A 144,179-nucleotide genomic window follows, 5' to 3' on the forward strand; every position below is an offset into this window, starting at 1 on the left:
ACTTTACAGACCGTACACCCTATGGGTCTTAATGAGAACCTATCTCTAACTTGCTTTTTATAACATTTTAGTTAGGTCCCTATGAATTTTCCCCTATATGCCAATCATCTATTGGCGAGTGCCGAACTTCTTCACTGGTTATATACTGTGTATATATATATATATATATATATATATATATAGCAAACACGTCGGGGTCTGGCACTCCTCGTCACCTCCAAACTTGGCTGGGTGCCTCCACAATCGTAGGGTACAAGCGGCAGCAGGTGTGGCACTCCAGGCAATAATACCAAAAAGGGCAGCATTTAAAAAAAGCTTTTAAACGCTACCCTTTTGGTATTATTACCTGGAGTGCCACACCTTCTGCCGTATATATATATATATATATATACCATAAATACAAAACACTATGGTTTCATATGTCCCATTAAGGCTTCTTAGACATGATCTGAAATTTCCGGAACCAGGACTGGATCAGAACCCAGTGCTGGTTGCGCTGAATATGGGGGACCCCTACGTCATTTGTCCCATGTATTTTGGCAACCAGGACTGGTTCTGAAAAGGCTGGTGCTTGATGTGCTTCATATGGGGGACCCCTATGTAGTTTGTCCCCTGTATCTAGCACAACCAGTACTGGCTTTCCAAAGCCCGGTGCTGGATGTTTTTTATTTGAGGGGTGCTCACCATTTTTTTTTTACACAAGTCTTCTTATTTTTTTAAACACAGAAGCACAAATAGGTCTCACTAATCCCATCCCTGCTTCTCTGTTTGTTTATTTATACACAGATCTTTCAAATCCAAGTGTGCATCTATCTGCTGCTACCACCCCCGGGTCCTGCCGCCTGCACCACTGCCACACGCACTGCTGCTGCCTCTGTACCCAAAGGTGTAGAGCGCGCTGCCGGCCCCCGGTGAAGAGGGGGCATGACCTAATCATGGGAGGCATGGCCACGCCCTCTTGAAAAAAAAACATACTTTTGCAGTGCCGCACACCGGGGAGGGATTGCTGTAAGCCCCTCAGCCCGGCGCAAAGCCTGGGGGGTGCGCGATCAGTGTGAACGCTCCCCTCCTTAGGCATAGGAGATTGCTGTGGCTGCTGCTTAGCAGCCACTAGCAATCTCACACTGCATCCCAGCACACGCTGTGTGCTGGGCTGCTGCGAGGAAGGGAGGGAGGGAGGAAGGAAGGGGGGTGGCACTGGACCCAGACCCCCGCTGGCCCCTCTGGAAGCCCACATAAAATGTACTGCCCCCCCCCTGTCAGCACCCCTGACTGTAACACCATGGCTACTGCCCGCTATTCCCTCCCCTGGGTCCTAGCCACAGCTAACAACCACTTTCTTCCCCCAAGCCCACCAACTCTACCGCCTGCACTGACCAGCCATCTTGGTCCACCCAAGTAAAGCCACACTGAGTACACCTGCTGGAGGCTCCTACTGAGGCTGCACAAGGAATTGAATCTTCCTATATCTATAATGGCACAATTGTGAAGTACTAGTTTAAAAACTTTACCTTTTTGAATTACCTGAACCCCAAACAGCCCTACCCTGGAACAATAGCTACCTAATTAAAAAACAAATCTAAATTTGCCCCCTACCCTGACTTATGCCTTCCCAGAAATCCCCCATAGAGAACAGTAGAAAAGTGGTCCTAACTGAAAGTGTCAGAAAAAAACTTGCAGTTGGAGCTTTAAATTACTTCCAAATCCTAATTTTTTATTTATTTTGCCCTGAAATTTGGCAGCAGCAATGAGCGACATGCCAAATTTTAACCCAGTACCTTTAATAGCTTTTGAGGTGTAGCCCCTTAAACACCATGCCCCCTCCCCTCTGGAATTCTCTATGGAGATTTCTGTTTTTTTCGATGCAGTCTTAATATAATGACACAACTGTGCCCTTATAATGTATATACTAGAAAATCCTGCGTTTACCCCTGTTCAATTTTTTTTTTCCCTTTGGAGTCACCACTTCATGACATGCCACTGAGAGGAAAAGGTCAGAAGAGCTGCGGCATGTGAGGAGCAGCATCAGCTGGACCTGGAGTAGAAGAAGCCAGAAGGAGCATTCTTTAAGGTGATAAGGGAAGTTATGACTCATGAGACTTAGCGGTAGCAGGGAAGGGGGGAGGGGGGACCTATTTTGTCAGTCCCGAGCCCCACAATTTCTAATGGCAGCCGTGAAAGCGAATGTAAAACTGCAGCACCCGGCTCCTGTCACTGCAGAGGAGCCAGCATTTTGGTGTCACCCCCTCTGCACCAACCTCATAATACCACTGATTCATGTTAAGGACTGAAAAAATACACTAGGCCAGTGGTTCCCAAACTGGGTGCCGTGGCACCCTGGGGTGCCTCAGGGCACTTGCAGGGGTGCTTCGGGTTGGTGGTCCAGTACAAATAAAATCATTTTTAGTCAATGTGATAGGCAAAACCAGTGCTGGCTGTTGCCAATCAAAAAATATGTAGACAAAAAAAAGCGGAGCCATGTCAACCATCACATAACTGACACTAAGGTTGACATGAAAGCACAATTTACATAATTTAAGTTTGCTGATTTTCTCAATAAGAAACTATTGTCCCAGGGGTACCATGGAAAAAATCCTGATACTCTAGGGCGCTGTGATTCAAAAAAGTTTGGGAACCACTGCTGCTGGAGAAATAGATTCAGCAGACACAGCTGTTAGTTTGCAACATTGTTGTTTTTAATACATAGATTTTGGAATAAGCAATGATGTAAACAGCAACCAAGCTGTGGCACATAGAATATATTACTATACTAGTGACACTTGGGCTATCTTTATGGCTGGGAATAACATGTTGGTATAAATTAATATAATTTCAACAGCAAAACAGTTAAAACCAATGAGAATATGAGAGTGTGAAGAATTGATAGGCATATCCTACCACACACAGTATGAAGTCTGTCGAAGCTGGATAATTGGCTGAGACAAGATCAGTTTAAAATTGAATCGCAGCTATGCCATCTTGCGACTGGCCGCAAGACGCCATCTTGGAAATGAGATCGCAAGACGCCATTTTAGATAAACTCACAATTAAGTACATATGGCGATATTACTATTAGCACCATGCGATTGCATCTTTCACCTTTTCACATTCACACATTAATACGCACAATTGATATATTAACTATATGATATTGATATGTTAATATGTTAACTAGTCGCATATTAGCGAATGCATAAGACTTTGTATGAAAACGCTGTTTTATTAGCTTCATGCGCACGCATCTGCCCCAAGTTAACTAGCGTCCTTATATCAAACCCCGCATACTCACACATTACATATCCACATACAAGGTTTAAAAAGCTTTAAAGTATAAGATTTAAGTTGGCTCAGTTAGTATAAATGCTGTGAAATAAAGATTATTTGATAACTAAGGTTTTATACATGCTAAGTAAGCCGTGTTTAGTTTTGTACTGATGCGTACTCTTTCAACAGAATTCCGGTATTATCGGTGTGGAGATCGCATCATGCATTCTCAACTTATGGACCGCAGAGCAAGCAACAAAATGTATATCATATGAACAACTGTTAGGATGTTGCATGGGGCGGGAGGGCAGAGACCCCCAGTTGTTAGAGGCCAGGTTGAGTCTATTTGAACCAGTCTGTTAAACGCTCTGTATCAGATGCTTCCCCCATGGGAACCAATGGCATAAGCAACAAACTTCTCTATTGTTCTGTCTATTCAGGGGGGGTATAAAAATGTGTGCTCCAACACTGGGTTTTCAGTCTTCTTGCTGAACGCTGACAGACGAGGGGTTTCTATCTGATGCCTAACATCTGGACCAGAAAGTGCTGCATATGTATACTGTACTTGGGTCTGTATAATTCCTTTTCGCCGAATTGTGTATGGATCAATAGCGTGTAACTGACTGTACTTTTTACTTGAATAATACTTTGTGCTTTGGAACCACATGTTCTAAGTCTTGAGTCTCTATTTACTGTATGACTGCGTATGCAAATTAGCGTCATCCTTAGAGGTTTATAGGTAGGATTTTAGAAGGTATAGGCAGGGGTATATAGAGGTTCAATTTCAGTATCATTAGTTGGGGGCTCGTAGTAGTGAGGTCACTTACCTACTCACATGGCACATACGGTTATCGATATCTCAGCAAAGGGTGGAGTGGCCACATGCAGGGTTTACCTGCAACCGCTTTGTGCTGAAAAATCGCTATCCGTTTTTGTGTGAGCCAAGGAAGCTGATTAGAATCCAGGGACAAGAAAGGAAAAAGTTTGTTTTCCTTTGTTGATAGAACCTAACATTTAAAGGGGTGCCGCAGTATTGAGTAAGTGGCTGAGTCGCAGTTTTGCGCACAGTAAATATGCACTTTGCATACGCAGCTAAAAAGTCATTATACGGTTGTGTGGTAGTCGCATTATTGTGTATGTGGCTGGTTGCACAATAGCATATACTTACTTCCGGTTCTGCTGCCACGTGTTTAAACAAAGCCATTGAGGTTTACATTTTTCAATTGTTAGCAATAACTGGGTTAACATTTATTTTGCTGCGCAGGAAAAATTGTGTAACAGTGAGTATTTGTTGGACAAGGTTAAGGGTATCGTATGATCCTTAAGGGCTAGGCGCAAGGGTTAGTCTAGCCACTCGGTAAGTAGCTTTACCATTCTATACACAGTAGCAGGTGTACATGTTGTCTTTGTTGTAGAGAGGTGCATGGAAGTGGCCGACATACAAACTTCCAAAGGTGTGGAAGTTGCCTTACTAAATCTTATCCGGTGTGGAAGTTGCCTATTTAAAATCTTATCCAGGTGTGTGGGTGCCGCCGACTTAAATCGTCCACAGGTAATTGAAAGTATCTTGATTGTCTTTCACCAGTTTAAATCTTTATTGAAAAGCATAGGATTTTGTCTCAGAATGGGAGCCGCGCAAACAGTGGAGATGTTACACATTGATGTGCTGCTAATGGAGGCGCCGATCAGATCGGCTCGTCATATTATGCATACTAAGTACGGTACTTATGCAACAAGGTATTGTGATGTATGGTTTAAAATGACGATGAAGAGTGTTAGACCGTTTCCCAGAATTGGTAGTTTTGATAAGGATGTATTAGATAATGTCCAGGATCACATCAGTCTGATGCGCTCCCGAGAGAAAAAGGTCAAATATTATGAATGTTTAAAATTGAGGCAGCATGAAGGGGATGCGTGGCTTAAAAATGTGCAAGCGACGCAAACTAGCTTTGCGAGCGCATTGCCAGAGAATGTATCTCAACGCTGAATTGCATTTACGGCGAGCCGCGAAATGGCACGCACGTGCGTCAAGATAGCACTGTGGAGAGTATTGCCAGCAGTTCACGCTCACCTCCCACACCTTATGTGGATGTAGGTGCAAGTACAGTTACCAAAAATACCCATAAAAATTTAACAAGCAAATTGTACCCCCTCTTAAGTAACCATAAAGAAAATGTTTATGATGTGGATAATGAGCCTATTGTAATGTCTGCCATTTCCCATGCTGTGCAAATGAGAGATGCTGCATCACCACAATCACGAGTGGTGCCGCCATCTCCATCTGTAACAGCAAGGGAAGTGTTATCACCTTCTGCACCTGTAGAGGAAGTTTTTCATACCATACGTAGCAGCAGAAGATTAAACCCCCAGCCAGGTAACTAGGTCAGAGGTAGCAATGCTACAGGTCTGCATCCCATTCGGACGATAACTGTTCTGAATGGAAATGCAGATGCGAACAGTGTAGTGCCCATGAGGGAAGTGGTAATGCATTGTCCTTGGAAAAGAGCAGAACTAAATTCCATCATAAATGATTTCCCCGATCCCAAAAAGGAACTAGCCAAATGTCAGAGTTTTTTGAGAAATTTGGGTAGTTCTCATGAGCCAACTAATAAAGATTGGCGTGAGGTGTTAAGGGCCTGTCTGCCACGCAATACCGACATGACAAAATTTATCACGGATTGTGTATTGGATGGTGACGTTCCCTTAACAGACCAACTAAACCAAGGTAACATTTCCCGCATTTTAACTCAATTGGGTATATATTTTCCGGTAGTAGTTAACTGGAACAAAATTTTCACAATCAAGCAAAAGGAGAGTGAAAATGCAGAAGATTATTGCGATCGGGCTCTGCAGGCTATCAACCAGTACACTGGAATAGAAGATATAAAAGATAGCACTCACCACAGGGGAATGATAGTCACAGTACTCATGGACGGTCTGAAGGAAAACTTAAAGACACGGATTCAGATCTCACAGCCTGGCTGGAGGGGACTCACAATAGATAACCTCATAGAATATGCCATAGAACATGATAAAAACATCTATAAAAAGAGGGAGATCCAGAGCAAAAAACTAATGGCTGTCAGTATCCAAGCTCTGGAGGGAATGACTGTAACATCACACACCAACAGACACACTCGCACCTGCACACACACTTACACCTGCCCTCACTAACCCCACACAACAACAAACACAGCTCCATTCCGCTAACCCAATACAACCACAGGTCCCATACTCATATCCCCCACAATACCCTTACCCTCCCTATCCTTACTCATATCCACCACCTTTACCCTCTGCTCAAACCTCATAACAACACATGTTTTCACCTGATCCACGGACATGTTTTAATTGTAAACAAACAGGACACTTAAGTAGAAATTGTACAGTAAAACGAGTAGGAACCCCAAATCAGGGAAGACTTGGAAATCCCCTTAAGGGATATGCACAGAGACCAGCAAATGTTCAACAGGCACCAGCTCCAATTGTGGCCTTAAATGCTTTATTGGAGAATGGTAGCCAATGCTAGGGGTCAGGTCATACCTGTAGTCTACAGATAGTCAGGTTAACGGGAAGTACTAGGGAAGAACCGGTCATGATGGTTGATATAGCTGGTACTGAATATCCTTTTCTTGTAGACACAGGGGCGTCCAGGTCAGTGATGAAATCTCCCGTTAATTTACAGGTGACCAACGAGACAGTGCCAACAATAGGTGTAACAGGTAAAGTGGAACATTATCCTTTAACAAAGTCCACAGAGGTTACTATTGGGCCATTGCATACCAGACATTCTTTCTTTCTGGCTGCTGCGACTCCCACTAACCTGCTGGGAAGAGACTTGTTATGTAAAATGGGATGTATTATATATTGCACCCCTGATGGTGTATTTTTAGATATCCCAGAAAGAATTGCACATGAGGTGCGGGATATGTTGGACACTCCTCAAAGGATAATGTGTCACTCTATAAGTTTAAAAGAAAATCCATCACAGGTAGATGAAATGTTGTCCCAAATTCCAAATTCCCTTTGGACTAAGGATGGGCAGGACACTGGATTAATGGCAAACATAAGCCCCGTAATGGTAAATTTAAAAAGCGGTAGGCAGGCTCCAAAAATTCCCCAGTACCCACTAAAAAAGGAGGTAGATATAGGGGTGTTTCCAATAATTGAGCGATTATTGCAACAAGGAATCTTAGTTCACACAGCTAGTGTAGTCAACAGTCCCATATTTCCAGTAAAGAAGAGTGGTGGGAGGGGTTATAGGCTGGTACAAGACCTTGGAGGTGTTAACAAGGTAGTAGAGAGCCAATTCCCTGTAGTGCCAAATCCAGCTGTCATCCTGATGCAGATCCCACCAAATGCAACCCATTTCACTGTCATTGACCTCTGTTCTGCTTTCTTCTCTGTGCCTCTCCACCCTGACTGTCAGTACCTATTCGCATTTACATACAGAGGTGTGCAATATACATGGACACGGTTACCCCAAGGTTTCATAGACAGCCCCAGTATCTTCTCCCAGGCATTGCACAACTGTTTACAATCTTTTCAACCTGCCAATGGATCTGTTCTAATTCAATATGTGGATGATTTATTGTTATGTTCTGACTCATTTATGTCATGTTTGAATGATATTAAACTTTTGTTACTTCATCTCTCGCATACAGGACACAAGGTGGCTAAGGACAAACTACAGCCGTGCCAATCCAGAGTAAAATATTTGGGACACTGCCTAACCCAGGGGTTATGACATCTTACAAATGATAGAATCCAGGGCCATACATGACACTGTCGCAGAATCAATTGCAAATTCATACCTTCTTGGGAATGTGTGGATATTGTAGAATGTGGATCCCAGGTTTTTCTATTTTGGCCTTGCCTTTGTAGGAATTAGTCTCTTCCTCATAGCCCAATCGTGTCATACACACAGAGGAATCAGAGCAGGCTTTCCTTAATCTTAAGGATAGCCTGACAAAAGCTCCTGCATTGGGAATACCTGATTATGAAAAACCTTTTGATTTGTATTGTACGGAAGCTGATGGTTGTGCTGCAGGTGTCCTTACACAAAAACATGGTGTTGCCAGTAGGCCCGTAGCATACTACAGTGCCCAATTGGACACTGTAGCAAGATCACTCCCCACTTGTTTGAGAAGTATAGCAGCTACCGCTCTATTGGTGAGTAAAAGTGAGGACGTAGTACTGTGTCACAATATGATTGTCTACACTCCCCATGCTGTATCTGCTCTGCTGAACTCAGCTCAAACCAGACACCTCTCTTCGGCTAGGTTTACCAAATGGGAACTAGCTCTAATCGCACCGGCAAACATCACTGTTAAACTTTGCAGCATGCTGAATCCAGCAACGTATTTACCATATGTACAACATGATGTACAAAGGGTGGAAGGAAACGAGTTGCTGGCGGGAGGTGAGTTCAGTGGACATAATGATACGCATGATTGTATGATATATCTGAATCAGACCTTTACTGCTAGACCTGATATACATGACACACCTTTAGAGAATGTGGATGTGACTTTTTATACAGATGGGAGTTGTCATAGACAAACAGACACAGGTGAATTATGTACAGGTTATGCTGTTGTAAATGACACAGACATCATAGAAGCTAAACCTCTTGTTCCTCCTCACTCAGCCCAGGTGGCAGAGTTAGTAGCACTAACTAGAGCATGTGAACTGGCATCAGGCAAATCCGCTAACATTTACACTGACTCAAGGTATGTGTTCGGGGTGGTGCACGATTTTGGGGCTCTATGGCGTCTGAGAAATTTTATGACAGCAGCAGGCATACCAGTTGTACACTCCCGACGCATAAAAGATATTTTAGAAGCAATCCAACTGCCCAAAACAGTGGCAGTAATTAAGTGTAAAGCCCATACATGTGTGGATGACCCGGTGTCACTGGGCAACAACAGGGCTGATGAAGCTGCAAAATGGTCAGCAGGGTTGAAAATGTTTTCTCCAACTGAAAAAATTATGTCTTTCCAAACAATTGATATGCTGAAATTAATTGAGATGCAAAATTTGTGTTCAATTCAGGAAAGATCCATTTGGAAGTCCAAGGGATGTGGGCAAGAGTCCCCCGGGCTCTGCAGGGACAGACAAGAAAAACCAGTAGCCCCCAAGGCATATTACCCCAGCCTGGCTGAGGCAGCACATGGTCTGACTCATCTGGGAAAACAAGGTATGTGCAAGTTGGTGAGGGCATACTGGTGCGCACCAGGTTTTTCTTCACAAGCAGAAAAGATAGCAATGTCCTGTCTGACCTGCTTGAGGAAGAACATAGGGAAAGTGATCCCTACCGAACCGTCCCACATTTCACCGACTGATGGACCTTTCCAGGTTATACAAATTGATTTCATCCAATTACCACCCTGCAGGAACCTTAAGTATGTATTAGTGTGCACTGATGTATTTTCTAACTGGGTTGAGGCCTACGGAGTGGCCACTAATACTGCTGTGTTTACTGCCAAGAAAATAGTCCAGGAATTTGTTTGCAGGTATGGTATCCCTAAAATCATCTAGAGTGACAGGGGTACTCATTTCACAGGTGATGTTTTTCAAAATATGTGTAAACTGATGGGTATTAATAGCCGACTTCATACCCCCTACTGACCGCAAGCCAGTGCCAAGGTAGAGAGGATGAACGGGAGTATTAAAAATAAGTTAAGTAAAATTATGGCAGAGACTGGACTGGGATGGCCAGAAGCGTTACATTTGGTCCTACATAGCATAAGGACCACTCCTAGACCCCCTCTAAATCTATCCCCATTTGAAATACTATTCGGTTGACAACCTCATTTGATTATAAGTCCACAGGAAGACTTGAAGGGTTACAACGAGGTAACTGTAAAGTATCTTATATCAATGAGTAAGCAGTTAAAGTAACAGCAGCAGAAATTGAAATTGTTGTCTAATGATATGCCTGAAACTAACTGTCATGATGTTGAACCAGGAGAATATGTTATGATCAGAAATTTCTTGCGTTCAGGTTGTTTGATTGATTGGTGGGAAGTTCCATACCAGGTGCTGCTGACAAGTACTACATCTTTGAAGGTGGCCAAGAGAGATACCTGGGTCCATTCCACTCATTGCAAAAAGGTCAATCAACCGGTGGAGAAACAAGTCGGAGAGAAGACTGATAGCGTGGACCTGTCAATTGCGAGCTTGTTCCGGGAGGATTGAGCAGGTTGTAGTGAGATACCTGAACTGAGAGAAATTTGCAGATCTTGTTGTGACAATGGACAGGCCTGCTGTTTTAATTTTCATATTCTCTTTTAGAGTGTTCCCCATCCTGTTCGGTTTGGGGATATCCAGTGTCTGTGATGGTGGACCGATTGAGGAAACAGGAGCTGATGGCAGTGCTGATGGAGTGGAGTCAGGAGGAATGCAATGCCAATCAGGGGAGTGTCTGACCAATCTTAGTACTGTTATTGTTAAGACTGCTGTCATTCCGGATATTCGGGGAAGGTGTGGAGGTTTATCGTCTGAAGATTCCTGTATTTGTGAGCTTTGTGGGTCCCTAGTTGATGAGAACTGTTTCCAATGGTCCCAACCTAAATATAACCCGTACTGGGGTGGGTATCCTTTAGAGGATTATCATAGCATGGTAGGCAAAATGTTAAATCAAACTGATTGCTGGGTGTGTTCACACGTACCACAGGGACAGCATAACATAGGGTTGGTGCCATTTCCGCTGAATACCACGGAAATTTTAGAATTACCAAAAGGGAAAACCTTGGATGGAAAATTTCTCTCATCCAAACCACCTCATTTCAAACTCTATCAATTCCAAGTAGATAGATCACTTTTCTGTTTAAACATAACCAACCCCCATAAACCCAGGGGTTGGGAAGTGACGGGGAATAATCAGACGATGACCTTCTCACAAAGAGCTGATAATGAGTCCATAAACCATGATCTATTATGCACAATTAAATCTAGTGGGAGACATTTTAGGTATCGGTATACACTGAGTTCCACCAAGGAAATTATTGGTAAGGTGCCAGATGGTTATTGTGCTAAAATAATACAGCCAGAGACTTGCATGAACCAGATGGAAAACCCAGAAATAGGATTGTTTGCAAGAGAAATGTGCTTAATGATAATGATGCATACCATCCCTTATGTTCTCCCTGATAATGTATATTTTGTATGTGGAAGAAAAGCATATAAATGGCTCTCCCCGATTTCTGAAGGTTTGTGTTAAGAGTAGTCCCAGAGGTTATGACCCTCACACATGTTGAAATGCTTGGTATACATAAAAACACACCATCCCCATATCTTCACACGCAATATGAACACAGAGGCAAGAGAAATATGATACCTGGTGATGTGCATAAAGCCACTCAGTTAATTAATGAGACAACTGGCTTTCAAGTTTTAGTCGCACTGGATCCCACCAGGATCGCTCGGGGAACATTAAATTTTAGATATATTCAGGAACTTGCTAAATTGATAGATAATATCACCGAGATGTACGATGACACATTCAGGTATACAGGGAGAGAATTGCAAGCATACAAGAAAGAACTGGTGCAACACAGGCTAGTGTTAAATTATTTAACTGCTGTTATTGGAGGGTACTGCATAACTCTGGCCACCCAATTTGGAGTAAAATGTTGCACCTATGTCACCAATGATACCAGCGACCCCAAGGAGGTGATAGACTGGAAGATGGATGAAATTCTGCAGCTAAAATGGGAATTTCGTAAGAACCATAACACTTCAGTGGCTGAAGTAGGGGAGAAAATAGAAGGATGGGTTTCATGGCTGAATCCAGTGAAATGGTTCTCAGGTCTAGGGGAATGGGTCCAGGAAGTGATCGCCAGCATAGGCAAATTCTTAATCCTTATACTGATTGTCATCATAATAATTGGCATATGTGTCCGGTGTGTTCCTATTGTGTTGAAGTGTGGAAAATGTAAAAATAGAGTAAAACGAAAGAACAAAATTAGGATGGTGGCCAGTATGAATACTGAGGTAAATACAGAACTGCATTACAACCCTGAGCTAGGAATTACCATCATTTAATGTATTATATTTAGCCATGCATAAAAATGTAATATTGAAATGTTATTTTTAAAACACCTCAGATAATGTAAAGTCTCAATTCCCCTTCAAGACTGCTTTTATAAGACTGGTGCACTCCCACACCTTTCACATGATCTACCAATATTCACGGTGTGCATATAATAGTAGTTTTATGTCCCCACTCAGAGACACATTATTGATGGATTAAGAACCACCTTGTGCCATCCCATAATAACACTAAATAATATGTAAAATGTAAGCCTAAGAAAAAATTCCAACAGCAGATTGTGATAGCATGTTGTTTGCTATCAAAGGGTAGACTGTCGAAGCTGGATAAATGGCTGAGACAAGATCAGTTTAAAATTGAATCACAGCGACGCCATCTTGCGACTGGCCGCAAGACGTCATCTTGGAAATGAGATCGTAAGACGCCATTTTGCGAATATCCGCCCAAGCGCCATTTAAGATAAACTCACAATTAAGTACATATGGCGATATTACTATTAACATCATGCAATTGCATCTTTCACCTTTTCACATTCACACATTAATATGCACAATTGCGCTGTTAACTAGTCTCATATTAGCGAATGTATAAGACTTTGTATGAAAACGCTGTTTTATTAGCATCATGTGCACGCATCTGCCCCAAGTTAACTAGTGTCCTTATATCGAACCCCGCATACTCACACATTACATATCCACATACAAGGTTTAATAAGCTTTAAAGTATAAAATTTAAGTTGGCTCAGTTAGTATAAATGCTGTGAAATAAAGATTATTTGATAACTAAGGTTTTATACATGCTAAGTAAGCCGTGTTTGGTTTTGTGCTGATGCGTACTCTTTCAACAGAATTCCGGTATTATTGTTGTGGAGATCGCATCATGCATTCTCAACTGATGGACCACAGAGACTTCAAGCAACAAAATGTATATCATATGAACAACTGTTAGGATGTTGCATGGGGCGGGAGGGCAGAGACCCCCAGTTGTTAGAGGCCAGGTTGAGTCTATTTGAACCAGCCTGTTAAACACTCTGTATCAGATGCTTCCCCCATGGGAACCAATGGCATAAGCAACAAACTTCTCTACTGTTCTGTCTATTCAGGGGGGTATAAAAATGTGTGCTCCAACACTGGGTTTTTAGTCTTTTTGCTGAACGCTGACAGATGAGGGGTTTCTTGCTGATGCCTAACATCTGGACCAGAAAGTGCTGCGTATGTATACTGTACTTGGGTCTGTATAATTCCTTTGCGCCAAATTGTGTATGGATCAATAGCGTGTAACTGACTGTACTTTTTACTTGAATAATACTTTGTGCTTTGGAACCACATGTTCTAAGTCTGGAGTCTCTATTTACTGTATGACTGCGTACACAAACTAGCATCATCCTTAGAGGTTTATAGGTAGGATTTTAGAAGGTATAGGCAGGGGTATATAGAGGTTCAATTTCAGTATCGTTAAGTCTAATTAAACTGGAGAACAGTCAATATGTTGCCCGGGATTTAAGAGTTCCTGATCATGAATATGCCATGCATGCTTATTTTTCAATTGGCTCTAGTTTTTGAGATATGCATGTCTTTAATATTTATGAAAATTTTAATTAAACAATGTTAAAAATAGTTAAAAACATATTTTTTTAGTCTGATTAAATTTGATTAGTAAATTGTTATAAAAAGACAATTACATACATAAGTGTTAGGAAGCTATGAGAACATTCTTTGAGGATTTTCTTTTGTATTCTTGTTGCAGGCAGTCCCTCTGCAGACTCCAACAGTAATCGACCATCATGTGACGATCCCACCTTCCTTGATATCTTTCTTTCATTACCTGAATATCCTGGTGGAACCGTTCACCCCGTTCTTCGCTTAAATTTCCTAGATTGAATGGGAAGTGATCTAAATGGCTGTACAAAAAATGTACTGTAATACTCATGTTGGCACCTACTTTCTCAAAACATTTTAGCATGTTGTGGACTAATTCATGATAGTTGTCTGCCTTGTGATTGCCTAAAAAAATTTTGAATGACAGACATAACTCAGCCATGCTCCAGATTCGGTTTCAGTAATATATGTGGTAAAATTAGGTTCCCTCACCGGCTTCCATATCCGTGGGCCGTCAAAAATTCCTGCCTGTAATTTTTCAATACTACGAGATGGAAATGTTCGACAAATATATGTGAAACAATTGCCTGACTTGTCCAATGCTTTTACAAATTGTTTCATTAAACCCAGTTTGATATGGAGAGGCGGGAGTATGATTTTTTTTTCTGTCAATTAAGGGCTCATGAATGATGTTGGCCAGAGCTGTAACTAGACCTTTTGGTGCCCTGTGCCAGAATAAGCATTGGCGCCCCCCCATTTTTCAAATAGGGACATAACGCACCCAAAAAATGGGCATGGCCTCATGGGGAAGGGCCAGGGAAGAGATAGTGGAGGCCAGGTGTTGCTGCAGATGAATAAGAGGAAGGTAGGTGTGAGAATGATAATAAACAGAACATTGACAGGCCTGAACAGCGCCCCTTGTCCTGCAGTGCCCTGTTCTATGACACAGGCCACACTACCCTAGTTACTGCCTGATGTTGGCTTCTCCTACAGCTATAACTTCTCTTGGAGGCCATACGGTTTGCTGCCAGTGGTTTTGTTTTGCACGACTATCCCATAAGCATATGTGACAAAGATACTTGGTATATCCACTTTGCTGCCCAAGAAGAAAGATTCCCATTTTTAAGTCAACACAGACCACTGATGCTGAGAATAAGCAATTAATTAAGAGTAACTTCATATTTTCATACTTTTCATTAAGTTTTGTTGAATGACCAATAGGAATCGACGCAAATTTATTCCCATATTCTCAGTAATATGCATATTTAAGCTCCTTTTAGAACTATCCATAAAGAGTCACCAGTCTTCTGCTCGATGTTCTGGTAAGCCCATCATCTGGAGAAGTTCCGCAATATATTGTTGCAATACACAAGATTGTTATCTTGGCTAAAGAACGGCAGTATGGCTTGCTCTCTATTTCGATACGACGTTATAGTAACATCCGGCTCAAGACAGTGCTTTTCTTGAAGTCTGGATGCTAAAGCTCAGCTCCTTTTTTTTTGATAACTTCAAGTCACAAATTAAATTGTTTAGTTCCTTTTGAGAAAATTTGTTTGGAGTAGAGGAACTTTCTTCAAACTCACTTTCATCTGTGTTGTCACTTGCACTGGATGAAATTAATATTTCCACACCATCACATTCAACTTTGCACACATAACTGAATGATGGTACAGGTAAATCTTCACTATGCGGTATCGGTTGTTTTGCAGAATTCATACTTGAGTATTCCCATTTGCGTTTCTTAAATCGATTCATACCCTTCACATTTAGAGCACAAAAATAGCAGTCACTCATGTGATCTTTTGGCTCCCACCACATCATAGATATGCCGATATTAAGTCCTCTTCAATCACCTCTAGTCCAATTGCAGAGTGCTTACATGCAGGTTTTGCAAACTTTGTGAGGCACCCAAATCTTGTCTTGCTGGCTTATGTGACATCCAGAATAAGCCTGATATGCTTGTTTTACAAATACAGTTATATTTTTTCTTCTTTTACAACACTATATTAGCCACAAATATAACAAAAAACATCAGGGTTGTTAGTACACCTTCGCCGAGTAGAACTAATTTTTATAGCAAAAACGTTTTGTTTCACACATTCAGTGCTAACTCCCAACAAAATCCGAGGATGTACTGAACAAAACAAGCCCTAACAGTGGGCAATTGGTTGTGTGAACAAAGGTACAGAAGGTGTGCCAACTGCGTCACTCGGTCAACTCCATTGCTCCTCCCTGTATGCTGGATGGAGGCATGGCTGTGGTCTGTGGAAGTCCCAGCAGGCTCAGCAGCATTAGTGAGGAGATTTGAATGCGTTATGTGTCTCAAATGTGACTACCTTGTACGTTATTACAAATAAAACAAATTCTTGTTATTGTTGAAAGAGGGTAGTTGTTAAAAAAGCAAAACTAAGTCAATTACGTTAAGTAAAGCAGGCCTAAACTAGTAAGGTACTTCAAATGGAGAAAATAATAGAATTTTCTAAATTTTCTTTAATTTGAAAACTGGAGCCAATTCAGCTATAGCGAAGATCTAATGCAAAAATGGGACCTGCAATTACTCTCAAACCAATCTTAAATCCTTGGCAAGAAAAAAAATATATATATATTTTGTTACCCGATGTTCTCTATATATATGGGAAAAGTGACTGTTCAGCCATGGCCAAAAGTTTTGAGAATGACACAAGTATTGGTTTTCACAAAGTTTGCTGCTTCAGTGTTTTTAGACCTTTTTGTCAGATGTTCCTATGGTATACTGAAGTAAAATTACAAGCATTTCATAAGTGTCAAGGGCTTTTATTGATAATTACATTAAGTTTATGCAAAGTGTCAATATTTTCAGCTTTCATCCTTCTTTTTCAGGACCTCTGCAATTCACCCTGGCATGCTGTCAATCAACTTCTGGGTCACATACTGACTGATGGCTGCCCATTCTTGCCTAATCAATGCTTGGAGTTTGTCAGAATTTGTGGGTTTTTGTTTGTCTGCCCGCCTCTTTAGGATTGACCACAAGTTCTCAATGGAATTAAGGCCTTGGGAGTTTCCTGGCTATGGACTCAAAATTTTGATGTTTTGTTCCCCGAGCCACTTAGTTATCACTTTTGCCTTATGGCAAGGTGCTCTATCATGCTGGAAAAAGCATTGTTCATCACCAAAATGTTCTTGGATGGTTGGGAGAAGTTGCTCTTGGAGGATATTTTGGTACCATTCTTTATTCATTGTTGTGTTCTTAGGCAAAATTGTGAGTGATCCCACTCCCTTGGCTGAGAAGGAACCCCACACATGAATGGTCTCAGGATGCTTTTTTTTGCTTCTACCATATGTCCTATCATTATAAACCAATGATATACCTATTATACAATCACCACTTGGTGCTAATAAGGATACAGGCTTTTTCCCTATGTCTCTCAAAATATCAGATATAAAGCCTCTTTCTTACAATTCATAAACAGAATATCAATTGATTACATTGAAGAAGCGTCTGGGTGAAGTTCAGCAAGTCTTCATATCCTGGCTTCAGGCGCTTGACACTGATTTCTTCTATGCAGAGATAGATGCCTTGGTGTACCACTGGAACAAATACTTAGATAAACATAGGGACAATGTGGAAAAATAATCTGTACCAAGGCCATACTAGTGATTATGCGTATATGTATGAGTTGAATAAATGTATGCAATTAGAGGTCTTGTTACCTTATTTATTGAATCACCCACCCTCATGTATATATATATATATATATATATATATATATATGTATTGAAATGTGCTATGTAACAAATGTTATTTTTTTTATTTGTCTTTGTGTTTGAAATGTAATTTCCTAATTAGCTACATCCCAAGAGTATAGTAAATGCCAATTATTTCCCAAATACTATGCTTTAGTGACCTGGTCAGATATATTTTGAAATGTTCTTATTTTCCAGGACATTTCTGATACCGTATATACTCGAGTATAAGCCGAGTTTTTGAGCACATTTTTTGTCCTGAAAAAGCCCCCCCTTGGCTTATACTTGAGTGACCAGGGCCGGTTCTCCCGTTACGCAGCTGAGTAGGGCACCACATATTGGAGGGCACCTCACTCAGCTGCGTATGAGGTGGGCCACGGTGCAGACTGTGTCTCTGTGACACAGATGTACCGCATGTGTAGCGCTCACTGGACGGAGTTCGGTCAGCACTACACAGTGCCAAACACACAACCGCCGCTGCCGGCAGATGTGTGTTTGTTGTAATTAGCAGCCGATGAGAGTCTGTCAGACTCTCATCGGTTGCTGCTGCTCCCACTGTAGGAGCCATCATCCGGCTCCCACAGTGGGTAATGGGAGATATACGTCATGATGTCATGACGTCTCTCTAATAATTCAAAGCGGCCGGAGGACCACGTCGGGACCAGAAGCGGGGTTGCAGGTAAGTGTTTTTATTTATTACGTCTCTCTCTACTGGGGGGGGCTACTACTGGGGGCAGTACCAGGGGGGATTACTACTGGGGGCACTACCAGGGGGAGATTACTACTGGGGGAATTACCAGGGGGGGATTGCTACTGGGGGCACTACCAGGGGGGATATTACTACTGGGGGCACTACCAGGGCGGTATTACTACTGGGGGCACTACCAGAGGGGATTACTACTGGGGGCAGTACCAGGGGTCATTACTTCTGAGGGCACTACCAGGGGGAATTACTTCTGGGGGCACTACCAGGGGGGATTACTACTGGGAGCACTACAGGGGGGGCTACTACTGGGGGCACTACAAGGGGGGGCTACTACTGGGAGCACTACAAGGGGGGCTACTACTGGGGGCAATTTTTTTATTTTTAAAATTTACCAGTAGCTGCTGCATTTCCCACCTTAGGCTTATACTCGAGTCAATAAGTTTTCCCAGTTTTTAGTGGTAAAATTAGGTACCTCAGCTTATATTCTGGTCGACTTATACTTGAGTATATATGGTACTTCAGTGCAGTTGCAACATGGGTGCTGTAGAGCAGTCCAACTCTAACAGAGGGGAGCCCAATAACATTGACTGTACCTCCAAATGCTGCTTCATATTGCTGGGAGTCTGCGGGAATGGTAAGCTCATTGGGGATCAGCTGTCTTCAAAATGGTGGCATTCCTAATGGGTCTACAAGGTGGTTTTACCAAGTGTCCCTGATTTCTTTGCCTTTGGGACAGCAGGGACACCAGAGCTCTGTGTGGGGACAAGTGGCAGCCACTGGTGGGCTCCAGTAAGGTGCATCCACTAAACATCAAGTTGGCCTTATGAAACAATTTGTTAGAGATCTAGATAAGGATTTGGCAGTCTTCATGACTTCTTCCCCAAGCTGTCAAAGATCAAAGCTGGTGTTTTTGGAGGACAACAGACTTAGAAGTTCCTACAGTGCAATGCTTGCTCAAAAGGAGAAAGCTGCTTAGACCAGTTTTATCGCAGTGGTACAGGGCTTCCTTGGTAATCACATGGCCAAAAACAATGTGGAAGTGGTTGAGAATTTGGTGAAGAACTTTAGCACAATGACTACCAAGCAATGGAGGCTACAGAGGTGGGGGAGGGGGGGCTGCAGCACAGTTCAAAATTCAAATAGGGGAGTCACACAAACTGCCAGTGAGTCCCAGCCAGTAATGTTTGGATTTGTTTGAAATGACAGTTGGTGTGACTCCCCAATTTGAATTTTGAACTTTGCAGCCCATGCTAGGCATGGAGCCACCATGTGCTGCCTACATCTCTACTGGTGTCCCACAGCCTCCTCCCACCAAATGTAGAACACAGATCCTGGAAGCACACAGCATTCTGCTGTAGTGCTATTTTCCCCTGTCATTTTCCTGCTGTCTCCCTTGACTACACTCCTGGCCCTTCACCTGATGTCACAAGGTCATATTGGCCATGGTGACTCCCCACTGGCCATCAGTATGGTTATGGTCAGGTAACTCGGGCCAGGGGAAACAAGTTTATGTCAGTTTGATACTAAACCCAGTGAATGCCATCTGCTGTTTCTTAGGAAACATTTGTTGCTTGTTTTCCCTTTCAAGAAAGCATCTTGCTAGTTGTGAACTTGTTATTTACTAGCGCCTGACTTTTTTGGTATATATACAGACAAATACTGTATATAATACACTTACCAGCCTGGTGCAGTGAGAGACACTTATCATTGTTCTGCACAATACCCTCCATTATTTTGTGAGGCAAATCCTTCACATTCTTTAGCTGGGATGGGTACGGGATGCTGGTGCTCAGGATCCTGGCAAATAAAATCCTGATGCCGGCATCCCGACAGCCTTAAGATACCGACACTTGTCGGTAGGTATCCTAACTCTCCCCCTCTTCCCAGGGATGCTGAGAGGGTGGGGAGCGGGTACAAATTACCTGGGCCTGGGCTTGCTGGAGGGGCCCTTAGGGGGATGGGGGCTGGTGCCATCCCCCCTTCATACAACAAAGCAGTAAAGCACTTGCTGCTGTGTGCTGGGTTACACTGGAAGACTGCTCACAGCTGCTAAGTAGCAGCCACAGCGTTCTCCTATGCCTGTGGGGGGAGTGATCACACTGATCATGCCCCCACTGGCTATGCGCCGGGCTAAGGGGCTCACAGCATCCCCTACCAGCGAGCAGTACAGCTATGCGGCTCTGCAAAAATGTTTTTTTATTATTTTCTAAGGTGGCGTAGCTACGCCTCCCAAGATTAGGCCACACCCCTTCTTCCCCCAGGCCTGGTGCTGCTCTCTGCACCCCTGCCTCTTCCTACCCTAACTCTAACCCTCCTTCCCAGGTGCCTGAACCTAATCTCTCCCTCTAATGCCTAAGACTAATCTCTCTCCCCCCATACCCTAAACCTAACCCTCCCCACCGATGCATAACCCTAGCACTCACCCTAGTGAGGATATTTCAGCTAATCCATACCTCCTAACCATTTGATATTTGTAGGACAGTCCCAATTTCAGAGGACTGTAGCGCCATCCCATGATCAGGGTATTTGTCATAATTTGTAGTAGATTGGGAGATATTTACATTAAAACACCATAAAATTGCATTTTTTTGTGAAGAATGCGTTTCTATGTCTACTTTGAGATGGCCAATCCACCACTGTGTCAAATCTACAACCCTCAGATCCAATTACCATTTGCCAGTGTTGGAAGGTATGGTTAAGTAACAAATTTAGTACCTGATTAAGAGATGTACAGTAAGTTCATCCGAGAATGAACAGACATCTATGAAGGTTAGGGGTCTGCGTCTGTGCAGGACCCATTCTACGCATGTGCAGAATGGGTCCTGTGATATTTGGGGGCATGCCTGGTTGCTGTTACCAGAAACGGGGCATGTCAACCCTATTTTCTGTAAGGGACATGGCCAGGGTCTGCTTCATTGGACGCAGATTCCTGACCTCTTGCGTGACCAGGCACTGGGCAGCCTGTTTGAAGCTTTAGCTCCTGCAGCCTGACCAAAGGAGTAACCAGTCGCGATGGTGTTCCCAGTCTGCTGCTTTGGTTGCAGTGCAGGGATCGTATATAAAGCAATGAGGTGACTGACAACTCCTTTTGCATTTGCATCTGAGATGGATGGATCTGCACAGCTGCTTGTGTGCAGCTCTTAAAATCTGTCCATCTCTTAAACAGGCCCGCTGTGCATTAATAAGAGGGGAATGATGGGGATAAAGGAGTATAATGCAGGGGGGAGTGAAATATGTTGCAATGTTTATGTCTATAACCAGGGCCGAAGCTAGGATATCTGTCACCCGGTGCAAGGCAGCAATTTTGCGCCCCCCTCCCTTCCCGTACCTGAATTTTGTCCTTGCTCCTCCATAAGGCAGTGCATTACTCAGACGTCCCTGGTATAGTGATTTACATTATTCCATACACCATAATGCCCATTACACATTATGCCACACTCTGTAATGCCTATTACCAAAGTGCCATTTACATATTTGCCCGACACCATTTTATGCCCCACAGTAATGCTTCTAATTACTTTATAATTACCTACTCGTTGCCATGGGGTTCCATGCTCGTTGCCATGGGGGTTTATGCTCAGCCAGGGGCATTTGAAGGGAGAAGATGCAGCTCTCAGCATCCTCTCCCTGCAGCACCAGCATTCCCGGCACTTCCGGGAACGCTGTGTGCATTGCGCTCTGCTAACAGACACTAGAGGTCCAGTAGGACCTCTATCATCTATCTCTTCCTTGGCGGTGGCCATTTTTTGAAGGCCGTTTTCAGCAGAGTCCATGCGGATGGCTAGTCCACATGGAATCTGCTGAAAATGGCCATCCAAAAATGGCCGCCGCCAAGAAAGAGACAGACACTAGAGGTCCAGTAAGGACCTCTAGCATTAGTCTCCTCTTCGGCGGCGGCCATTTTCAGATGGCAGAGCCTGCTTTTTCACACACCCCCGTAATCCCCTCCCGGTGCACGTGCACCTCTAGCCCCCCCCCCTAGTTGCGGCCCTGCTATAACTCTTCCAATATATAGTCAGTCAAACATGAGTGTGCAAGAATGAACCCTTTATTTACACCCAGTAAGATTATCATTATGCAGAGAAAATCATACAAATAGAACTTCCCAAGCATGGTGTTTTCATGTTCTAGTCACATATTCGACAACAGCTCAGTGGACACATAAACTACATATACTGTAACATAAAGAAGTTAATTGTATACTCAAAAAAAGACTAATAGAATATATACTTAGAGTACATTAATCATACTTATTATGTAATAGTTGACTACGATTATGCTTTTATGTTTGGATAGTTTTGATTGTTAAGTATTGTTACCAGCAATTCAATACTCATTTATGGGAATGCTGCTACAGCTAATATACTGTAGAAAATAAAATAACAGTATGTTCTATTTTTAGATACTGTAGATGTTAAACACTACTTCAGTTTTAAGTGTCAGGATCAATACACTTGGTCAGCAGAAAATTATTATGGTTTTTGTGCCCCATGATATGTGTATTCAAGAAACCATTCTGTGGACGCACAAGTTTTGATGCATATCTTCAATTTTTCTTTATGTCTACCATTTACTAGGCATATTTTATTGCATTGCTTAGTGAGAAAAAGTATATTAAAGGTCTGGTTGTTGATGTTCAGGAATTTGAGCATGTGCAGAATGGGTCTACGATTCCGCACGTAGTCTGGCAGCAGACTGTCAGTGATTGACATTCTGCCGCCATTTCTGGGTGGGGAGGGGGTGGTTATAGACCTCCGTTTCTCAAAACGGAGATGTGTTGCCATAATTGGGAGGAGTTGGAATCATAAATCCGCAGCTGAATCACCCCCTAAGCCAATAATTGTCAAACAATTTATCATGTTTACTGTTGCACTCCTATTAACAGATTTTTAATGTATTGTGTTTATTACTTTATAATATTGCATGACATTTCCATTGATTTGCTAATATGTGCTGAATAATGTAGATTATAACTCTTTTCCATTTATACAAAGAATATAGGGAGATTAGAAAAAAGAAAATTTGTCCAATAACAAATGATAGCTCCATGTACACTTTGGGGCATTTTGTCATTCAATATTACACCAATATTTTGTGAATCTATAAAGTCCAAATTATTTGTGTGTGGGGGGGAGGGAGGGGTTCAAAGGAGGTCTACCAAGCTTAAGATGGTGTCAGCAGAGGCAGTCCTATGGTTTTCAAGTGATCCCCATCCATTACAGCCATAATTGCTAATTATGCTTATAACAAGCAAAATTATGCTTGCCATTTTTCAGGTTCACATTTTTTTGCCCTGCAGCAGGTTGCATTTTTCTATTTGCCATTTTTTTCTTTTTGCACGTGCACATCTGATGTCACCTTAGGATGCTGATCACATAATGAGTACAAATCTCACCCACATGTTACAGCTGCATGATTTGATATGAATTAACATGGGGAAGGGAGACAGATACAGCTGACCTGATTGCACAGGAAGTATCACCTGATGCTGGTGCTGACCTGAGCTTGTAAAATTGACACATGGGCTAAATGAATGCTGGTATATAAAAACGCATAAAAACTGAATGCAACAAACTACAAATGCAGAAGCCCTCGCCTTCCAAGCAAGATGTATTAATTCACCAGGACAGGGCTTTCTTGCAAGCTCTATCCCAGCATCTCCTGATTAATGATAAATTCTGGCAATATATCTGACTACACGAAGCAGTTGGCCAAATTTTCATACCACAGTCGCATTTAAATTGCAGATTGTGATAAATATGCCCCTTTGCATGAAATGTTTCTATAGCTTCTTTTGCTTTATACATAGGGAAGACAAACTAATGACTTTATTACATCATAAAATAACCATAACTTCTAATGTATGTCAACAGTAGCTTTCATAAAATTAAATGTAAGCTGTTAATATACCCTTTAGAAAGAAAGAATATGGCAGTCCTCTATAATTCCACACGTTGAGATGTCAAAAACAGTAAGAAGACTTGTGGCATTCAAGATAACACAATGTTAGTAGTTAGGGCAGCTCTGGGAAAGTCCACCTGGACTTAGGTCGATGATCTCTCTCGTGCTTCTGGTAATTACTGATGCTGTAGAAGCTGATGTGAATGTAGAGCACTTGTTTCCCGCACCGGCTGTGTTGTTATGAACTGGATTGGGGCAGTTGGTCCCCGGATTTTCGGTGTTTGGAGTTGTGTTTACAGTAGTTTGGTTACTAATATGTTCAGCTTCTCCACCACCGATATGAATTATGAGTGCATTAGGGGAAATTAAGTTTGTGGTTTTAAAGTAGATTTTACTAGCACGAGTAGTCTTTATTTTTATATTAACAGTTATAATATCCCTAATTTCTAGGCTTTTTACCTCTTTATTGTCTATTAATTGTGATAAAAAACGGACACTTATTTTACTTCTGCTTTGTACAGCTGTGACAGCTATGTCTTGTTTGGGATAACTATGTATTTTTGGAATCACAATTATTTGTATAGATGTGTTAGTGCATGGTTCCTTAAAAACGGGGGTTGTAATGCCTGTAGAATCTCTGTATGTGGAGAGTTCAGGGCTGGTTGCTATGGTGGTGGTTTCTGGGGAGGTGGAAATGGTGGTCATTTTGGGGTCTGTGGTAGTATTGGTCATTTTAGATGTGGTGGAGGTTTCAGAGGGGGTTGTGTTTTCAGGGGTGGTGGTTGTCATGGTGCTAGTTACAGGGATGGTGGTGGAGGCTGTTGAGGTGCTGGGATCATGGGTAATTGCTGTTGTAGTACCAGTAGTTGAAGTGGTAGTGGGGGTAGTAAGTACAGGAGATAATTCTGCAAAAAAAGAAAATAAATAATTTAGAATAATATTTATATTTTGTGCAAAATATAAAATTATTGAAGTATTAATGCTTTAAAAATACAGAATTTTTTTCCAAATGTAAAATATGAGTAGCAGGACTAACATTTAGCTGCAAACATCCTGAGTTATCTTTATGTATAATTAATAAATTAGTGTACAAGTCATATCTGTTAAAAGTACTATATGCTACGCGTGTCCTGATAGTTACCACTGGGTGCATTCAAATTCGGTGAGCATTTCAGGGAGATAACAAGGGGGCATGGACATGTTGTGGTCATGGTGAGGTCAATGACTGCATCTGAAGATGCATTAACACTGCCCCCTGAAGCCATGTTCAGATGGGGAAATTGCAATTACATTGAGCAGCTGCAATCATCGACGGCGCATCCAATGGTTTAACCATTAGTGTGTCTTAATACACACAGCGGCAGATTTACGCCCCAGCTAGTTGGGCATCTCAGTGCAAAGACCACCAGTTGCTGCTGTAATGGCATGCACCTTTTATTCAGGCCAATTGAGCCTAAATCAAAGATTTATGGAACTTCAATGTTCACTTAAATCTCCGATATTTCTTTATCTGCACATGTGCAGGAACCATACTGTGCATGTGCAGATCTGGTCCTGTAATGTCAGCTGCAGTGCCCTGAAAGCCACAGCATATTTGACATGATAAGGGTGTTTTGGGTGGTGACAGGGAGCATTTTAAAAAATGGGGGGGGGGGGTGGGCCCCATTTTCTGGGTGTGCTGAAGCCAGTGGCTGCTTCCTTTGATGCAACTTCCCTCGCCACGATAGCATTATTTTGGTAGACATTGCAAGTATCCTGGGGTTTATTTAGATGTCTGATTGCCACCTGATGTTCACACAGTGGATCCAATGCTGCATCATTCAACGCAGTCATTGGATCACAGTGGGGATCTATTAATGCAATATTTCTCCTGCGACTTTTACTTATTTTAGCAAAGATGCAGCATCTGTGCGTTTACAATAAATCTTTCAATCTCGCCCATTGTCTGGGTATCACTTGTGATCACCAGACAATTTTACACCATGTTATGGAACACAAAAGTTTTCCATATATGGAAACAAGGCCACTACATGACCTACCATCTCCATAATAACAGCTGCCACTGTGTGGGCACTCATATTTCAAATAGGGGAATCCCCTCTTTCAAAGTATGTGGCCCATTACTATTGGCTATTGTCTGATAATCACCTATGATCATCAGGCAATATTACTCTGCAATTGACGTTTTCTGTATACCAAAATTACATATGTAATTGTGGGGTCATCCACATATGAAATAGGGGTATCCCATATTTCAAATGATGTGGCCACCTTATCAGCTACTGTCTGTTGATCATGATCACAAGACAATAACGCGCAGTGCTATGGGAAAAAAAATGTTTACATTGATGGATATCCCCCATACTAGCCCACATATGCATGTGGCTACCCAGCTGTGAAAGAGAGAATCTTCTTCTTTCAAACAATGTGCCTCTTTAGTAGTTATTGTCTGTTGGTTAATAGACAATAACTTTAAAAAGTACACAATAATTTTACACAGATGGGCAGATCTAAAGTCCAGATCTCCCCCATCTTGTTTCAAATAGAAATAGGTCCCCTAATTTAAATGTAGTAGATTATCTACTTAAAAAAAATGGTAGACTTCCAGGACTATATTATTCCTACATATAGTAAGAGTTTAAATTGATACAGGAAAAATTTGAAAAAATAAAAATGAAAAATACACTATCATTTTAGAGTGCAGATTTTTTTGGCCTAAACATACACATAGAAGGCTGCTGTTTGCTATTTTGGAAAGGTTGGATTAATGTTGAAATATGAACTACAAAGTAGGGGTGTGCATCGGCCACTTTTCGTGTTTTGTGTTTTGGCTTTGGATCTGGATCTTTCTTTGTGTTTTGGATCTGGATTGGTTTTGCCAAAACCACCCTTCCGTGTTTTGTGTTTTGGTTTTGGATCTGTTTTTTTTTTTAAAAAAGCATAAAAACAGCTAAAATCACAGAAAAAGTTTTTTTTTTTATCCTACACTATTATTAACCTCAATATCATTAATTTCAACTCATTTCCAGTCTATTCTGCACACCTCACAAAATTGTTTTTAGCCCAAAAGGTAGCATCGAGATAGCTGGATGACTATGCTAAGCGACACAAGTGGGAGGCACAAACACGTGGCCCATCTAGGAGTGGCACTGCAGTGACAGAAAGGATGGCAGTTTGAAAAACTAGGACAAAAGAGTACATAATGCAAAGAAAAAAAATAGGTGCAAGATGGAATTGTCCTTGGGTCCTCCCATCAACCCTTATGTTGTATAAACAGGATATGCACACTTTAACAAACCAATCATTTCAGCACCAGGGTCTGCCACATGACTGTGGCTGAAATGTTTGGTTCGTTTGGGCCCCTACAAAACAAGCTGACAATTAATCTGTCCCTGCACAAACTGGCTCTACAGAGGCAATATGTCATCCTCATCCTCATCCACTGATTCCTCACCCTCTTCAGTGTTTTGTACATCTTCATCCTCACAGAGTATTAATTAGTCCATGCTGGAATCCACCACCACAGTTCCCTCTGTGCTTTCTGGAGGCTGGTCTTCCCAGAAGAATTGATAATTCATTTTGATGAACATCATCTTCTCCACATTTTGTGGAAGTAACCTCCTATGCTTTCCCTGACAAGGCTGCACTAAAAACTCTTTTGGAGTACACACTGGAGCGGGGGCAACATTAGATAAAATAGAGTAAGTTTGTACAGAGGCCTCCAAATTGCCTCTTTTTCCTGCCAGTACATGTACAGTCTGACAAATGCCTACTTTGATGCTGTCACCGATGTAATACTCCACCATTCTTTCAATGGTGACAGTATCATATGCAGTGACAGTAGACATGTCAGAAATTGTTGCCAGGTCCTTCAGTCTGGACCAGATGTTCAAACTTGGTACTGCCTGCCCTGCATCACTGCCAGTGGATTGATTAGGATATCGTAGTTGTTTCTTGGCAGCCCTAGTTGCGGGAGAAAATTAAGAAGGAGCTGTTGAAGTGTCAAGTCCCACCTCAGCTGACAGTGTTTTCACCAGCAGGTCTTTGCACCTCTGCAGGCTCGTGTCCACTGGAAAGAGAGATACCACATAGGCTTTAAACCTGGGATCAAGCATGGTGGCCAAAATGTTGTGGTCTGATTGCAACAGATTGACCACCCTCAATCCTTGGAAAGCGAATCCTTGGAAAGCGAATGAAGGGCTTCATCCACAAGTCCCACATACTGAGTGGAATCGCTCCATCTTAGCTCCTCCTTCACTTTCTCCAGCTGCTTCTGCAAAAGCCTGATGAGGGAAATTACCTAACTCAAGCTGGCAGTCTCTGAACTGATTTCACCTGTGGCAAGTTCAAAGGGCTGGAGAACCTTGCACAACACGGGAATCATTCTCCACTGCACTTGAGTCAGGTGCATACCCCCTTTTTTACCTATGTCATAGGTGGATGTATAGGCTTGAATGGCCTTTTGCTGCTCCTCCATCCTCTGAAGCATATAGAGGGTTGATTTCTACCGCGTTACAACCTCTTGCTTCAGGTGATGGCGGGGCAGGTTAATGAGTGTTTTGTGGTGCTCCAGTCTTTGGCATGCAGTCACTGAATGGTGAAAGTGTCCCAAAATTTTTCGGGCCACCCAAAGCATCTCCTGCATACCCCTGTCATTTTTCCAAAAATTTCTGCACCACCAAATTTATTGTGCCCACACAATATTGGTGGCGTTGCCAGTTATCACAAATCCCCAGGATAGTCTAAGAGGGGTAAGCCATTGGGCGATGATTTCCCTCAGTTTCTCTAAGAGGTTGTTGGTGGTGTGCCTCTTATTGAAACTAGTGATACACAATGTAGCCTGACTTGGAACAAGTTGGCGTTTCTGAGATGCTGCTACTGGTGTTGCTGCTGTTGTTGCTGCATAAGGTGATGCATCTACCCAGTGGGCTGTCACAGTAATATAGTCGTTAGTCTGCCCTCTTTCACTTACAACCGCATTTTTTAGGACACTGAGAACACTTTTTCTGACGTCTCTGTTCATTCTCGGTATTGCCTGCCTAGTGAAGTGGAATCTAGACAGGATTTGGTACAGGGGACACGCTACCTCCATCAATTGTCTAAATTCCACTGCACTAACGGTGGATACCGGATGCACTTCTAAAACCAACATAGCTGTCAAGGCCTCAGTTATCTGCTTTGCAACAGGATGACTGCTGTCATACTTCATCCTCCTCACAATGGACTGTTGGATGTTCAATTGCTTAGTAAAAGAAGTAGTGGTGTTCCAACTTCCTCTCTAGGATGATGAACGACTCCCAGCAGCAACAGATGCAGTGGCAGCAGTAGGCAGGGCCGAATTTACCATTAACCAACCTAGGTACCCACCTAGGTACCATCAAGGTTTCAAGGGGCCCATTGCCGGGACCCCCTACCTCTAGAAATCTGGCCCTGGAGTGACCTTTGTTCGAAGTTGAACTGCTGCTGCTGGCACGCAAAGCAGCATCAGCATCATGGTCCAGGGCCCTGCCCCTAGCCTGCCCCTTCTAACCAATCCCCAAGCAGCCTACACTGCTGCACCCAGCCCTCCCCCACAGTGTGACAAGCAGCCTCCTCCTCCCTCCCTCTCTCCCCTCCCAGCATAGCGAGCAGCCTTTCGCCCCCACCCCCGCCCTCCGTAGTATAGGAGGCAGCCTTCCCCCTCCGCACTGCCACCTTCCGCCGCCCCCCAACAGCATAGCAAGCAAGTTCCGCTGATTTTTCCAAAAATTAACTATTTAAATCAGACTTTAACTGCGAGAAATAAGACTCAGTGATTTCTATAGAAACCTCTGAATCCTATTTTTAGTCCCCTAATTTAATAACAAAACCTGCAGGAAAACTCAGCGCTGTGTTTATTTTTTTTTTTAAAAAGCCCTCCTACATTTGGATTCCCCCCTTAAGAGAGGGGGGTCTGAGAGCCCACCCATGTATGGGAGGACCTCCCATGTTTTCCAACTTCTCCTTTTCCTTGGCCTACAGTACTTGTTACTAGTGAGCAGGATCCTTCATCACATTCTGTTTTGATTGAGCCATAATTATTTGACACATGTAAGTAAATGGATCCACAATATATGATATATTTAAATTGAATAACTTAATTAATTTTCTCTTCCTCCACGGACAGAAAAAACAAGGGACTTGTTTGGGAATCTGAATAACTCACATGCTCTGCTTCTTTCCCTGCACATGCGCAATGCATAAGATTCCAGTTGGTCAACACATTTGTGATAAGTATAAATAATATCACATGCCGAAAATAGTTCTGCAACTCACAGTGGTTTTCGTAATGCAATTTTGCCCATAAATCTTTTGCTACATTCCGCCAATTATTTTTTTTACGCATTGTGAAACAATAATAGGACTGTTTTTGCAAGATAATACATACTATAGGCCCCAGAGTCCAAGGGGTAAATTTACTAAAGTGAGAGTTTTTAGAAGTGAGTTTTAGAAGAAATGTTGCCCATAGCAACCAATCACATTCTATTTAACTTTTACTAGCACCTTCTGTAAGATAATAGCTAGAATCTGATTGGTTGCTATGGACAACAACTCTTCTAAAACTCACTTCGAAAAACTCTCAATTAGTAAATTTACCCCCAAGTGTCTATTTTCAATTGGCAGAAAACACCAGTAAGCTAAGCCTACAAAAATGCAACACGAGTTTCTTCTTGGGAATGTGTACCCTCTCTCCCTTGGGAATGTGTGCCATAGGTCAGCTCTCTCTACCAAGCCTGTCACATCATTGCCAGGATGATACTCTTTTTTACCCTTGACACTAGTAAAACTTCTTAACTCCATAGTGACTATTGTATTTTTCCTGTGCCTGTCCAAGTCTCTGACTTGTTTCCCCCCACTGCATTCCATCAAAATGTCTTACAGAATCCAATTTAAAGTCTTTACCTACACTGAAAATATAATATGACAACCCCCTGCAAAATCGCTGGAAGCCAACTAGTACACAATCAGGAGCGAAAATGAATTAGACTGTGAAGAAGTAGGAAAAACTCTTGTACAGACAATTTAAAATGGACACTACAAACAACCAGTAATATACAGTAAATATTTAGCAAAAATAGAATATGCAACATATATAATAACACAGAAGTTAAGTTGAATTCAATTTAGACCAAAAACAAAAGCACAAAGAAATTATGCTAAAAAAAATATAAAATTTGTGTAATATGTAGTTTCATGCAATTTACGTTAATTATCCTAATAGCATAAGATAATATAAACTGTAGTGTGTATATTATGCTATTAGCATACATTAACTCTGCAGTACACTACAATAGGATTCCCTATGGTCTGACTAGGATTGTGTATTTGCACTTCTTCCTCATTTGGGAAAGGGGCTTTGTGATGAATAAGTCCCATCATTCTGAGTGTATTTTTTTCTGCCAAGCTGAGGATCATACATGGACTAAATAGGACACTCTCATGGATTTGTCCCGATTCATCTTCGTGGTTTTGCAAAACCACCCTCATGTTTTGGTTCTGAATTAAAAAAAAATTATTAAAAAAAATCTAACATCACGTAATTTAGACACATTTTTAAATCCGAGTTCCAAACTGACTGCAGAACCGAACTGGGATTTGAAACCCCTAAATTTGATTGTTGTCAGCTCTCCAGGAATCTGACCGGCATATCTCATATATATATATATATATATATCTCGCCTGATTCGGATCTGAAATCGAGGCAAAACGTCATTATCCCGCCTTCCGAGTCTCGCGGGTTTAGGATTCTATATAAGGTACCCGCGTCAGCGCCATTTTCTCACTCGGCTGTGGACAGTGAAGAGGGAGGGTGGGAGTTAGGGCTGGCTGGGCTGTGTAGTGTAGTGCAGTGTAGTGTTGTGCTGTGCTGTGCTACTGTTGTCCATAGGGGCTGTGTCCACTCCTCCAAAGTCCATAGGGGCTGGCTGTGTTGTGCAGTCAGTTGTCCATAGGGGCTGTGACCACTCCAAAGTCCTGTGCAGTGTGCCAGTCCTAAAGGGGTGCTGTAGTGTTGTCTAGGGGGTGCTCTGTCCATCAGGGGTGCTCCCCCAAAAGTGCAAAAAAATAAATATTTTTTCTGTGTTTGTGAATAGTGTGTGCAGTAGCCGCACGTGCATCATCAAAGTAGCGCCAAGCATGCACCTGTGTCATAAGTAAAGGGCCGGCTGGCTTGACTGTTAAAGGGTACTGTAACCCCCAAAGTGCACTCCAAACAAAATAAAAAAATATTTTCTGTGTTTGTGAATTGTGTGCACTGTGGCTGCACGTGCAACAACACAGGAGCAGCGCTAAGCGTGCGCCTGTGTCCCATAAGTAAAGGGCCGTCTGGCTTGTCCGTTAAAGGGTGCTGTAACCCCCAAAGGGTACTCCAAACAAAATAAAAAAATATTTTCTGTGTTTGTGAATTGTGTGCACTGTGGCTGCACGTGCATCAACAAAGGAGCAGCGCCAAGCGTGCGCCTGTGTCAGATAAGTAAAGAGCCGGCTGGCTCATTTCTTAAAGTGTAGTGTAACCCACAAAGTGCACTAGTCTCCAACAAAAATAAAAAAATTATTTTCTGTGTTTGTGTGCGCCTTAGCCGCACGTTTATATCAATATAACATAAATGGAGGACCAAACTTTCTCCAATAAAAATAAAATAGGGAAAGATCAAGAACCACTTCCTCCTAGTGCTGGAGCTGCTGCCACTAGTCATGACATAGACGATAACATGCCATCAACGTAGTCTGCCAAGGCCGTTGCCCAATGTCATAGTAGAGGGCACATACAATCCCAAATGACAAAGTTCAGGAAAATGACCTTAAAATAACATTTAAATCATCTGAGGATAAACGTAAACTTGCCAATATGCCATTTACTACACGGAGTGGCAAGGAACAGCTAAGGTCTTTCCCTATGTTCATGACTAGTGGTTCAGCTTCACATGACGATGGAAGCCCTCCTCCCGCTAAAAAAATCAAATTAGTTAACCTGGCAAAAGCACAGCGAAGAACTGTGCGTTCTAAGAAGATATCACAAATCCCCAAGCAGAGTCCATAGTGTGGTGGCGGTTGCGATGCCTGACCTTCCCAGCACTGGACGGGAAGAGGTGGCTCTTTCCATCATTTGCACGCCCCCTGCAAGTGCTGAAAGGAGCACCCACAGTCCACTTGCTGATATGCAAATTGAAGATGTCACTGTTGAAGTACAACAGGTTGAGGATACTGGTGTAGCTGGAGCTGAGGAGGAAGTTGGCGAGGAGATTCTGATGGTGATGTGGTTTGTTTAAATCAGGCTCTGGGGGAGACAGTTGTTGTCCATGGGATGAAAAAGCCCATCATGGTCATGCCTGGGCAGAAGACCAAACATTCCACCTCTTTGGTCTGGCAATGTTTCTATCCAAATCCGGACAACAACTGTCTTGCCATATGTACCGTATGTTAAGATGAAATAAGTAGGGGTAGGGACGTTAACCACCTAGGAACATCCTCCCTTATACGGCACCTGCAGCGCGTTCATAAAAAGTTACTGTCAAGTTCAGAAACTTTGGCTAAGACCGTAAGCAGTCCAGGGACACCTAAATCCCATTGTCCTGTTGTATCCAAGCGCCTGCAAACCACACCGTCAACTCCCTCCTCGTCAATTTCCTCCTTAGTCAGGATTGGAAGTAGTCCTGCAGGCGATGTCACTGGCATGACTGACTCTCCTATCCGGGATTCCTCCGGAGGATCCTGCATTGCTACGCCTACTGCTGCAACTGCTTCTGTTGCTGCTGCTGGTTGTGGTTTATCATCCCAGAGAGGAAGTAGGAACACCACTACTTTTACTAAACAATTGACCTTCCAACAGTCTTTTGCGAGGAGGATGAAGTACGACAGCAGTCATCCTGAAGCAAAACGTATAACTGAGGCCTTGACTGCTATGTTGGTGTTAGACGTGCATCCAGTATCCGCCATTAGTGCAGTGGGATTTAGAAAATTGATGGAGGTAGTGTGTCCCCGGTTCCAAATCCCGTCTAGATTCACTTTACTAGGCAGGCGATACCGAGTCTGTACAGAAATGTCAGAAAAAGTGTCCTCAGTGTCCTGAAAAATGCGGTTTTACCCAATGTCCACTTAACCAAGGACATGTGGACAAGTGGAACAGGGCAAACTAAGGACTATATGACTGTGACAGCCCACTGGGTAGATGTATCACCTTACGCAGCAACAACAGCAGCGTCACCAGTAGCAGCAGCTCAGAAATGCCAGCTCGTTCCAAGGCAGTCTACACTGTGTATCACCGGTTTCAGTAAGAGACACACCGCCAACAACCTCTTAGAGAAACTGAGGGAAATCATCGCCCAGTGGCTAACCCCACTTAGACTCTCCTGGGGATTTGTGATATCTGACAATGCCACCAATATTGTGCGGGCATTACATCTGGGCAAATTCCAGCACGTCCCATGTTTTGCTCACACAATAAACTTGGTGCTGTAGAATTTTCTGAAAAGCGACAGGGGCATGCAGGAGACGCTTTGGGTGGCCTGAAAAATTTCTGGCCACTTTCACCATTCAGCGAATGCGTGCCGAAGACTGGAGCGCCAGCAAACACTCTTGAACCTGCCCCACCATCACCTGAAGCAAGAGGTTGTGACGCGGTGGAACTCAACCCTCTATATGCTTCAGAGGATGGAGGAGCAGCAAAAGGCCATTCAAGCCTATACATCCACCTATGACATAGGCAAAAGAGGGGGTATGCAGCTGACTCAAGCACATTGGAGTTCCGTGTTGTGCAAGGTTCTCCAGCCCCTTCGAACTTGCCACACGTGAAGTCAGTTCAGACACTGCCAGCTTGAGTCAGGTCATTCCCCTCATCAAGCTTTTGCAGAAGCAGCTGGAGAAAGTGAAGGAGGAGCTAAGACTGAGCGATTCCGCTCGGCATGTGGGACTTGTCGATGAAGCCCTTCATTCACTTTGCCAGGATTCCAGGGTTGTCAATCTGTTGAAATCAGACCAGTACATTTTGGCCACCATGCTCGATCCTAGGTTTATAGCCTATGTGGTGTCTCTCTTTCCGTCCGACACAAGCCTGAAGAGGTGCAAAGACCTGCTGGTGAAAACACTGTCAGCTGAAGCAGAACGTGACACGTCAACAGCTCCTTCTTCATTTTCTCCTGCAAATGGGGCTGCCAGAAAAAAACTTAGGTATCTTAAGCAACCCACTGGCGGTGATGCAGGGCAGGCAGGACCAAGTTTGGACATCTGGTCCGGACTGAAGGACCTGGCGACAATTTCTGACATGTCTACTGTCACTGCATATGATACTGTCACCATTGACAGAATGGTGGAGGATTACATCGGTGACAGCATCCAAGTAGGCATGTCAGACAGTCCGTACCTGTACTGGCAGGAAAAAGAGGCAATTTGGAGGCCTGTGTACAAACTGGCTCTATTTTACCTGAGTTGCCCCCCCTCCAGTGTGTACTCTGAAAGAGTGTTTAGTGCAGCCTGGAACCTTGTCAGCGAAAGGCATAGGAGGTTGCTTCCACAAAATGTGGAGAAGATGATATTCATAAAAATTAATTATCAACTCTTCCAGGGAGACCAGCCTCCAGAACGTGCAGAGGGACCTGTGGTGGTGGGTTCCAGCAGGGACGAATTTATACTCTGTGAGGATGAGGATGTACACAACACTGAAGAGGGTGAGGAATCGGTGGATGAGGAGGATGAGGACAACATCTTGCCTCCGTAGAGCCAGTTTGTGCAGGGACAGATTAATTGCCAGCTTGTTTTGTGGGGGCCCAAATGAACCAATCAGTTCAGCCACAGTCGTGTGGAAGACCCTGGCGCTGAAATGATTGGTTTGATAAAGTGTGCATGTCCTGTTTATACAACATTAGGGTGGGTGGGAGGTCCCAAGGACAATTCCATCTTGCACCTCTTTTTTTCTTTGCATTATGTACTGTTTAGGGCCTAGTTTTTCAAACTGCCATCCTGTCTGCCACTGCAGTGTCACTCCTAATTGGGCCACGTATTTGTGCCACCCACTCGTGTCGCTTAGCATAGTCATCCAGCTACCTCGGTGCAACCTTTTGGACATAAAAACACTATTGTGAGGTGTTAAGAATAGACTGGAAATGAGTGGAAATTAAGGTTATTGAGGTTAATAATAGCATAGGTGCAGAAAAACCCACAAATTCTGTGATTTTAGCTGTTTTTATGCTTTTTTAAAAAAAAAATACAGATCCAAAACACAAAACCCAGAACCCAAAACACGGAAGGGTGGTTTTGGCAAAACCAATCCAGATCCAAAACACGAAGAAAGATCCAGATCCAAAACCAAAACACAAAACAAGAAAAGTGGCCAGTGCACACCCCTAATAAAAACACAGTTTTTATATCAAAACTCTGGAGCATGACAGGGAGAATGATAGGGAAGGGTTTATGACTGGGGAGGCTCTGCTTACCCGGACTGCACTTCCCTGCATAATACCAATATATTGTATTGTTTTTCACTGCATAATTCATTGCTTTTTTCAAGATCAAAACATTTAGGGCCAGGGGTGATACCAATGTATGCACAGTTCAGTGAGCTCTACAGAATTTATGTTGTTGTGTATGAAAGAGTTGGCAATAGGAATGGTGTGGCAAAATCTAAAGTGTTCCTCAGTGGTGACTGGGAAGTGGCCTGAAGTGAATAAAAAAAAAGGCCTTCCCAGGGGCATGTTATGGGAGTGTCAAGTGCGTGTTTGTGAATGCGGCTGTATTTCTCAGATCCAGAGCCATAGCCACAAAGGCCATGTTCAGCCAAATTTCAGAAAGAACACTTCACCTGCCATAGTCTGGTGCAAAAGTCGATGCTGCACACAAATGGTGGAGTGTTCAGAACCACTGGCAAAGTTGCACTAGCCATGATTATTGAAAGTTGGTATCTTAGGGCTTGTATAGTCAGGTGCATGCTGGTACACAAGTAAAAGGCTGAAACCATTTGCATATTATTGTTGCTGTGACTCTGCAAAAAAACAACCGCTGCTGCAAAAGTGTTCACCTCCAAATCAGGCCTTCTATGTTCTCCTCTTTTTAAACTTTTATGAGCACCAGGAAAAAGGATGTATATCACACGCAACAAGCAATGCAATACAATGTAAGAGGCAAGTAATTTATTTGGGCGGGTTTTTTGGTAGTTTTGCAACAATTTCTAAACAAACTTTGCAAATCTGGGATTTTTATACTTAAAAATAGAAAAAACTTTGACAGTGAATTGTAATTCAAAATATGGTTTATCTGTGGGACTGCAGTTGTGAGAGAGCTAGGGGTAAATTTACTAAGATTCAAATTCGGTCGAGATGACAATCTCGGGTGAGTTTAGGCCTATTTTTCATCTCACAAATTTACTAAAGACAAAGGGCCTGATTCAGACCCACTCGCAAGCGGCTGTCCGCTTGCAAGTGGGTCGATGGTGTGCACTGCGCATGCGCACGACGGCGGGAGCTCCGTCGTGAGCATGCGCCAGAAGCGACGAGTGAAGGACTTTCCTTCGCTCGTTGTGTCTGATCAAAGGGAGCGTGCTGTCGATGTTGATTGACAGCACGCCCCCTTTGGTGGGCGTGCCGGGGGCGTGCCTCCCAGATGGGGTGGTGACCCACAGCTATATGAGCGTCCAGGAGGACGCTCCATAATTATGGAGGATGGCCCTCATTCAGAGCTTGCGCTCTGCTCAGAGCGTCTTGCTCTGAATGAGGGCCAAAGTCAGGTGAATTTGGGAGAGAGTTCTCTCTTCTCAGTCATAAAACTTAGGTAAGATCGCAAACTAGAAACAACTCACCATCGGGCAAACTCGGAAGTACTTTTCATGAAAAAGATGCAACTCGGGAATTTACCAAGAATCGAGATTACAATCTCGGGTGAGATTTAAGCAAACTAGCAGAGAAATTGAAGTTTTAAACAGTCCACCTCCTGTGCTGCGAGTTTTGCAGAAACATGCACAGAAGAATGTGATTTGTGTACGTTTCTGCATGTGTACCTAATTTAAAGTGTTTTTATATAAAAAAAAAACATAGGATTCCCTCATAATTTTAGAACCAGCACCTGGCTGCAAGACCAGTGCTGGTTTTAAATATAGGGGGGAGAATACGTAAGGATCCCCCTATATTTAAAACCAGCACCGAACCCAAACCAACCACGGTTTAATGCAAGAGCCAGTAGACCCTATCACCGGGACTCCTTGGCAGAAGCATTCACACCCTAAGCCGGTCATGCCCAAGCAAGGGATATCAGGGGAGGTGAAGACCACCCCAAGAAGGGGTCCCCCCTCTCCCAAAACCCCCTGCTTGGGCTGAAGCCCAGGGCTCTGCCTCGCACCACTGGGCTGTGGGTACGGGGGTAATAATGTGTTAAATAGTTATAAACTATTGTAATTTACAGTTGAACTTCAGGTGCCAGCATGCCTGCCCTTTTGCACTTGTGGGACTACAAGTGCCAGGAGGCGGCCAGCACCCGTACCTCCACTGTAAAATAAATAGTTAAAAAAGACAGTACAAACACCATCTAAAGTAAAACTTTATTACACACCCACCTACCTCAGTCACACATACCTGTACAAGTTGGTCGGTCCACTTCTTCCACCTAGAATCCATTTACAGTATATACTCGAGTATAAGCCGAGTTTTTCAGCACATTTTTTGTGCTTAAAAAGCACCCCCTTAGCTTATACTCGAGTCATGCCTGCATGGTACGCAGCTGAGTAGCGTACCATGCCGGCTGCGGTGCAGACTGTGTCTCTGTGACACAGCTGCACCGCGTGTGTAGCGCTGACCGGATGGAGTTCGGTCAGCACTACACACTGCCAAACACACAGCCGCCGGAGCCGGCAGCTGTGTGTTTGATGTAATCAGTAGCCGATGAGAGTTTGTCAGACTCTCACCGGCTGCTGCTGCTCCCACTGCGGGAGCCATCTTCAGGATCCCGCAGTGGGTAATGGGAGAGACATCGTCATGATGATGTCTCTCCCATAATGCAAAGCGGCTGGAGGAGCCGGTAGCAGCGTCGGGACCAGAAGCGGGGTTTCAGGTAAGTGTTTTTTTTTTATTATTACATCTCTCTCTACTGGGGGGCTACTACTGGGGGCAGTACCAGGTGGGTGATTACTACTGGGGGCACTACCGGGGGGGATTAATAATGGGGGCACTACCAGGGGGGATATTGCTACTGGGGGCACTACCAGGGAGGTATTACTACTGGAGGCACTACCAGGGGGGTATTACTACTGGGGGCACTACCAGAGGGGGAATATTACTACTGGGGGCAGTACCAGGGGGGATTTACTACTGGGGCAGTACCAGGGGGGGTATTACTACTGGGGGCACTACCAGAGGGGGAATATTACTACTGGGGGCAGTACCACGGGAGGGATTACTACTGGGGCAGTACCAGGGGGGATTACTACTGGGGGCACTACCAGGGGGGGATATTACTACTGGAGGCAGTACCAGTGGGGGAATATTACTACAGGGGGCAGTACCAGGGAGAATAATACTACTGGAAGCAGTACCAGTGGGGGGATTACTACTGGGAGCAGTACCAGTGGGGGGATTACTACCAGTAGCTGCTGTATTTCCCGCCCTAGGCTTATACTCGAGTCAATAAGTTTTCACAGTTTTTTGTGGTAAAATTCGGTACCTCGGCTTATATTCGGGTCGACTTATACTCAAGTATATACGGTACTCATACTTTGTGAATGCCAGCTGATGAGCCTCCTTGGGAAATCCAATGGCCCACTAGCCAATCAGAGCACACTTTACATGTAGTGCTCGCTCATTGGCTGGAACCCACGTGTAACCAGCCATTTGCACTCCTCTGAGGTAAGAACCTATTCTGAACAACAATATGGTTGATTGTGTCCCAACAAGATCCTGAAATCTCTCCACTCAGTTCTTCACACTCGAAAACCTGTTTAAAAGGATTTCAAGACAGAAACACGTTGGAAGCTTGGGGAATCAGAAGGAGTACCAGGTGATAATTGTGGAGGATATTGACTGTACACAGGACATGGGGTATTTCATGAACCTTATACCCGGGAGGTGACTGATTATACCCCAATAATTGTGAACTTGGGTGTGTGCATTCCTACATCCCACATAATCTGGTATGCTGCTTGATTGATGGATTGGTGTATTAATGGATATGTTTTAATGTAAAAATAAAAAACTATACTTCACCACATATATATATATATATATATATATATATATATGTATATATATATATATATAGCTACATCTGTGTTCCAGAAGTAAGGAGTTTCTGTCTAAAAGAGGCTTTTTAATTTAAAGAACTGAGTGGAGAGATTGCAGGATCTTGTTGAGACACAATCAACCATATTGTTGTTCAAAATTTATACTTACCTCAGAGGAGCGCAATGACCACAAGTACTGTATTTTATAATTGATCTTGAACTGGGTGTTAGTGACCACCCTAGCGGTTACTGCAGCACCATTGGATATGAGTGCAAGTTTTTCTATGAATGCTGTATGGTGTTTGTGTACTGTCTTTTTTAAACTATTTATTTTACACTGGAGTTACAGGTGCTGTCCACCTGCTGGCACTTGTAGTTCCACAACTGCAAAAGGACAGGCATGCTGGCACCTGTAGTTAAACTGTAAAATACAATAGTTTATTACTCTTTAACACATTATTACCCCCGTACCCACAGCTCACGGCTGTGGGGAACAGCCCTTGGCTTCAGCCCAAACATTGAGTTTCGGGAGAGAGGGGACCCCTTCTTGGGGGGGTCCCCACCTCCCCTGAGATCCCCAGCTTGGGCTGACCAGCTTGGGGTGTCAATTCTTTGGTCGTGGAGCCCCAGGGATAGGGTCTCCTGGCTGTGGCATTACACTCCAGTCTGTTTGGGTCTGGTGCTGGTTTTAAAAATAGGGGGACTCCTATGCATTTTCCCCCTATATTTAAAACTAGCACTGGTCTTGCAGCCAGGTGCTGGTTCTCAAATTATGTGGGGAACCCTACTCATTTTGTTCCCCATCATTTTAGGAACCAGGACTGGCTGAGAAGTCCGGGGCTGGTTATGCTTTTGGGTTAAAAAAAAAAGATGTAGGGTCCCCCCTAAATAATTTTTTTTTTATCCTTGTTTATCAGGTACAACACACAAGCAGCCTTCAAATATCTCACTGATATGTGCAGGCTGTAAGCTCAGGAGAGTTTTGCAGAGAGAAAACACTGCAATCTCGGGTGAGTAATCTCATCTAAACTTTCTACTCCGAGGAGATATCTCGATCTGCTTCACCATCTTACTTTCGGCTAAACTCACTTCTTAGTAAAGTTGCTAATTTAAAAATGGGAAAATCACCCAAGTGGACTTAATTCTTAGTAAATTTACCCCTTAGTGTTCACGTATATTTCACAGAATCCAGCATCCAGCTTAGCAGCCATATCTTTCTCCCATTTTCTGATAGGGTATTTGAATAAACTCTTTGCACACATCTATTCAACGTTTTAGGCTCATCACTTATGATGCAGTCCACCTGGTTACAGTATTTTGTTTCTTGTGTCTAATATCCTAACCCTGTCTGTAGGTCAATCTAACAACTCTGGAATAAGAAGCAGAAGACAGTAGTTTTTTATGATCATTGCAGGGGTGCAGGTCCCATTCTTATATATATATATATATATATATATATATATATATATATATATATATATATATATATATATAAATATATATATATGTCACTGTATTAATTATCTTTATATTTTTTCATACAGCCAATGTATTATTCTATATGGCATGTATTTAATTACATTTATTTATATTGATTTCTGTTAGGTATTTGTTACAACGGTATATGGGACAGTTTAATTTTACCTTACAGAACTTTGCTCTATCTAGGGATTTATGGTGTTTTAGCATTTAGGACCTGCCCACAGCATTTACTGTGATTGCTTTCTGGATCTATATTGGATTGCTCCTTATATTATTTATTGCAATTTAGCCAAATTCATATGTATAAACTCAGATATTTTTTGGTGAAGGTGTGTTTCACGACATGTTATCTTTGAGCTTCAGCCACCAGATGCTGGGGATCACCGATGTGTGTTTTTGTTGCCAGGGCAACAGGCGCACGCTCTGTGCCCCAATATCATCACGGAGGGACACACTCTGCAGTGTGGATATGGGGCCTGATTCTGTAAGGATCATAATTACATGTTTTCTGCCCTGTCACATGCGGACACGGGGCATGATTCTGTAAGGATCGTAATTGCAAAGCTGCACTCTGCTTTGCAATTGCGATCCTTGCAAATATGGTAATGCATCAGGAGGCATCACTACTCCTGTGCATTACTAAACCGAGCTGCGTTGTTCAACGTAGCATCGGTTAATCTGCATACCATCGGCCGGCTGTGGAGACCCATAGGGTCCTGCAGCCAGCTATCGCAGTTTAGAGGAAGAGGTCAGGAAATCTATGTCACCCGACAGAGATCTTGGCCTCTTCTCTCCCCCGCCATGGCAGCGACACACCTCCATTTCGGGTAACGGAGAATATCGCTGCCCGCTCCCCGTCCCCAAATGGCAGCAAACTGTAAATCACTGACAGTCTGCTCCCAGTTTGCAAGCGGACTCGCAGACCCATTCTGCACATGCACAAAATAGGTCTGGCGCCTGTGCAGATTCCCAAACATCGGGAATCTGTGGTTAGCAGTGCTGAATCAGGCCCTCAGCCAGTACTTTAGAACTCCTTTTAGGTAAAAAATATTAATGCTATATAGTGAGCCACAAACAGGTTAAATTCTCTTAGGTTAGACAGACAATTCTATAAACAGCATACACCCAGAATGGCAATGAAAATTATTATGAAATTATAAAAGATTAAAATCTGTCAACATATGAAAGTTAGTGATTGGGGTCCTATCTAGACTCAACACAATTGAAAAAAATATAAAATGTAAAATAATATAGAATGTACTGTACTTACTCTGTGAAAGACAATCATTGAAGCATATAGCCAGAACCAGGGTCCCAAGCAACAACTTAAGTCTCTTCATGATGGTGTTTGCTCACTCCCGATAACAGATACTGTAGATACAGTATGAATGCATTTGTCATGAGTAACATTTTTACTAACAAGGAAAACATTTATTAATTTAAAGTTCTATTAAATTTGCTAATTGTAAAAATGTTAGCTCATGATTGTCAATGAAAATACAGGTATGTCCTCCTACATCTATCCTCAATATGCCATGTAGCACAGAATGGGCACTAATAGTCGCCTCACTTTGATGTGATAAGAGAACTCTACTATGCTTCCCTAGACAACTAGTACAAGTCTTGGAACCTGTCAAAAATTGCTGGCTTCTATGGCTGCTACAGCTTCAGAAACCATTGTAATTTCTAGAGGGGGGGATAAAGACCCCAAAGGCCTGCATTAAAAAAAACATTATAAAATACCAAGATATCTTGACACATGAGTTTTCAAAAACACAGGTCTTATTAATCATTTAATACAGTATGATTTTATGATTTAATATGGAAAAATACCCACAATGCTTAAGTACAAACAAGTCAAACAAATTACATACAAAGAATATAAAATGCACAAGTTTGTCTAAAATAATAATGATACAAATACAGAAATTAGCACATTTCCAAGGTTTGCTTTCTATTGAAGGGGAATCACTGGAAAAGGATAATCACACCTCAATAAAAAAATAATCCTTGAAAGGACTCAATACATCGACTAGGAAATATGCCACTGTTGGCTAACCAAGACACTCCAGCTGTTATGGAACTACATAACCCAGCATGCACTGCTACAGTTTTGCTATTAGGGCATGCTAAAACTGTGGCAGGGCATGCTGGGATATTATAGTTCCACAACAGCTGGAGTGTCACGGTTAGCCAACACTGAAATATGCCAATTGCTTAATCGGACCGGAACTGCCGATCCATTGGTCGGAAGTGCGGACCGATGGTCTAAGATGATCGCTGATCCGTTAGGGGATCGGTGAATTTCTACATGTTAAAAATCCCCAATATGCTAATAACATATTCTGATTGTGATAGTCAAATCAGCAAAATCTAACATGTTGTATTTCACCAATGCCCGCCCCTGGCAACTGGGGATCGGGGAATTGCGGAATTCTGTCGCTAGTGTATTGGGGCTTTAAGACAGTGTTCCCAACTGCAGCCCTCAGGGACCCCTATCATGTTCTATAGATCTACTCACTATCACAATCAAAACAATAAGCTCCACCTGTGGCTCCTTTAAAATGTTTAAGCCAGTAACAATTACACCTGTGCACCTAATAAGTGATTTGAAAAATATGCACTGTTAGGGATCTCAGAAGACAATAGTTGGGAAACACTGCTATAGGAAATGACAAGCTCTGTGTATCTTATGTGGTATTTTATGCAGTCCCATCCTCTGCTGTTACCCCATTCTCTTGTATTCAGTGGTTAGTTCAGAATGAATACAAATTAGCCATGGCTAACTTCTTAGAAAAGAGTCTGTTTATATCTGAGCATATTAATTGCCCATTTATGATATAAACATGCAAGTTCCTTTAAAAAAAATCTCATATTAATAAATCAAGATAATACATAGATTTGTTAACAAGTATTTGATAAAATCTGTATCTGTGTCATATAAACCCATAACACAATGGTTCACAGGTCTGAATTTTAATACAGTATCTTGTGATTTTTCCTACCCCATGAAAAACATTCTAGGTATTTACAATTAAACAGTTTACCATTATCTATCTTTCTGATTAATGCTGGCAGTAGGGATTGAGTATCCATATATCAATTTACCTATCCACTTTGAATGCCACCTTCCTACAACACAGATTTCCAACATTTGGACATTCCAAATACAGTTTCATAAGCAGTTCACTGTACTGGGTTAGAAAAAACTAAAGTTTTTATCATTCTTTAAACTTTATACATGATACAATGTAGTGGAACATATGCTGATAAATAACATAATCATGGCAACAGTCAAGATAAGTTTTTTGCCTAAAATTGTGCCCGAGAAAGAGCTGTCTCTTCCTCTCTCCACATACTCCTCAAATGTACAGAAACTTCCCTTGTTTTGGGAACCCAGGATATAGACCATTAGAGAAATATGTAGCCTTAAAATTTTGATCACAAGCACAAAAAGATGAAGTGCTGGAAGCAGTATATGGGGAATATTATATATACAAACTCTGCCCAACGAAGTGACTCAGCCCAGTTATCATACAAATGAGAAATATAACACCTACTGCTCTCAGGATGGATTGACTGGATGATATACAGTCAAAAGTCTTTGGATGATATACAGACAAAATTTCAGGATACTGCTCAAGATATTGGAGAAACATTTCCAAAATTGTACAATAAACTGGGATCATGTATCAGAAACTCAATTGATAGGTACTCCATGCATTCTGAAAATATGTTGAACAAATGTCATAGCCAACACCTTTAGTTGTGGAAGCCCTAGTCATGGCATAAAATGAGCCAACTTACTAAATATATCCATAAACACCCATATATTTTGGAGTCCTTTAAATGATGACTATTCCACATTGAAATTAAAGATGTGCACAGACCCCCATGTTTTGGTTTTGCCAAAACCACCATCAAAGTTTTTGTTTTTGTTTTGCCAAAACCACCCACAAGTGTTTTTGTTTTGGAACTGGATGTCTTTAAAATTTGATAAAACAGCTAAAATCAAGTAATTTTTTGTTTTTGTTCCTACAGTATTATTACCCTCAATATCATCAAATTCCAATCATGCCCAGTCAATTTTGACCACCTCACAGCTCAAAATATTGTTTTCAGTTTTCACCCATATTGGCCAAAGGATGCAGTAAGCTGACCAGCTTAACTAAGTGACAGAGCAGCAACAAAATACAAAGCAGTTTAAAAAATAATGTAGCACATCTAGGAAACACAGTGGCACTGCAGTGGCAGACAGGATGGTAGTTTAATATAAACTATATGATGCTATTGAATTTTTTCATTAATCAAGAACTAGATCAGAGGCCTGAGGCCAGCAGCCAGTAAATGAAATGTATTATTAATAAAAGCCAGGTAAAAAATTTGCTTGATTAATTGATCGATTAATTGAATACATAATTTAACCATACATAAAAACAGATCAGAATAATGGAAAACATTAAAAATCCCAATGACATAGATTCCTCAGGATTTAATGCAGAGTAACAGCCTAGTCAAATTGAATAATTAATTCTTAATTATATGATTTGATTACATTTGTCTGTATCAGCTGAGAAGCTGCAGGAAATGGGGTCTATATGTCTGAATGAGATGCTGGTATTGAATGGCATTTCAAGATACAAAAGAACATGAATTGCCAGTAAAGTACAATACTATACAGTAATATACAATACAATGCCAGTAACACACAAAATCAAGCCAATAATAAAAGTGGTGAATGATGGAATTCTCCTTGGACCCTGGTACCAATCATTATGTTGTATATACGGTATACTGCTGCATTAACTCCTCTCTGGTTACCATATCTCACTCCAGAATTCAAGATTTCCCCAGAGCTGCCCCTCACCATTGGAATGATCTCCCTTTTTCCATAAGACTATCCCCCAGCCTGCATTTGTTCAAGTGATCACTGAAAACACACCTGTTGATAAAAGCATATAATTCCTCCACTACCTCTTAACTTCCCTTATACTGGCTCAATCCTTATGTATTCCACTTGTCTCCCCCTTCCTTTTAGACTGTAAGCTCCATCAGCAGGGCCTTCCTCCCTCCTGTTTTCATCACCTACGTCTCTTGCACACCTGTTATACATCCTCCTTGGGCTCTCTGGCCCTGGACCCCAATCATCTGTTTTGTTTTTTTCAAGCAAACTAGACATGTCATTTGCACCCATGCTGAAAGCTACATGTTTTTGACTGATGCTGTACTTTTCAATTGCACACATTGCATCAGTAGCTGTGTCAAATGCTATTTGTACTGTACTATTCTGCCCTGTATTGTCTTATTGTTTTGCTCTATGTACAGTGCTGTGGAACACTTATGGCACCCTATAAATAAAATGTAATAATAATATTAAAAAGGACATGCACAGTTTAACAAACCAAGCAGTTCAGCGAAAGAGACATGACACTTTTGTGGCTGAAGAGCTTGTTTTGTTTGGGCTTAAGGGGGCTAATATAATTGTTAATAATCTCTACACTGGGAAGATGTCATTATGATAAGCATCCTCCTCACACTCATCAGTGTTAACATCATAATCATGCAATTTCAGCTCATCCCCACTGGAATCCACCATTACAGAAGTCTCTGTACTTTGTTGCAATTGTAGTTAATTTTTATGAACATGAATTTTTTTATATTTTAAGAAAGTAGCCTCTTATGCCGATCACTCACAAGGTTTCCGGGTGTGCTGAACACTTCTTCCGAGTACACAGTGGAGGGTGGGCAGCTTAAGTACACCAAATCTACTTACAGTAGTTCAAAGACCTCTAAATAGAATTTTTTCTCCCAGTAGCAAAAGGGAATTTCTGACATGCTTATTTGTACAATATCATTAACAAAATACTCCATCATTCTATTAATGTTTACCATATTAGATTCAGTCATGTATAGGTGTCACTAATTTTGGGCAATTATTTTAGGACTAACCAGATGTGAAAATGTTGTGTCACTCAGTTGCACTGAGTTGACTCATCATACACATCCCCAGTGGGTCTCTTGGAAAAGCTCAGATTTTTCTTAGCAGCCGCAGTTGCAGGAGAAACTGAAGGATACATTGTCTTATTATGTGCCACGAGTTGATAACTTGCTCACAAGGAGCTCTTTGCATCTCTTAAGATCTGTGTCAGTTGGAAAGAAAGACATAATATACGACTTAAACCTAGGGTAAAGCATGGTTGCAAAATGTAGTGATCCAATTTCAAGATATTGACAACCCTTTGGTCCTGGTGAAGCGAATAAAGAACGTCATCTACAAGTCCAACATACTTGACAAAATTGCTCCTCCTTCAATATCTTGAGCTGCTTTTCCAGTAGTTTAATTAAGGAAATCACCTAACTCAGTCTGGCAGTGTGAATTGCTTTGTTTCATCTCAGTCTGGCAGTGTCTGAACTCACGTCATAGGTTAATGCTTCAAATGGTTTCAGCAACTTGCATAACAGTAAAAGTATTCTCCAGTGTGCTTTACTAAGGTGCATTCCCCCTCCTCTCCCTATGTCATGGCTTGCTATGTAGGTTAGGATGGCTTGTTGCTGTTCCTCCCTTCACTGAAGCATATAATGGGTCAAATTCCACCTTGTTACTACCTCTTGCTTCAGTTGATGGTATGGCAAATTTAACTGTTCTAGCAGGTGCTGAAATCTTCTACATGCAGTTGCTGAATGGCAAAAAAATTCCCAAATTTTTTCTGGCAACAGGTAGCTTCTCCTGTCATTTTTTTAAAAAAAATCTGTACCACCAAGTTGATTGTGTGTGCAAAACATGGAATGTGTTCAAGTTCACCAAGTTATAAAGCTCTCACAATATTTGTTGTGTTATTAGAAATGACAAATCTGGAGGAAAGTGCTAGTGGCGTATGCCATTTAGACATAAGATATTTTGTTTTTCTAACAGGTTTACACCATTATGCCTGCTAACATTCCAGTACAGGTGAGGAATTGCTAATCTTGTAAAATTAAATTGAGATGAAATTTGGTAGCTGGGACACAAAACGTCAATAAACTGTCTTATACCAGATGCATTGATGGTGGATATTGCATGCAAATCTAATACTAGCATAGTTGTCATGGCTTCAGTTTTCTGCTGTGCAATTGGGTGGCAGCTGTCATACTTGCTTTCTCTTGCAAACGACATTCTCATCATTAACGGTGTCAGCTACACAAATATCCCATTCATCCTGTTGTTCTTTCTCAGTATCATCCTTAATTTGTATATCACCATCATTAATTGTTCTGCTCATTCCTAAATTTGTAGAAGGATACAGAAATTGTGGAAGGAAGCTTCTCTATGAGTACAGTATCAAAAATGTCAAACTCAGACATATACTCATGGACACCTTAGACTCTGGATTTGTGACGTTTCTGGACACACAGTTTGTTCTTCATTCTTAGTGGGTTTTTTTGCACTGATTTGCAGGGCTCAACCTTCTTTGCCACTGTGTGGTATATAGCATACTGGCAATTTTATATTTTTCGGCAGGATACTTTCCCTTTATTATTAGAGATAATGTTTTTCTTTTACATTATGAAATATTGTTTTGATTTCAGTTGCTCTGTCTTAAAACCACAATGCTATTTAGCACCAGATTTAGTAGATGTTGAATGACTGTTATCATCATGACTGGCAGCAGTTGCAGCACTAGATCTTGGTTGCTGCTCCTGCTCTCCTATCGGCTGATCACGATCCATATCACCTTACAGCACTAATAATAACTCAGTGGTACAGCACCTACTTAGTGTTACTGTAACACAGTGCCACTGCCTGGCCCTGAAAATACAAAACTTTAATAAAAAAAGTTTCTGTTTTTTTAAACAAATGGTATTCATGGTATACAACATGATAGACATGGCATGTTTGGTACTAAACTGACACACTGTTTATTTCCAGATATCTGAATCAATCAGCGAGGGAGTTGCATCTTGTGTTCGATGGTTATGGAATATAGGAAATTATTGGTTAGAATGTATACACTGTAATGTAGTGTCTCTAAATAGTTTAAATCAATTAAAGAAAGACAGTGTAATCTGGAGAATTGGGACATACCCCTAGTGAACTGTCCTATGAACTACAGCGTACCACAAAGACCAAGAGCAAGAACCAATAGAATTATATTTGTCTGTCTACATTGTTGTTATCATGATCTGTTAGGGTATATAGCCTGTGTCCCGGTCCCAGTCAGTAGCCATTCTTCTTAGATGACCAAACGCTTCTGGATTGATGACTGTAACTAGGACCGATGCGCATGTGTATGTATCGACTGTACCTTATGTATATAATAATCCTTTGTGCTCATTGTTTAGATCAAAGCGCGTAATACTCTTTATTGTATTAATAACTTTTTGTGCATTGGAACCACACTCAAAGTCTGGATAGCAATTATTTCTTGTGCAACTTGCAATGCTAAATAGCGATATTTGGGTATAAAGGTTAATAGATATTCATAAAACACACAAGTTTTATATTAATACAGCCTCCAGAACGTACAGAGGGACCTGTGGTTGTGGATTCCAGCGGGGACGAATTAATACTCTGTGAGGATGAGGATGTACACAACACTGAAGAGGGTGAGGAATCAGTGGATGAGGAGGATGAGGACGACATCTTGCCTCCGTAGAGCCAGTTTGTGCAGGGACAGATTAATTGCCAGCTTGTTTTGTGGGGGCCCAAATGAACCAATCATTTCAGCCACAGTCGTGTGGCAGACCCTGGCGCTGAAATGTTTGGTTTGTTAAAGTGTGCATGTCCTGTTTATACAACATAAGGGTGAGTGGGAGGGCCCAAGGACAATTCCATCTTGCACCTTTTTTCTTTGAATTATGTACTGTTTGGGGCCTAGTTTTTCAAACTGCCATCCTGTCTGCCACTGCAGTGTCACTCCTAGATGGACCACGTGTTTGTGCCGCCCACTCGTATCTCTTAGCATAGTCATCCAGCTACCTCGGTGCAACCTTTTGGATATAAAAACACTATTGTGAGGTGTGAGGTGTTCAGAATAGACTGGAAATGAGTGGAAATTAAGGTTATTGAGGTTAATATAGCATAGGAGCAGAAAAACCAACACATTCTGTGATTTTAGCTGTTTTTATTCTTTTTTAAAAAAAAATACAGATCCAAAACACAAAACCCAGAACCCAAAACACGGAAGGGTGGTTTTGGCAAAACCAATCCAGATCCAAAACACGAAGAAAGATCCAGATCCAAAACCAAAACACGAAAAGTGGCCGGTGCACATCCCTAAAATATATATATATCTATTTACTCATTTTGTTTATGTTGATCTTAATTGGGTAGTGTTTCCAGCACTACCATTGGGAGCTGCTATATAGCTAACAATTGTTTATTATTGTATTTTATTGGTTGCACCTAATTTTTGTACTTAGGTATCATATCAATCTGTATTCTGACCACATTATCTTCTATGTTACTGAAGCTATGAGCAGCTATGAAGCAAAAAAGGTAGTCCCTGAACTCATACTACTCAGTCCCCACAAAAGACCTTAAATGTATGCAGGGGCAAAGCCGTAACTAGAATTTTTGGTGCCCTGTGCCAGAGAGAGCATTGGCACCCCCCCTCCCATTTTTTCAATGGGTACATACTATAGTGCACCTGAAAAATGGCCATGGCCTCAAAGGGAAGGGCCAGGGAAGAGATAGAGGAGGCCACTAAATGCTGGTGATAAAAAAGAGGAATCTACAAGTGAGAATGATAATAAACAGGAAAACTGACAAGCTCGAACAGCGCCCCCTGCCCTGCGGTGCCCTGTGCCATGGCACTGGTCGCAACCCTAGTTACGGCCCTATACAGGGGCATATTTACAGATAAGAGGGGGCCCGTGTGCTGTCTCAATCCAGGGTTCCCTCCTCTCTACCTGGAGACCGGCAGTAGACTCTGGAAACTAGTTGACTCTAGTGCTTTGTCTCAGTCTACTGAGCATGTGCAGGTCACTGGGAAACTGGCACTGCAGTCATTTTCCCAGCTATTTACCTGCTGCATAAGTGCAAAATGCAGGGAAAATGGAAACTGCACCATTTTGCCAGTAATTAGTATAGCACTGCTACCATCGCCGCAGAACTCTGAAGAGGAAGTATAGAAGAAATGCGTACAGGGTGTATGGTGTAGGTTCCCCTGGATCCACGGACCCATGTGCACTGCACACCCTACACCCATTATAGATATGCCACTGAATGTATGCAAAGTTAAGTTGTAGATAAGTTGTCTGATTCTGATTTGCATGCAAAGTGACTGTAGTTGTGGAAAGCCACCTGATCCTGATTTACTACCTTATTCTAATGTGAGTACTGTTCAAATAACATAGGGGATTGTGTGTTTGCAAATGGAAACCCATGTCTCCCATTGATTATATGATTATATACTGGCCACTGAAGCCATCATCATTAGTATCTGCACTTGCACCAGCCCCATGCTAGGTGCAGGAGATACTATACATCTGAAACAGGCTTCCATTCCCCATACATACCATTTGGAATTGCATAGAGCCTTTGATACTCTCCCATGAAACTCCTACGACACTCCTACAAAACTGGGTGGTTCCATGTGATTGCAAAATTATACACATACAAGGACTGAGTAAGCATGGGTCACTGGTGCAATCGTGGCTACAATCGCACACGCAGTTCTGCTGTGAAAGTATGCTAATAATTGTAATCATAAAGTACTTGCATGGACAACATGTAGATGCCCACTTCCCCTCTCTCACATCCGTAATACCTTGCAATCCAGCCAAAACATTGGTAACATCGGAGTACATTGGAGCCATTTGCATATTTAAGGCAGGTTTAGAGAGGAGGCAGCCCATATTCACTCACCATTCAGGGCCCCCTCCTTTCTCTCTGGTGGCCTCCGCGTACTGACACATTAAGTAGACTCCAGGCACTAGTTTATGCACTACACATGTGCAGTACACCAGGAAAATGTCGCTGCAGACATTTCCCCTGTGATTCCCCTACTGCATATGCACAGAACGCCGTGAATATGGCCGCTGCAGCCATTTTCAGGCACTCTGTGTAGCACCTTTCCAGCCGACATTGGAGAGGTAAGTATTTGGAAGTATGGGTGCAGGGTGTGCGGTGTGGGCCCCCTTGGGCCTACACACCCTCCACCCATTACAAATATACCCCTGCTACCACTACATTGCTAACTTTCCTGCACGCAGTGAGAGCTCAAGCTGTCTATGCCATCGTAGTAGCTAAATTATGCACGCCCCGGCAACAGCATTCAAATGCACTGGCATGCCTGCGTTTCTCCGACCACCCCCCCATTACCACCCCCAAACAATACTTTCTGTCAATCACTCTGCGATTGGTCTGCATACTCACTGTGATCACTGGGGGTCATTCAGACCCGCTCGCGAGGGAAGGTCGCTCGCAAGCGGGTTGATGTTGGGCGAATGCGCATGCGCACGACGGAGGGAGCTCCGTCGTCCGCATGCGCGAGACCCAGCGAGCGACGTATTTCGAGCGATGAAATACGTCGCTCGGGGTCTCGCACCAAAGGGGGCGTGCTGTCGATGGTGAGTGACAGCACGCCCTCTTTGGTGGGCATGCCGGGGGCGTGGCTGCCAGACGGAGGCATTCCCATGGGAACGCCTACCATCTGAGTCTGACCCCACTGACATCAGTAATGATGTCAGTGGGAGTGATTTTGGCTCTGATAGAGCCAAAATCACTCCTGGGCTTGCGGAAGCGAGACCCTACCACAGGGTCTCGTCCAAAGCCCGATGGTCGCGATGGTCTTTGACCATCGCAATCATCATCATGGACGCTCGTATAAGCTGTGGGTGGTAACCCACAGCTATGCGAGCGTCCAAAAGGCCGCTCCACATTTAAATAGGATGCCCCTCATTCAGAGCGAGCGCTCTGGTCAGAGCGTTCAGCTCTGAATCAGGCCCACAGTCCCATTTGCAGTGAGGCATTTGCACACACGCACTGCGATGAATACGCATGTACAGTACACAACAATCAACTGTCTACATACGCTTTAGCAGTTGCATTCCTTGCTGAATCAGGCCCACAGTACGCAAGGATGCATAAATTCACATCTGTGAATGCGCTGTATGCAAAAACTTTCCATTTGCATCTATGCGACTGAGAATCATCCCCAATGTGTGGAAAGTTGGGAGTCAGCAGAGTGTGTGACCTGATATGATCATAGTAGGTAGAATATGAATTATGACACTGACTCATAGGGACTGAGTGGTAGGTGAGAAATAAATGGCAAGTGGGGAATGAGTAGGAAACAGGAAATAACAAATGACAAAGAGATGAAATATTTCCCAAGATTCAGATGGAATGGGCTGAATCAAATATATGGAAGTGGGAAGAAAAGGAGTGAGTGGGAGATGGAGAGTGAGCAATATGTGGGGTAGGAATTTAGAAAGCTGAATGGGAGTTAAAGTTTGAGTACTGACTGATGAAGGATCTGGGCAGTAGGAGTTGCTAAGGAGTGGGAGGTGTAGACTAAGAAGTGGAGGGAGTGTACTGATTGTGGAATTGTATTGGTGACTGAGTGGGATAGTTCTGGAAACAGTCCTCTGAGCACCTTAACAGTGCATGTTTTCTAGGACTCCTCACAAAATCCAAAGTTAAATAATTAGAATCACCTGTGGATCTTGTACAACGTATCAGTCCACAATGAATATGGTATATCTATGGAAAATATGCACTAGCAAGGTGACCTGAGTATTGGATTTGAGATACGGTGCTGATTAAATGACAGCTATGAAATATGCAATTTTTATGAAAAAAAATGAGTGTTCCTTTTACTGATTAACCACTTAATTGACATGGTCACATGTCATGCGACCGCAACCAGAAGTGTTTCTGCTGACAAGGTCGCATCACATGTGACCATGTCACCCTGCCTTGTGCCCAGGTTTTTAAAGTGGAGATCCATACTGCACTGTTGGATTTGCACCCCAGAATGCACTGTGAACAGAATTTATTTTATAATAGCTGCCTAAGGACACAACGCGGTGCAAGAAACCCCCTTATTTTTCCATAAAATATTTAAAGATATTTAAAAAAATACTTTTTATTTTATATTTAAAAAAATGTAAAAAAAAACTGACAATATCTGACAGGTTTTGCTAGGAAACATTTGTTGTTAAGTGGTTTAACCAGTATTCTGGAAAAGGCATCGGCCTCAGAAAGTCATTGAAACTCCAATCCTCATAAGTACATATATGCAAAGATACACTTGAGGAATATTTATCCCAGCGTTACTTGTAATGGGTATCAGGAGCTTCTTCAGCACAAGGGGTGTCAGGACCGCTGTAATAATGAAATCACAGGTTGAATAATTGCTACAAGAGCTGCTCCTTGAATGTAATTATGGTTAATGATATGGGGTAAATCAATGATGAAAATCTTAAAAAGGTGGATGTTATGCGAGTTGTGCCCTCCCATATTAACAGCTAAAGAAATTCCACCATAGAAATTCACTGGAGATGGAAATAGTGTCAGAGAGGTGCCTGTGAAAATCTGGGCCAATGAAAGTATATCCAAAAACCTAACGTAAGTTCATTCATAAAACTCACAAATTAGATACTGCAGTTTGCAACATAAATATGAATAAGTTCTCCACACTAACATATTTGATACTATACATTGGTCCTGATTCAAAGACTGATGTAATGTTGATAGTTACGCAGAAAAAGCAATTGTTTGCTAATGTGCAGATAGAGGAACCATTTGCAAAGTGAGTGACTGGTAGTCAGCATTTGTGGGTGGTAACGGGGGGGGGGTAGTTAGAAGAACACAGGCATGTCCTACCATTTAACCGCATCACATGGGTATGCATATATTAGCCATTGCGATCTCCTATGCAGCATGAGAGCTCTCTACGTGTCAAGAAAGCTGCAGTGCAGTGCGGCTGGTCAGACTTGCCATATATATGCAGCATGGCTGCCCACTGTATGTCTATGGTACCAATGTTTATGCTGTTGCACATTGTCTAGTGGATATGAGTAGGCAGAAGTGGGCATCCCTATGATTGGCTGTGCTTTGGAAGGCATTAGTATATTTTAGCAACTGCGGTCCGTGAGAGAATGCAGTTGTGATTGCATTACCGTATATGTCTCTGAATTGGGCCCATAGTACAGATATTGCAGCAGGACTCAAAGCAGTCACAGCGGCCACATGTACAAATGAAATAGAGAAATAAAGCCATATAGACAGCATAAATACTTCTGACCTAAATATGGAGTTTATAAGATTCATTGTCAGAGCTTTGTATGATATCTGACTGGTACTGAGTTTCTAAGTGGTCTTTTTAAAATCATTTGTAAAGAGTTATTATTTGAGCTTATGATTTTGCTTTTTATATTCTATTTATAGGTCAATTGTAGTTATTTTATGTATTATAGTTAATGAAAGCACAACTGAATATTAATGAGAAAAAGGAACATTTGCATACAGATAGCAGTTTAGTGATGTCCTTGATGCAAAATAGTGGATTAGTTTGATTGTTGTATTTAAACAATCTGTATGCTATTTTATCTGTATATTTATCAACAATTTTTAAATATTATTTTTACAAAAATAATGGGAGAATGGGTATTTTCACATCCTTTTCACATTATTTTAGTATAAAAAAAATGTATTAAATGGCAATAAGAGTAGTTGTCATCAATTCACATCATACTTGCCGACATTCAGCTCCCTCCTTCCGGGAGGGAGCTGAATGCCTGCATTCTGCGGGGGGCGTGGCCGGGCTATGATGCCGTTTTGGGGGCGGGGCCAGGGGCGTGACCGCACGATCATGTCATCACCGGGAAAAAGGCATTGTGAAGCAGGGGGCGGAGCCACGATGACGCGATTCAGCGCGAATCGCTTCAGCTGGGTTTTTTAGTAGTAGTTCGGGGGGGGTTGGAAGCAGCCGGGAGGCTTGCCTGCCTTTCCGGGGGTCGGGAACGGCACCCGATATTTGGGAGGCTCCCGACCAAATCGGGAGGGTAGGCAAGCCTGATTCACATGTTTTTAGTAAGCAGATCACATTTCCCATTCTTGTAATGGAAAATAAGATCTGCCTGATATTTACTAAAAATAAAAATAAACGAGGGGTAAAGCAGAGGCAGCAGGGACAGGCAGTGTAGGTGGCCATAAGGCGGCAGAGGCTGGGGGGCAGTGGGGGTGGTTGTGGTGGGGGTAGTGGCGGTGGTGGTGGGCAGTGTAAAATCCTTTTTTTTTAATTGTATTAGTTTTTTTTAAATTAAATCCAAAGTCATACTCTATAGGTAGACAATGATTGTAGTATACCAAAGATTACCAAACAAACTTTGTCCTCTAGGCACCCTAACAGTCCAGGTTTTAAGGATATTCATGCTTGTGCATAGATGGTGTAATCAAACTGATTGAGGTACTAATTAAGTCACCTGTGCTTAAGTATGGATATCCTGCATACCTGAGATGTTAGGGTGCCTTTAGCACTGAGTTTGGGAACCACTATCCTATACTATTATGACTATACGGTAGGGATGAGTGAGTTCGGATTTCTTAAAATGAACCCACCCGAGCCCCCCCGATCCGAGGTGGGAACCGAGTCAGGCTCAGGTTTTCCTGCCTGACTCGGACCTGAAATCGAGGCAAAACTTCATCATCCTGCTGTCGGATCTAGCGGGTTTTGGATCCTATAAAAGGTCCCCGCGTCGGCGCCATTTTTCACTCCAGCTGTGGACAGTGAAGAGAGAGGGTGGGAGTTGTGCTGCTGTTGTCCATAGGGGCTGTGTCCACTCCAAAGTCCATAGGGGCTGGCTGGGCTGTGTTGTGCTGCTGTTGTCCATAGGGGCTGTGTCCACTCCAAAGTCCATAGGGGCTGGCTGGGCTGTGTTGTGCAGTGTCCCATAGAGGCTATTGTCCTAAAGGGGTGCTGTAGTGTTGTCCAGGGGGTGCTCTGTCCATCAGGGGTGTTCCCCCCAAGTGCACAAAAAACAATTCTTTTTTTTCTGTTTGTGTGCACTGTAGCCACACGTGCATCAACAAAGTAGCAGTGCCAAGCATGTGCCTGTGTCATAAATGAAGGGCCGGCTGGCTTGTCTGTTGCAGGGTGGTGTAACCCCAAAGTGCTCCAAAAATAAAAAAAAATGTTTTCTCTGTTTGTGACTTGTGTGCACATTAGCCGCACATGCATCAACAAAGTTGCAGTGCCAAGTGTGCGCCTGTGTCATAAGTCAAGGACTGGCTGGCTCATCTGTTGAAGGGTGGTGTAACCGCAAAGTGCTCCAAAATATAATTTTTTTTCTGTGTTTGTGACTTGTGTGTGCATTAGCAGCACATGCATCAACAAAGTAGCAGCGCCAAGCATGCCCCTGTGTCATAAGTCAAGGGCCGGCTGTTGAAAGGTGGTGTAACTCCCAAACTCCCAAAGTGCCTGAATAAAAAATACAATTTATTTTTTTCTGTTAGTGACTTCTGTGCGCTGTAGCCACACGTGCATCAACAAAGTAGCAGCACTAAGCGTGCGCCTGTGTCATAAATCAAGGGCCGGCTGGCTCATCTATTTAAGGGTGGTGTAACCCCCAAAGTGCCTGAAAAAATAATATAAATTTATATTTCTCTGTGTTTGTGACTTGTGTGCAGTGTCCCATAAAGGCTGTAGTCCTAAAGGGGTGCTGTAGTGTTGTCCAGGGGGCGCTCTGTCCATCAGGGGTGCTCCCCCCAAGTGCAAAAAAAAACAATTCTTTTTTTTCTGTTTGTGTGCGCTGTAGCCGCATGTGCATCAACAAAGTAGTAGTGCCAAGCGTGCGCCTGTGTCATAAATCCAAGGCAGGCTGGCTCATCTGTTGAAGGGTGGTGTAACCCCCAAAGTGCCGGAAAAAGAAATAAAAAATCTTTTTCTGTGTTTGTGTGCGCCTTAGCTGCATGTGCATCAATATCACATTAGTGGAGGACAAAAATTTGTCCGATAAAAATAAAATAGGGAAAGATCAAGAACCACTTCCTCCTAGTGCTGAAGCTGCTGCCACTAGTAATGACATAGACAATGAAATTACATCAACATTGTCTGCCAAGGCCAATGCCCGATGTCATAGTAGAGAGCATATAAAATCCCAAATGGCAAAATTCAGAAAATGACCTTAAAAAATAAATTTAAATCATTTGAGGAGAAACATAAACTTTCCAAAGTGCCATTTACGACACGAGAGGCAAGGAACGTCTAAGGTCCTCCCCTATGTTCATGACTAGTGGTTCAGCCTCATATGACGATAGAAGCCCTCCTCCCGTTATAAAAATCAAATGAGTTAAGCTGGCAAAAGCACAGCAAAGAACTTTCTAATTCTAAGAAGATATCACCAAATCCCCATGGAGAGTCCAAGTATGGCGACGGTTGCGATGTCTACCCTTACCAACACTGGATGGGAAGAAGTGGCTCCTACCACCATTTGCACACCCTCTGCAAGTGCTGGAAGTAGCACCCACAGTCCACTTGCTGATATTCTAATTGAAGATGTCACTGATGAAGTACAACAGAATGAGGATATTGTTGTAGCTGGCACTGAGGTGGAAGGAGGAGGATTCTGATGGTGATGTGGTTTGTTTAAAACAGGCTCCGGGGGAGACAATTGTTGTCCATGGGATGAAAAAGCCCATCATGGGCATGTCTGGGCAGAAGACCAAACATTCCACCTCTTTGGTCTGGCAATATTTCTATCCATATCCGGACAACAACTGTCTTGCCATATGTACCATATGTAAAGGTGAAATAAGTAGCGGTAGGGACGTTAACCACCTAGGAACATCCTCCCTTATACCTCACCTGCAGCGCATTCATAAAAAGTTACTGTCAAGTTCTGAAACAGTGGATAAGACCATAAGCAGTCCAGGGACACCTAAATCCCTTTTTTCTGTTGTATCCAAGCACCTGCAAACCACACTATCAACTCCCTCCTCGTCAATATCCTCCTCAGTCAGAATCGGAAGTAGTCCTGCAGGCCATGTCACTGGAATGACTGACTCTCCTTTCCGGGATTCCTTGGAAAGATCCTGCATTGCTACGCCAACTGCTGCTGCTGCTGCTGTTGCTGCTGGCAGTTGTTCATCATCCCAGAGAGGTAGTAGGAACACCACTACTTCTTTTACTAAGCAATTGACCCTCCAACAGTCCTTAGCAAGGAGGATGAAGTACGACAGCAGTCATCCTGAAGCAAAGCGGATAACTGTGGCCTTGACAGCTATGTTGATGTTAGATGTGTGTCCGGTATCCGCCATTCATGCAGTGGGATTTAGACAATTGATGGAGGTAGTTTGTCCCCAGTACCAAATCCCATCTAGATTCCACTTCACTAGGCAGGCGATACCGAGAATGTACAGAGATGTCATAAAAAGTGTCCTCAGTGTCCTATACATGCGGTTGTATCCAATGTCCACTTAACCATGGACGTGTGGACAAGTGGAACAGGGCAGACTAAGGACTATATGATTGTGACAGCCCACTGGGTAGATGTATGACCTTATGCAGCAGCAACAACAGCAACGTCACTAGTAGCAGCATCTCAGAAACACCAGCTCGTTCCAAGGCAGTCTACACTGTGTATCACCGGTTTCAGTAAAATGCACACCGCCGACAACCTCTTAGAGAAACTGAGGGAAATCATCGCCCAATGGCTTACCCCACTTAAACTCTCTTGGGGATTTGTGATATCTGACAACGCCACCAATATTGTGTGGGCTTTACATCTGGGGAAATTCCAGCACGTCCCATGTTTTGGTCACACAATAAATTTGGTGGTGCAGAATTTTCTGAAAAACGACAGGGGCATGCAGGAGATGCTTTGGTGGCCTGAAAAATTTATGGCCACTTTCACCATTCAGCAACTGCGTGCTGAAGTCTGGAGCACCAGCAAACACTCTTGAACCTGCCCCGCCATCACCTGAAGCAAGAGGTTGTGATGTGGTGGAACTCAACATTCTATATGCTTCAGAGGATGGAGGAGCAGCAAAAGGCCATTCAAGCCTATACATTCACCTATGACATAGGCAAAGGAAGGGGTATGCACCTGACTCAAGCGCAGTGGAGATTGATTTCCATGTTGTACAAGGTTCTCCAGCCCCTCAAACTTGCCACACATGAAGTCAGTTCAGACACTGCTAGCTTGAGGCAGGTCATTCCCCTCATCAGGCTTTTGCAGAAGCAGCTGGAGAAAGTGAAGAAGGAGCTAAGATGGGGCGATTCTGCTTGGCATGTTTGACTTGTGGATGAAGCCCTTCATTTGCTTTGCCAGGATTCGAGGGTGGTCAATCTGTTGAAATCAGACCACTACAATTTGGCCACCGTGCTCGATTCTAGGTTTAAAGCCTATGTGGTGTCTCTCTTTTACGGCCGACACAAGCCTGCAGAGGTGCAAAGACCTGCTGGTGAAAACACTGTCAGCTGAAGCGGAAAGTGACACGTCAATTGCTCCTTCTTCATTTTCTCCCACAACTGAGGCTGCCAGGAAACAACTTAAGTATCCTAAGCAACCCGCTGGCGGTGATGCAGGGCAGACAGGACCAATTTTGGATATCTGGTCTGGACTGAAGGACCTGCCAACAATTTCTGACATGTCTACTACACTGCATATGATACTGTCACCATTGACAGAATGGTGGAGGATTACATTGGTGACAGCATCCAAGTAGGTATGTCAGACAGTCCATACCTGTACTGGCAGGAAAAAGAGGCAATTTGGACGCCCCTGTACAAACTGGCTCTATTTTACCTGAGTTGCCTCCCCTCCAGTGTGTACTCCAAAAGAGTGTTTAGTGCAGCCGGGAACCTTGTCAGCGAAAGGCATAGAAGGTTGCTTCCACAATATGTGGAGATGATGTTCATCAAAATGAATTATCAATTCTTACAGAGAGACCAGCCTCCAGAATGTACAGAGGGACCTGTGATGGTAGATTCCAGCGGGGACAAATTAATACTCTGTGAAGATGAGGATGTACACAACACTGAAGAGGGTGAGGAATCGGTGGATGAGGATGACATATTGCCTCCGTAGAGCCAGTTTGTGCAGGGACAGATTGATTGCCAGCTTGCTTTGTGGGGGCCCAAATGAACCAATCATTTCAGCCACAGTTGTGTGGCAGACCCTGGCGCTGAAATGATTGGTTTGTTAAAGTGTGCATGTCCTGTTTATACAACATAAAGTTGGGTGGGAGGGCCCAAGGACAATTCCATCTTGCACCTCTTTTTTTTCTTTGCATTATGTACTGTTTGGGGCCTATTTTCTCAAACTACCATCCTGTCTGCCACTGCAGTGTCACTCCTAGATGGGCCACGTGTTTGAGCTGCCCACTTGTGTCGCTTAGCATAGTCATCCAGCTACCTCGGTGCAACCTTTTGGCCTAAAAACAATATTGTGAGGTGTTCAGAATAGACTGAAAATGAGTGGATATTAATGTTATTGAGGTTAATAATAGCATAGGAACAGAAAAACCCACAAATTCTGTGATTTTAGCTATTTTATGCTTTTTTCCAAAAAAATACAGATCCAAAACACAAAACCCAGAACTCAAAACACAGAAAGGTGGTTTTGGCAAAACCAATCCAGACCCAAAACACGAAGAATTATCCACATCCAAAACCAAAACACAAAACACGACAAGTGGCCAGTGCACACCCCTACTATATGGTAACCTTACGCAAATTACAAGACCCAAGTGTGCATCTCAGTTTGAGGCTCTGTGCCAGGTGCAGTATCTCTTTCCAGTGCTCATTTTCATGTGCAGAGTGATCTCCATTGGATGCATTTTTTTGCAGACAGCAATAGCACACCATGACAAGCATTGTGAGCTCTCACCACTGTATACGTAATTCTGCTGAACCACTTTGGGACTTGTATATTTGGTAGTTTTTCTAATAGGGGTTTAGTGGTATCTGTATTTGGATCCCCCTATACTATCTAATGGTCAGCTGCAGATGTTTACTGATTCAGTTGATTCTAATGGGTTTTCTGGAGGGTAGGTGGTGTGCTGCCCATGGCCCCCTGCTCGGATGATACATGACTTTACAAAGAACTTGTTGTTGCTTGCACTTTTACTTATTGTTGTTGCACGAATTGTGGGCCAAGTGCTGAAGGATAAGGCAGTGGTTCCCTGTGAAAGGCCTCTTTGCTGCCAGCTGCACGGTTAATCACACATCTTATATTGCACTGCTTGACCCTTAATATCACCTTTGCATCTGGAAATGTCCTTCACATTTATAATTGCATTACTGATGATCTTTTCCCCTTTCACTGGCCACAGTTCTGTTCATTCGCCCCTCTTGCTGCCCTCTTTAGAGATTTATGTTCCTCTTTTATTTGGCAGCTGTTGGAGAAGGCATTGGCCCAGACCACTTTATGATCCTACAGAGCTGGGCATCTTTAAGGGGCTCCAGTCATCACAGAGGTAAGAGTGGTCATCAGATGATGCTTGCCTTTCTGTGGTGACTGAATGAGTGTTAAAGTTCATGTGCTGAGCAGTAAAACACCACTTGACTTGGGAACTGTCCTTTTGTATCCCAGGGCACTGCAGGTTCATTGGATTGTTGGGATAGCTTTTTGCTGGCTTAGAGTAATTGGTTTGGGTAGTTCTGTTTTTCCCTTAGTTTAGTGGAATGCTGGTGGTTTGCTGTGGTTTGCTGCAAACCTGGCTGTGGAGGTATAGCGCAGCAAGCAGCAACCATTCATTTAATTGCAGATTTGGTTGAGTGCATGTAGGAGTATTATCATTGCTGGTTTCACCCATATGGGGATCACAGATACCACCCACAATTTGGGTTTATATTTGTGAGGGGTAGACACTCTTGATGACCATGTTTCTCAAGGGGGAGTGTCATTCATGTGCACTGCCGCCAGGTACTCAGTGAGGAGGCGGCGGAGGGATCCCTTTTCACATTCCCCAGGGGAGACGAGGACAACAAGCACCATGAGAAGATGGCGCTAGTTGTCACAGGCAAACTTTCAGTTTGCTGAATATCAGGTGGTCCTATCGGACCCCTGTTGATGAATGGCCCAGTAACTTAAATATGTGGAAACTAGCTATTCCGCATGGTTAACGGGCCATTTAAGTAATGATGAATAGGCCCCACAGTCACATAGTTTACAGCAGGGAAAAATTAGTCTATATAGATAAAGTAAAAGAAACAAAAACTCTTAATAAAGCAAGGAGATAGGAGGAGGGAGGAGGTGTATGCCAAAAATTATACACACTGTATTAAACATGTTTGTGTGAAACTATCATATCAAGAAAGCTGCAAGGGCAAAAAAGTGAACAATAGCAAGATAGTTGTAAACATATGACAGACCTCTCTTCATTCAGAAAAGTTTCATTGGACCTGATTCAGAAGTGCACGCAATGTCGATGTTGGATGCAGTGTAGAGATATTTTGCTACTGCGCCAAAGCTCCACTGTGCATGCATAGAAAGTAGTTAGAGATGTCACATAGAGGATTTATTCACAAAGTGAGTGGCAGGTAGTCTGCATGTGGGAGAGGTGGTGGGTGGCTACTAAATGCATGCTTGCCGGGTCCATTTTCTTGGTGTGCCCTAGTGAGCCTCTGTCAATTTATACTTAGCTCCAGAGACCCTAGAATCTTAGGTGAGACACTCATTCTGGGACTGCATAGGGCTAGCTCAGAGGTTCGATGTGCGACAGATGTGCCCGATGTTGTACATAAGCAGTGGATGTGAGACGTCAGAGGTGGGCATCTCTGTGCACAAGATAATGGCTGAATCATTATCATATTTTTGTAAGTCCGCTGTGTGTAGAATCACAGCAGCGATTGGCATTACGTGCCCTGCTGGACATTTTTGGCATTATGATGCTGTTTTCAAGGCAAGAGCTTAATATACAGACCACAGGCTGCTTTACATAGACCTGTTTGCTGCAGACAGACAAATAGATAGATAGATAGATAGATAGATAGATAGACAGACAGACAGACAGACAGACAGACAGACAGACAGACAGATAGACAGACAGACAGACAGACAGACAGCAGCTCAAATGTTGAATGTGAATAAAGCCCCATCACAAATAGTAATCTACTCTGGCTTACAGTATCTGAAAAAAACAACCAGATCTCCAGTCCTCCATTAGAGATTGAGGAAATTGATGAAACCACCGTGAAGTCTCAAAAGGAACATCACATAGTGTAATACTGCTATCACAGTATAATATTTATTACAGAAAGTGGAAGGACCAAGGGCAATTCCATCTTTACTATTTTACAGTACATTTTAGGTTTTGTTCAGGTATATTCATTTTTAAAGTGGGAACTCTGCTGCTGCTGTGCCAATGCCTGAATACCACATATTTTGCTTGTATTGTTATTATAAAAATCAAGCCACAGTCTGTCACTGCTATGTCACTGTCAGAATAATACACATGTTGCTTGTATTGTAATTGTAAAAATCAACCTGCAGTCTGCCTCTGCTATGCCTCTGTCAGAATGCCACACATGTTGTTTGTATTGTTTTATTATATTGTTCTTGTAAACATCAACCCTCAGGCTACCATTGCTACAGTATGTAGATGTCTAAATACTATACATATTGCTTTTATTATTATTATTATTATTATTATTATTATTATTATTATTATTATTATTATTATTAAAGAAATCAATCCAAAGTCTGCCACTGCTATTCTACAGTCAGAATGCCACGCATGTTGCTTGTTTTATCATTGTAAAATCAATCTGCAATCTGTAGATTTGAGGTAATTACAAAATTGTATGTGAATGACTATTAATAAACATTAATGCTACTAATAGTATTAGGAACAAAAAACTACAATTTACATTATTTTACCCATTTTTGACTATTTTAATGAAATCCAAATCACAATTTTTTTGAAAAGCTAAAACCAAAACCCAAACATCATATTAGTACCAAAACCCAAGACAAAACAGAGGATTGGACACACATCTTGTAACAAAAGGTACTACTGGAGTTGTTCCTGTGTAGAATGTGGGGAATTGTAGGTGGGCTCAGAGTGTCAACATCTGCATTTTCAAATATTTTAATTATTTTTTACATCCATTTCAAAGTAACATTTTTGGTTATTAATTTGGATAATCCCACTTTTTGTCTCCAACCATCTCAGCACCCCCTCAAATCTGGTGTCCAGGGCACATCCCCCCCTTAGCTTCTCCCCCCACAAGTTGTGGCCCTGCCCAATGGCAGACATGTTGTATAGGGGTATAGAGGTATTGAAATGGCATTACAAATAAATGCTAATCCAGCTTTGTCTGCTAGACAGGTATGGGTAACTTTGCATTTGTTAATTGGTTGAAGGCCATGTAATGTATTTTGTTTAGTAAACCCAACCCCAAATGATTTGTATGGAGATACCAGAGGACTAGTCTTTGATTTCCCTTTTAAGTTTCATAAAGTCAGGATTAAAAATATATATGTCCTACTAACTAGAGACAAACCCAGTGAAGAATGATAAAGTGTGGTGTCTACTGCACACAGGGAGGCTACTGCACACATTTTGCCCCTCTTTCCACTGTGGGGGATTTTTCAAAGAGCTTTGAAAAAGCCCCCACAGTAGAAAGAGGGGCAAAATGCGCCAGAGATCCGCAGTTTCTTCACTTTCAATTATCCAGCCAAGCATCACTACTAAAGCATCTACTTGATCCATTTGGTTATGGAGCATTGGCTTCTCTGTATGCAATTCTCTGGATGACAATGTACGCATATGCTTGCTGATGAGGGAGACCTGTGGCACCACACTTACCCAGGATAAGCGACGTGGCTCTGATGTTAGTCAGCCATCTGGCTGTTCAGTTACACTCCCTGAGAAGGATTATTATACGCCAGCTGTACCACATATGCCCTGAGCAGCGTACAAAACATTTGTGTTAGTGGTCATCTAGGAAACCAAGCACAGCGGTTCCTGCATTCTTAACCAGATCATTATTCCTCTATTTGAGGATTGCTTTATATCTGTGTGTGCTCCTAATACCAGACAGTGTTTATAAGCGTGGACTCAGAATACAAGTCTGACGGGTCCTCAAATCCACGAAGCCACACTATCTTCTTTTTAAGAATAGGATCACTTGCTTATAGATTTGACTGTCTAGTTATTATCGGGATACACTAAAGCTGTTCTAACAAAAGGATTTTACACTAGGAGGGATCTCCGAATGGGTGATTTCAGACTATACAAGCCAATTAGAGTGGTCATATATTGTAATTTATATGTGTGGTGCTTATATATCTTTATAGCCAATTGTTAAGGAGATATAAGCAATTTAACTCTGTATATACACAACTGAGGTTTTTATTTTAGAGGTGATCATTTGATATTATTACCTATGAAGGTCAATTAGTATTAATATGGATATTTTTATGTAATAATGCTTAAAAGTGTTTTATAAATAAATCTGTACATTTATACATATTAGATCGAGTTGTATTTAAATTTATTCTACCATTACGGATTACCATTAGGCGTTAAGCGCAGAGTATTATTATTATCCTTTATTTATATGGCGCCACAAGGGTTCCGCAGCGCATTACAATTTACATAAGCAAATGAGCACACAAGAAAACAGTTATTAACAGTACAAACAATGCAGGACAGATACATGATTAATACATTGCTGCATAACACTTAGATAAGCAGCATGGTGTCAGCAACCAAGGGTGGGGTACTGTTGTATATTAAAGTATAATCAAGTGAAGGAGAAGCACATGCTCGTGAGAGCTTACATTCTAAGGGGAGGGGGCAGACAGACAGGGGTGACACAGATGGGCTGGATACAAGGGTTACAGTATTATAACATTTATGTAAAGAGTACATTCTGGTTTCTTTTTCTGTTTATTTTTGTGTATATACGTTATATTCAGACAGAACTTGCTTAATCGTGAAATTACCGTGAAATTGTGCATTTGGGGGCAGGAACTGGGTACGGAACCACTCTGGGAGTGGGAGCTATATGGGAGTGTCATGACCGTGTATCTAAAACTCTGTACAATTCTGAGTCATGCATATGGGAAAAGAAAGCCTGTTTCTGATGGATCTCTTCCACCTAGCATGGAGCTGCAGTGGCAAACGCAGGATTTTTAAGGGGGATTTATATATATATCGCAGCAGTCCAGTAACAGACGGTCAGCACACCATCTTAAATGCAAAAAAAAGTCTTTATATAGAACAGGGCATGTATCCCACAATCAATTCCACAAGAGTATTGACGTGCAAAATCTGCATAAAGTGCATTCTCAAAAAGGAAAAATTATTTTCCATATCATCATTAAGGCACATAGTACTCATCACTCCATATGAAGATCAGGGTGATTAGCCCAATGCCCTACAGCCGTCTCGGTGCACCCAGGTACCTTCTTCCTGGGGCAGCATGTTCAACAACAAGCCATCTCTGCTTAATATACTTATCTGGCCACCTGTTTACTCCCACAATCATCCTCCAAACATGTGCTCACCTGTGTAATGCTGCCAGCCACATAGAACCTCAATCCAGGCTGCATCGTATCACCGGAAGTGGCATACTCTAGGACTTCCTCTAAATTGAAACGCAAGCTGTAGCCTGTGTAACCAAGCAACTTCAGCCCGATAAACAGGCAACAACGCGTACACTCCGTAACCGGAAGTGCTACGCTATAAAATCATGGCTAGCGTTGCTAAGCATCCAAATTTGGCATTGTTTACAAACAAATTCTACTTTTAGCATAATGAAACATCACACAGTTAGAACGCATGATGTCATGGGGAAAGGGGAGACAAACAGGTGAACAGGCTTCATATACTATATACATGCAATACACTAATGTAAAAATGAAAAAAAAATACACACAAAAAATACATTGGCACAAGGTCATTGCTGATTTCTGCTGTGTGTGAAATAATTTTTTGTGGAAAACGCATATACAACATTGTGCACAATGCATACAATGTGCTAGGCAAAGTAGAAACATTTTTCTAGGAAATTTTTCAGCAATTTTTCTAGGAAATTTCGGAAATTTGATAATTACTTTGCCTGGGAGTCACTTACAGTAGTCTACCAGGACAACCTTACGAAGTTTGTTATCCTGAAACTTCCTAAAACTAAGAGAGCCAAGGAATGGGCTTGTAGTTTGACATTCTCACTCTTGTTTGAGTGACTATCCATCCTCCAGTCAGACAATGGAAGGGAGTTTGCAAATAGGGCTTTGTTATGTGCTGCATATGTTATGTCAATGGCAGTATTCCTGTCGACATGATAATCCTAGCACTATCATGTCAACCCTAGTAAAATGCTAAATTAAACATTTTATCGGTGTTGGCATTATTACTTTAAACATGTTGTTAAAGCAGCATGTTTACAATTATATTGCAGACTCTGTTAAAAAGCTTTACTTAGCAATTTACCAGGGCTGACTATATGGTGCTCATATTATTGCTTTGGTAAGGACGGTGTCTGTCAACAATGTTCTTGTTGACATTATGGCTTCATACTGAAAATAGCATCTATCACTTTTCCTTAAGCATTTAGGCATTGTGCAAAATGCTTAGATTTCCTATATATTTTATAATACGTTATAAATGGTTCTACTTTGTATTGGGGTGAGCGGGTTCGGATTTCTGAAATCCGAACCCCCCGAGCCACTCGGATCCGAGGCCGATCCGAGTCAGGCTCGACTTTTCCCGCCTGACTCGGATCTGAAATCGAGACAAAACGTCATCATCCCGCTTTCCGGGTCTCACGGGTTTTGGATCCTATATAAGGTACCCGCGTCGGCGCCATTTTCTCACTCGGCTGTGGACAGTGAAGAGGGGGGGTGGGAGTTAGGGCTGGCTGGGCTGTGTAGTGTAGTGTAGTGTAGTGCAGTGTAGTGTTGTGCTGTGCTGCTGTTGTCCATAGGGGCTGTGTCCACTCCCTCAAAGTCCATAGGGGCTGGCTGGACTGTGTTGTGCAGTCAGTTGTCCATAGGGAATGTGTCCACTCCAAAGTCCTGAGCAGTGTCCCAGTCCTAAAGGGGTGCTGTAGTGTTGTCCAGGGGTTGCTTTGTCCATCAGGGGTGCTCCCCCCAAGTGCAAAAAAAATATATATTTTTTCTGTGTTTGTGAATTGTGTGCACTGTGGCTGCACGTGCATCAACAAAGGAGCAGCGCCAAGCGTGCGCCTGTGTCCTATTAGTAAAGGGCCGGCTGGCTTGTCCATTAAAGGGTGCTGTAACCCCCAAAGTACACTCCAAACAAAATAGAAATATATTTTCTGTGTTTGTGAATTGTGTGCACTGTGGCTGCACGTGCATCAACAAAGGAGCAGCGCCAAGCGTGTGCCTGTGTCCCATAAGTAAAGGGCCGGCTGGCTTGTCCATTAGAGGGTGCTGTAACCCGCAAAGTACACTCCAAACAAAATAAAAAAATATTTTCTGTGTTTGTGAATTGTGTGCGCAGTAGCCGCACGTGCATCAACAAAGTAGTGCCAAGCGTGCGCCTGTGTCATAAGTAAAGGGCCGGCTGGCTTGACCATTAAAGGGTGCTGTAACCCCCAAAGTACACTCCAAACAAAATAAAAAAATATTTTCTGTGTTTGTGAATTGTGTGCGCAGTAGCCGCACGTGCATCAACAAAGTAGTGCCAAGCGTGCGCCTGTGTCATAAGTAAAGGGCCAGCTGGCTTGACCGTTAAAGGGTGCTGTAACCCCCAAAGTACACTCCAAACAAAATAAAAAAATATTTTTGTGTTTGTGAATTGTGTGCGCAGTAGCCGCACGTGCATCAACAAAGTAGTGCCAAATGTGCGCCTGTGTCATAAGTAAAGGGCCGGCTGGCTTGACCATTAAAGGGTGCTGTAACCCCCAAAGTACACTCCAAACAAAATAAAAAAATATTTTCTGTGTTTGTGAATTGTGTGCGCAGTAGCCACACGTGCATCAACAAAGTAGTGCCAAGCGTGCGCCTGTGTCATAAGTAAAGGGCCAGCTGGCTTGACCGTTAAAGGGTGCTGTAACCCCCAAAGTACACTCCAAACAAAATAAAAAAATATTTTTGTGTTTGTGAATTGTGTGCGCAGTAGCCGCACGTGCATCAACAAAGTAGTGCCAAATGTGCGCCTGTGTCATAAGTAAAGGGCCGGCTGGCTTGACCTTTAAAGGGTGCTGTAACCCCCAAAGTACACTCCAAACAAAATAAAAAAATATTTTCTGTGTTTGTGAATTGTGTGCGCAGTAGCCACACGTGCATCAACAAAGTAGTGCCAAGCGTGCGCCTGTGTCGTAAGTAAAGGGCCGGCTGGCTTGACCGTTAAAGGGTGCTGTAACCCCCAAAGTACACTCTAAACAAAATAAAAAAAATATTTTCTGTTTGTGAATTGTGTGCGCAGTAGCCGCACGTGCATCTACAAAGTAGTGCCAAGCGTGCGCCTGTGTCATAAGTAAAGGGCCAGCTGGCTTGACCATTAAAGGGTGCTGTAACCCCCAAAGTAAACTCCAAACAAAATAAAAAAATATTTTCTGTGTTTGTGAATTGTGTGCACTGTGGCTGCACGTGTATCAACAAAGGAGCAGCGCCAAGCGTGCGCCTGTGTCCCATAAGTAAAGAGCCGGCTGGCTCATTTCTTAAAGGGTGGTGTAACCCACAAAGTGCACTACTCTCCAGCAAAAATAAAAAAATATTTTCTGTGTTTGTGTGCGCCTTAGCCGCACGTATATATCAAATCAATATAACATAAATGGAGGACCAAACATTCTCCGATTAAAAATAAAATAGGGAAAGATCAAGAACCACTTCCTCCTAGTGCTGAAGCTGCTGCCACTAGTCATGACATAGACGATAAGATGCCATCAACGTCGTCTGCCAAGGCCGATGCCCAATGTCATACATGCAATCCCAAATGACAAAGTTCAGGAAAATGTCCTTAAAAAAAACATTTAAATCATCTGAAGAGAGCCGTAAACTTGCCAATATGCCATTTATGACACGGAGTGGCAAGGAACGGCTAAGGTCTTTCCATATGACTAGTGTGTGTCATACTAGTATGACTAGTATGTTCATGACTAGTGGTTCAGCTTCACATGACGATGGAAGCCCTCCTCCCGCTAAAAAAATCAAATGAGTTAAGCTGGCAAAAGCACAGCAAAGAACTGTGCATTCTAAGAAGATATCTCAAATCCCCAAGGAGAGTCCAAGTATGGTGGCGGTTGCAATGCCTGACCTTCCCAGCACTGGACGGGAATAGGTGCCTCTTTCCACCATTTGCACGCTCCCTGAAAGTGCTGAAAGGAGCACCCACAGTCCACTTGCTGATATGCAAATTGAAGATGTCACTGTTGAAGTACAACAGGATAAGGATACTGGTGTAGCTGGCGCTGAGGAGGAAGTTGGCGAGGAGGATTCTGATGGAGATGTGGTTTGTTTAAATTAGGCTCCGGGGGAGACAGTTGTTGTCCGTGGGATGAAAAAGCATATCACGGTCATGCCTGGGCAGAAGACCAAACATTCAACCTCTTTGGTCTGGCAATATTTCTATCCAAATCCGGACAACAACTGTCTTGCCATATGTACCATATGTAAAGGTGAAATAAGTAGGGGTAGGGACGTTAACCACCTAGGAACATCCTCCCTTATACGGCACCTGCAGCGCATTCATAAAAAGTTACTGTCAAGTTCAGAAACTTTGGCTAAGACCGTAAGCAGTCCAGGGACACCTAAATCATTTTGTCCTGTTGTATCCAAGTGCCTGCAAACCACACCATCAACTCCCTCCTCGTCAATTTCCTCCTTAGTCAGGATAGGAAGTAGTCCTGCAGCTCATGTCACTGGCATGACTGACTCTCCTATCTGGGATTCCTCGGGAGGATCCTGCATTGCTACGCCTCCTGCTGCCGCTGCTGCTGTTGCTACTGCTGGGAGTCATTCATCATCCCAGAGAGAAAGTAGGAACACCACTACTTTTACTAAACAATTGACCCTCCAACAGTCCTTAGCAAGGAGGATGAAGTACGACAGCAGTCATCCTGAAGCAAAACATATAACTGAGGCCTTGACTGCTATGTTGGTGTTAGATGTGCCTCCGGTATCCACCATTAGTGCAGTGGAATTTAGACAATTGATGGAGGTAGTGTGTCCCCGGTTCCAAATCCCTTCTAGGTTCCACTTCACTAGGCAGGCGATACCGAGACTGTACAGAAACGTCAGAAAAAGTGTCCTCAGTATCCTGAAAAATGCCATTGTACCCAATGTCCACTTAACCACGGACATGTGGACAAGTGGAACAGGGCAGACTAAGGACTATATGACTGTGACAGCCCACTGGGTAGATGTATCACCATACGCAGCAACAGCAGCAGCGTCACCAGTAGCAGCATCTCAGAAATGCCAGCTCGTTCCAAGGCAGACTACGCTGTGTATCACTGGTTTCAGTAAGAGGTACACCGCCGACAACCTCTTAGAGAAACTGAGGGAAATCATCGCCCAGTGGCTTACCCCACTTAGACTCTCCTGGGGATTTGTGATATCTGACAATGCCACCAATATTGTGCGGGCATTACATCTGGGGGAATTCCAGCATGTCCCATGTTTTGCTCACACAATAAACTTGGTGATGCAGAATTTTCGGAAAAGCGACAGGGGCGTGCAGGAGACGCTTTGCGTGGCCCGAAAAATTTCTGGCCACTTTCGCCATTCAGCGACTGCGTGCCGAAGACTGGAGCACCAGCAAACACTCTTGAACCTGCCCTGCCATCACCTGAAGCAAGAGGTTGTGACGCGGTGGAACTCAACCCTCTATATGCTTCAGAGGATGGAGGAGCAGCAAAAGGCCATTCAAGCCTATACATCCACCTATGACATAGGCAAAGGAAGGGGTATGCACCTGACTCAAGCGCAGTGAAGAATGATTTCCGTGTTGTGCAAGGTTCTCCAGCAATTCGAACTTGCCACATGTGAAGTCAGTTCAGACACTGCCAGCTTGAGTCAGGTCATTCCCCTCATCAGGATTTTGCAGAAGCAGCTGGAGAAAGTGAAGGAGGAGCTAAGACGGAGCAATTCCGCTCGGCATGTGGGACTTGTGGATGAAGCCCTTCATTCGCTTTGCCAGGATTCCAGGGTGGTCAATCTGTTGATATCAGACCACTACATTTTGGCCACCATGCTCGATCCTAGGTTTAAAGCCTATGTGGTGTCTCTCTTTCCGGCTGACACAAGCCTGCAGAGGTGGAATGACCTGCTGGTGAAAACACTGTCAGCTGAAGCGGAACGTGACACGTAAACAGCTCCTTCTTCATTTTCTCCCGCAACTGGGGCTGCCAGGAAAAAACATAGGTATCCTAAGCAACCCGCTGGTTGTCATTCAGGGCAGGCAGGACCAAGTTTGGACATCTGGTCCGGACTGAAGGACCTGGCAACAATTTCTGACATGTCTACTGTCACTACATATGATACTGTCACCATTGACAAAATGGTGGAGGATAACATCGGTGACAGCATCCAAGTAGGCATGTCAGACAGTCCATACCTGTTCTGGCAGGAAAAAGAGGCAATTTGGAGGCCCCTGTACAAACTGGCTCTATTTTACCTGAGTTGCCCCCCCTCCAGTGTGTACTCCAAAAGAGTGTTTAATGCAGCTGGGAACCTTGTCAGCAAAAGGCGTAGGAGGTTACTTCCACAAAATGTGGAAAAGACGATGTTCATCAAAATGAATTATCAACTAATCCATGGAGACCAGCCTCCAGAACATACAGAGGGACCTGTGGTAGTGGATTCCAGCGGGGACGAGTTAATACTCTGTGAGGATGAGGATGTACACAACACTGAAGAGGGTGAGGAATTGGTGGATGAGGAGGATGAGGACGACATCTTGCCTCCGTAGAGCCAGTTTGTGCAGGGACAGATTAATTGCCAGCTTGTTTTGTGGGGGCCCAAACGAACCAATCATTTCAGCAACAGTTGTGTGGCAGACCCTGGCATTGAAATTATTGGTGTTTTAAAGTGTGCATGTCCTGTTTATACAGCATAAGGGTGGGTGGGAGGGCCCAAGGACAATTCCATCTTGCACCTCTTTTTTTTCTTTGCATTATGTACAGTTTGGGGCCTAGTTTTTCAAACTGCCATCCTGTCTGCCACTGCAGTATCACTCCTAGTTGGGCCACGTGTTTGTGCCGCCCACTCGTGTCGCTTAGCATAGTCATCCAGCTAACTCGGTGCAACCTTTTGGACATAAAAACACTATTGTGAGGTGTGAGGTGTTCAGAATAGACTGGAAATGAGTGGAAATTAAGGTTATTGAGGTTAATAATAGCATAGGAGCAGAAAAAACAACACATTCTGTGATTTTAGCTGTTTTTATGCTTTTTTTAAAAAAAAAACAGATCCAAAACACAAAACCCAGAACCCAAAACACCGAAGTGTGGTTTTGGCAAAACCAATCCAGATCCAAAACACGAAGAAAGATCCAGATCCAAAACCAAAACACCAAACACGAAAAGTGGCCGGTGCACACCCCTACTTTGTATATATGTTTAAAATTGAATAGTTGTACTGTACTATGTATATGTAATGTGTATAATTGAATTATAATGACCTTTATGATATACATATTAATGTAGGGTCAAAAACAACTTAAGCATTACTTGATTTTACATATTTTACATATTATTTACCATTTTTAGTGAAATCCAGCTCCAATTCCAAAGTCTAAATGAAAACACATGAAGGTGAGTTTGCCAAAACCAAAACACGAAGATGGTTATATGCCTGAATGAAATATCTGCTTTCTAGTGAAATAAAAATTGCACTTGTTGTTGATCTAATTTTTTTTGCACATGTGGAGTATTAAACGTGAAATACAGTAATAGATATTATGAAATCCAAACATTTCTGGGAGTTCTTCTAGACACCTGGGAGAGCAATGAAACATTCTGGATTTCACCCACCCCTAGTGAGCTGGTTGGGATGGGATAATGTAATTCACTGTATCACATCCCCTGCTTGTTCTCTTCACATAACTATCAACAGTACTTTGCTAGATTTACAGTAAGTATGAAGAATTGCCTGCATTACTCCAACTGCACCCATCAAGTGAAGTCTACAAATTAAAAACTGTCTCCTTCCCCTCTTTGTATGTGTGTGCATCTGTGCCCACCCCTTTTGTATGAGCATGTGCCTTTCACTATCCTCCTTTGTGTGTGTATCTCCAGTTTTGTATGAACACATCTGTATGCTGTTTTATTCCTTGAATAACAAAAAATTTAATGTATATATTTTTTAATAAATATATATTAATTGTATTTTTTATTTTTCTCCATCTTCGTGGAAATGAAACCATATATCTGGCAATCTTGCACAAATACTGGCCTAATGAAGTGGTAAGCTAATTTTTACTGCTTTGTACCATTATCGGCATATATTTTTTAATAAAATACAGAAATAAATTACCTTTTTATCACCATGATTAGCAGCAATAAACTCATTTTACATATAGCCACAAAAGGACTGTTTATAATAAACAAATTCCTATAACTTCCTATAAATTTTTGAAGAGGGCAGTATTGGGCTGATCTGCAGGATTATTATACACACCAGTAGTGTATACTACATAATTGATTGACATTTACAAATACCTGCGGATTACACCAAGATATCTAAACTGGATGTAATTTTATTATCAAGGAATTGAAAGATATTCAAATTGATTTATTCGCTAGTGTGATCTATATTATCTTACACATCTTTAGTCGATTGATGCAAGATTTTTAGAACTATATTGATGATTCAATGTATCATGTAACAATCTACAGTATAGGATCTTATGCTATGTATTTTTATATAATAAAAATTTGTATTTATGCATTTTTGATCGAGTCCTCACTATTTTAGAGAAACATTTTCATTTTTGTATCTTTCTGCCATCTCACACATTGTATTTATCATCCATTAGCGCAGAGGTACCATATAATTTTTCTCTTTTTAGTGTTTGAATTTGGAATGAGCTTGTCACAGGCTCATTCAAATCTCTGCAGCTGATGTATTTGTTAATCACATTAGATAGTCACTTATTCAAATTCCATCTGCGCTGGAGTTTCTTTGATTAATATACAATTTGAAGACAAGAGGAATAAATTAGATAATTAGCATAAATATGTGTATTAGCGTCACATATAAATGAAAACTAATGTCAGCAAGGAAAATAAATGAAGCTTGTAATGATAAAGTGAATGCTCTCAAAATCAAGATTTAAATAGCACCATGAACTTGAGAACTTATGTGTTCTTACAAAGAGGAGAGAAAGCAGACTCTTTTTTATGGGGCACTCTTATTGATTTGTATGATTCAGCTGAAATATAACCTTTATTAATGTATTAGTTAAAATGAATGAGTCAAAACATTATTTAGACAAACTATGTTAATAATTATGCTCGGGGTATACACAGCAAAATTTTTGTTAAAAAAACTTCAGATCCGCAAATATCACTTGACGTGAGTTAAGTTCTCTCATAAATAATGTGGCTACCCAATTCTGCCACTCCTACTAATCATCAAATGTATAGGTAGGACATGCAAGCAACAGCAAATTTTGAGTTCCATGTAAATGCACCCACATATTATAAATTGCGTATTAAATTCAAAAGAAAAAAACTCAAAGAAAAATCCATTAGTACAAAACCCTTCAGTCCAGCAGTAAATCATATATGCCGATGGAGCAAGTCTGATTTATGTCATATCACAAAACCATGTAATGGACACATAGTTCGAACCTGGTTTATCACATTCTTTAAATATACTCTGTGACTTTTTATACTTGTGACATGTATCACTTTTGCTGGTAAGTGAATAACTAGTGTTCTCAGTATATTATCATAGGATTTAATCCTGTTTATAGGAACACAATAACCACATCCATATATCAATTATAAAAATGAGCTGCGGTGTTAGATCTCTGAGCACCGGTGTCATATGTATCAATTTATACAGAGAAAGCATGTGTTTGTGCATCAGTGCTAAATCCTCCAACTACTGTCTGTATATCAATTGGCACTATTATTAGTAATGCTGGCCATACACGCTACAATTATCGGGACGATCCGCCCGATATCGGCGGATTGCCACGATAATTGTAGCGTGTGGGGGGGCGACCGAGGGTTAAATATTGCTCGGTCGGGCATGCTGGATTGTCCAGCATGCCCGTCTGATGTGATATTACCCGGTAAACTGTCGGCCGCATCGGGCAGTGTATGCCCAGCGCAGCCGACAGACAGACATTTCCTGTGTTCCTTCCTACGGAAGGAACAGGGAAATGTCTCCTCCCCCGGGGGCGGAGCGCGGATGTCGGGCTATACACTGTGACATTTCTCTCACAGTGTATACCGGCAACATCTGCGGCTGGCAGCCGGCCAGATAAAATGTCTGTCGGTCTGACAGACATTTTATCTTGCTGTGTATGCCCAGTATAAGTGAATAAAGGGAAAAGGAAATAACAACCTCCACTCTCATGACATCTGATCTAATCTCAGCATGCCCGTGGATATAAACATAACGTCAGAATATAAAACATCAAACCACACATGCTAATGAGTGCTCTAATTGAGATAGGACTCTCAGAGCTCTCGGTTCCTGTATCACATGAGATTAATGCTTGTTTTGTGGGTGTAGGTATTGGAACAAATGCATATCACATCTAATAAGTCGCAGTGTCATTTACCTTAGCTGGGACCAGCCGACATGGGAACCACCCCTGCAGACACTGCGACTTATTAGACAGTGATAGGCATTTGTTCCTATACCTACACGTAAATGGAAAAAGTTAATGTGTGTTGGCAAAGGAGGGAGTCAAAATTGGTGAAGAGAAAATGGGTGTTTGAGGACTGGGAGGAGATAAGGTTTTGGAAACACAACTTCTAAAATATAATATGCCAGTTTTGGTAATATAATAGCATGCAATAGGTCATATTGGCAATGTGAAATGCAAAATATTCGGCCTCTGCAGTTTCAGTATTTCAGCTGCTTTCAATCTTATTATTATTATTATTATTATTATTATTATTATTATTATTATTATTATTATTATTAATTTACATGGCACCACAAATGTTCCGCAGTGCCTTACAATAACATAAATAAATGACTAGCGACTTACAATACAAAGCAGGACACGGACATGGATATTAAACATTATGAGTTATTAAATAAGGATTGTTCTGTTTTGACCTGAACTTACACAATAGGATATCAAATAATATACATACAGTACTGAGGTATTAAAATATTGTCTGACAAGGCACAAAAGATGTATAATTTAAAAATGATAATTAAACCAATACACCACTAATGAAATGATACTCACATTAGACCTTTCATATAAAGTTATAATACATATTTATTATTTTACATAATGTTATTTAGTATTTTAGATCAGAAAAATGTATTCAAAAATTTAAGTCATTGGGTACTATTGTATCTATAGTATATTAATCCACTGAAAGGTCAACTGTGCTATAACTCTGTGTAACTTGCATATGTGTTTCTATTGCTTTGTTAGTAATAACCAGTAATCTATACTTATAATAAAGTTGTAATGGTTGTGTCTGTACATAGATTTTTTGTGGAGAAATGTACTCTTTGGGACTGTGCATGAACTATGGATTAAAAAAAAAAAATCACAAATTTTCTTTGTCTGACTGTTCATTTTGGCCCCATGTTAAAACTCTTGAATTAATTTGGATTGCATTTTCAATATTGTATAGCTTAGTCATCTAGAAAAAATGAGTTTTTAATCGAACTTTGCTACTTTCTGAGAAATAGGATTAAATGTAGTTGGACTCTATAATTTTATGCAAGAACAAGACTTACTCTCAATCAATTGTTTTTACATGTTTTTCTTATCAACCGCATTGTATCTATTTTTACTTAATTAACTCACTTTACTTAATTAACTTATTTTACTTAAATTCTTTATTTTTACTATTCTACAATATTTTTTTTTCCCCACATAGTGCATATCAGTATTATTCTTCTCTGTGCGCCATTTAAGCCATATATTCTTGATATCAGCATTTAAGGTAGAACTAGGGTATTTAAAACCAATACACCAAAATTTATTTCTTCTTCCCGCCCACCACACTATATGCATAATGGGCAAAAGATGAGGAGCGCAGTAGACCATATAATACCCCATGTCATTGCATTAGGCCAACAAACTTCTCATACTCATATTTTCATTTTCAATTATGATGAAATATTTACATTGTTCAAAACACAATTTAAAACATTAAAATAAAATATTAAATTATGAAATTACAGATCCATTATCCTTTTAAAATGTCCAATAAATCCTCATTAGCTGTCTTGACACTTAACAAACTAAGGTATAAAAAAGTATGTTACAAAGTTAAATATTCCTTCTTATTATATAATTTACAGTACTTGACACTGTAGATTTAACATTTCCCTAATTTACAGCTTAAAAGTCTGGGAATCAAAATATCAGTCTACAAAAACATAGTTTAGAAAAAATATGAATTCTGTGAACTGGCATACATTCCCAACTTTTTATGTGCCTTACCTTCTTTTAAGTTGTTAGTGTCACTTGTCACTCCTCACATCTGGCCAAATACTGAAGTATAAGGAAGAACAAATAGTCTGTTTAAAACATTTCACCAATCTGTATTGTAGCCACACCTGACAGGAGAAATAGTACATAATGAATAGGAGCCTAAGGCATTTGTTTAGAGAATGTAGGATAGATCTAATAATATTACATGAAAAAGACTCTGACCATCATTTAAAAGTCTCAAATTTCTCACAGAACCCTAAAGCCAACCTATTACATAGTTATCTCCTCAGTAACCTAACAAGTATGTGTTGGGTGTTACTTTTCATACGGAGGCACAGAGATTCCTGAGGAGCCTTATTTTCTCTACAGTTTCTCTCTCTCTCTCTGGGGTATATTTACTAAAGTGAAGGTTTTTAGAAGTGGAGATGTTGCCGATAGCAAACAATCAGATTCTACTTAACATATATCTAGCCCCTTCTAGAAGATAATAGCTAGAATCTGATTGGTTGCTATGGGCAACATCTCCATTTCTAAAACTCCATTTATCTTTCTCACAACCTCCATATAGAGCATTTGAAAAATTTTTTTATTTTTTATTTTGAATATTTACAAAATAAATACTTTTATCTACATTTTTATGTTCATTCTCATCACAATATAATCAATGACACTTTTTCTTTAGTGTTTTAGGGCTCTATTTATTAACATTATTTTTACTAAAATAAAGTGAAAAAGGCTGTTTTCACACCCTTTTCACATTATTTTAGTATCACCTATAGTTATTACAGGGAAATTGTAGTAGAATTCATAACATTCTACTCCAACCCCTAAGTATCACTTATTTTTAGTAAGCAGATCGCATTTCCCATAATTGCAATGGGAAATGCGATCTGACCAAAGTTACTAAAAATAAATTGTAAAAGAATACCGGGGAAAGCCCTGTGATAATAACACCACCTGGAGGTGGCATTATCCAGGGTCTCCCCCCTGTTACTGGGCTCCTACTCTGCTCTAAAAGGCAGAGCAGAGCCAGGAGCCGGTCCCAGTGATCAGCTGTGTGATCTAAACAGACCACACACTGATCTCTGCTAAAAAAAAAATTGTAAAAAAAATATTTACTTACCTGACTCCATGGACCGGTGATCGGGGCTTTGGTGATGACTCCCCTCTGGTCAGCTGGTCTCCCATGGCGCACTGGGGACCGGTCATCAGGTGATCGGGTCCCAGTGCAGTATGGGATATCAGCTGACTGGAGGCATGGAAGACATCACCGGAGCACTGATGACTGCAGGTAAGTGCTATTAAGGGAGGGGGGGTTGCAGGGGGGTAGCGGGGGGTCTGTGATCATGGGGGTGGGGCTTAGCACCAGGGGGTAGCAGCTGCAGTGGGTCAGCGCATACGTGGGCACTTTGTCACGGTATTTTTTGCGAAAATACAATGACTAGTGTGCAGAGGGATTTGCAGGGACAGAGCTTTATCACAAGCTCTGTCCCTGCAACGGGTTTGTAGTAAATCCCTGTGATATTGCCTGAATTTGCAATGCGAATTCAGTCGATAATATCACACTACAATCTGCATTACAAAAGTAAATAGAGCCCTTAGTGTTAAAAAATAAGGATAGTTTTAATTGTTTGATTGACTTGGCTATTTTCAACCAATTAACTAACCACCACAATTATACAGTGTAAGCACCAGAAGCATATTTACTTTTTATTTTGAACCACTGAGGAAGTTGGTCTTGGAACAACAAATTGTGTGACACACTTGAAATTAGTTAAACTATACATAGATAGTGCTTTTCCACATAAACCTTTTTGCCATAATATGGCCCCTACTCACAGTATCAGACTCCTTATAATAACAGAGCACACAAATATTCAATCTGAAGTCATTATAGGAAGCTCATCACTTACTGCTATATTTTTTTTATGGAAACATAAATGACTTACCTTGATCCTAGAGAGGTCAGGGGCAAACAAAGGATTATTAAAGGGGGGGGGTTTCTAGTAATACATATTACAATGTAGCTTTATACATGGGGTTCTGAGTACCCAGAACCCTCACCCCACATTGGGGAAAGTGAGCACCACATATTTATCTCATCTTTGAACCATGAATTGTATAGCAACAGGTAAGCTTGTGTAATTGGATTGTTAGCCAGATAACTGGCTTTAATCACTATTATTGTCCTTTAGTCTAAAGATGAGATAAGAATGTTTTTTAAAAAATAATTGATGTTTGCTATTAATGCATTATAGTCTTATATGTACACATTGTTTCAATTTGTGCATTTGATCTGGTATATATAAAAACTTAAATGTGTTGAATTCCATATTTATATTATGTACTTTAGATATTATTTAGATATTATTAAATTGCATTTATTATATTTTATATACAGGCATGTCAATGGTCTTTTGTTTTAGCCTACAAAGATTATAGAGGCTATTAATTAGAACAGTACCTTTATATTTGTATTATTTAATACTCCTGCCGCCAGCCAGTACAGCTTTAAATATTAGGCTATTTAAAAATAAAATTAGCTATCTGCTGTTATTAGGCTGTCACATTCCTTTAAAGAGCAACTTTATGCACGTTCTAGCCCAGAACCTCTATATAACATTACTGCAGATTTTTTTAACCCTGACTGTGCTGGGGATTCTGGCAGTTTGTTGCTAATACAGCAGAATTATACCCCTTTTTGCCCCAGAGCTAAAACCCGGGTTACTGCAGGGTTCAAAGCCGTAACTAGACATTTTGGTGCCCTGTGCCAGAAAGTGCATTAGTGCCCCTATGAAGCCCCCCTCAGTACTGACATGTGCCTCATAGCAAACTATTTATTTGCCTGTAATTTGTAGGTTTATGTGCCGATGAACATGGTATTGTCTTCCTTTGTCCATGCTACTATTGATCACAGCCACTTGCCATTGGGGGGGCACATTTGGGAATGTTGGTGATGGCAGGGTCAGATGCACACATGAGGTGGGCTAGGGCAGAGGCACACATGGGTATATTGTGTGCGCCTCTTACAGTGGAAGCACTTTGACAGACACAGCAGTTTCATGAATAGGAGCAGGCAGGGGTAGGAGTAGAGAGGTGGCCAGTGGCCAACCAATATTAGCCTCCCCTTGCTCTATGCTGCAATGGGACAGGGATGATGATTATGTGAATTTAATCTGCCAGAGGTACATAAATATGCACTAATAAAGAAACTCCCCCCAAAATTAGTTAGTTCAGGTTAATGAATTTAGGTCACATATCTTGTATTAAGAACAAGATAAGTATTGTACTGGATATACTTCCTTTTAAAAACAGCAATGTAAAGATTATGTTCTATGCATATAGAATAAAACATGTTACTGTTGCCCTGCAAGACAATCAAGCACAGGAGAAATTATGTTAGAAGTAATCAGGACAATTGTTTTTCCTGAACAACAGTGATAACACATAGACAGTAGCGGTCACAATGCTGTCACACCGCTCCGCTTGGACTCTGCAGTCTGCACATGTCTCCACCCCCAGCCGGCACATACACAGACCTCAGCAGAAATTCCCTCTTCCTTGTGCTTGATTGGAACATTAGTACTTGCTATACCCCTGATGGTGGCCCTGAGCAGCAGCGCTTCCGCCACCATGGCTCCTCGGTGCAGGGGACTGTCTCTCCCAGTCCCTCCCTGAGATGTGACATTTGAAACAGGGAAGGGGTGGACCTCAGGAGCAGGCACCTGCAGCTCTGATGGCACGCTGTAATGTATCAGTAGTAGTGGTGCGCCTGGCAGATAAAGAGCCCCGCACACCGCTACTGTTATAGTAGCGGGCATAAGAGGTAGTGGCCGTGATCATGGTTGGAGGAAGCCGGTTCCGCCCACAGGGCATGTGCACTCTGTGTGGGTGCACAGGCCGTACCACCCTAGTTACGGCCCTGGCAGAGTTAACCCAGGTTGCTTCTAGGTGTAAAAGGGGCCAGGGTTGGATTCCCAGGTAACTTGCAGGGTTTAACATGGGAACAACCCTTGAAACCCTGCAGTGTAAACAGGTAACCAGGGTTGTCCGAACCCAAGTCCCATTTACAGCATGGGAACTCCCTGGTTTCTGAGCGCTTGGAGATTGGGCACTGACCAAATGCAGTGTGAACAGCGCCGATCCAGGAATAACCCGGATCAGTGCCGTAGTGGGAAAGGGTTATGTCCAGGGTCTGACTCGTTTTGGAACTGTGGGCCCGATTCAGACCCGCTCGCTAGGCTGCGTTCGCTCGTAGCTGCCGATGGCTCGCAATCTGCATATGCATCACAGTGAATGTGCGTGGACTAGTCCAGGCGATCGGGAAGCAGTCACTCACTGCGCATAAACTGCTCTCTAGATTGAATGACATGACAAGCCGTTTGTGGGTGGTTACAGGGGTTGGTCGATAGAAACGGGGGAATGGAGATGCGAATGCAGGCGAATCTTAGCATCTCGTCGCCAATTAAGAGGCAAACATAATTAATAAAGAGCATCATAAAACATGCCACTTGGCTGAAAGTCACACTGAATCAATCACAGTGCTTGCGGTAGGGTATGGTCAGCCACAAGCTCCGTGAATGCATTGTTTCCGATGGTTGCATACACTTCCTGGAGATGATGTGCCTTTGTGGGTGTCTTAAGACTGGTGGGCATCTGCAAACACAGAGCAATCGCACGCCAAGACATATGGGGCGTGCTTATGCCTTGCCGTGCAATCACCTGCCTTTTCTGAATTTGCATACGCTGGGTGCGAGTGAACACATCTAGGCCCTCATTCAGAGCCGTACGCTCTGAGCAGAGCGCACGCTCTGAATGAGGGCCGGCCTCCATGAAAATGGAGCGTCCTTCTGGACGCTCGTATAGCTGTGGGTCACCACCCACAGGCTATACGAGCGTGCAGTTTGATGGCCGCGATGGTTGAGACCATCGCAACCATCGAATTTGCGAGCCGGAGCCTGCGGTTGAGGTTTTCAACCGCAAGCTCCGGAGTGATTTTGGCTCTATCAGCGCCAAAATCACTCCCACTGACATCACTAGTGATGTTAGTGGGCCGGCTTCTGACGGGAGGCGTTCCCGTGGGAACGCCCCCGTAAGGGAGGCATGCCCCCAGTACGCCTACCAAAGGGGGCGTGCTGTCAATCAACATTGACAGCACGCCCCCTTTGATCGGACACAATGAGCGAAGGACTTTCCTTCGCTCGTCGCGTATGGCGCATGCGCACGACGGAGGTCCCTCCGTCGTGCGCATGCTCAGTCCAGAACATCGACCCACTTGCGAGCGGACAGCCGCTCGTGAGTGGGTCTGAATCAGGCCCCTAGTGAGTGGGTCTGAATCAAGCCCTGTGTTCCAAATCTCGGATCAGACCCTGGACTTAGGTGGAAAAGCAGTAGGAGTAATTATTCTAGTATATATTAAATTTTATTTGCCGTGTTTTATGGATAATATCTGAAATAAATAGTTCCTCTGACTCAGCCTGATAATTCACAAAACACATATTGAATATAGGGCCTGATTCAGACCAAGACACTATCCGCAGTGCGCTCGCTATTGGCGATGGTTGCAAATTTGCGCATGCGTATGCATCACAGTGCGCTTGCGCAAACTACACAGTGCATTCGCAGATCCCTTGCTCGTACAGCAAAGTCAGCCCAGCAGAGTGAGTGACATGAGAGGCCGTTTGTGGGTGGTAACAGGGGCAGTACAGTAAAAACGGGGGAGTGGAGGTGCGGACGCAGGCATGCCTGAGTGTTTCAACGCTGTTTTAGAGGCGTGCATAATTAACAGGCAGCGTCATAGTACACGTCACTAGCCATTTTTTTTACTCTGTTTTCCTCGCAATGCTTGCGGTAGAAAAGAGCTACCACAAGCACTGCATTCACATCTGATAGTGGTCGATGTACCAATGTTGTCACAAACTTCAAGGAGATGATATGGGGCAGTGGGCGTCTCTGCATTCGCTAAGGGGAGTCTGCATATACGAAGCGAATGCTCGTACAGGTAAGATGGGCGTGCTTATGCCTTCGCGAGTGATCGCTCCCCGCCGCGTCACTTTGAAATATTTGCATACGCATTGAGCGAGCGTATGCTCATGGCGACCGAGTCTGCATCAGGCCCATAGTTTTTTAAATGAGACATTATGCGTGATTTCACTTATATTGCATTATACATTTTTAAATGGTTATTATCCTATAGATAGTGTCTCCCTTTCTATTCACTTTTGTAATACTTGTTCAGATCTGGGATAAACCTAAGTTGAAATTGTAGTGGAGTCTATAAAGCCTACAATGTGTCCCTACCTGATCACAAAAGTGGAAGGCAAGCGGAGTCCATCTGCTTATATATACAAGTCTGTAAAGCCACTGCTAATACATTGTAAGTTCAATACAATCACAGTTTTGATCCAGCTGCTCCACTAGATCACCAAGGAGAATGGGGGTGGCCAACAATCATTAATTAGTGGTCCAGAAAAGGAGGGCACATGATGAATTACCAAAACAGGTTCAGGAATAAAAAGTAATAGCCATTATTTTCCATTTTAAGCCTTAGAAATATATATGGTGACCAGGGGCTGCCTGGCAACTTTCAGCCAGGGAGGCAAACACAAGAAAGTGGCCCCGGCACTATATGTATGTATAATCATAATGTACTCCATGTGATTTTCTCGTGAAACCCTTTGGGTTGAAGAGTGTCCAATCATATGATCCAGTGGGCCTCTAATCTTACTAAGTCCAAAGTCCTATCTTCTCCTCTAGGTTTTGGAGGTACATGATCAATGATCTTGTATTTTAATGAAGCCAGTGTGTGGTTATTGGATTTAAAATGTGTGGCCACCGGTTGGTCTATGTCTTTGCCCTCTATGGCCATGCGTATATCGGAGCAATGCAAGGCCATATGCTCCTTAAACATTCTAGGCGTCATTCCAACATAATAATACCCACACGGGCAGATTATAATGTAAACTATAAACTTAGATGAGCATGTGAGTACATGTCTAATATTGTACTCTTTACCCGTATGAGGATGTTTACATTTACTTCCTGGTAGTAAATATCCACAAGTGACACAGGAAGGGCATTTGTAGCAACCAGGTTTTTTGGTCTGCATGAAAATGCCTGTCATTGGAGAATAATCTGTAATGCCTGCTTTTACTAGGCGATCCCTCAAATGTCGAAGGCTATGCAACTCCTGGTCACTCGATACGATGGGCCACATGGGTTTAGATGCTTGCGGGATGACTAGACTGGCTTTAGTATAATTCGAAGTCCAAATGAATGGCGGATTCACTTTATTAACCAGCGGACTGCATTCTTCTTGCAATAGATCAATCCGATTAGTAGATAAAATTTTTGTCTTGTATGATTGCAATTGTTTGAAAGTGTATCCTCTATTTCTGAATTTGTGTTTGACAGTGTCTAATACCTCAGGGAGTTCTTGCCAATCACTGGTTATACGGGCCACCCTCATCATCAGATAATATGGGAGGCCTGCTTTCAAGGCTTGTGGGTAATGACTGTTGGCCTCAAGTATCATGTTTCTGTCAGTCTCTTTATAATATACATTAGTTTTCAACTGTCGTCCCACCTTAGAAACTTGAACATCAAGGAAGTGAATTGACTGATTATCACACACATATGTAAATTTGATAGGATTATTCAATCCTTTAATCTCTTCCATCATGGTTTTGAATAATTCTTCACTGCCATCCCAAAGCATGAAGAGATCATCTATGTAGCGACAATACCATACAGTGTGCTTAGCATACTTTGGTTTTGTAAAAAATAATTCACGTTCCTGTTTGACCATAAACACATTGGCATACACTGGGGCCACATTGGACCCCATGGCTCAGCCATTTAATTGAAGGTAATAGGACCCATCAAAGAGGAAGTAGTTCCTCGTGAGTGTAAGGCACTGTAGATGTAGATATAAATCTATATTACAGCTCAAAGGATCCTCTAAGTTGCTCAGGAAATTGTGCATAGACTGTAAACCTTGCCCGTGAGGGATTGATGTGTACAAGCTATTTATATCCATCGTGCATAATAGCACTTCTTCATGAAGGTCTGTAAATTTAGCTAAGGATCTAAGGAGAGTTTTAGTATCCTTGAGATATGTTTACTGTTTTACAACATGTTGTTGAATTAAAGCATCCAAGAATTCAGATATAGGTTGTGTATAAAGACCCTCGAGCAGATATAATGGGATGGCTAGTTTATCTAGTCTATTGCTTAGTAATATGCACATATGGGGCGCTTATAGCACAGTAGTGTTTTCTAGTAGTGTTTAGTTCTATGGTGCATTTCACTTTCTCTTTGTACATATTTGCGAGGGACTTATGTTTACTTCTTTTCTTTTCTGCTGGTGACCATAGTGCAAGGCAGTGCCTGCCGTTGTCATGACTGCGACGCAGTCAAAATTATCAGGTGATCCAACCTTCAAATTTCAAAAAGAGCTTGAACAAGTTCATAGTGGAGCCATGATATCAGGAGCCATTTTGCAAAAGACACAAACAGCGTTAACTCAAACTTTTCCAAAAGTACCTGTACAAAGTGCACAAAAATAGCCAAGTTCCACCCGGCCATCCCATTATATCTGCTCAAGGGTCTTTATATCAACTGTGATAGAAGCACTGGAGAAGTCTGGGATGGCATATATGTGTGTCCCAGATTCCAATCATATGTGTTTTAAAAACCCCAGGAAAAGTCTGTTATGCCAAACAAGGCCAGAAGTGTCGGCTTTTGGTAAAAGCCGGATAATGGGTCCTAGGGGTGTGGATTTGAGAAGAGAAGGGAGGGCTCCATCCACAGGCCATTTCAGGTGTTGGGATTTTCAGTCTGAGAGCATGCTGATAAGTAGTTGCACCTGCAAGTGGTTCATACTGTATAGCTGTGTTAAGGTTTTTTTTCAGTATCTCACATACCCTGGGGAGAAAAGACACTGAGGTTTGTTCAGAGACACTGTGACATTTGAGAGTGCTCTGATGGTGTTTATGGTAAGGCAGTAGACCCTGCCACTTGTAGAGAGGGATTAACCTGTCTAGTTAGTGCCCAGACGGGCTAGGATTTATTTTTATGTTTTGTTCATTTTATTGTTTATTTTGCACAATAAAACTGGTTCTGACCAGCTTGCACGAAACCCTAGACTGGTATCCTTTTTCCTGGCTGCTGTGTGTAAGGAGGTGTCCATCTACCCCAGGAGAGGGACCCCCTACCCCGACTATATCACACAACCTATATCCAAATTCTTGGATGCTTTAATTCTACAACATGTTGTAAAACAGTCAACATAGCTCAAGGATACTACAACTTTCATTAGATCCTTCGCTAAATTTACAGACCTTCACAAGGAAGTGCTATTATGCACGATGGATATAAATAGGACGTACACATCAATCCCTTATGAGCAAGGTTTACAGTCTATGCATAATTTCCAGAGCAACTTAGAGGACCCTTTGAGCTGTAATATAGAATTATATCTACATCTACTGCACCTTACACTCACAAAGAACTACTTCCTCTTCGATGGGTCCTATTACCTTCAATTAAATGGCTGCGCCATGGGGTCCAATGTGGCCCCAGCATATGCCAATGTGTTTATGTTCAAACAGGAATGTGAATTCTTTTTTTCAAAACCAATGTATGCGAAACAAATTGTATGGTATTGTAACTACATAGACGATCTCTTCTTGCTTTGGGCCAGCAGTGAAGAATTATTCCAAACCAAGATGGAAGAGATTAATGGATTGAATAATCCTATCAAATTATGTACAGTACATGTGATAAACAGTCAATTCACTTCCTTGATGTTCAAGTTTCTAAGGTGGGATGACAGTTGAAAACTAATATATATTATAAAGAGACTGACAGAAATATGTTACTTGAGGCCAACAGTCATCACCCACAAGCTGTTATGATTGTGCCTGCACTATTTGCATGAGACCTCTAGAGTTCGCAGATGGGGCTCATGCAATAGGCAGGGATCCACAGAAAAATATTTACCTGGAGTAAAGTAGCAAGCAAGGTAGGGGTTAATAGCTGATGCAAGTGTGTGCTGGAGACCGCTGCTGGAAGTAATCAACTGGCACAGGTGGATATGCACAAAATCAGTTAGGATGCAGTTCTGGACTTGTAGCAGGCCAACTTTACAAGATGCTGGCTGAAACAATGTCAAAGCAGCAATGCTGGATTTGGACTTGGTTGTGGCAGGCCAGCTACTCAGGATGCAGGTAGGAATAATGTTGTACCTGTAATGCTTTATATGAACTTGGTTGTGGCCGGCCAGCTACTCAGGATGCTGGTGTGAATATTGTTGTACTGGCAATGTTGGGTATGGCCTTGATTGTGGTAAGCCAGCTATTCAGGATGCAGATGGGAATACTGTGAAACCTGCAATGCTGGAGATGGATTTGATCATGGCAGGCATATGCAGGTTGGAGTTTGTAGCAGAATCAGTACAAGATATAGTTGAACTGACAGGTTAATGCAAGTTAAAGCTGTAACAGAATCAGTATTTGAAATGGTTGAACTGGCAGGCAGATGCAGGTTGGAGTTTGTAGCCTAACCAGTACTAGATATATTTGAACTGACAGGTGAATGCAGGGTGAAGCTTGTAACAGAATCAGTACGTGATTAAGTTGAACTTGCAGGCAGATGCAGGTACACGCTGGGACTAAACACAAGTTGGAGGAGACACTAAAGGTAAGCTAGAGCTAGGATGGACATGGGAACAGGGCAGAATCCAGCAGGATACAGGATTAAGACTGGCAGTGACAGGACACTGAGGACTGAGGACCTCATTCAGAGTCGGTCATTGCGGCCACACGGTCGTACGGGAAAAGGGGCTGGATATGCAAATGATGCAATCGCAAGTTGCGTCCTTAAGATTGGATCGGTAGCTGGCCGACCAAGGGGAGGAAGCGGCCGGAAGACAAAAAAATATGCCCCCTTCTTGTACGCATTACACGTCATCTCCAGGCATATAAGGATTAATCGAGACCATTGGGAAACATCGGAACTGGTCGTAGAGCTTAAGGTTGACTATACCCTCTCTTAAGCACTACGATCAGGTCAGTGTACAAACCACCCATGTCACATGTGCCATGACAATACTTTGTTAATTATGCACTCCCATAAAATGCCGTTCGCATAATTAGGCATGCCTGCATTCGGATCTCCACTCCCCGTTTTCAAGCACCTTCCCCTGTTACCACCCACAAATGCCTCATTCTGTCACTCAAACTACCGACATGGCTGTGTTCAAGGAGAGAGAAATTTCTATTTATAGCAGCTAGTTTGCGCACGCGCATTGCGAACTTTAGGCATGCGCAGTTTAGCGAACATCGGTGGCGTACGACCGTGCGGCCGCTACGACTGACTCTGAATGAGGTCCTGAGTCTCAGAGCAAAGGTTAGGGAGCGAGGAACTGCACAGCATGCAGTGACCATGTGGACATCCACTAAGAACAAGAACTTAGTAATATCACTGGCAGGCAGGAACTGACTTGAATCCCTAATGAAGGGAGAGATCTCCTGTGATTGGTCCATCAGGCTGAGGTCAGGTAATGAGTCTAACAATAGATGAGTAGCTGCACATAGCAACCAGAGTCCAGGTAGCTAGAATAGCAACTGAGAGCCAATCAGGCAGAGAGCCACAGCGGCACATGTAACACAAGCCTTTAAAGCAGGCCTCCCATATTCTCAGATGATGCGGGTTGCCCGTATAACCAGTGATTGGCAAGAACTCCCTAAGGCATTAGACACTGTCATTCACAAATTTAGAAATAGAGGATACACTTTCAAACAATTGCAATCTTACAAGACAAAAATTTTATCTACTAATCGGATTGAACTTTTGCAAGAAAAAAGCAGTCCGCAGGTTAATAAAGTGAATCCGCCATTCATTTGGACTTTGAGTTATACTACAGCCAGTCCAGTCATCCCACGAGCATCTAAAGCCCTGCGTCTCATCATATCGAGTGACCAGGAGTTGCATAGCCTTCAACATACAAGACCCATGGCATGTTACAAGTGTGGCAGAAATTTGATGGATCGCCTAGTAAAGGCAGACATTACAGATTATTCTCCAATGACAGGCAGTTTCATGCAGACCAAAAAACCTGGTTGCTACAAATGCCCTTCCTGTGTCACTTGTGGATATTTACAACAGTAAATTTAAACATCGACATACGGGTAAAGAGTACAATATTAGACATGTACTCACATGCTCGTCTAAATTCGTAGTTTACATTATCAGCTGCCAATGTGGGTATTATTATGTTGGAATGACAACTTGAATGTTTAAGGAGCATATGGCCTTACATCGCTCCGCTATACACATGGCCATAGAGGGCAAAGACATAGACCAACCGGTGGCCACACATTTAAATCCAATAACCACACACTGGCTTCATTAAAATACAAGATCATTGATCATGTACCTCCAAAACCTAGAGGAGAAGATAGGAATTTGGACTTAGCAAGATTAGAGGCCTGCTGGATCATACAATTGGACACTGTTCAACCCAAAGGGCTTAACGAGAAAACCACCTGGAGTACAATATGATTATACAGTACCCATTTTATTCTTGATGATATCGGGACTTTATATATGATTTGAGAACTTTTCTTTCTCTGTGCAGTGCTCCTTATGAGTTGCCGTTACATATTCGATGATTAGATGTCTATTTTACATTTGTTCCAATGTAGCGTTAGATTTAGTATTTATTATATTTGCTAGTAATTCTATTGCTTAGTAATATGCACATATGGGGCGCTTATAGCACAGTAGTGTTTTCTAGTAGTGTTTAGTTCTATGGTGCATTTCCCTTTCTCTTTGTACATATTTGCGAGGGACTTATGTTTACATCTTTTCTTTTCAGCTGGTGACCGTAGTACGAGGCAGCGTCAAACGTTGTCTTGACTACGACGCGGTGCCTGACAGTGACATCATCAAGGAGGGTAGCCTTGGTGCATCCACACTGCATGCCCGTCTCCGACGCCAGGTGACACAAATCTAACAGGGGATTTAAGGTAAGCATGTTTCCTGTTTTTGCATTCTTGTTATATATTCCTGATGACAGGGCTCTGTGTAAGCCTAGAAACCTTGAAACTGCTTTGAGCATATAAAGTCTCTGAAAAATCCTTTGAGTGCCGTGCGGGGTCTGTATTGCCTATATACCTTATATATATATATATATATATATATATATATATATATGTATATATATCTCACACCATGCAATGCCACCTACATGTTATATATTTAAATATAAGAGTGACAGACTGGTGGAGGTGACACACTGTGGTGAGAGCTTCAGCTTACCTTACCAAGGCCCTGGTCACACATACACTGGGAGGCCATCATTAGTCTCAGCCCACCCAGGTAGCTTCCAGCGATGCTTCCGCTCCCAGTCCAAGAGAAAGACTCGCGAGATGACATCATCTTCTCACGAGACCACACAGTAGCTCCTCCACAGTGGAGTGATGGAAACCTGTCTGTTTGTTCAGGCCCTTGGGAACAAGGGTACCTAATTTATGGATCCATCTACTTTCTGCTTGCAGTAATTTAAAGCCACGGTTTCCCCCCCCACCCATATGTCATTGGGGATATTGTCTATCATTCTGTAGCACAATGATGATAAAGTAAGTTTAGCTGATCACTAGCCCACTGTTAATTGCTGCTCTTATTGCCGATCTGTGAGCTGTCATACGTTCCTTAAAGGAACGTACCATCTTCCCGTCTTCCCTATATGACAGTCCACTGGTAAAAGATAAATTTAGAGGTATAAGTTAATCTATTCATGATATAAAAAAATATATATTATATCAAGCATAGATTAACTTGTACCTCTAAATTTACCATTTACCAGATCATCTGCCCCTGTGGTACATTGCGTAGTGTCTTTCTGCATAACTATATCAGAGATTCATCGTGTAACAGAAAACTGATAGTGTCCATCCCACCATTGGGTTGTATTAATGACACCATGTTCTCCTTTCTGCCTTGTTGCTGTGTTCCTTTCTCATTGTTTTATTATTTTTTTATTTTTTTCATTTCTTCTTCCTTTAGAATTTCTTCAATTACTTTTATGCAAAACAGTCATTGCACAAAGTATTGTAGTTCATATATTACTTCATGCAGACACAGACATGTAGTCCTTTTAAGTATGATTTCATGACAATACTTACTTTGTACTATGTTATAACATTGCCCTAGAATTATAAGACATATTGCACAGTGTTTAGTGTAATATTCTACTGGTTTTTATCACATCACTTATTGTTTTGCGGACACTGCCATTCACATCACTTAGTAACACAGGGCCTGATTCAGAACCGCTCGCAAGCGCATAGCACTTGCAAGCAGGTCGATGGTTGGCCGTGAGCCCCGGAGCGAGCACAAAAAGCACTCACTCTGGCGCTCGCATCCAAAAGGGGCAGCTGTCGATGTTGATCGACAGCTCACCCCGTTTGGAAGGTGGGGAGGGGGCATGGCTGGGCAAATTGAGGCGTTCCTGCAGGAACACCTGCCGTTTGTGGGCGGCCCTACTGACATCACTCGTGATGTCATTAGGTGGATTTCCTGCTCTATTAGAGCAGGAAGTCCACTGGGGCTTGCAGCCACGAGGCCCTACCGTAAGGGTCTCGTCGCATGCCCGATGGTCATGATAGTCAAGACCATTGTGACCATCACCTGGCCGCACGCATAAGCTGTGAGTGGTCACCCACAGCTATGCGAGCAGCCGGGAGGCTGCAACTTAAAAAGCAAGCGCCTGCCCTGATTCAGAGCAAGCGCTCTCTTTTTGCGAGCGGCTCTGAATCAGGCCCACAGTACACATTTCATTTTTCACTTCTCTCTCACAGTCAGCTGGACAGCACACAGCGTACGGGTTGCAATGGACATGCCACACGTTATCACAGAAGGACAAGTCCGGGATTCCCCCATCGGGTGCACCAGTCTGCGGCTGAGAGAGACCAGCGTGAGTACATGCACCCAGCAGACAACCTATACACTATTTAAGGTAAGACACTTTGATTGTTTCACTTTATATACACAAGTCCTGATGAAAAGACCTGCCCTGGTCTTGAAATGTTGACACTTATATTTTATCATGTAACTTCTTCAATACAAGTTTTTTTCCACCATTTGGAGTGCCGCCTGTCCTTTTGCTCTGGGGCTTGCATAGCTCCTAAGGGAAAATACTTTACATATACACACACATATATATGATATATATGTACACATATATATACATACACACACACACACATATATATATATATATATATATATACAGTTGTCACACAACTGCAGCCGCACCGGGGGGGAGGGGTAGAGGGTCAGGGACACAGATCAGCAGCTGCCCGGATGAGAGGGCTGGCTGAGCCACTGCACTGCCAGGAGGAGCAAAAGGGGAGACATCCAGGGACACAGTTCAGTGGCTGAAAGGATGAGAGGGCTAGCCGACCGCTGCTGCACCACGAGAAGTGGGGGGGAGATCCTGACCAGCAGCCCGATGAGAGGGGTGGCCGGGCCACACTAGCACCGAGAGGAGGGATGGACCACAAAGAAGTTACAGCAGACAGCCACACTGGGAGAAGAAGATGCGGCACCAGCTACCCGATCACTGCTGACCACAGTGATGGGGACACTGCATCAGCTGCAGCGGCCATGGGTGCAGAGGGGCTGGAATGTCCCTCTGATATAGACGGCTGTGGGAAGATTAGCTTCCCGCAGCCACCTAGTGGACATTTCTGACTGGTCGTATCAGATATGAACATGTCAGGTAAAGCCCAGTCTGGTATGGTCATATCTGATACGACCATGCCAGGCAAGTGGTTAACTCAATGTATTTCAATCTTTATCACTTTCTAGATACTTTTTAATATTTTCACATGACAGTTTAAAAGAATATAGCATGTCTATTAAACAATGCCACATCAGCAGTGGCAGAAAAGAAGAGTGGTGCAAGTTTGTGTGCCCTCCCACCTCCCTTATGTTGTATATTAAAAAGGACATGCACAGTTTAACAAAACAAGCATTTCAGTGACAAGGACTGCCACTTTTGTGGCTGAAGTGCTTGGTTTTGTTTGGGCTCCCACAAAACATGCTACAGTACCAATGGGCTTAAGGCAGCTAATAGTGTTTTGTTAATGATCTCTTCTCTACAGTGGAAAGATGACATCATTATCATCCACATCCTCCCCTCCATCAGTTTTAACATCATCATCAACATACAATATTAACTCATCCCCATTGGAATCCACCATTACAGAAGTCTATTTACTTTGACATAATTGGCGGGAAAGGTCTTCCTCGTGGAGTTTGTAGTTTATTTAGGTGAACATCATCTTTTCCACATTATGAGGCAGTAGCCTGCCATGCTTATTTCTCACAAGGTTGCTGGCTGTGCCAAATACTCCAAGTAAACACTGGAAGGTGGGCAGCATAGCCCATAGTAATGCATAGCAAGTTGGTACAAGGGGCTCCAAATTGCCTTTTTTTCTCCCAGTAGTCAAAAGGTCTGTCTGCCATGATCATTTATATACTGCCATTCTATGGATGTTTAAGGTATCAGATTAAGTCTTGGTAGAGGTGTCACTCATTTTTGGCATTTATTTTGGACCTGACCAAATGTCTTAATGTTGTGGCACTCTGGTGCACTGAATTGAATCATCCTCATCACCAATGGGTCTCTTGGGAAAGCTCAGTTTTTTCATAGCACCAGCAGTTGCAGGAGAAACTGAAGGAGGAGAGTTGTTGTGTCATGTGCCATTTGAGCTCCCAACTTGTTCACAAGGAGCTCTTTGCATCTCTTAAGATCTGTGCTAGTTGGAAAAAGGCATAAGTACTGTATGTTGTCTTAAACCTACAGTAGGATCAAGTATAGTCAACAAAATGTAGTGATCTGATTTCAAGATGTTGACAACCCTTCAGTCCTGGTGAGTGAATTAAGAACTTGATCTACAAATCCAACATACTTAGCAGAATCACTTCATTTCATCTCCTCTTTCAATTTCTCGAGCTGCTTTTTCATTATTCTAATTTGGGGAATCACCTGACTCCAGCTGGCAGTGTCTGAACTCACTACTTTGAATGGTTTTAGTACCTTGCATGAAACAGAAAATACTCTCCACTGTGCTGTACTAAGGTACATTTCCCTTTCTTCTCCCTATGTAATGGCTTGTTGTGTAGGTCTGGTTGACTTGTTGCTGTTTCTCCATTTGCAGAAATAAATAAAGGGTGGAATTCCACCTTGTTGCTACTTCTTGCTTCAGTTGGTGGCATGGCAAATTAAACTATTCTTGCAGCCACTGCTATCTTTAACATGCATTTGCTGAATGCCAAAAATGTCCAGCAATTTTTCGTGCCACAGACAGTATCTCCTGCACACATCTGTCATTTAAAAAAAAAATATCTGTACTACCTAGTTTATTGTGTGTGCAAAAATTGGACATGTTCAAATTTACCCAGATGTAATGCTCTCACCTTATTTGTAGCATTATTAGAAATTATAAATCCTGAGTTCTGGGTAAGCCATTTTGCTTTATCATCCCTTAGCATTTCTAACAGGTCCACACAGAGAGTAGCCTGCCTGTGAATGAGCAGGCATTTTGTGTTACATACTGCTTCTGCTGAAGGCAGGGCCAGATTAACAATGGGGCAGATGGAGCTGTAGCTCCAGGCCTCCTGTAAAATAGTCCCACAGAGTCCAGGAGAGGGCTGGCCTGGTGGGCAGAAAGGCAACTGCCCTCAGGTTACTCCTATTACAAGCTTTTTGTGCCACTAATGGAGCAGTGCTGCAGGAGTCAGGACTGTTCCGAACACATGACCCAGAGAGGAGATGTCTGAGCAGGGGGGTGAGGCTACATGGGACTGAGTAGTGCTGCAATCAGAGGGGGGAGGAGGGACTACAGCAGATCCCAGCCAGAGAGAGACCTGCATGTAAGGTAAGATAGAGAGTGGAGGGAAACACATGAGTGGGGTTGGGAGCGGAGGGTGTGTGTCTCTCTTGCATGTGGGCCTCTGAATTTCACTGTGTGTGTGTAAGGGTGGTCGACTAAAGTGCTGGATGAAATGGATAGTATGAAAGGCTTTCAGAGGCATGAGGGGAGCAGTGTGGATGTAAGGGTGGCAGGTTGAGCTGTGATGGGTGCATTTAGAAAAGTAGGGGAGTAGTGAGGTGTGGTGGGGAACAGTGAGGAGTAAGTGGGAAGTGATCTGCAGGAGGAACAGTGAGGTGTGAGGAGGCAGTGAGCTGGGAGAGGGGGAGATCAGTGCGGTGTCATGGGGCAGTGAACTGCAGGAGGACAAGTGAGGTGTAAGGGGGCAGTAGTCTGCAGGGGAAGCAGTGAGTTGTAATGGGGCTGTGGGGGCAGTTAGCTGCAGGGCCTGGGGGGAGCTGTAAGATGTGATGAGGCAGTGAGCTGCAGCAGTAAGCTATGAGGTGTTCATGTGAGCAGTGAAGTGTGATGGGGCAGTGAGCTGCAGGAGGACAAGTGAGGTGTAATGGGACAGTGGCCAGCAGGGGGAGCAGTGAGGTGTGATGGGGCTGTGGGGCAGTGAGCTGCAGGGGGAGTTGTGAGGTGTGATGGGGCAATGAGCTGCAGCAGTAAGCTATGAGGTGTGAGGGCAGTGAGCTGCAGGGAGAACAGTGAGGTGTGATGGGGCTGTGGGGCAGTGAGCTGCATGGGGAGTTGTGAGGTGTGATGGGGCAGTGAGCTGCAGCAGTAAGCTATGAGTTGTGATGACAGTGAGCTGCATGGGGAGCAGTGAGGTGAGAGGGGTCAGTGTGCTGCAGGGAATTCAGTAAGATGTGATGGGGCATTGTGAGCTGTGGGGCAGTGAGCTGCTGGGGGAGCAGTGTGCTGTGGGGTGGGGAGAGCAGTGACTTGTGATGGGAATGATAGGTTGCAAGGGGAGCAGTGAGCTGTGATGTGGGCAGTGAGGTGTGATATGGGCAGTTTGGTGTGATGGGGAAGTGAGCTGTGGGGGGAAGCAGTGAGGTGTGATGGGTCATTGAGCTATGGGGGGAGTATAAGGTGTTATATGGGTAGTGAGCTGAGGGGAGCAGTGAACTGTGATGGGACAGTGTGAGCAGTAGGGAGGCAGTGAGCTGCATGGAGAGCAATGATGTGTGAGGAAGAGCAGTGAGGTGTGATGGGGCAGTGAGATGCTGGGGGTAGTGAGGGGGGCAGTGTGAGCTATGGGGTGCAGTGATATGTGAAGTGGGCAGTCTGATTAGTAGGGGGCAGTGAGGTGTGTTGGGGAGTGGTGAGGTGTAATGCGGCAGTGAGCTGCAGTGTGGAGGTGGGTAGCAGTGACATATGAGGGGGCAGTGTGAGCTGTGGGGGGTAGTGAGATATGGAGAAAAGTAGCAATGAGAGCTATGAAAAGAATAATGACCAAACTATGGAGGGGCAATCAGGGAGATATTAGGAAGGATATTACGGAGGATATTTACTGATAATTGTGAATTTATCTCATGTGTAATTAATATTAACCCTTTTTGTGGTACATATCCTTTTGGGCTATTGCAATTTTTATAAATATTTGCCAGGACTAATAATAACGGATTAAGCTACTACTTCTAGAATTATCTTGGTGCAATTTGCACAAGAAAAGCTTTCTTTCACTTTTAGTGAGTGATAAGCTACTATTTCTAGAATTTTCATGGTGCAATCTGCTCAGAAAAGCTTATTCTCACTCATGGTGAGTGATCTCAAGGTCAGTATTTACTGACTAATGTGTTTTTGTTTGTATGTCTGTATGTTACATGTAGTATATTGCTCAGGCCCATAGTTTTTTAAATGAGACATTATGCGTGATTTCACTTATATTGCATTATACATTTTTAAATGGTTATTATCCTATAGATAGTGTCTCCCTTTCTATTCACTTTTGTAATACTTGTTCAGATCTGGGATAAACCTAAGTTGAAATTGTAGTGGAGTCTATAAAGCCTACAATGTGTCCCTACCTGATCACAAAAGTGGAAGGCAAGCGGAGTCCATCTGCTTATATATACAAGTCTGTAAAGCCACTGCTAATACATTGTAAGTTCAATACAATCACAGTTTTGATCCAGCTGCTCCACTAGATCACCAAGGAGAATGGGGGTGGCCAACAATCATTAATTAGTGGTCCAGAAAAGGAGGGCACATGATGAATTACCAAAACAGGTTCAGGAATAAAAAGTAATAGCCATTATTTTCCATTTTAAGCCTTAGAAATATATATGGTGACCAGGGGCTGCCTGGCAACTTTCAGCCAGGGAGGCAAACACAAGAAAGTGGCCCCGGCACTATATGTATGTATAATCATAATGTACTCCATGTGATTTTCTCGTGAAACCCTTTGGGTTGAAGAGTGTCCAATCATATGATCCAGTGGGCCTCTAATCTTACTAAGTCCAAAGTCCTATCTTCTCCTCTAGGTTTTGGAGGTACATGATCAATGATCTTGTATTTTAATGAAGCCAGTGTGTGGTTATTGGATTTAAAATGTGTGGCCACCGGTTGGTCTATGTCTTTGCCCTCTATGGCCATGCGTATATCGGAGCAATGCAAGGCCATATGCTCCTTAAACATTCTAGGCGTCATTCCAACATAATAATACCCACACGGGCAGATTATAATGTAAACTATAAACTTAGATGAGCATGTGAGTACATGTCTAATATTGTACTCTTTACCCGTATGAGGATGTTTACATTTACTTCCTGGTAGTAAATATCCACAAGTGACACAGGAAGGGCATTTGTAGCAACCAGGTTTTTTGGTCTGCATGAAAATGCCTGTCATTGGAGAATAATCTGTAATGTCTGCTTTTACTAGGCGATCCCTCAAATGTCGAAGGCTATGCAACTCCTGGTCACTCGATACGATGGGCCACATGGGTTTAGATGCTTGCGGGATGACTAGACTGGCTTTAGTATAATTCGAAGTCCAAATGAATGGCGGATTCACTTTATTAACCAGCGGACTGCATTCTTCTTGCAATAGATCAATCCGATTAGTAGATAAAATTTTTGTCTTGTATGATTGCAATTGTTTGAAAGTGTATCCTCTATTTCTGAATTTGTGTTTGACAGTGTCTAATACCTCAGGGAGTTCTTGCCAATCACTGGTTATACGGGCCACCCTCATCATCAGATAATATGGGAGGCCTGCTTTCAAGGCTTGTGGGTAATGACTGTTGGCCTCAAGTATCATGTTTCTGTCAGTCTCTTTATAATATACATTAGTTTTCAACTGTCGTCCCACCTTAGAAACTTGAACATCAAGGAAGTGAATTGACTGATTATCACACACATATGTAAATTTGATAGGATTATTCAATCCTTTAATCTCTTCCATCATGGTTTTGAATAATTCTTCACTGCCATCCCAAAGCATGAAGAGATCATCTATGTAGCGACAATACCATACAGTGTGCTTAGCATACTTTGGTTTTGTAAAAAATAATTCACGTTCCTGTTTGACCATAAACACATTGGCATACACTGGGGCCACATTGGACCCCATGGCTCAGCCATTTAATTGAAGGTAATAGGACCCATCAAAGAGGAAGTAGTTCCTCGTGAGTGTAAGGCACTGTAGATGTAGATATAAATCTATATTACAGCTCAAAGGATCCTCTAAGTTGCTCAGGAAATTGTGCATAGACTGTAAACCTTGCCCGTGAGGGATTGATGTGTACAAGCTATTTATATCCATCGTGCATAATAGCACTTCTTCATGAAGGTCTGTAAATTTAGCTAAGGATCTAAGGAGAGTTTTAGTATCCTTGAGATATGTTTACTGTTTTACAACATGTTGTTGAATTAAAGCATCCAAGAATTCAGATATAGGTTGTGTATAAAGACCCTCGAGCAGATATAATGGGATGGCTAGTTTATCTAGTCTATTGCTTAGTAATATGCACATATGGAGCGCTTATAGCACAGTAGTGTTTTCTAGTAGTGTTTAGTTCTATGGTGCATTTCACTTTCTCTTTGTACATATTTGCGAGGGACTTATGTTTACTTCTTTTCTTTTCTGCTGGTGACCATAGTGCAAGGCAGTGCCTGCCGTTGTCATGACTGCGACGCAGTCAAAATTATCAGGTGATCCAACCTTCAAATTTCAAAAAGAGCTTGAACAAGTTCATAGTGGAGCCATGATATCAGGAGCCATTTTGCAAAAGACACAAACAGCGTTAACTCAAACTTTTCCAAAAGTACCTGTACAAAGTGCACAAAAATAGCCAAGTTCCACCCGGCCATCCCATTATATCTGCTCAAGGGTCTTTATATCAACTGTGATAGAAGCACTGGAGAAGTCTGGGATGGCATATATGTGTGTCCCAGATTCCAATCATATGTGTTTTAAAAACCCCAGGAAAAGTCTGTTATGCCAAACAAGGCCAGAAGTGTCGGCTTTTGGTAAAAGCCGGATAATGGGTCCTAGGGGTGTGGATTTGAGAAGAGAAGGGAGGGCTCCATCCACAGGCCATTTCAGGTGTTGGGATTTTCAGTCTGAGAGCATGCTGATAAGTAGTTGCACCTGCAAGTGGTTCATACTGTATAGCTGTGTTAAGGTTTTTTTTCAGTATCTCACATACCCTGGGGAGAAAAGACACTGAGGTTTGTTCAGAGACACTGTGACATTTGAGAGTGCTCTGATGGTGTTTATGGTAAGGCAGTAGACCCTGCCACTTGTAGAGAGGGATTAACCTGTCTAGTTAGTGCCCAGACGGGCTAGGATTTATTTTTATGTTTTGTTCATTTTATTGTTTATTTTGCACAATAAAACTGGTTCTGACCAGCTTGCACGAAACCCTAGACTGGTATCCTTTTTCCTGGCTGCTGTGTGTAAGGAGGTGTCCATCTACCCCAGGAGAGGGACCCCCTACCCCGACTATATCACACAACCTATATCGAAATTCTTGGATGCTTTAATTCTACAACATGTTGTAAAACAGTCAACATAGCTCAAGGATACTACAACTTTCATTAGATCCTTCGCTAAATTTACAGACCTTCACAAGGAAGTGCTATTATGCACGATGGATATAAATAGGACGTACACATCAATCCCTTATGAGCAAGGTTTACAGTCTATGCATAATTTCCAGAGCAACTTAGAGGACCCTTTGAGCTGTAATATAGAATTATATCTACATCTACTGCACCTTACACTCACAAAGAACTACTTCCTCTTCGATGGGTCCTATTACCTTCAATTAAATGGCTGCGCCATGGGGTCCAATGTGGCCCCAGCATATGCCAATGTGTTTATGTTCAAACAGGAATGTGAATTCTTTTTTTCAAAACCAATGTATGCGAAACAAATTGTATGGTATTGTAACTACATAGACGATCTCTTCTTGCTTTGGGCCAGCAGTGAAGAATTATTCCAAACCAAGATGGAAGAGATTAATGGATTGAATAATCCTATCAAATTATGTACAGTACATGTGATAAACAGTCAATTCACTTCCTTGATGTTCAAGTTTCTAAGGTGGGATGACAGTTGAAAACTAATATATATTATAAAGAGACTGACAGAAATATGTTACTTGAGGCCAACAGTCATCACCCACAAGCTGTTATGATTGTGCCTGCACTATTTGCATGAGACCTCTAGAGTTCGCAGATGGGGCTCATGCAATAGGCAGGGATCCACAGAAAAATATTTACCTGGAGTAAAGTAGCAAGCAAGGTAGGGGTTAATAGCTGATGCAAGTGTGTGCTGGAGACCGCTGCTGGAAGTAATCAACTGGCACAGGTGGATATGCACAAAATCAGTTAGGATGCAGTTCTGGACTTGTAGCAGGCCAACTTTACAAGATGCTGGCTGAAACAATGTCAAAGCAGCAATGCTGGATTTGGACTTGGTTGTGGCAGGCCAGCTACTAAGGATGCAGGTAGGAATAATGTTGTACCTGTAATGCTTTATATGAACTTGGTTGTGGCCGGCCAGCTACTCAGGATGCTGGTGTGAATATTGTTGTACTGGCAATGTTGGGTATGGCCTTGATTGTGGTAAGCCAGCTATTCAGGATGCAGATGGGAATACTGTGAAACCTGCAATGCTGGAGATGGATTTGATCATGGCAGGCATATGCAGGTTGGAGTTTGTAGCAGAATCAGTACAAGATATAGTTGAACTGACAGGTTAATGCAAGTTAAAGCTGTAACAGAATCAGTATTTGAAATGGTTGAACTGGCAGGCAGATGCAGGTTGGAGTTTGTAGCCTAACCAGTACTAGATATATTTGAACTGACAGGTGAATGCAGGGTGAAGCTTGTAACAGAATCAGTACGTGATTAAGTTGAACTTGCAGGCAGATGCAGGTACACGCTGGGACTAAACACAAGTTGGAGGAGACACTAAAGGTAAGCTAGAGCTAGGATGGACACGGGAACAGGGCAGAATCCAGCAGGATACAGGATTAAGACTGGCAGTGACAGGACACTGAGGACTGAGGACCTCATTCAGAGTCGGTCGTTGCGGCCACACGGTCGTACGGGAAAAGGGGCTGGATATGCAAATGATGCAATCGCAAGTTGCGTCCTTAAGATTGGATCGGTAGCTGGCCGACCAAGGGGAGGAAGCGGCCGGAAGACAAAAAAATATGCCCCCTTCTTGTACGCATTACACGTCATCTCCAGGCATATAAGGATTAATCGAGACCATCGGGAAACATCGGAACTGGTCGTAGAGCTTAAGGTTGACTATACCCTCTCTTAAGCACTACGATCAGGTCAGTGTACAAACCACCCATGTCACATGTGCCATGACAATACTTTGTTAATTATGCACTCCCATAAAATGCCGTTCGCATAATTAGGCATGCCTGCATTCGGATCTCCACTCCCCGTTTTCAAGCACCTTCCCCTGTTACCACCCACAAATGCCTCATTCTGTCACTCAAACTACCGACATGGCTGTGTTCAAGGAGAGAGAAATTTCTATTTATAGCAGCTAGTTTGCGCACGCGCATTGCGAACTTTAGGCATGCGCAGTTTAGCGAACATCGGTGGCGTACGACCGTGCGGCCGCTACGACTGACTCTGAATGAGGTCCTGAGTCTCAGAGCAAAGGTTAGGGAGCGAGGAACTGCACAGCATGCAGTGACCATGTGGACATCCACTAAGAACAAGAACTTAGTAATATCACTGGCAGGCAGGAACTGACTTGAATCCCTAATGAAGGGAGAGATCTCCTGTGATTGGTCCATCAGGCTGAGGTCAGGTAATGAGTCTAACAATAGATGAGTAGCTGCACATAGCAACCAGAGTCCAGGTAGCTAGAATAGCAACTGAGAGCCAATCAGGCAGAGAGCCACAGTGGCACATGTAACACAAGCCTTTAAAGCAGGCCTCCCATATTCTCAGATGATGCGGGTTGCCCGTATAACCAGTGATTGGCAAGAACTCCCTAAGGCATTAGACACTGTCATTCACAAATTTAGAAATAGAGGATACACTTTCAAACAATTGCAATCTTACAAGACAAAAATTTTATCTACTAATCGGATTGATCTATTGCAAGAAAAAAGCAGTCCGCAGGTTAATAAAGTGAATCCGCCATTCATTTGGACTTTGAGTTATACTACAGCCAGTCCAGTCATCCCACGAGCATCTAAAGCCCTGCGTCTCATCATATCGAGTGACCAGGAGTTGCATAGCCTTCAACATACAAGACCCATGGCATGTTACAAGTGTGGCAGAAATTTGATGGATCGCCTAGTAAAGGCAGACATTACAGATTATTCTCCAATGACAGGCAGTTTCATGCAGACCAAAAAACCTGGTTGCTACAAATGCCCTTCCTGTGTCACTTGTGGATATTTACAACAGTAAATTTAAACATCGACATACGGGTAAAGAGTACAATATTAGACATGTACTCACATGCTCGTCTAAATTCGTAGTTTACATTATCAGCTGCCAATGTGGGTATTATTATGTTGGAATGACAACTTGAATGTTTAAGGAGCATATGGCCTTACATCGCTCCGCTATACACATGGCCATAGAGGGCAAAGACATAGACCAACCGGTGGCCACACATTTAAATCCAATAACCACACACTGGCTTCATTAAAATACAAGATCATTGATCATGTACCTCCAAAACCTAGAGGAGAAGATAGGAATTTGGACTTAGCAAGATTAGAGGCCTGCTGGATCATACAATTGGACACTGTTCAACCCAAAGGGCTTAACGAGAAAACCACCTGGAGTACAATATGATTATACAGTACCCATTTTATTCTTGATGATATCGGGACTTTATATATGATTTGAGAACTTTTCTTTCTCTGTGCAGTGCTCCTTATGAGTTGCCGTTACATATTCGATGATTAGATGTCTATTTTACATTTGTTCCAATGTAGCGTTAGATTTAGTATTTATTATATTTGCTAGTAATTCTATTGCTTAGTAATATGCACATATGGGGCGCTTATAGCACAGTAGTGTTTTCTAGTAGTGTTTAGTTCTATGGTGCATTTCCCTTTCTCTTTGTACATATTTGCGAGGGACTTATGTTTACATCTTTTCTTTTCAGCTGGTGACCGTAGTACGAGGCAGCGTCAAACGTTGTCTTGACTACGACGCGGTGCCTGACAGTGACATCATCAAGGAGGGTAGCCTTGGTGCATCCACACTGCATGCCCGTCTCTGACGCCAGGTGACACAAATCTAACAGGGGATTTAAGGTAAGCATGTTTCCTGTTTTTGCATTCTTGTTATATATTCCTGATGACAGGGCTCTGTGTAAGCCTAGAAACCTTGAAACTGCTTTGAGCATATAAAGTCTCTGAAAAATCCTTTGAGTGCCGTGCGGGGTCTGTATTGCCTATATACCTTATATATATATATATATATATATATATATATATATGTATATATATCTCACACCATGCAATGCCACCTACATGTTATATATTTAAATATAAGAGTGACAGACTGGTGGAGGTGACACACTGTGGTGAGAGCTTCAGCTTACCTTACCAAGGCCCTGGTCACACATACACTGGGAGGCCATCATTAGTCTCAGCCCACCCAGGTAGCTTCCAGCGATGCTTCCGCTCCCAGTCCAAGAGAAAGACTCGCGAGATGACATCATCTTCTCACGAGACCACACAGTAGCTCCTCCACAGTGGAGTGATGGAAACCTGTCTGTTTGTTCAGGCCCTTGGGAACAAGGGTACCTAATTTATGGATCCATCTACTTTCTGCTTGCAGTAATTTAAAGCCACGGTTTCCCCCCCCACCCATATGTCATTGGGGATATTGTCTATCATTCTGTAGCACAATGATGATAAAGTAAGTTTAGCTGATCACTAGCCCACTGTTAATTGCTGCTCTTATTGCCGATCTGTGAGCTGTCATACGTTCCTTAAAGGAACGTACCATCTTCCCGTCTTCCCTATATGACAGTCCACTGGTAAAAGATAAATTTAGAGGTATAAGTTAATCTATTCATGATATAAAAAAATATATATTATATCAAGCATAGATTAACTTGTACCTCTAAATTTACCATTTACCAGATCATCTGCCCCTGTGGTACATTGCGTAGTGTCTTTCTGCATAACTATATCAGAGATTCATCGTGTAACAGAAAACTGATAGTGTCCATCCCACCATTGGGTTGTATTAATGACACCATGTTCTCCTTTCTGCCTTGTTGCTGTGTTCCTTTCTCATTGTTTTATTATTTTTTTATTTTTTTCATTTCTTCTTCCTTTAGAATTTCTTCAATTACTTTTATGCAAAACAGTCATTGCACAAAGTATTGTAGTTCATATATTACTTCATGCAGACACAGACATGTAGTCCTTTTAAGTATGATTTCATGACAATACTTACTTTGTACTATGTTATAACATTGCCCTAGAATTATAAGACATATTGCACAGTGTTTAGTGTAATATTCTACTGGTTTTTATCACATCACTTATTGTTTTGCGGACACTGCCATTCACATCACTTAGTAACACAGGGCCTGATTCAGAACCGCTCGCAAGCGCATAGCACTTGCAAGCAGGTCGATGGTTGGCCGTGAGCCCCGGAGCGAGCACAAAAAGCACTCACTCTGGCGCTCGCATCCAAAAGGGGCAGCTGTCGATGTTGATCGACAGCTCACCCCGTTTGGAAGGTGGGGAGGGGGCATGGCTGGGCAAATTGAGGCGTTCCTGCAGGAACACCTGCCGTTTGTGGGCGGCCCTACTGACATCACTCGTGATGTCAGTAGGTGGACTTCCTGCTCTATTAGAGCAGGAAGTCCACTGGGGCTTGCAGCCACGAGGCCCTACCGTAAGGGTCTCGTCGCATGCCCGATGGTCATGATAGTCAAGACCATTGTGACCATCACCTGGCCGCACGCATAAGCTGTGAGTGGTCACCCACAGCTATGCGAGCAGCCGGGAGGCTGCAACTTAAAAAGCAAGCGCCTGCCCTGATTCAGAGCAAGCGCTTTCTTTTTGCGAGCGGCTCTGAATCAGGCCCACAGTACACATTTCATTTTTCACTTCTCTCTCACAGTCAGCTGGACAGCACACAGCGTACGGGTTGCAATGGACATGCCACACGTTATCACAGAAGGACGAGTCCGGGATTCCCCCATCGGGTGCACCAGTCTGCGGCTGAGAGAGACCAGCGTGAGTACATGCACCCAGCAGACAACCTATACACTATTTAAGGTAAGACACTTTGATTGTTTCACTTTATATACACAAGTCCTGATGAAAAGACCTGCCCTGGTCTTGAAATGTTGACACTTATATTTTATCATGTAACTTCTTCAATACAAGTTTTTTTCCACCATTTGGAGTGCCGCCTGTCCTTTTGCTCTGGGGCTTGCATAGCTCCTAAGGGAAAATACTTTACATATACACACACACATATATATGATATATATGTACACATATATATACATACACACACACACACATATATATATATATATATATATACAGTTGTCACACAACTGCAGCCGCACCGGGGGGGAGGGGTAGAGGGTCAGGGACACAGATCAGCAGCTGCCCGGATGAGAGGGCTGGCTGAGCCACTGCACTGCCAGGAGGAGCAAAAGGGGAGACATCCAGGGACACAGTTCAGTGGCTGAAAGGATGAGAGGGCTAGCCGACCGCTGCTGCACCACGAGAAGTGGGGGGGAGATCCTGACCAGCAGCCCGATGAGAGGGGTGGCCGGGCCACACTAGCACCGAGAGGAGGGATGGACCACAAAGAAGTTACAGCAGACAGCCACACTGGGAGAAGAAGATGCGGCACCAGCTACCCGATCACTGCTGACCACAGTGATGGGGACACTGCATCAGCTGCAGCGGCCATGGGTGCAGAGGGGCTGGAATGTCCCTCTGATATAGACGGCTGTGGGAAGATTAGCTTCCCGCAGCCACCTAGTGGACATTTCTGACTGGTCGTATCAGATATGAACATGTCAGGTAAAGCCCAGTCTGGTATGGTCATATCTGATACGACCATGCCAGGCAAGTGGTTAACTCAATGTATTTCAATCTTTATCACTTTCTAGATACTTTTTAATATTTTCACATGACAGTTTAAAAGAATATAGCATGTCTATTAAACAATGCCACATCAGCAGTGGCAGAAAAGAAGAGTGGTGCAAGTTTGTGTGCCCTCCCACCTCCCTTATGTTGTATATTAAAAAGGACATGCACAGTTTAACAAAACAAGCATTTCAGTGACAAGGACTGCCACTTTTGTGGCTGAAGTGCTTGGTTTTGTTTGGGCTCCCACAAAACATGCTACAGTACCAATGGGCTTAAGGCAGCTACTAGTGTTTTGTTAATGATCTCTTCTCTACAGTGGAAAGATGACATCATTATCATCCACATCCTCCCCTCCATCAGTTTTAACATCATCATCAACATACAATATTAACTCATCCCCATTGGAATCCACCATTACAGAAGTCTATTTACTTTGACATAATTGGCGGGAAAGGTCTTCCTCGTGGAGTTTGTAGTTTATTTAGGTGAACATCATCTTTTCCACATTATGAGGCAGTAGCCTGCCATGCTTATTTCTCACAAGGTTGCTGGCTGTGCCAAATACTCCAAGTAAACACTGGAAGGTGGGCAGCATAGCCCATAGTAATGCATAGCAAGTTGGTACAAGGGGCTCCAAATTGCCTTTTTTTCTCCCAGTAGTCAAAAGGTCTGTCTGCCATGATCATTTATATACTGCCATTCTATGGATGTTTAAGGTATCAGATTAAGTCTTGGTAGAGGTGTCACTCATTTTTGGCATTTATTTTGGACCTGACCAAATGTCTTAATGTTGTGGCACTCTGGTGCACTGAATTGAATCATCCTCATCACCAATGGGTCTCTTGGGAAAGCTCAGTTTTTTCATAGCACCAGCAGTTGCAGGAGAAACTGAAGGAGGAGAGTTGTTGTGTCATGTGCCATTTGAGCTCCCAACTTGTTCACAAGGAGCTCTTTGCATCTCTTAAGATCTGTGCTAGTTGGAAAAAGGCATAAGTACTGTATGTTGTCTTAAACCTACAGTAGGATCAAGTATAGTCAACAAAATGTAGTGATCTGATTTCAAGATGTTGACAACCCTTCAGTCCTGGTGAGTGAATTAAGAACTTGATCTACAAGTCCAACATACTTAGCAGAATCACTTCATTTCATCTCCTCTTTCAATTTCTCGAGCTGCTTTTTCATTATTCTAATTTGGGGAATCGCCTGACTCCAGCTGGCAGTGTCTGAACTCACTACTTTGAATGGTTTTAGTACCTTGCATGAAACAGAAAATACTCTCCACTGTGCTGTACTAAGGTACATTTCCCTTTCTTCTCCCTATGTAATGGCTTGTTGTGTAGGTCTGGTTGACTTGTTGCTGTTTCTCCATTTGCAGAAATAAATAAAGGGTGGAATTCCACCTTGTTGCTACTTCTTGCTTCAGTTGGTGGCATGGCAAATTAAACTATTCTTGCAGCCACTGCTATCTTTAACATGCATTTGCTGAATGCCAAAAATGTCCAGCAATTTTTCGTGCCACAGACAGTATCTCCTGCACACATCTGTCATTTAAAAAAAAAATATCTGTACTACCTAGTTTATTGTGTGTGCAAAAATTGGACATGTTCAAATTTACCCAGATGTAATGCTCTCACCTTATTTGTAGCATTATTAGAAATTATAAATCCTGAGTTCTGGGTAAGCCATTTTGCTTTATCATCCCTTAGCATTTCTAACAGGTCCACACAGAGAGTAGCCTGCCTGTGAATGAGCAGGCATTTTGTGTTACATACTGCTTCTGCTGAAGGCAGGGCCAGATTAACAATGGGGCAGATGGAGCTGTAGCTCCAGGCCTCCTGTAAAATAGTCCCACAGAGTCCAGGAGAGGGCTGGCCTGGTGGGCAGAAAGGCAACTGCCCTCAGGTTACTCCTATTACAAGCTTTTTGTGCCACTAATGGAGCAGTGCTGCAGGAGTCAGGACTGTTCCGAACACATGACCCAGAGAGGAGATGTCTGAGCAGGGGGGTGAGGCTACATGGGACTGAGTAGTGCTGCAATCAGAGGGGGGAGGAGGGACTACAGCAGATCCCAGCCAGAGAGAGACCTGCATGTAAGGTAAGATAGAGAGTGGAGGGAAACACATGAGTGGGGTTGGGAGCGGAGGGTGTGTGTCTCTCTTGCATGTGGGCCTCTGAATTTCACTGTGTGTGTGTAAGGGTGGTCGACTAAAGTGCTGGATGAAATGGATAGTATGAAAGGCTTTCAGAGGCATGAGGGGAGCAGTGTGGATGTAAGGGTGGCAGGTTGAGCTGTGATGGGTGCATTTAGAAAAGTAGGGGAGTAGTGAGGTGTGGTGGGGAACAGTGAGGAGTAAGTGGGAAGTGATCTGCAGGAGGAACAGTGAGGTGTGAGGAGGCAGTGAGCTGGGAGAGGGGGAGATCAGTGCGGTGTCATGGGGCAGTGAACTGCAGGAGGACAAGTGAGGTGTAAGGGGGCAGTAGTCTGCAGGGGAAGCAGTGAGTTGTAATGGGGCTGTGGGGGCAGTTAGCTGCAGGGCCTGGGGGGAGCTGTAAGATGTGATGAGGCAGTGAGCTGCAGCAGTAAGCTATGAGGTGTTCATGTGAGCAGTGAAGTGTGATGGGGCAGTGAGCTGCAGGAGGACAAGTGAGGTGTAATGGGACAGTGGCCAGCAGGGGGAGCAGTGAGGTGTGATGGGGCTGTGGGGCAGTGAGCTGCAGGGGGAGTTGTGAGGTGTGATGGGGCAATGAGCTGCAGCAGTAAGCTATGAGGTGTGAGGGCAGTGAGCTGCAGGGAGAACAGTGAGGTGTGATGGGGCTGTGGGGCAGTGAGCTGCATGGGGAGTTGTGAGGTGTGATGGGGCAGTGAGCTGCAGCAGTAAGCTATGAGTTGTGATGACAGTGAGCTGCATGGGGAGCAGTGAGGTGAGAGGGGTCAGTGTGCTGCAGGGAATTCAGTAAGATGTGATGGGGCATTGTGAGCTGTGGGGCAGTGAGCTGCTGGGGGAGCAGTGTGCTGTGGGGTGGGGAGAGCAGTGACTTGTGATGGGAATGATAGGTTGCAAGGGGAGCAGTGAGCTGTGATGTGGGCAGTGAGGTGTGATATGGGCAGTTTGGTGTGATGGGGAAGTGAGCTGTGGGGGGAAGCAGTGAGGTGTGATGGGTCATTGAGCTATGGGGGGAGTATAAGGTGTTATATGGGTAGTGAGCTGAGGGGAGCAGTGAACTGTGATGGGACAGTGTGAGCAGTAGGGAGGCAGTGAGCTGCATGGAGAGCAATGATGTGTGAGGAAGAGCAGTGAGGTGTGATGGGGCAGTGAGATGCTGGGGGTAGTGAGGGGGGCAGTGTGAGCTATGGGGTGCAGTGATATGTGAAGTGGGCAGTCTGATTAGTAGGGGGCAGTGAGGTGTGTTGGGGAGTGGTGAGGTGTAATGCGGCAGTGAGCTGCAGTGTGGAGGTGGGTAGCAGTGACATATGAGGGGGCAGTGTGAGCTGTGGGGGGTAGTGAGATATGGAGAAAAGTAGCAATGAGAGCTATGAAAAGAATAATGACCAAACTATGGAGGGGCAATCAGGGAGACATTAGGAAGGATATTACGGAGGATATTTACTGATAATTGTGAATTTATCTCATGTGTAATTAATATTAACCCTTTTTGTGGTACATATCCTTTTGGGCTATTGCAATTTTTATAAATATTTGCCAGGACTAATAATAACGGATTAAGCTACTACTTCTAGAATTATCTTGGTGCAATTTGCACAAGAAAAGCTTTCTTTCACTTTTAGTGAGTGATAAGCTACTATTTCTAGAATTTTCATGGTGCAATCTGCTCAGAAAAGCTTATTCTCACTCATGGTGAGTGATCTCAAGGTCAGTATTTACTGACTAATGTGTTTTTGTTTGTATGTCTGTATGTTACATGTAGTATATTGCTCAATATCTATTATATTATATAGGAATAAATGTTACGTTTTAAATTGTACACATCTAATCTCATAGATTTTCTGTTAGAGTGCTCCCAACAAAGAGTCTTCTTTTTTTCTCTCTCCATAATATTGTAATTCTCTGACTCAGGGGAGCACCGTCAACTTTTGATTCACTCTTTTTTCACAATTTGTGTATTAAAAAAATTTTTTTAGTTGTTTTTTCTTTAAGTATATTTTCTCACCCTCCCATTTATGCTATAAAGACCAGCAAGGACGGTGTTCTTCTTTTTCTGGTTTCTATCCTGTGCGGGCTCCAAAACCATTTTTCTCTAGATATTAGGAAGGAGGCAGTGAGAGAGATATGGAAGGGCAGTGAGAGCTTTGGAAGGGCAGTGAGCAATGTGGAGGGAGGTGACAATAAGACTGATGCCTCCTAGTGTTCAACTGTATAAAAAAATCCCAAAATGTCCCAAAAATTTTATATTTTTTAAATAGTCAAAAATAACTGCTATTTAACCTTGATTCAGTATAATTTTATTAACAAATTCTGCATATTCATTAATTAAATTATACTGAATCAGGTTTTAATGATTATTATTTACATGATCTGATCTTTTTTTCCCCCAAAATTAAAAAAAAAAATTCCATTCAGTTAAGTTGTTAAATACAGGTGTTTATTACCTACAGTACTGTGGCCCTGATTCAGAGCCGGACGCTCTGACCAGAGCGCTCACTCTGAATCAGGGCCCACCTCCATTAATATGGAGCGTCCTCCTGGACGCTCGTATAGCTGTGGGTCACCACCCACAGCATATAGGAGCGTGCAGGATGATGGTCGCGATAGTCTTGACCATCGCGACCATCGAAACTGCGAGCAGAAGCCTGCGGTTGAGTTTTTCAACCGCAAGGCCAGGAGTGATTTTGGCTCTATCAGAGCCAAAATCACTCCCACTGACATCACTAGTGATGTCAGTGGGGCCGGCTTCAGACGGTAGGCGTTCCCTTGGGAACGCCTCCGTCTGGCAGGCACGCCCCCAGCACGCCCACCAAAGGGGGCATGCTGTCAGTCAACATCGACAGCACGCCCCCTTTGATGAGACACTACGAGCGAAGGAAAGTCCTTCGCTCATCGCGTCTCACGCATGCGCACAAAACGGTGCTCCCTCCGTCTTGCGCATGCGCAGTGCAGACCATCGATCCACTTGTGAGTGGACAGCCGCTCGCGAGTGGGTCTGAATGAGGGCCAGTATCTCTTCCAGACAGACCAAAATTTAGACAAGCACAAACGAAACTTACATTACCAGCTGACATCTGGAGCAAGTTGTCAAGGATGCAAGTGCAGGTAAGACATAACATATCCTGGCCTTGTTTATTGTGAATAGTTTTTGTTGTTGAATGTGTTCTGGTGTTTATTTTTTTAATGTCGGCAGCTGATTGACAGAGGGGGGCTAAAATGTTTGATCAGTCACTATTTTCACACAGCTAGCCACACCCTACAGTGCCCCTTGCACAGCCCACATCCCCACAACACTGTTCATTTCCCCACATCACACTACCGCGGTGCTTGTCCCTCCCCCTACAGTGACACACCATATGCCTTTCATAAATATCAGCTCCAGGCCCATGTGGACCTTAATCTGGCACTGCTGAAGGTGATACATCCACCCAGTATGTTTTCACAGTCATGTAATCTTTAGTTTAATCAATACCGCTTGTCCACATATCTGTGCTTAAGTCGATAGTGAGTACAATAGCATTTTGTTATTTTTAAAATCCTACTGTAGTACAGGGCGAGGAATTGTTTTTTCTGTTAAAATGGAACCGAAATGGAATTTGGTAGTGAGGACACAGTACCTCTATTAACTGTCTAAAACCAGATGTATTAATAGCAGATATTGGACGCAGATCTAATACTAGCATAGCCATCATGGCTTCAGTGATTGACTGGGCAAATGGATGGCAGTTTTCATATAGATTTGTCCAGCTACATCTTTGCCGATCATGCTACAAACGTGCGCACGCATCGCACCTTGTGATTACCTGCAGCAGCATACATTACGGTATGCTATGGCATGCACTGAAATCACACCAGGCAGTCCTATGAAGTTGCATGTGCATATCTGCTCGCAGGCGCAGGCCTCACACCATGGCGTGATTTGCTGCATATGCAGCAATGATGTAGTAGGACACATCTGTACTTGCTTCCTCTTGCAAAGGACTGTTTCACAATTGTTATTTGAATCTACTAGTAGCCTTCTTGGTTCCCTTCTGAAATAGAAATTGACCACAGCAGTAGCAGCAGGCCTATCACTCAAGGATTCTTCTGCGGAATGCTGGTTAGGAGAGTTCGACAGCTGTTGTTAGGATTTAGGTTAAAATAATTCCACACATAAAAGATTCATTTTTTGGTCTTATGCCCAAGCTTGACAATGATCTTCTTCTTATAACAGGCAAGAACTGCTGCCACTTGTGCCTGACTTACACAAACAACATCCTTATCCTCATGCCAATGTCTGCTACACAAACATTCCCCTCATCTTGTTGCACTTCAACAGTACCATCCTCAATCACTATGTCACCATCTTTACTTGTGCTGTTCATCCACACTTTTGCTAAGAGTGCAGAAATATTGGAAGAAGCCTTCTCTATGAATACAGTATCAGAAATGTTAGACTCATGCATATTGTAGCACTTGTTAGGGATTTGTGACATTTCTAAACATACAGTTTGTTCTTCAGCCTTAGTGGGTTTTTTTGCACTGATTTGCCTGTTTTAATTTTGACACCTTTTCTAGACTCTGAGTGCTAAGGTGTTGTATCGTCATGTAAGGATACAGAAGAAGATGCCTGACTAACAACAGTTGCACAAATAAATAAAGGCCTAGGTCTCAGCCTGTCCTTGCCACTTTGTGTGGTGTATGGCATGTTGGCAATTTTATTTTTTTGTAGGAAACTTTCCCTTTATTATTAGATGTGATGCATTTTTCCTTAACATTGTGAAATCTTGTTTTGACTTCAGTTGCACATTTTATGCCCTTGAGCACCGGCTTTAGTAGATGTTGAATGACTACTATCATCATGACTGGCAGCAGCTGCAGTGCTAGTACCTGGTTTCTGCTCCTGCTATCCTATTGACTGATTGTGATCTATATTGACTCACAGCACTTGCTGTATTTTATTAACAAAGTGGCATGCAACTACTGTACATTATTGTTTAACACAGTGTCACTGCCTGGCCCTGAGCAAACACAAGTTTTAGAATAAAACTATTTTACACTTTTTTAACTGCCTGAAGGCCCTGAACACCCAAACTACCTCACAGCTAACCTAGTGTAAGCCGTGTGGCACCCTAATGAGCTTATTTTTTGAACACACCAATTTTTTTTTTTACAATGTTTTAACTGCCTAAAGGCACTGAACAAACTGCCTCATAGCACCCCAAGTATAAGCCTAATGACATTATATTTTTTAAAACACGACTTTTATTTTATAATTTTTTAACTATGCATGAACACACAACAAAACTGCCTCACAGTGCTCCTATGGCAATTTATTTTAAATTACAACTGTGCCCCTTTAAGTTAAACACAAGGCTTTTTAGTGCCCTACAGTGTTGCAACAGCACACAGTGTCATAGTGTCCCTGGCTTTACCACATTGCTCCTAATCATTATTTTTAATACAAAATTACCCTAGATGAAAGGAATGGATATAGAAAAATTGCTGCAGCCCAGTCTCTATGCTGCAGCCGACCCCACAATATGGTGCCTCTAGCAAAGTGTCCCTATTAGTTTTTTTATAAATAATACAAAGTGCCCCTATAATGCGCCTATAGTCTGCAGCCCAGTACCCACACCCTCCCCAGTTGCATCCAGCCCCACAAAGCAGTGCCTGTAGTACATTGTCCTAATCATACTTGCCAACTCTCCCTCTTTGTCAGGGAGACTCCCTGAAATAGCAGCAATCTCCCTGTCTCCCTGAAGAGTCTACCAATCTCCCTCATTTCACCTTACCCCCATTATGACACTGTTATATAAAAGAAAAAACACAGAACTATACATTCAAATGGGATCATAAGTATAATTTCCCTGCATTGGTTATAAGGCACAATGATCCCTATTGTTACATATATTTTCTGAGAAGTATCAGTGTGTTTTCATCAACAAGTAAATATTACTAACTGCTTTAGGGATCATTTACATGTGGAAGTAAATCAATTGTATGACACGCCTCTCAGATGTAGCAGTATACGCCCACTTTACCACCGCGCTCATCGGTGCTGCTTTCACAATCTCCCTGAAATGCTTTTTCAAAAGTAGGCAAGTAGGACTCCTCTTGTTTTTTTATTTAATAATACAAAGTGCCCCTATAGTGCCCTCTGCAGCCTAGTCACCAGACACCCTCTCCTGCTGCAGCCAGCCCCACAGTGCAGTGCCTGTAGTACAGGGCCCAGCTAAATCTAAGCCAGTACCGGACCCAATCGAGTTCTTTGATAGCGATTTCCAGTGTGTTCAGGGTTAATTTTGACCGGAGAGAAATCACAATGACACACAGTTCTGTTTTGAGACTTCTCTAGTTTATTGAACAAAAGGTTCATCTACTTATAGCACTCTGATTAAACAACATTTTTGTGGAAGCTGATGTCTGGAGAGTATCCCTGGACAGCATTCCCTTAACCAATCATGGGATAATGTTCATTGTTTCCAGTAAATATGTACATGCATAGGCAAAATTCGAACTAAGGCAGCGATAAATCTTTCTCAAGGACTAACACGTAAATTTGAATAAACAAGTACATATAGTTCTTTATCAAATAGCTGCTGAAAGCAAAATGGAGGTTATCTAAACAAAGTGGCTGCTGCAGAAGATGACTGTCTCTAATGTTTTTTTTATAATACAGAGTACCCTTATTTACTCGCTGCAGCCCAGTCACCAAACGCCCTCTCCGAATGGTCTTCATTGAAACACGTTGGGAAGATGACGTTTTGCATCATTTGTGGATCCAAATGTAGCTGAGAGGTTTGAGCCAGGACTCAGAATTGCTAAGTTTGGATGGGATAATTTTCCTTGAAACCAAACCCGCTCAGCTATAGTTTTTAATGAGATGGACAGATGTACAGTACTGTGCTGTCAGGGGGTATACAGTAGCAGAAAGAAAGAAATTGAAATTGTGGGGCCCAGTACTGACAAAATAGGCACAGCCCCCTCCCCCCGGGGTATGGGGCAGAGGTGGGTGGAGCTGTGGATGTGAGTGGAGCTACTTCAGGGGTGAGGGACAGGGAGGGCTGGACCTATTGGGGGTACAGGGATGACTTGACATGGTGGGGGGTGGCACAGGGCATGGAAGGCTGGCCAAGGTGGGAGGGGTACTGGTATGGACTGGGGGGGTGCAGGGAAGGCAGGTATATTATTATTATTATTATTATTATTATTATTATTTCATTAATTTATTTATTTTTAATCATATTTGAGATCTGCAGCAATTGGAAAAAAAATACTTTCAAGCATTGTGTTATCTAACTAACCTTATAAATGTTGGTAGACACCGGCAACCAGGGAGAAAAAGAATCAGCTGCATTTCCAGAGAGAGAGGGGGCCCAGGTAGCAGAGCTGCAGAGGTGTGGGATGCATTGATATGTGGTACCGCACGTCACTGGTGGAATGCAGTGGCAGTCAGAGAAGAGGAGAAGAGTCTCGGTGGCAATTAAAACATGAAGCTGGCCATGAGCCAATCACAGCTCGTGGAACGGCAGCCAATCAGCAGCGGCTGCTGCTGATTGGCTGGCTGCTGTTCCACGAGCTGTGATTGGCTCGCGGCTGGCTCCATGTTTTAAATGCCACCGAGACTCTTCTCTGGCTGCCAGTGCATTCCAGTAGTGACGTGTGGTACTGCACATCCCTGCATTCCACACCTCTGCTACCAGGGCCCCCTCTTTCCCCGGCCCGGGACTGGAGTCCCTGCAGTCCCCCCCAGATGGCAGCCCTGTACAGTAGAGTACTGTGACACATTACCCACCCTTTTTTATTTGTTCATTAATTGTACCCTCACATTGTACAGTACTGTACTGCAAAAACATTATCATTGATATGGACTGATGTCTGGCAATTACAGTATACTCACACTTATCATATACCGACATACTGTTGTGCCTATGGTGCTTGGTTTGTGAGTGGTAAGTGGCAATTTCCGTGAAGGAAGCCTGAGCATGAGCAAAGTGCTGATGACTTTTGCTGCCAACTTTCACAAAAACTGAACATACTGTACACTCCAGTTTCTCAGATATCACAGCATAAGCCCAAAACATTTTAAATGAGATAGAGTGATGTCCAGCTCTTATACTGACACTTATATCCACATACTATTGATGCATCATATACTGTACATCACTCATCTGCCTCTGTTGTGTGGCATATGCAACACTGATCTGCCTTTGCTACCTCTCAGGACCCTAAATTCCAGGTCTTCAAGATATCTTAGCCTTTCAATGCGATGGACAGAGGTCTATTACTATACTAATAAAGGCCCTCATTCAGACCCGGACGCAAGTGGCCGTTCGTACGTTCGGCGTACGTACACACATATGTAAATTCAAGCACTCGCTCGTATTTTCGAACGCATTTAAACATCCTCCCCAAACTCTACCAACCCCTCCTCTAATTAACGAGCGTGCCAAATAGCGAGCGTACATCCCCAAAGTGGCTTGAAGGGAACGCACGCACAAGTACAAACCGGAAGTGGGCCTGTCAGATTCCGATTACCTGCTCCTTTATTCTGCCTACCTCCCTCAATCGTATCATGCCAATCAATGTATCAATTAGCTTAATTGGTGTTTTTTTTTTTTTTGGGACAATGCAATAAACTTTACTCTTGTCCGTGTTTGTGTTTACCCGCAGAATATGTACGGCTTAAACATTCGCTTTTCTTTGTCAAAATACATGTTAGAGCCAATTAAACATTTGTTTTATTTGTTTTTAACCACGCATATTTTCCTGGGTTCATTTCTTTATTTAAATTTGCTTACGCATGTCACTGCATCAAGCCTATCATAACTCTCAAGAGATTTGTGGCCCTGTCGAACACATGACTCAGACACTAACCAATAGAAATGGTCCTGTTAATTACCGAAATAAATTAGCCAATCAAATTTATTTTCGGGTCTTTATTAAAAATTAATTTTAGCAAATACACCATTGCCATCATGAGAGCCTCGGCATTCACCAGGCGCGAGCTGCTGGTGTTAACCGAGGTCATGGACAGGCGGATCACCAGCCAGCCTCCACCCATCACCAATAGAGAAAAGCGTTCCGCATATGCGGAGGTACGTGGCCACCTGTGTTCCTTCGGCTCACGCCGCCAGATCGGCCAGCTGGAGCGCAGGTGGTCCGACCTGCAACGGCGGACGCCCCGCTTGCTGGCATGCTTTCGCATGCAGATCGCGGAAAGTAAGTTTTTGTGACTGTGGTTTTCATGTTTATCTTTGTACTCACATGTGCATGACCATGTTTTCATGTATGTCCTATTTATTCATTGTACTCATATCTGCATGGCCATGTTTTCATGTATGTCCTATTTATTCATTGTACTCATATGTTTATGGCCATGTTTTCATGTATGTCCTATTTATTCATTGTACTCATATGTGCATGGCCATGTTTTCATGTATGGCCTATTTATTCATTGTACTCATATGTGCATGGCCATGTTTTCATGTATGGCCTATTTATTCTTTGTATTCATATCTGCATGGCCATGTTTTCATGTATGGCCTATTTATTCATTGTACTCATATCTGCATGGCCATGTTTACATATTTGTGTTGTCATAAATTAGTGTTTAACTAGGTCTGGGTTGAAAATAACCACAATTTGTTTCCCATCTTTTAGGGGCAGAGCGAAGACTACGGCGTCATCGGCATCAAAGACGGCGCTCTCGGCCCCTCTCCCCAACCTCAAGCCAAACCTCAACACCCCAAAATTCCCGTATTTCCCACTCCTCCCCAGCCTGCACAGACCCTGTGGAGGATGTTTCGGGGCTCCTTCCCCTCCATCCCAATTCCCCCTCTCCTCCAACCACCCCTCTTGTAACTACCCCCTCCCCTGAATCCCAAATCACCCCGCCAACCTCGTTGGGGAATGTAGGCACCTCCGAGGAGGACGAGGGAGTGGCTTCTGGAGCGGGCATTATTTTGAACGGTATGGTTTTTTTATTTTTTATTTTTTAGATAAAACTGTTTGTATGTAATCCTGTGTCTGTGCCTTTTTTTGTGTGGTTTGTGAGAATTTGTTGTAGTTTTCTATTTGTCTTTACCTTTTACTGCTGATTTCCCCATACACATATCACACCTGTCAGAATCTGATTTTTTTACTTGTAATTTTTGGGGGGACCATTTTTGGGTCCTTGGTATTTTTGGGGTAATTCTGCTTTTGGTCACAATATTGTCATTTTTGGTTAGCTTTGTTTGGCTTGTTTTTTAATGTGGTTTCATTATTGATGTATTAAGCCCAACACTTTTCTAACCCACAGAGGAACAGAGGCGTATGGCGGAATTAGCCGGATGTGTTGAACGGATGCGTGCCTACGTAATCGGGCTGCTGGTGGTCCTTGACCATATGTCGTTCATCCTGCGTCCCTAATTTTTTGTTTTCATTTTAAAAAAGTTTTCTAAATTAAAAAATTAATCTTAAAGTTCTGTCTCATTCCTTGTTTCCAAATCAGAGATTGTTTACACTGACATAAGTAGACTCTTCCAGCAAGTATTTGCAATTATTGTCACTAAGATTGTGTGTTGTATTTTGTAGGAAAACAGGCACAAGAAACACCTAACAGTAACAATCTGATTGGCCTTTTTTGGTGTTTGACAATTTATATATTAATACATTTTACAGGTTCCAATTTGGGGGGCAACCTGCTTAGGCCGAGATTACAAAGCCAACTGATTGTACAGGATTCCTTTTGGTGTTGGTTTGGACCCAGAAAACATCTTAAATTTTAGCTCAACTTGCATCATTACAGGATTACCCCTTAGTAAATTTTAACGTGGGTGAACCTGGTTACACTTGCTTGTAATGGGCAATAAAATGACCAAAATTACACTCTCAAAACATTTATTCACAACATAACTAAAATAACAAAGTGTTCACACAGTGATAAACAAAAATACAACCCATACAACAACATTTTAAAATAAAAAAGAAAAATCAAGAACTGGTTGACGAAGGACCATGCCAACATGATTCCACAAATGTTGCGTTGCAATATGGGTTCCAGAATATATTTCCAATGTGTCCCCATGAAGGTTTTTTTTAGGGTAGCAGGAAGTAGTCATCGTTGGAGTCCCAAAGATTATGAAATCAAACAGAAGATGGTGAAAAAATAAGAAAATAATTAGATGTTCTCAAAAAATCCTTACCACATTGTGTCTAAACACTGTTGTGTTGCCAATAATTACCTAAAATATCTGGCCACCACATCATCGCGTATGGCCCCCCCACATACTGACCTCCGACCAACCTCGGGGGGCCATCCTCAGGTAAGGCATCCTCTGGCTGCATCGGGACACCACTCCTTATGGTGATGTTGTGAATATCCCACACAGGACCACAATTTTCGAAACCATATCCGGCAAATACATGAGCTCGCCACCAAAGCGGTGGAGGCATCTGAATCGGCCTTTTAAAAGGCCGATATAGCGCTCCACCACTTGCCTGGTGGCTGTAAGTGCGGCATTAAAATTACTTTGTGGCCCTGGTGTGGGAGCCAAATAAGGAGTGAGCAGCCAGGGCGTGCAAGGGTAGCCACTGTCTCCTGTGAAATAGAAGTGACAACATCAGGATCACTGTGTATCAAGCTTAACATTGTTATGTACTAAAGGTCTCCACTTACCCAGAAGCCATGCATCACCAGCTTGTAGGTTGTTTAATTTGTGCCATATCCCTGATTGCCGGATGACAAATGAGTCATGTGCACTTCCGGGTAATTTTGCATTCAGGGACAGGATCTGGAGGGAAGCATCACATACCACCATTACATTCAGGGAGTGATAGTGTTTACGGTTGCAAAATATGGCCTCCAGCCGTGCTGGTGGCTGAAGTGGTATGTGAGTACCATCCACAACCCCTATGATGTGTGGGAAGCCAGCTATTTGGTAAAAATTGGCCTTGGCCACACTAAGGGCACCCATATCCAAAGGCATTTGAATAAAATGATGGAGGTGCTTGAAAAGTGCCTCCATCACTGCCCTCAGGATCCGGGAAAAGGAGGATTGGGAGATTCCCGCCACTATTCCCACCGTTGTTTGAAACGATACTGAGGCACAGAAATGTAACACCACCATAAATTGCGTAAGTGGTGGTATTGCTGTAGGACTGTCAATTTGCCGCTCAAGATCACTCTCTATTAATGAAAGAGTGTCTATGATGATTTTGGGCGGAAGACGGTAGCGTCTTAACACCTCATCATCGGGCATTCCAAACAGGGTGACACGTGTTCGATATATCTGGGGCCTTGCATGCCTACGATGCCTACACCTGGGACGAGATTGAGGTTGGTCGGCTTCCGGGAGCATGGCCAGAACAATCCGACCAAGATCAACCTGAAATGGCAAGATTTGAATGTAAGGCTTTTTCCCCCCCAAAAAAAGGAATTTTACTTAGCTTGATGATACAATCCATTGATGCTTACATGCCGGGGTATTGTCATGATTGGCCCAAACTATAGATAATCACAATATAAAAATGCAACAATTTAGGGTGGGCATTTTGGATTCTAAATTGGGTGCAAGACAAAACATAAAAGGGGAGAAACACATTTGGGCAAATAGCAAAACGACAGTGCGCAGACTACCTCAATTTGGGCCCAAATGTATTAAACAAATGCTAAAGGGAAAACACAACCAATTTCACGGGTCTAAATAAGCATTTAAAAATGTGCTAATTAGTTCGCAAATATAAGTCACAATAGAAACAGATAAAAATGCGCTAATTAGTTCGCAAATACAAGTCACAATAGAAACAGATAAAAATGCGCTAATTAGTTCGCAAATACAAGTCCAAAAATACGCAGATAGAAAAACACAAATTATTTCAAACATTTCTGACTAACAAAACCAAAGGTTAAAAGTGTAAGGTCAAACAAAGTTGCTTAAATACAAACATGAACATTTAATAACCAAGTGAAAAAAAAAACTTACCAATAGATAATATATAAGTCTCCGGACCAAAAGGTCGTTGGGGCAGAGCCAAAAGAAACCTAACAAAGGCGACAATTGGAAACATTCAGGAGCCAAAATTCAGGAAAAGAAGGAGACACACATTGAACATAAATTAGACGGCCAAAAACTTACCAAATAAATACACGCCAAAAAAAAAAACCACCAGAAAAAAAGCGAATGGAAAAAAAATAAAGAAAAAGACAAACCAAAAACAACTCCCACCAGCGCCAAATACAAAACCCGCCAACAATCCACTCCGACCAACGTAACCTCCAACAACCAACAACCGCCACCTCGACTCGAGACGCCCCAAGCCATAAATAGTGTTTAGTTTCCCGCACAAATTAAGGAGGGATCATAGGAACGCACAATCAATGATGCGGCCGAAAAATAAGGACGCATGTATAAATACGTCACGAGCCCAAAAAAAAGTTCTGGTGTATTTCTTGTTTGGAGATAAGACATGGCTACAGACCAGGGAAACAATGGGCAACAGTCTGCCGGTAAGTAGTTCAGGCATTTCAAAACAATGATTAATTTGAAACATAATATAGTGCAAGTTGTGAAGCTTAAAATTCTCAACATTTAAACAAATAGGTGAGGAGGATGACATGGAAGAGGCTGCTGGGCCCAGTATTCCGGCCAAAGCTGGCAAAAAGAAAAGGCAGCCACAATTCACAAGAAAGGAGATGGAGGTTTTGGTTCAGAAGTGTGTGGACATCCTGCCACAGGCAGACAGGAATATAAGTGCAAGCCAGAAGTGGAGAATGTGGGAGGAGGTAGCCGTTGCTGTCAATAGGGTGGGTGATTATGTCCGTCTAGCCCGGGATGTCAAACAGCGGTAAGTAAAAACTTGACCCCCCCTAAAACCAAAACCCATTTAAAACCAAAGAATAATGGTTCCAATTTCACCCACAGATGGGCCGACTTCAAATATCACCTGAAGCAAAAACTGGCGGACAGGGCTAGGCATGCAAGAGGGACAGGTGGGGGACCCACCCCTGTGTCATTGGAGTTGAATGATTTAGAAGAGCTTGCACAGGGGTGTGTGCAGGCTGTGGAGGTGTTTGGCGTGTCCAACATGGATAAGGACATGCCAGACTTTGCGGCTCCTCATGTTGTCCCAGGTAAATATTGTGATGTCACCAACTCTGAAATGTTATTGTGCCAATATGTAGATTCTAATGTGACTCTTTTCTCATTTTTCAAACAGAGACACAGGCGGATGAGTCTGCTCCAGAGGGGAGCCTTGGCCGCAGAATTTCTGCTGGCTCTGCAGGGGAGGAACCAGTACATCCGGCTGAGGACCCTGCAGAAGCCAGTCCAGGGCAATCCCCCTCGCAGGCAGTGTCCCTCCTCAAAGAACTCAATTTTAAATCGGATTTCCATACGGAGATTCTGCAGAGGAAGGACGCCAGTCTGGTACGGGTGGCTGAGGCCCTGGAGCAAAATGCTGCGGCCAACGTGACCATTGGTCAGGCCCTGGCGGAAAATAGCAGGGCCAACATCCGCATCGCCAATGCCCTGGAGCAGCTCGTTCGCCAGCACATGGTGGAGCCGACCTCCCTTCCTGCCGGAACATCAGGATCCTCCACCTCTGGCACAACATCAGCCAATCCTCCAAATGTGCCTAGCCCTGTGTCTAATCCAGAGGCCACAACATCTGCCTATGGACGGGCCAGCCCGATGACATCCCGGACCCGGTCTGGCGCCCTCCCTCCCCCTGCCAAACGGGGGAAAAAACATTGACAGCACTGGCTACTTTTCCCACACTCCTTCTGTGCTTGCCCCATATTCCTTTCTGGCCAAAACTTCCCTCTCCTTTCTTGTGAATTGTTTTTAATTTTTAGCTTTAAGTTTCCATACCTTTTTATGTTTGCACAATTATAAACATTTTTTGGAAGAAAACTGCAAAAAATGTTTGGGCCTAAAATGTGCATGAAAATGTTTTTATTTTCAAAAAAATTTGAAAAAAATGTTCGACATTGTATTCTGACATTATTAGAGAAATGGTTTACATTTAATTCTGGCCCACAAGGCAAAAACTAGCTCCCCCAAAATTTTACCAGAAAAAAAAAAAAGGGCTCTTTAAGGAACGTTTTAAAATTTAGCTAAGGATGCAAATTCTCCAGGCAAAAGCAAAATGGAAAAAAACACACAAACATGATGACATTATTGTTACAATAGCCCAAAAACCAAATATCAACCCAAAACAAAACACCCACAAATGTAAGCTAATTGATTGTGTAATCCTGACATTAGCAGCTATGATTTCCACCTGCGTACGGTTTTGTGCTAACCCAAAAAACTGATTTCAAAACACATTCCAAACCGGTTTTCAATACAACACTAATTGTTTTTCTGACAAGCCGTGATTAATCGATGCAACATCGTGGAGTACCGGGAAGGAGGAGAAGGCCATCGCCAATGTGGTCGAGTAATCCAGACCCTAAGCTGTGCGAGCATTTTGAACGGAAAGAGGATCATCCAGTGACGTATGAGTTGGTACGAACACATTTGACATTCGCATCTGATAAAGTATGTACGCCCCAAAAACGCCTCGCCTGTTCTGTCAATCACATTTGACATGTCACTTCCTGTATGCTATTTGACGAACGAGACAAAAAAAGCTCGCAATATGCCGTACGCACATGTGCAGTGTTACACCGACGCATGCGCGCTTTCTCAACATCGGAACGCAACGAGCGTACTGCTGTTAATGAGCGGCTCTGAATCAGGCCCAAAGTACCCTGTGCTACAGTATGGACATACAGTACCATACTGTTAAACACTCACCTCCCTTTTTTTATTTATCCATCAATTGTACCCACTGTGACAGAGTCAGGTTAGGGGTTCCCTCTCCTGGGTAGAAGGACTCCTTTCTTACACACACCCACAGCAGCAGGGAAGCAGCACACCAGTCTGGATGCGAGTACAAGCTGGTCGGCACCAGTCTTTATTGTACAATGTCAGAAATAACATAAAGAAAACATAAACATAAATCCTAGCCCTGTCGGGGCACTAACTTCACAGGTGGCTTCCCTCACTACAAGAACCTGGCAAGGCCTAATGCCCTCGCCAGCAACAAAGCACAGCACAGTACTTACAAATAGGGTTTTTCATGTGTCTCTGAGCAAACTCCCTGCCTGCTCTCCCAGGTGAGACACTCAGCCTTATCCAAACTAGGCTTATATTGGCCACTCTCAGGTGGAAACCCTAACAAGCCTGTTACCAGGCTGCAAGATCCAAAACCTGGAGTGGCCGTGGGTGGAGCCCTCCCTCTCCTCTCACCCACAACCCCCAGGTCCCAAACCGGCTTTTCAAAAAGCCGAGACTCAAGCCTGCTACACTGCAGACTTTCTCCTGGGGGTTTAAAACACATAAGACAGGAATCTGGGACAAATGTACCTGCCACAGACCACTTTACCAGTGATCCCATCACACCACATACTGTAAATTACTGTACTGCAAATTTGTGTTACAGTTATGGTTTAATACTGTATGTGTAAGGATGCTAGTGTGGTGGCTAGAGGCAATTTCTGTGAATATAGCATTAGCAAAGTGCAAAAGACTTTTGCTGCCAACTTTTATCAAAGCCATGACTCCTGTTTTCCTGAAATTCCCATCATGAGCAAAAAAAAGTTTTCAATGAGATGGACTGAGGTTCAACACTTATACTGGCACTTAATGTATACCCACATGATGTTTGTGGTCTGTGAGAGGTTAGCTGCTAATTCTGAGATGGAAGCACGAGCAAACTGCTGGCGACTTTTGCTGCAAAGTTTGACCAACACTGAACATACTCCAGCTTCCTAGGCTATCACAGCATAAGCCAAAACATTTTAGATTAGATGGCATCAGTTTCAGCACTTATACTGGCACTTATACCCACATTTTGTTTGTGCGTCATATGCAGTGTTGGACTTGGGCATCAAGGGTCCAACAGGCAATTTATTGGTAGTGGACAAGCTTAAGGAGAGTATCCAGCCACCAGAGGGGGTGTGACCAGCCAGAACAGATGGACTCGCCCAACAATTAGAGTGGACATGCAAAGAACAGGGCCCTTTCATAAAAGAGTGGAGAGCTGTGTGTTTCTGCACCCACTTTGGCGGGAATGCTAATCTTAGTGTAGCTTCCATAGAAACAAAGCAAGCAGGTAAATTTATCCATAACCCTGCTCTACTCCTAGAGGTGGGAGTGAGGCCCTCAGGCAGTAGGACCTACTGGGGATTTCCCCTGTATCCCTGTGGGCCAGTCCGACCCTTATCATATGTAGCACTGATCTATCTCTGCCACTTGATCTTTGACTGCTTAGCGGCAAGTTCTGTGAAGGAAGCCTCAGCAAAGTCTTGTCGACTTTTACATAAACTGACTCTAGACTGAAACTACTTTTTTTCAGGATGTGCCAGCATGAGCCAAAATAATTTCATTGAGATGGACTGAGCTCCCGCACTTATACTGGCACTTGTGCATCATAGAGTATGCAGCACCGGCACTTACTTTATAGCCAGAAGTGTAGTGTGAAGCCATGACACCTGGAGCATGCACTTGATATACCCCCCCTTGCATTCCAGTGGGTGTGTGACCATTAAAAGTAGGACTTGAAAGTACACAGACATATACAATTTAAGCAACTATAGTGTATGTTCTAGTTGTCAAATTTTAAATCACCCTCTGACAAGTTGCAGATCCAAGGGGGGGGGGGGCGATTGGAGCGATCACTCCCCCTAGCATTGTTGCCTCTCTCTGCTCCACTCCCTCCTGCTCTTGTTTCAGTGCAATGCATACAGATATGCACAGCACTCCAGTCCTCCTAGAGGAGCAGCGGCTCCTTCCTCCGCTCTGCCGCTTGTATCAGGTGCCGGCAGTAATCAACCACCTGAAAAAACAAAAACATTTTTACCCACGTTCATAGACACGCCCCCTTGCAGCATTAAGCTGTGATTCGTGGGAAGTCTATGGGGAGGGGGCAGAGCCAAACTGATTAGCATTTAAAAGAGCTGCATCATTTTAGTATCACCCACTCCCCAAGACCCGCAAATTGTGGGATTATGCCGCGGAAGCGCGGAGCCTATTGATGGAACTGGCCGGCATCGCCCTCATCAACAACCTGATCCAGCATCTCAGAATAGAATCACATAGTAAGTGAGAGTGTTTCTGTGAGTGTATATATATATATATATATATATATATATAATTATATATATATATATATATATGTTCCTATGTAATATATGTCTGTGTATGTGTCCTATGTAGTATGTGTGTACTATGTAATATGTGTTTCTTATGTAATATTTGTGTGTGTATGTGTATTTGTGTATGTGTCCTATGTAATATATGTGTGTGTATGTGTCCTATGTAGTATGTGTCCTATGTAATATATGTGTGTGTATGTGCATTTGTGTATGTGTCCTATATAATATATTTGTGCGTGCATGTGTGTATGTGTCCTATGTAATATATGTGTGTGTGTGTGTGTGTGTGTGTATGTGTCCCACGTAAAATATGAATGTGCAATACCATATATGTGTGTGTGTGTTTGGATTAGGATTGAGCGGGTTCAGATTTCTGAAATCCGAACCCCCCCTAGCCCCCCCGATCCGAGGCCGATCCGAGTCAGGCTCGACTTTTCCCGCCTGACTCGGATCTGAAATCGAGGCAAAACGACATCATCCCGCCTTCCGGGTCTCGCGGGTTTTGGACCCTATATAAGGTACACGCGTCGGCGCCATTTTCTCACTCGGCTGTGGACAGTGAAGAGGGAGGGTTGGAGTTAGGGCTGGCTGGGCTGTGTAGTGTAGTGTAGTGCAGAGTAGTGTTGTGCTGCGCTGTGCTGCGCTGTGCTGCTGTTGTCCATAGGGGCTGTGTCCACTACTTCAAAGTCCATAGGAGCTGGCTGTGTTGTGCTGTGCTGCTGTTGTCCATAGGGGCAGTGTCCACTACTTCAAAGTCCATAGGGGCTGGCTGGACTGTGTTGTGCAGTCAGTTGTCCTAGGGGCTGTGTCCACTCCAAAGTCCTGTGCAGTGTCCCAGTCCTAAAGGCGTGCTGTAGTGTTGTCCAGGGGGTGCTCTGTCCATCAGGGGTGCTCCCCCCAAGTGCTAAAAAAAAAATATTTTTTCTGTGTTTGTGAATTGTGTGCGCAGTAGCCGCACGTGCATCAACAAGGTTGTGCCAAGCGTGCGCCTGTGTCATAAGTAAAGGGCCGACTGGCTTGACTGTTAAAGGGTGCTGTAACTCCCAAAGTACACTCCAAACCAAATAAAAAAATATTTTCTGTGTTTGTGAATTGTGTGCGGAGTAGCCGCACGTGCATCAACAAAGTAGTGCCAAGCGTGCGCCTGTGTCATAAGTAAAGGGCCGGCTGGCTTGACTGTTAAAGGGTGCTGTAACCCCCAAAGTACACTCCAAACCAAATAAAAAAAATATTTTCTGTGTTTGTGAATTGTGTGTGAAGTAGCCGCACGTGCATCAACAAAGTAGTGCCAAGCGTGCGCCTGTGTCCCATAAGTAAAGGGCCGGCTGGCTTGACCGTTAAAGGGTACTGTAACCCCCAAAGTACGCTCCAAACCAAATAAAAAAAATATTTTCTGTTTGTGAATTGTGTGCGCAGTAGCCGCACGTGCATCAACAAAGTAGTGCCAAGCGTGCGCCTGTGTCCCATAAATATAGGGCCGGCTGGATTGACTACTAAAGGGTGCTGTAACCCCCAAAGGGCACTCCAAACAAAATAAAAAAATATTTTCTGTGTTTGTGAATTGTGTGCGCAGTAGCCGCGCGTGCATCAACAAAGTAGTGCCAAGCGTGCGCCTGTGTCCCATAAATAAAGGGCCAGCTGGATTGACCGCTAAAGGGTGCTGTAACCCCCAAAGGGCACTCCAAACAAAATAAAAAAATATTTTCTGTGTTTGTGAATTGTGTGCACTGTGGCCGCACGTGCATCAACAAAGTAGTGCCAAGCGTGCGCCTGTGTCCCATAAATAAGGGGCCGGCTGGATTGACAGCTAAAGGGTGCTGTAACCCCCAAAGGGCACTCCAAACAAAATAATAGAATATTTTCTGTGTTTGTGAATTGTGTGTACGCAGTAGCCGCACGTGCATCAACAAAGTAGTGCCAAGCGTTCGCCTGTGTCATAAATAGAGGGCTGGCTGGATTGACCGCTAAAGAGTGCTGTAACCCCCAAAGGGCACTCCAAACAAAATAAAAATATATATTTCTGTATTTGTGAATTGTGTGCACTGTGGCTGCACGTACATCAACAAAGGAGCAGCGCGAAGCGTGCGCCTGTGTCCCATAAATAAAGGGCCAGCTGGCTCATTTCTTAAAGGGTGGTGTAACCCACAAAGTGCTCTAGCCTCCACCAAAAATAAAAAAATTATTTTCTGTGTTTGTGTGCGCCTTAGCCGCACGTATTTATCAATATAACATAAATGGAGGACCAAACTTTCTCCGATAAAAATAAAATAGGGAAAGATCAAGAACCACTTCCTCCTAGTGCTGAAGCTGCGGCCACTAGTCATGACATAGACCGATGCCCAATGTCATAGTAAAGGGCACATACAATCCCAAATGACAAAGTTCAGGAAAATGACCTTGAAAAAAACATTTCAATCATCTGAAGAGAATCGTAAACTTGCCAATATGCCATTTACGAAACAGAGTGGCAAGGAATGGCTAAGGTCGATCCCTATGTTCATGACTAGTGGTTCAGCTTCACATGACGATGGAAGCCCTCCTCCCACTAAAAAAATCAAATCAAAAGAGTTAAGCTGGCAAAAGCACAGCGAAGAACTGTGCTTTCTAAGAAGATAACACAAATCCCCAAGGAGAGTCCAAGTGTGGTGGTGTTTGCGATGCCTGACCTTCCCAGCACTGGACGGGAAGAGGTGGCTCTTTCCACCATTTGCATGCCCCCTGCAAGTGCTGAAAGGAGCACCCACAGTCCACTTGCTGATATGCAAATTGAAGATGTCACTGTTGAAGTACAACAGGATGAGGATACTGGTGTAGCTGGCGCTGAGGAGGAAGTTGGCGAGGAGGATTCGGATGGTGATGTGGTTTGTTTAAATCAGGCTCTGGGGGAGACAGTTGTTCTCCGTGGGATGAAAAAGCCCATCATGGTCCTGCCTGGGCAGAAGACCAAACATTCCACTTCTTTGGTCTGGCAATATTTCTATCCAAATCCGGACAACACCTGTCTTGCCATATGTACCATATGTAAAGGTGAAATAAGTAGGGGAAGGGACGTTAACCACCTAGGAACATCCTCCCTTATACGGCACCTGCAGCGCATTCATAAAAAGTTACTGTCAAGTTCAGAAACTTTGGCTAAGACAGTAAGCAGTCCAGGGACACCAAAATCCAGTTGTCCTGTTGTATCCAAGCACCTGCAAACCACACCATCAACTCCCTCCTCGTCAATTTCCTCCTTAGTCAGGATCGGAAGTAGTCCTGCAGGCCATGTCACTGGCATGACTGACTCTCCTATCCGGGATTCCTCCGGAGGATCCTTCATTGCTATGCCTCCTGCTGCCGCTGCTGATGTTGCTGCTGCTAGGAGTCGTTCATCATCCCGGAGAGGAAGTAGGAACACCACTACTTTTACTAAACAATTGACCCTCCAACAGTCCTTAGCGAGGAGGATGAAGTACGACAGCAGTCATCCTGAAGCAAAACGTATAACTGAGGCCTTGACAGCTATGTTGGTGTTAGACGTGCGTCCGGTATCCGCCATTAGTGCAGTGGGATCCATTTCACTAGGCAGGTGATACCGAGACTGTACAGAAACGTCAGAAAAAGTGTCCTCAGTGTCCTGAAAAATGCCGTTGTACCCAATGTCCACTTAACCACGGACATGTGGACAAGTGGAACAGGGCAGACTAAGGACTATATGACTGTGACAGCCCACTGGGTAGATGTATCACCTTACGCAGCAACAACAGCAGCGTCACCAATAGCAGCGTCTCAGAAACGCCAGCTTGTTCCAAATCAGGCTACGCTGTGTATCACCGATTTCAGAAAGAGGCACACTGCCGACAACCTCTTAGAGAAACTGAGGGAAATCATCGCCCAGTGGCTTACCCCACTTAGACTCTCCAGGGGATTTGTGATATCTGACAACGCCACCAATATTGTGCGGGCATTACATCTGGGCAAATTCCAGCACGTCCAATGTTTTGCTCACACAATAAACTTGGTGGTGCAGAATTTTCAGAAAAGCGATCGGGGCATGCAGGAGACGCTTTGGGTGGCCCAAAAAATGTCAGGCCACTTTCGCCATTCAGTGACTGCGTGCCGAAGACTGGAGCGCCAGCAAACACTCTTGAACCTGCCCTGCCATCACCTGAAGCAAGAGGTTGTGATGCGGTGGAACTCAACCCTCTATATGCTTCAGAGGATGGAGGAGCAGCAAAAGGCCATTCAAGCCTATACATCCACCTATGACATAGGCAAAGGAGGGGGTATGCACCTGACTCAAGCGCTGTGGAGAATGATTTCCGTGTTGTGCAAGTTTCTCCAGCCCTTCGAACTTGCCACACGTGAAGTCAGTTCAGACAGTGCCAGCTTGAGTCAGGTCATTCCCTTCATCAGGCTTTTGCAGAAGCAGTTGGAGAAAGTGAAGGAGGAGCTAAGACGGAGCGATTCCACTTGGCATGTTGGACTTGTGGATGAAGCTCTTCATTCGCTTTGCCAGGATTCCAGGGTGGTCAATCTGTTGAAATCAGACCACTACATTTTGGCCACCGTGCTCGATCCTAGGTTTAAAGCCTATGTGGTGTCTCTCTTTCCGGCCGACACAAGCCTGCATAGGTGCAAAGACCGGCTGGTGAAAACACTGTCAGCTGAAGCTGAACGTGACACGTCAACAGCTCCTTCTTCATTTTCTCCCGCAACTGGGGCTGCCAGGAAAAAGCTTAGGTATCCTAGGCAACCCGCTGGCGGTGATGCAGGGCAGGCAGGACCAAGTTTGGACATCTGGTCTGGACTGAAGGACCTGGCAACAATTTCTGACATGTCTACTGTCACTGCATATGATACTGTCACCATTGACAGAATGGTGGAGGATTACATCGGTGACAGCATCCAAGTAGCCATGTCAGACAGTCCATACCTGTACTGGCAGGAAAAAGAGGCAGTTTGGAGGCCCCTGTACAAACTGGCTCTATTTTACCTGAGTTGCCCCCCCTCCAGTGTGTACTCCGAAAGAGTGTTTAGTGCAGCCGCGAAACTTGTCAGCGAAAGGCATAGGAGGTTGCTTCCACAGAATGTAAAGAAGATGATGTTCATCAAAATGAATTATCAGTTCTTCCAGGGAGACCAGCCTCCAGAACGTACAGAGGAACCTGTGGTGGTGGATTCCAGTGGGGACGAGTTAATACTCTTTGAGGATGAGGATGTACACAACACTGAATAGGGTGAGGAATCGGTGGATGAGGAGGATGAGGATGAAATCTTGCCTCCGTAGAGCCACTTTGTGCAGGGACAGATTAATTGCCAGCTTGTTTTGTGGGGGCCCAAACGAACCAATCATTTCAGCCACAGTTGTGTGGCAGACCCTGGTGCTGAAATGATTGGTTTGTTAAAGTGTGCATTTCCTGTTTATACAACATAAGGGTGGGTGGGAGGGCCCAAGGACAATTCCATCTTGCACCTCTTTTTTTTCTTTGCATTATGTACATTTGGGGCCTAGTTTTTCAAACTGCCATCCTGTCTGCCACTGCAGTATCACGCCTAGATGGGTCACGTGTTTGTGCCGCCCACTCGTGTCGCTTAGCATAGTCAACCAGCTACCTCGGTGCAACCTTTTTTACATAAAAACACTATTGTGAGTTGTGAGGTGTTCAGAATAGACTGGAAATGAGTGGAAATTAAGGTTATTGAGGTTAATAATAACATAGGAGCAGAAAAACCTACAAATTCTGTGATTTGAGCAGTTTTTATGCTTTTTCAAAAAAATACAGATCCAAAACACAAAACCCAGAACCCAAAACACGGAAGGGTGGTTTTGGCAAAACCAATCCAGATCCAAAACACGAAGAAAGATCCATATCCAAAACCAAAACACGAAAAGAGGCCGATGCACACCCCTAGTTTGGATAAATATATATTGTGACACAGTCAGTTTAGGGGGTCCCTCTCCTGGGTAGAGGACTCCTTCCTTACACACACAGCAGCTGGGAAACAGTACATTGTACAATGTCAGAAATAACATAAAGAAAACAAAACATGAATCTAAGCCCTGTCGGGGCACTAACTTCACAAGTGACTTCCCTCACTACAAGGACCTGGCAGGGCCTAATGCCCTCGCCAGCAACAAAGGCACAGCACAGCACTTACAAATAGGTTTTCAAGTGTCTCTGAGCAAACTCCCTGCCTGCTCTCCCAGGTGAGACACTCAGCCTTCAACAAACTAGGCTTCTATTGGCCTCTCTCAGGTGGAAACCCTAACAAGCCTGTTACCAGGCTGCGAGAACCAAAACCTGTAGTGGCCGTGGGTGGAGCCCTCCCTCTCCTCTCACCCACAACCCCCAGGTCCCAAACCGGCTTTTCAAAAAGCCGGGGCTCAAGCCTGCTACACTGCAGACTTCTCCTGGGGGTTTAAACACAAAAGACAGGAATCTGGGACAAATGTACCTGCCACAGACCACTTTACCAGTGATCCTATCACATATCCCCCCCTTTGTTTCGACCTGTGGGGCGGAACAACTGAAGCCCCCAAACAATGAACGCATGACAACGCGTCTGCTTTGGCCAGCTGACTTCCTGGCCTGTGTTCCACTGAAAATGTTAAAGTTTGTAACGCCTAGAACCATCTCGTAATTCTCGCATTACTGTCCTTATTTTCGGACATCAACTTTAAAGGGGCATGGTCAGTGATCAATTTGAACTTTCTTCCAACCAAGTAGTACCTGAGAGCCTCTAACGCCCACTTTATGGCCTACGCCTCCTTCTCCACTGTGGCATCGGGTGGGCATCGAATTTTGAAACACTGTTCAACTTTCGGAAGTCATTGCAGAAACCCACAATCCCGTCGGGCTTTGGAATCAACACAATGGGACTTGACCATTCACTATGTGATTCTTCAATAACCCCTAACTCTAGCATATTTTTAATTTCTTTCAACATCGATTCTCTTTGTGCTTCTGGTAACCTATAGGGCTTTAGATTAACTTTAACCCCTGGGTCCGTGATTATGTCATGTTTAACGACCGAGGTTTTCCCAGGTACGTCAGAGAACAGCACCCTATTTCTGATCAGAAACTCCTTGACCTCTTGTTGTTGAATTGCCGACAGGGTTTTTGCCACTGTCATTTCAGGAACTAAGGGCCCTGGATTTACTGGAGGGGCTCGGACGGCCAACAGTACCATTCTATCTTTCCAGGGCTTTAACAGATTTATATGGTATATCTGTTCCGGCTTTCTTTTCCCCGGTTGGTAAACTTTGTAATTGACCTGTCCCACTCTTTCTAAGATTTCAAAGGGCCCTTGCCATCTAGCCAAAAGTTTATTTTCCACAGTGGGAACCAACACTAACACTCTGTCCCCAGGAGCAAAGCTGCGTAACCGGACATTGCGGTTGTATACCCTCTGCTGTGCCTGTTGAGCCTGTTCCAGGTGCTCTCTCACTATCGGCACCTCTATAATAGGCAATGGAACTAGTGGACCCTTAGAACGTGGCCTGGGAGCATGATACTGACACTCAGGGCAGGATGCGCAAAAGTCAGATACCAATTTATGGGGCCCGGGCCAGAAAAACCTCTGCATTGTTCGCTCAGTGGTTTTCTCTACCCCTAGATGGCCTGCCATTATATGACCATGGGCCAGATCCAACACTGTTCTTCTGTAGGCTTTGGGAACTATTAGTTGTTCCACAATATCTTCCCCCTTCTTAGTCACCTGATATAACAAATCCTGACACATTGCCATGTGGGGATAGGACAAAGGACTATCAGGGTCTATGGGTTTACCATCAACTACTTTTACATTCTCCCTGGCTTTTACCAAAGTAGGGTCATTCAACTGCTCCATGGCAAAGACCTCTCTTCTGACCTCTAAATCAGGCAGACGATCCACTGGCCCAACAACACTTCCCACCTCAGTGGGAGGCACATCAGTTGGTGGACCACCGTCATGCTCTGCATTCTCTAGTTCGCCAATCATAGTAGAAAAAGGGAACAACTCTGACTCAGAAGAAACTCCCTCCTCCACTACATCAACAACCTTCTCAAATGGATCTGGAACAAAACGGCTTTCCCACAACTTCCAGAAGTGAGCAAAGTCTCTCCCCAATATTGCATCATACCTCAGACCATGCACCAAACCCACAGAAACTATAGCAGAGCCACAGGGTGTCTCGATGTTCACCTCGGCAGTAACATAATATCGAGTATCCCCATGTATGCAGGTCACACCAACAGTTTTCCCCTTATGCCTCAAGGGGTTCACCAGCTCAGCATTCATAAGTGTCACCAAGCTACCAGAGTCCAACAGTGCCTCTACTCGGTTGCCATCTACAGTGAGTACACACATGTGCTTATCAGTCTCAGCCTGCCACTCAGCCGTACAGGCTGTCTGTGCAAAGAAAGACCCCCTACAGTAGACATGAGCAGTATCACATTGCATAGGTTCAGTTGTAAGTGAACAATTAGCGGCAATATGGCCAAAGTCACCACATCGGAAACACTGAGTCATATTAATGTCTATTCGTTTACGGGGCAAGAACCTTCCTGGCCCAGCAGGCCTGTCTCCAGTTCTACACCCTCAGTCTTAGGTACATTCCACCACCCTGCACCCTTCTCCCCTGGAACAGTCTTACCAGTGTCTGTGGGAGTTCGCCGGTGCGCCATCGGGGCTCAGTGGGGCATACTCATTAGCTCCTCAGCCGCCACATACCTCTCCACCAGCTTGACCATCTGGTCCGTGGACTTAGGGTCTGCATGGCTCACCCACTTGCGCAGAGTCACAGGTAATGATCGCAGGTACCGGTCCATCACGACCCTTTCCACGATCTGTGGTCCCGTCAGTGTCTCGGGCTGTAGACATTTTGAGGACAGATGGACGAGGTCATGCATCTGTGAACGTGGAGGCTTGTCCATATGGAACGCCTAGCGGTGGACCCGTTGGGCACGAACAAAGGGGGTGACTCCCAAGTGAGTCAGGATCTCCTGTTTTAGTTTTTTATAGTCCTTGGCATCAGCCAGGCATAAGTCGAAATAGGCCTTTTGTGGCTCCCCAGACAGAAAAGGTGCCACCAGACTTGCCCACTGCTCCTTGGGCCAACTCTCCCTTTCGGCCGTTCTTTCAAATGCGGTGAGATAGGCCTCCACATCATCGCCCAAAGTCATCTTTTGGAGGAAGTGACTGGCTCGTACGGAGTGAGTGGTGGTGGGAGGACCAGTATTAACATCTCTGAGCCGGACGACCAGGTGCTGTACCACCTCTTTTATGGCCTGGCTGTTTTCCGCAAAGGACTGGCGGGTTTCCTTGATGGCGACCTGTTGTTGCCTCTGGGCTGTCTTCAAGGCCAACAGTTGCACCCTGGTGGATTCCTGCTGAGCCCTGGTAGATTCCTGCTGAGCTGCTGTAGCTTCCTGCTGAGCCCAGGTAGATTCCTGCTAAGCTGCTGTAGCTTGGAGCAAGGCCCTAACAATTTCCTCCATTTTGTCCTGGGGTGTAGGTTGGAAGCTGAACCTTGCCTCTCTGAGCATTGGCTGATGCCTCCTCTATGGGACTCCAAGGACACAGTGTTATTTCCACACTCACAAATTGGGTGTCTGTCCCTTTAATTTTTAAACGGAAAGTTTTCCTCTCGCTGCAACTTCAGTGTGTGTGGATGCCTGCATTCTCCACCATATTGTGACACAGTCAGGTTAGGGGGTCCCTCTCCTGGGTAGAGGACTTCTTCCTTACACACACAGCAGCTGGGAAACAGTACGCCAGACTGGATTCGAGTACAAGCTGGTTGGCGCCAGTCTTTATTGTACAATGTCAGAAATAACATAAAGAAAACAAAACATAAATCCTAGCCCTGTCGGGGCACTAACTTCACAAGTGACTTCCCTCACTACAAGGACCTGGCAGGGCCTAATGCCCTCGCCAGCAAAAAAGGAACAGCACAGCACTTACAAATAGGTTTTCAAGTGTCTCTGAGCAAACTAGGCTTATATTGGCCACTCTCAGGTGGAAACCCTAACAAGCCTGTTACCAGGCTGCGAGAACCAAAACCTGTAGTGGCCATGGGTGGAGCCCTCCCTCTCCTCTCACCCAGAACTCCCAGGTCCCAAACCGGCTTTTCAAAAAGCCGAGACTCAAGCCTGCTACACTGCAGACTTTCTCCTGGGGGTTTAAACACAAAAGACAGGAATCTGGGACAAATGTACCTGCCACAGACCACTTTACCAGTGATCCTATCACAATATATATATATATGTATATATAGTTACTTTGCGGCTGCACTCAACTAAAAAATCCACACTGGGGCAGGTTAAATCACCAACGTCTCGATGTCTGTCTTTATTACATCGTCATCAGGGTAATAATGAATACAAATATACAATCTTACCTATATACCATCTCCTGCACCATCTACTTCCTGCGGCATCCTGCGTCAGGTATGTAGCGCCCACTGATGACGCACACCTCCTGCGCGCGTTGCCTAGGTAACACAGCTAACAACGCCGGTCTGTGGCGCACAATAATGATGTCCACATCCCGAGTCTGTTGCTGTGACAACCCATAAATAAATACAGTAAGTAAGATTGTATGTTTGTATTCATTATTACCCTGATGACGATGTAATAGAGACAGACATCGAAACGTTGGTGATTTAACCTGCCCAGTGTGGATTTTTTTGCTGAGTGCTGCCGCAAAGAGACTCTATGAGACCCCTTGTGAGGAGACTGACGGAGGGCACCAGGACTGAACATATTTTTTGCTTACGGGAGTACCATCCACAAAGCTTTATATATATATATATATATATATATATATATATAATTATATATATATATATTTATATACACATACACTCAACCCCCTCCTATGAATCCTGCATTTGTCCCTGGCCACACACTGAGTTGATGTCTGGCTGTGTGAGACAGCACTATATGAGTCACAAAGGGGAAGAGTTGGGACCTGAAAGGGGAGGTGCTAGGATAAAAAAGGAGGGGTCAGTTATTATCATTAAACTGCCCCCCTAAATCAAAAGTCTAGATCAGCCACTGCCTCTGACTGAGCACCCTCCGCCTCCCCCCATCACACTGAACACACAAACCCACTTTGCTGAACCCCCCTCCCTGCACCATTCACAGAGGGCCTCCAGTCACCAGTCCAGCTGCTGCCTTTGATTCACGCAGTGGTGACAGGAACAAAAACAATAATAAATGCGACCTGGACAGTGCCCCCAGCAGGAGCTCACCAGCTCCACCCTCGCTATGCCCCTGTGTATACCCACATACTGTTTTTGCTGATCTTCCTCTGCCACTTGGTATATGAGCGATAAGATTTTATAGGCAAAACATAGATGCAACAGAGAAAATTACATACATTATATGCAAGACTATTATGCTGAAAAAAAATATCTGTTTTTGCTAAATGATTTGCTATACTGCACAGTAGCTCAATTTGTTGTTGTCCTACAGCATATACATTAGTAGTGACTAGACCATGGTGTTCCACTATAACTGGTAATACCCTATAAACTCCCAATGATCACTTTAGCTCTCAGGTTCTCAAACTCGGTCCTCAGGACCCCAAACAGTGTATGTTTCCATTTTCTCTTCACAGAATCACAAGTTAAATAATTAGTACCACCTGTGAATCTTTAAAAATATGTCAGTGAGTAATGAATACATCTGTGCACCTGTTAGGTGACACTGGAAAATATGACCTGTGTGGGGTCCTGAGGACCGAGTTTGAGAACCAATGCTTTAGCTGATTAATGTAATTATCACACTGGACTTGTGTCAGCAGTTCTTTGCAAAATGTCAATATCCCATCTACTGTACAGTACTGTTTTAGCTGTTCCTTACTTTTAGGATCGGATTACCTGGAAGGGAGAGCTGAGTTTAACAAGTTAATCTTCTTTACTTTGAAATGTACAGAATGAAGGGGATGGGTTACACTTTTAGTGTACAAAAAATATGTTTAAAATGAAATGTACTGATCCCCAGAGCACTGATCTGCCTATGCCAATTGGTCTATGTATATCCATTATATCCCAGCAAGAGCTAATATGATACTGTATTAATGAAGTTCCCTGTTCCCTGGTTCCAATTCTATTTACTAAAATATACATTAGCAAGATCACAGACATTGTATGTCAAGAATAATATCTGGAATTCTGTAGTAGTAATATCTGATATTGGTGCTATTTGTGCTATAGCTCGATTTCTTAGTGTCCTATTGTACATTGTAGTAGTGGCTTTACAATTTTTTTCAACTATATCGGTAAGACCTTATATACTGTAGCTGATCTAAATTATTATCACACTGGTTGCTAATTACCATATCCCATCTACAGTACTGTATTAGCTGCTCTTTACCTTTAGGCACAGATTTCATGAAAGGGAGAGCAGTGTGAGCAGAGGTTAACAAGTTTAACTTTATCTTCTTCACTTTGAAATGTACAGTATGTGGGGTATGGGTGACACTTTCAGTGTACAAAAAACCACGTTTTAAATGAGTTCCAGTACTGTATTATTGAAATCTACTATGCTAAAGCATAGACACATTACTATTTTAAAGGCAAAACTTATTGCTGCAACAGAGAAGATTCTAATTCAATTTACCAACATATACATGAGTATAATACTGTGACAAATATTGCATGCCAAGATTATTATGCAAAATAGGAGCAGTGGCGTAACTAAGGGGGGGTCAAGCAGGGAGTGTGCCCTGGGCGCCATCGGACCGGCGGCACGGTGGGCGCCGCCGGCCGCTGTCCAGGACCCTGAGGTAAGTGTAGTGCTGACCTAATGGAGTTCAGTCAGCACTACACACAGTAACAAACAGACAGCACAGCTGTGTGTTTGTTTTAATTATCAGCAGGACTGGTGTTAGGCTTCCATGTGCCCAGTGCTGCAGAACTAGCAGGAGGGTAGAGGGTGGGCTCAGGCAGGGAGCAGGGCTGTGCTCTGGGCGATGGACCTCCTAGTCCATGCCGGTACCCGCCACTGATTAACAGTCAATGAGAGTCAGACAAACTCTCATTGACTGCTGCGCCCACTGCCAGAGCCGAGCAGGAGCTCACTCATGAGCTCCGTCTTCCAGCTCCTGCAGTGGGTGATGGGAAAGACGTCATGCCGTTATAACATCTCTCCCATAATGCAGAGCGGGCACTACTGGGGACCTGCATAAGGGGAATCACTCCTGGGGACACTGAAGAAGGGCACTGCATATGGGGGATCACTACTGAGGGCCTGCATATGATTACTACTGGGGGGAACTGTATAAGGGGAATTAATGGGGGCTGCATAAGGGGGACTACTACTGTGGGCACTGTATAAGGGGCACTACTGGGGGCCTGCATAAGAGGGACCACTACTGGGTGCATTGCATACTGGGGGTATTGTATAAGGGCACTACTGGGGGCCTGCATAAGGGGTACCACTACTAGAGGCACTGCATAGGGGGGACTGCATTAAGGTGCATATGGAAAGAAATGTTCCCAGTAACAAGAAAGGGGTGTGTGTCATGTTAACACACCCCATTTTTCAGTGGCCATGCCCCTTGTGACCACGCCCATTTGGCCATGTCATTCAAACTTAACTGGTGAGACCTTATTTAGATGATCTTTATAATTATTACAGTGTTCTTGTGTCAGTAGTTCTTCCCAAAATTACAATATCCCATCTACAGTATTAGTTTCTCTTTAGCTTTTATCTTCAGCTCACACCGGATGCACTTCTGTAACTGTACTCATACCAGTTCATTTAAAAGTATATATTAAAGATGTTTACAAACTTGTTTAAAATTCATCTGAAAAATTCTGTACCCCAAATTGTGATGAATATTGTGAATTCATAAAAATATGATTGCTATCAAAAATGTTGGCTGACCAAACGGAT

At 43.2% G+C, this 144,179-nt stretch overlaps 1 long non-coding RNA gene across 1 annotated transcript; it reads right to left on the reverse strand.

Annotated features, from left to right (window-relative positions):
- Window positions 1-22,372: 22,372 nt before the first annotated feature.
- On the reverse strand, window positions 22,373-80,535 carry LOC148511543 (uncharacterized). The gene is made up of 3 exons (XR_015868719.1): window positions 80,449-80,535; window positions 43,213-43,313; window positions 22,373-25,152 (listed from the first exon to the last, which is right to left on the reverse strand). It is a non-coding gene; the product is annotated as an uncharacterized LOC148511543 (long non-coding RNA).
- Window positions 80,536-144,179: the final 63,644 nt, after the last annotated feature.

This window comes from Taudactylus pleione, unplaced genomic scaffold, assembly GCF_031769625.1.
Source record: "Taudactylus pleione unplaced genomic scaffold, aTauple2 ptg000305l, whole genome shotgun sequence".
NCBI classification, from domain to species: domain Eukaryota; kingdom Metazoa; phylum Chordata; class Amphibia; order Anura; family Myobatrachidae; genus Taudactylus; species Taudactylus pleione.